Raw genomic sequence first — 144179 nt, 5'->3', positions numbered from 1 at the left:
CACTGTATTTCTGCTGCATTCCTGATCAATAAACTGATGTTGCCTTCATTTGTACTTAGTTTTCAAGGCACCCATCTGAACATGTCTCGCCTGTTGTTTGAGCTGGGCATAACTACAGCCTTCATAATCCCACCCTAAAAGAGCAGGGTGAAGAACATTCCATCCCAAATTTGTGGTCCTGCGCTGACAGTGTGGGCTCATTTATTTAACACTCTGGGATCTCCGTTTTGACCTTTCCGTGGTGACACCGCTGGGGGGTATCAACCATGCGGCCATTGTTCGTCTCCCCATCCTGTTCATAAACACCAGGCGCAACAACGGAGCCAGAAGCGGCGCGCCCAATTGCATGTGACATAATCTGTCCGAAGCGGCTTAAGGCACACGTAGAGCGCGGGTCATTAGAGTGACCAGGATGTGTCACACTTGCGCTCCGCCGTCATCCAAAATGAGGGACTACAAAGAGGAGACAATTGTGTTTTCTTCAGTGACGGGGGCCTCCCCGCCTGGGAAGCCTTGAAAGGCAGGCTCGTCACACCTGACCCCCCACCCCCCTGCCTTCCTCTCTGGAGACCCATGCCCCAGTAAAGCTCATTAGTCCAATACCTATGATCATCTTCAGACATGTCGTCCCACAGTAGTTTCCCACTGTGCTGTGGACCCCGGGGCCCAATGGCCCAGTCATGCAGCAGAATCTCTCCATATATTAACCTCCTTGTCCTCTCAAGCCTCACCACTACGACTCTCATTAACCACGGAGAGAGCAACTAGACAGCGCAAGCATCGTCCAGTCAAACCCGACCACATGTGTTCTCGGTTAGGGACCTCTTACACCGGACACGACATCGGGTACATCAGAATCCACATGACAATCTCTAATGGCAAACATGAAGAATGTGTCTCCCTCAGTTGCAGTCACTCTTCTAGAATTACAAAAATAAGACACTATACATTTTGGACAAAAAGACAAATTTTAGACAAAGTTTAAGGAGTCATCAGCAATAGATGTATTGTATGAATTGACCAATCGTGAGATAATGACTATCAACAACGAATGTTTAAATGATGCATGGCTACAAAAATGAAGATGGCAATAACAACAGAAGAGTGATGTGCAAAATGGCATAATGAAGTTATGCAAATATAGGAAGAAGGTACCTCCGATACTGTTTGATAAACTGAAAACTGGGTGGATATCCAGCTCACCTGCAAACTTGGTGAAGATAAGTGGTTGGCCCATAGAAAACAGGCGGCTCTTGCACACTAGGCTGGATCATATTCATTGCTTTTATTGTTTTTTTTGTGTTTTTTTTTTATTTTACTTTTACTTGCCACAGACTAACAGCAATGCCTGAAACCTCTGTCACCTTTTGTTCCGATTAAAATGAGATTTAATTTTTCCTTAATTCCGTCAAAATGCTGCGCTTATCTTTTTTTTCTTTCAACTTTGTGCACTGCTCCGACTTTGGGGAAATTGTGAATGTTGCTGCTGAGATTAATAGGCGACTAGCCCGAAGTGTATCCTGCTTTTCACGCAAATTAGGCTGGTATCGGTTGTGGTTCACCTGCAACCTGTATGAGGCAAACGTGAATTGTTATTCTCTTATCATTATACTTTGCCTGCACCTTCTACCTATCAATAGTCAGGATGGCATTCATTATTGATTTCAATATTTCATTTGGCGTTATTATCAATGTAGAGGGATGATTAAACAGACCAAATTTTTTTTTGATGTTTGCCTTTCTTCCCCACTGATTTCTTAAAGTTGCAATCCAAACATGTAGTGCAAGTTGTAAAAATGTCTTCTTCAATTTAAGCTTTACTGCCTCTGAGTGACGGAAACGATCGATGATCAAGGCAGCACAAGAAACTCGTTCACATTAACTCTAATTGCAGTTTCAAATTTAATGATGTTCTGCAAGCGCATAAGGAGCCGTAAGAGATAACATGTCATGACATTTTGACATCGCCGTGCAAGAGGGATGCTTTGTTTTTTTTTCACATTTTGGTATCAGACTAAGATATCAGTGATCGTACAGTCTGATATCATCCAATTGTGGAACGGCTAATACTTTTTAAAAATCTTAATTTAATTGCACAACAATAATCACCAGAGAACTACATTATCAGATGTTTGCATAATTTCATAATCTGAAAATAAAGTCGAGTTTAAAGGAGACATGGTATGCCATTTCTCCACAATTTCAAACACTTTTCCGGGCATTTCAATATCCATTTCTATAACATGCTTTCGTCCAAATACCACGATTAAGGTACACTTTACTTTAAAACACACTTTACACACAACATTGCTTGTCTTGTGGAAATTAGCAGCCCGACATCATACAAGTGTGTGACTTTAGCCAGGAAATAATTGATCCATGAGAAAATGTTAGGCAAAATGTACTAAAACGCATGAAGGCAAAAGAAGTTACTACCAAGGTCGTGTCACAGGCAATGCCCATTTTGAACATTTGTGAAATTGGTTAAAAAATTTATACCCATTTGAAAATTTGGGGGGGGAGGGGGAATTTGAATGATTTTGCACCACAAAAACTATTTAGTTTCATTTGCCAAGGACAGTTTGCCACAGCACATATTTTAATCTCACTGCAGGCAACCGAAGAAACATGTCAGCGTGTCCCAAAGTCACATACACTTCCTTTTTTTGGTTTTATTTCTGGTATATTTCGGACAAATGTGAGACAATCAGCATTGGACAATCTCAGCTTTACGGTTTTTATAAGCACCCCTTGCCTGTGGTTCGCAAGTTGACATCGAAGCAGCGTTGCATTTCACGCTTGGCAAGACGTCTGTCAGTATCGGACCCCGCCAGTTTGGGAAGCTTCATGGCCGCCACACTGCGCCACACCGCTGCAAGTTTTTTAATACAGAATCTGCTCCAACCACCACTAATGTGAACACCCGAACCTTAGAACAGGCCTTTTAGGAATTCTATTTGTAGGGTTGCACTGAACTGAACTGCAGTTAGGAAGAGCAAAACATCTTGCCGGGTGGCAATTTTGCAATATTGCTCAATGGTCACTTTATAAGTCAAGCAAGCTTACAAAACTGCAAAGCCAAAGTTGTCAAATGCTGATGTGTTATGTCTGTCCGAATTATACCTGAAACAGAATAGAAAAGTGACTTCGGGACACCGTGATATAAAAAAAAAAAAAGGAATCATATTAAACAACACTGGACAACAGGACATGTACCGGTAATTCATGTCACTTCTTGGGGAGGGGACACCCTTTTAAATCCTCCTTGTATCACATTTACATTTTTAAAGTAGATTTTCAGTGGCGTTGATTGCAGCCATATGATTGCCTCCACCACCTATTTCGGACGTGTATACAAACTGTGTCCAGGTGCTTTTACCTGAAACCCCTCCTGCAATGTAGGCGGCCATCATAAGTCCCAGAGTGAAGCCAAGGTGGATGGACAGGGGCTCCCCTAGAGCCCCCTTGCTCAGGACAGCCTGGGCCACAGAACCACATCCAAAGAGCTGCGAGACACACAGAGACAAGAAACCGCTCATTGGTTTTTTTTCCCCCCACCATTCCAATTATAGGCACCCTCAACAGTAGCCCCTTGTCTAACAACAGCCTCCAACTGCCAGCCACAATTTGTCCGAGCAAAATAAAGAATCCCCCCACTTAGTTAGGACAAAACAAATGAGAGCAGTCATCCACACATAAAAAGGCTGCACTAATGGGTCACAGTCATTGAACTTAGGTGGTGACAGGTGGAGGTGAAAAGAAGTGGGGGGAGGGGGGGGGGGCTCACAAATATATTAAATGTAAGAACATTTGAAACAGGCCGGCACGGCAATGCTGAAGATCTTGATCCACATCAAAGTGCGCTGTGTGTCTTAATCGAGACATGTATGTGACAGACAGCAGAGTCTCAGGAGAGATAGAGAGGCGCCTAATTAGCAGCCTTAAAGCGGCGGTTTAAGCTGAATGCCAGGTGCACGCAGGCAGACGGGACAGCTACTCACTATCAGGACAAATATCCCCAGAAACTCCGCCAGGAACTCCTTCAAGATGTCTCGCCTCAGGGCAAATCTCGCCTTCCACTTCCTTCGGCACTCACTCTCCATTTCCCCACGTCCCGTTGTGTGCTCCTTCCACACAATAAACACATAACGAGAAGGAGAGGCGAGAAGCGACGATGCTCACTGGAGGTTGCCGCCTCCCACTCCATGACTGAGCCTTGGCGGGATGCAGCACCCTTTGCCACCACTAGTGGGGCCACTTTTGACACCAAGTACCCCCCCACAATCCCCCCAAAAAATTTAGCTCTCCAAATACTGTATCACACTCAGAACGGTAGCTTAAGCGGGCATCAAAAATGAGACACTTTCTTTTTTTTTTTTTACCTCTAAAACATATATTTCATACTATTGTAAGCCAATGTAACTTCATGCCTACTTTGAACATCAACATAAATATGGGAATAAAAAAATACAATAAATAATGTTAACTAAAAGAATTCCGCATAAAAGTTGGATACTAATTGCACCTCAATATTTTTTTATAAACAAAAAATTAAATGGAAATATGTTTGCGCTAATAGTTACATATGAACTGGAGTCAGGCAGTGTTGTGATTTCATTCACATACTCCGAATGAAATCCAGTGATGTCCACGGCTCACATCCGCAGAGTGCCAAATCTGTCTGCCTTTGGCTCGATCAAATATATCCAAAATATGAATTACTTGATGCAAAATAAACCTCTTTTTAGCCACCATCAAATGTGGCCTACTTTTTGTAGCCACATTTGCAGATGCGCTGGGGGGTGAGGCAGCAACATCAAGTGAGGCAGAACTCATATATTAAAATTCACTAAATGAGTCAATGGCGACGCAAGTCCATGTGCCGGTCCGCCCAGACAGGCGCAACATGGCACCAAACGTGGTGGACAAGACTTCCGCTGGCGTGAAAATGAAGTTACACTTGTTCTTATACCAATTGCATGGGCGCCAGTCAACTTAAATAGGGCCCTTCATGTTCTGCTATCGTATTTTTGACTTTGAGGGTGTATGGCTTTAAACGGTGGGTCCTGCTGTGGTGAGTGAAACGTGTGTCAGGAAATGATGAGGATAGATGGAAAATGGATGGAAAGGAATGTATAATTTCCAGGTATTTGTATTTTGTTATGCTATGCTTTGCTCTGTGTATGAGGAGATTTTCAATGCATCTATTATGACAAAAAATCTCCATACTTTCTCGATGTATTATTTAATTTTCTGATATATTTATATAGAAATGTTATAATATATTTTTATGATATACATTTGTAGAATTGTTTTTACTTCGTTTTGACGTATTATGCAAACATTATGCTAGTGACGATGTCTCCTCGGTAATCCATGGAGGGTATTAAAAAAAAAAAAACGAGAAGTGTGCTTTCCTCGTCGGGGGCCGCGTCCATCCAACAGAGGGAGCTCCATGAATACGTTTAACAGAGCCGGCTGAGTTTTGTCACCCCCGTCAAACCGCCGCTCAGGCGACAGGCTCGAGGATGTGTTTGCAATGCATTCGTCATTGTCACTGAGTCCATGCGTGCTCTTATTTGAAGTTGTGCACCCCCCCCCCACACACACACACACTCGTACACGCACCCACACACGGGCTCCCTCGCACTCTTGCTTGGTGTGAAGAAAACGAAACGATGTCTGATGCGCTGATTGACAACAAGCGTCCTTTGGGACATTTCATCTTCATCATCATTATCATCGTCATTCTCTTTCTCAGACGTTGATTTGATGGAAGTTTACATGACTTCGTTCAAAGCGCACGCGTCTTCTCTCAGTGACACACTGAGCTGGGTAGTAGCGTTGGTAGTGCAGTAGTAGAATCAGTGATAGTAACAGTAGCTGTGGAGGCAGAAATATCAGCATTAGCGTCAAGTGTAGTAAAATGACTACTACTTACTGGTTGAAGATGTGCTATTATTATCAGTAGTAGTGGTAATAGTGAAAGAAAAGGTATAAGTGGGATGAAGATATAGTAGTTACTGCTACACTGAAAAAAATAAGACCACAGCTACTTAAAAATGTAACTGGATCCAGGGGAGTTTATTTCGTGCAATCACTTGATGTAATAAAATTGAATATATTCAGCATTTTCCCCCCAGTGGTGTTGGTGCTGGTAGTAGTACTACTAGAAGTATTACTGAAGTTAATAGTAGTAGTAGGAATAGGATTAGGCGGAGGAGGAGTAATACAATTAACAGTGGTGGTAGAAATATCAGGGATACCGTAGTATAAAAAAAAATAACACTGGTAGTCCTAGAAATAATAGTGTCAGTAATAGTACAAGTAGGGGTAGTGGAGGGCGTATCATGGGCCTCTCGTAGTTGTGGTGGTAGTAGTAACAAAAGAAGTAGAAGTTATACCCACTAATGTAATTAATTAGTATAAGTAGTAGTAGTAGGAGTAATGGGATAGTAGAGGAATAGTAGAGGTAGTATCAGTAATAGTACTAGTACTAGCAGCAGTGGTGGTGGAAGTTTCAAGTGTTGTGTGTATCAGTAGTAGTGGTGGTGGTGATGATATGATAGTGCTAAAAGTGGTGTCAGTAGTAGTTGTAGTAGTCAAGGTCGTGGTAAAGTGAGTAAAAGTACCAGTACCAGTTGTAGTGGGACTGGTAATAGAAGGAGCAGTAGTAGTAGTAGCAGTAATTCTACCACTGCTACAACTATTTAGTAGTGGTAGTAGTAGTAGTATTGGTAGTAGTAGTGGTGGTAAATGAAGTAGTGGTGGGAAAAACTGTAGTGGACGTATGAATAATCGTAGTAGCACTGGTAGTAGTGATGGTGTTACTGTCAGTGGTAAAATGAGTAATAGTCGATGTGATGATGATAGTAGTCATAGAAGTAGTCCTACCATTACAACACTTACTTATTAGTGGCAGCATCAGTCATATTAGCAAAAGTGGTTGTAGAGGTATCAGTTTAATACTGTTTCAGTATTAATAGCAGTCATAGTGGTATCCGTTTTAGTACAAGTACTTAAGGTGATAGACGAATCTGTGGTAGTGGAATTATTGGAGTTGTCATGGTAGTGTTAAATGTAGGAGTAGTTCTGCCACTGCTATAACTTAGTAGCAGGAGTAGTAAACTTAGTATTGGTAATGGTAGTAGTAAAAGTACTATGAGCAGTTGGAGTAGTTGTATCAGTAGTAGAAAATGTTTCAGTGGTGGTGGAGGAATCAGTCGTAGGATAATTACCAGGACTGGTAGGTAGTAGTAATAGCAAACTACCGGTAAGTAGTATCAGGAAAACTACAACTCAAGGCTGTGGTTGTACTGCAAATGGGATTATCACTTCGAAACGTGCTACATTTAGTCCGTCAGTCACATTTACTTAAGTAACTTTTGGGATACTTATAGTGAACCTTTTTTGTTGTTGTTACAACAATGTGCTACTTTTACTCTGTTACCTTGAGTAACATTCTACGGATGACTTGTAGTTTTAGTTTTCACTGATTTTACTTTTATAGTTGACATTTCAACCTACAAGAAAGTTCACTTTGAATTTGAGAAAACACATTGCAGTTCTCAGAATTAAGTCATAAGTGCCCCATGAGACTATTGCATGGTTTTACAAGTGTAAACAAATGAATTCATTTAAGGCCATTTTTCTGGGGCTAAAATTTGTTATTTTATTAAATATTGTTTATTTTTATTTTTTTTGTTTGTTTGTTTGTTTTGTTTGTTTATTATTTTTGACGATATTTGAAGTTGCGCATTCTTTTTTGACATTTGTCTAGATGACGTTCGCACTGATTAAAAATCAACAGCTTGGCCCTTCAGTAGTTTTCACTGAATATTTATGTCGTCCAATAATTATTTGGAAGATTTTTAACTTTTACCGGAGTCACATTATTCTGAAGTAAGATTACTCCTACTTGAGTACGATTTGTGGCTACTCCACCCACCTCTGAGTAATAGTAAAAGCTGCAGTGATGTTAAAAGTAATGTGGTGTCATCAGTAGTAAAAGTTGAGGTGGTGTATGTGGACAATCTGTGTATCTTTTTTCGGGAGTGTGTGTGGGGGGGGGGCGGGGGGCGTCTGTTGTGTATGTTTATTGCGAGGGTGGATGGAGGCGCTACGTGTGGAGGATTATCACTTGCAGGAGTAAGTAGTGCAGAGTAGTAGTCGTAGTAGTGTCGTATAGTGCTCATTTACATGACATTTTAGGGAGGTCGATGGTCGTTTGGCACCCCCGTGTCACTGAGGAAATAGTGGTACACAATGAAGGTGTGGAAGAAGTGCGCGTGGAAGTAGGAGATTAAAAATGCGCGCACGGAGGTGCAGGGGGTGGGGGGACGAACAAAAATAAGATGGGGGGGGGGGGGCTAATTTCGAGGAAGTTTAACGCAAATAGTTTGGAAAGTGAAGCGGTGATGAGGAGTGAATCACCGATGAGTGGGTGTGGTGCGTGTTCCTCCTCTAACTTTATGTAAATGCCTGTACTGGAGTGGAGTGGAGAGTTACTTTGCAAAAAAAAAAAAAAAGTGGAGGAAAAGAAAGGACAGCCCTTCTGTTGCCGGCCCAATGAAAGCGAGCCTCGGTTGACACCTGGCTATAAACCCACGGAAAGAAAAGCCCAAAGTCCACAGCAACGTTCACTTACTTACTCGCTCGCTCGGCCGTGGGGGGACGCAAAAGAGACGCGAGAAGCGACGCAGAGATGACTTCCAGTGAGATCCACATGCCCGGGGAGGTGAAGAGCGACCCGGCCGCCCTCATGGCATCCCTGCAGCTCATGCCCACGCCGGTGCCCAACCCGGAGATCAAGTACACCAAGGTCAGTCGGTCCACCTTGCGTCGTCCGCTCCCGACTCTTCCTCACTCTAGCGCGCTTCAGTCTGGCGAGCGAAACTCCCAAAACAAAACAAAAAAAGAAGTTAGGATTAGCTCGTATTTTACCGAGGAAAAGCTTGACTTACATATTAAATTACAATAAGTGTAAATTGGATACGCGAAAAGTTGAAAGAAATTACATCAACGTTCCACAAATAAAGAGAGTCATGCGCTCATGAGGAAAAAATGGTTACAACTAATAAAAATCAACTAAAAAAATATCTGATTATACTTCTCAAATGTATTAAATACACTAAATGTTATCATGTGTTTTCATATCAATTAAAGCCGCAATGTTTTAACATTCAACAATCTATAGACAGTCAATAAAGTCAGTCAGAGATTCACAGTGCTAACTATTGAACAACTTTTATTACTAAATGTTGACCTCTTCATTTATCATAATTTTTTTTTATTGCATTTTAGTTTGCTGTTGGGTCGGAGTGAGAGCTGCCGCAAATATTTTGGTGAACTTATTTTGCTCCAAAACATGAGAGGAATCAACAGTACATTGCCGTGTAGTTATATAATTCAATTACTAAAGGTTAAAAAAATGCACAGATTAACACTGAGAAAATAAATACTATCTAGAGTAAATCACAGTATCTCAAGAATGATAAAAAGAAGCATAACAGTGTCTTTTAAGTTAGAAAACAACAGCCACATCAACAAACCTCTCCGACAGGTGCATAATTATGTTTACAAAAGTAGAATTGTGACATCTTGTATTTGGAGTGTGGACCTCAATATTTTTGGTCCCTCATTTCTGCATTACATGCTCACAAAGGACACTTCATCTCAAAAAAGAAACAATTTGAAAGCCTTAGTGAGTGAATTATACAAAGCCACCATTAAAGCGTCAACTTTTAAATGACTAGCAACAAAAGTCCAGAATGATGACAGGGTTTCACCGCAGTCGGAGCGGTGTGTGTGTTTACGCTGATCACTGGCTCGTAACGTGTTCATTTTGCGTAACTAAGGTGGCTGTCAATCATTTAAAGCATAAGTGGGGAAAGGTGAAAGTGAAGTCTTTGTATGTGTGGTCTCTCCGTTCACAAGGGAGCCGACAGAGAAATGCTAATGATAGAGCGACAAAAGTTTAGCCGGAGCGTGGGGCGATATCGCAAATGTTTCTGGAAGTGGGAGGAGGACAGAGATGCAGAAACAGCTGGAGAAAGGAGTCACGCGAAGATGTTGATTTGAGCTGTGAAGCAACTCGGGCTGCTTGCAGTGCCAAAAGAACATTCGCTTTAACAGTAATGCATATTTGTGATGAGCAATTCAATATTTTGTCAACACCGTGGCAAGCGTGAACGGAAGATTTCATTTTAATCTGCGTTCTGGGCTCAAGTACGTATATCATTAGCCGAACAGCATCATTGACAAAGTCATTTTTTGAACCCTTTTGGAAAACAAGAAGAAAAAAAAGAATTTCACGAAGAAGAACATTTTCAGTTTCTTTGATTTGACCTTTGCAGATGACTGTGACCTGCACGACTAAGAGACATTTGGGGGGGGGGGGGGGCAAACACGTTGGTCGTTTTTGTTGATGTTGTGATGGCAATTACTTTATTAGGGTGACTTTATGTTGTTATCTTAATAGCATACTTGCCAATATTACGTAAGGTAACGGTATATTGTGAGCCTAATAGCACAATTGTTAATATGAAGTATTTTTGAACTTTTTCATGATACAAGAAAAAACACAACAAATTTAACAAACAAGATGAATCCAGGAAAATAAAAACCACACAAAATTTTCACCACAACGGCATTTCAATAGATATTGTGATGTGAGAAGCAAATTAGCGAATTCTGCTATTTGGCTAACGATACCTTCACACTTTAGTAAATGAGTTTGTAAATTAGTTTTAGAGCAAAGCTTGCACAAAGGACAAGGCTACCGAACTCATCGTTCAGTCGGGAACCAGAGGTGACAAAGTACTCACGCTCGACTTAAGTCGAAGTACAGACTCTTGTATTTCAAAAGTATTTGGCCAGAGGAAGTAAGAACAGACTCTGACATGTGCAATGTAACAAGAGACAAAATTAATTTAATTTGTCAACTATATACAACATCCCTTGTGATAACTTGACAAAAAAAAGGAAATGATATGAGCAAAAACACTTTACATGTCACATTAAGAGCTAGCTCGCATTGACCTGACTTTTGTGCGGTCAAAACAATGCGTTCTCATATTTTTGCTGACATGGTGAAATGAAATGAGGAACAATAATGCAGAATTAACTAATGACATTAACTGAAAAATAAATTCCAAAACATACCGTAATTGTTTGTCAATAAGTGCACAAAAGTGTATGTGATACTCATTGAGAGGACACTTGACATACACGGTCATATAAACTATTAGAGGGTCTATCTAATAGCATAGTTGCTTCAAGCGTTGTTGATTATTTTCGGAAAACAAGTCGTGTTGCTTTGTTTGATTCAACCTTAACTGATTAGCAAGTTCTGGATGACTGAGAATGAACAGAAATGAAAAAAATTAACATTTTTGCAAGCGCGTTGCTACTTTATTGGTATTGTGACAAGAAGTTTAAAAGGACATTGTCAATTTTGCTATTTGCCTGATGGTGGGTTTTCTGGGATTAGACAGACTTTTTGAATGCCAGAAGCTGGTGTTTTTTTTTAGGCTGGCACGGGGGCACTACATTGCACGCAGTAACCCCCCCCCCCCCCCACACACACACATACACACATCATCATTCTCAATCAATGAAGTTCTCAACAATGGTTGACTTTAACTCTCTTATTTGTCTTTTCAACGTTCTGTCTTCATCCGTAGAAGCAGAAAAAAATTAACTATTCATTCATTCATTCATTCATCTTCCGAGCCGCTTGATCCTCACTAGGGTCGCGGGGGGTGCTGGAGCCTATCCCAGCTGTCTCCGGGCAGTAGTCATAGTTTATTTTGACAAAGTAAGGAGAAAAAAAATGACCGATATCTGTTCTCAAATCTATGGACTTGAAGTACCCAAGTAAAGTACAGACACCTGAAAATTCTACTTAATTACAGTATGGAAGTATTTGTACTTTGCACTTAGTTACTTCTCATTGCTGTTGCGAAGAAGTGATTTTTTTATGATTGTGAGATTAAAGGGCAGTGTTGGATGATAGTGCGGCGTAAGTCTATTCAGTTCCATAATTGCTCTCTTAACACATACCTCGGTGCCACAAGTGCAAAGGTCACGCCGCCGCTGCGCTACAAAGAGGATGTTGTGTGTGTGTGTGTGTGTGTGTAGGCCCCGAGCCACTCTTCCTTTCCCTCGTACAGGAGGACATGTTTGGGAACGACTTGGTGAATTAACCTCAAGGAATTTGGATCATCCAGTCCCGGATGGTTTGGTGGACACAGGGGGCACAAGGGTCCTGATTTATGGGCACCCCTGGCGTGGGCTCTCCTGTTGTCCATCCCGCTGACTAGGAGGGAAACAGCCCAGCGTTGTGGCTGACCGGCCCGCAATGCATCCATATGCCCCATTCACAGATTGCTTTCGGCAGCCCGAAGTATATGGGTCATTTCAGAATAGGAGGACAATTTGTGCACGAAGATTTTTGGAAAAAAAAGAAAAAGGCAATTTATTTATTTATTTATTTATTAATTTATTTATTCTGTCATGTTTTCAAGAAAAGCAGCGAACAAATTATGTAAATGACCTGTCCAGCTCAGTCGCAGCTGTACACTTTTTTGTGAGATATTCTATTTGTCATATCATTTTGCTGTGTTTGGTACAACCCAGTTACACATAGTCAGGCATCTTAAAAAAAAACATACAATAACGATATTGCCAAATAAATCTTTTGCAATTAAAAAAAAGTTGAATTACCTGTAGTGCTCCAATTACATGAACAGGTTTGCAAATTAACAAGACTCTTTGTTCAAGATGACATGCTAGCTGTGTTAGGTGCTGTGCTAACTGTTCACAGAAATAATTAAAAACAAAAAAACGTATTAAATTTTTAATGAATGTATTTTTTCTGATAATATGACAAACAGGGTGGAGTTGTTTTATGGTTGAAAACAAAGACAATAGATGAAAATGAAACACACGGTCAAGTGCAATTAGCTTGATGATATAATTTCTGCAGAGTCATGCAGTTCACTTTTTTTGTCCTCCTCGAAATGGGTAAAAAGGTTTCATAAAAGGGTTGAGAGGCACAACCTCAGAGCACAGTTACATCTCCTTAAAATGTATACATAATAAAACACTTTTTTAAACATTTACAAGGATGTCCTCAACAAAATCACACCAAAAAAGATGATTGAAGATATATTTTATATTTTATATGTAAGTAGATCACAATAAGAAGGGTTGCTCAAGAAAAAAACCTATTTTCAACAATATTTAAGAATCACTTTTTATAACGCGAGACACATTTAGCCTCAGGACATCTAGATTCAAACAGCATTTGAAGTGCAAGCCTCAGTATTTTGCGTGTGGTTTATTTGAAATTTCACAAAATGTCCTCTAATTCTGCAATGAGCCATACACCATTGAGATGTTACAGTCATTGCCCCGCCCAGCCGTTACACAAACAATGCAGAGCAATCCAACAATGACATCTGAGTGACCCTGGAAATATCTCACATCAACCTGATAAAGTATCGTGATCGACGATAAAGGCGGTTTAAGGCCGTTGAGATTTGCTCCTTGTCCTTTTCACCTAGTCGCGAACTGTGCTCTCAGATGCGCACTTGTAACGGCTGATTGAAATCTTTATGGAAAATATATATATATTATATATATACAATGAAGTAGCCATTCTTCGGGTTAATGGCGCACTCTAAATTGTCCCGATGTGTGAGTGAGAGCACAAATGGTTGTTCGTCTATGTGTGCCCTGTGATTTGCTGGGAACCAGTTCAGGGTGTCCCCCGCCTACTGCCCACAGACAGCTGGGATAGGCTCTAGCACGCCCCACGATCCCTGTGAGGATAAAACGGATAAGAAAAAGGATGGATGGATGGAAGTATTCTTTTTTTTGTCCCTGTGTTCGCCCCCACATTTCCATGGCATGAAGGCTCCAACAGCTGGCTTACAAGACGCAAACAGTTTAAAGGTTGCCGGGACCACGACGGAAGCCATAAATAAAGGGAGCCATGATAGATGATACTGATGCTTTTTGCTGGCAAAAGAAGGGAGGGGAGACGCTCGTTGGAAGGATAATTAAGGAATGCCGAGGGAATGTTTGTTGTCTTTGGGTGATCTAGCTTCCCCCACCCCCCCTTTTTGGTAGAGTTGTCAATGCGACACAATTCACAGATAAAGAAATATCAGTGATTCTCAAAGTAGGATTTAAGTTGACACTCTAGTGGAAAGAATCAAATTAGAAATAGAAAATAATTAAATCCAGTATGAATAACATTTGCAATATTTATAAGATGCTTGAATGAAACTTAGTAAAGGCATATATGCCCTTTTAAAATGTCTTTAAAATTCTGTATTTTTGTAACTTTTCAAGAACATTTTTAAGCACATTATTTCACTTTTACATTTAAACATTTGAGTACTCCCCCCCCCAACACTTTTTCAATGAATATTGGGACAATAAGTTAAAAAGTGACTTGGGCTTGTGGTTCTCAAACGTTTTACTCAAAAGTGCTACCTCCAAAAATATTGAGCAAATGATCGCCCTCCTGACTAACATTACATTTGATGATAATACTGTAAGTGTTCAAGAAAAACTGCAGAAAAGTTTGATTCCTAAAAATTATATTCATCATTGTAATCCACAGTAACATTATGCAAGGTTTGAACATTAACACTGCACTTAAGTACAGGAAAATATCATAAGAAATACTTGTAATGAAAGGACTGTAATGACACCACCCCCACACCCCAAAAAGTTTGACAACTGGTCTACATACTGTAATTGCATCCACCCATCCATTTTCTTATCCTCACGAAGGTCGCAGGTGTGCTGGATCTTATCCCAGCTGTCTTCGGGCAATAGGCGGGGGACACCCCGAACTAGTTGCCAGCCAATCGCATGCAATAGCATAATCATAATAATAATTATTAGAGTTATTATTATTCGTATTATTATTTATTATTGTTGTTCTTAAATTAAAATTAACTCATTATGAGTGATTCATATTTTTGGGTGAGCACTTTTTTTTTTAGTATAAAATACAAAAAAATAATTCACCAAAACGATGAGGAGAGATTGGGATGGGCCAGTTTCAGAATACAACTGCAATTTTTGTGATTTTGTGATTCTTTGTCTTCTTTTTTTGCATCACGCACGAGGTTTGGTGATGATCCAAATTAGGATTGCTGTACCTTTATGGTAAAGAGCACGTGTGGAGCAAATCAGCTGGCCACTGTTGACAAATGGGCAATTGAATGTGTACTTTCAATGTGACTGTAATGTGGGCTAGACAATAGTGTCCCATCATGTACCAGATCTGTTCATCTGTTCAACAGTGATAAATAGTGAGTGCACGTTCACCACAGGAACCTGCGCTGCGCAACCTGGCTGCCCATGCCGAGTGTGTGTTTGTACACAGACACGCACTGACTTTGGATGAAGAAGGGGCTCCATCAATCTGTCACTGATTGAGATAGTACAGGCAGGCGGGGGTGCGGGCGGGGCTCCATGATGCTCGGTGCTGTCCACCGGGGTGTAAATTATGAGGCCGCTTCACCGTGTGGGTGCGTGGCCCTGCTTCGCCAGAGCCTGACCTGCAGTTCTGGACTTTTTCACTTCAAAACCACCATCTTACTGCCATCAAGATCAAACGCAGTGCAAGTTAGGGGATACTGTGCAACTCAATGATTTATCACAAGCAGCACAGTGAGAATCCCCCCCCCCCCCAGTCCTCCCCAAGTCTCTCTTCCCTCCACTTGCCTTACACAATCTCCTGTTCACACACACACACACACACACACACACACGCGCGCGCGTACGCACGCAGCCACGGCCACATCTCAAGTCTTAAGTATGTCTCCTTGATTGTGACGGTTTAAGTGCTCAGCGTCATTTAGATGTCCATTGGTGTGAAATGCCCACTTTGTGCAGCCAGTGTAAATTTTAGTCGAAGCGCACACATGTCAACATGACGTCTCCGCTCTCTTAATCACGTCTGAGGGGAAGGCCAGTGACATGGAGGCTGCTCCATTCACTTCTTATGAGACCCCGCTTCTGCAGGCCGCCTGACAGGGAACGTGTAAATCCTCGAGGTGTGCTTAGGAAAAACACTGGGCTTCATAAATCTACTGGAATCGGTTCCTTCCCCCCGACGAACACGAGACACAAGTGCTTTTCAAGATGTTTATTTGTCTGTTGAAAAGCATCACATGTCTTCAACATGAAATGATTGCTTTCACCCCCCCACACCCCCAATCCCCTCCACTGATCCGATGTGTAGAACAACATCTTTAAATATATCTTTGACCTGAGCTTTCAAGAATGATCTAGAGCCATCAAAACCCCCATGCGAAAAATAAACAGCAGCTGAGAGTCGAGCTGAACAATTAATCAAAGGCGATTTCGAATCGCAAAGGCGATTTGGGAGGGGGGGGGCTGCTTCATTTCGGCCAGTTGTTCACTTTTTATTTTTTGATATTCTCCTCTATTTATTTGAAAATGTATAAAGTGTCTCGGTAAGCTCAATGCTTCAGAAGTAAAGTCGACATGATTACGTGTCATTATTTTTAATCCCACACTTTGGTAGAATATTGTGAAGTTGATGTAGCGAACGCTTAAAAGACCTCAAGTCAAAGTGTTTAGTAAGTTAACAATGCCGATTGAAGTTGATCAATCAACTGTCTTTCATAATAATTTGTGGCTCATCTGCCTTTATTTTACCCTAAGCCTAACCTATAAGACTAAAACAAAAGATATTGTTTATTGTGAAACAGAATAATTTGTAGCAGCAATGTTGTTATTTAAGTTTACTTTCAAAGTAAACATAAAATGAAGAAAATAACATGACATATTGTATTTATTGCTTACACATGACGGGAAATGCCTAAAATGGGCTAACGGATAGCATCGATGTGGCGGGATGATCACAATTCAAGCAAGAGCCATTTGAACACAAACAGTGCAGCAACACATGCACACAGACAACCTAACAATTCTCACTGGCATATATCCTTTCTCCTCTGCAAACAACGAATTATATTACTGCAGCTTACTGTAGTTTACAATAGTTGTGAAACTCTTCATTTATGTCTGACTGTATAGAATTGATTGTATTGACTGTATTACACTGCCCCCAGGTGGCCAAGTCACATAGATTAATGTCATTTCCGTTCAACTGCACTTGATCTTGTTGGTTGACAAACAAGTCCAGTTGCCTCGCATCAACTTTTGTGGATGATCGTGACCTGCATGACTGGGAATCGACAAACACTAGACAAAATCTCAGGATACAAGCTTTTCACTGGGAAGACTTTTTACTTGTGTCAAATGTGTTTTCTTCCACCAAGCTGGAACTACTCAGATCGACAGACAGACAGACAAACAGAGAGTCTAGACAAAGACGCCCAGTTGGTGACAGTGGGCCCGTTATTTGCCAAAGCTCCCAGCACCGGGTGGCATCGTCTGCTGGGTCAAATGCGGTGGCAGAACACGCTCGCTTGTCATGGCGGTAATTATGAGCAACTTATCCACTAACCAGGGAGGAAATGGAGGTCACGTGAGCTAGGAGGATATGAAACTTCCTGCGCAGACGACTATCGCAGGTGCTTGAGTCAAAGACTGTGGAATCTTGGCGTGTTGTGTGTAAACGCACACGTTTGCATGCTTTGACTCCCCTTACCTCCGCTCCAGTGTGTCCATTTAAAAACACAAGACAAAAAAGTGTGTACCACTGCACTTTTTTTTTCTGCTCAGAGCTGCCGCGCTTGAGCAGCCAAACAGATGTTTCGCTGGCTGCTTCGGCTTATTTTCACTTTCCTTAATTCTTCCCATTGCCGCCCACTCATAAAAGCAAATTATCCCACCAACACACACACGACGCCTGGTTAATATTAAAGACGTGAACACGCTCAGAGGTGATTTCTCAATTTGAATGACGTATTTGAAGCACACAACGTGCCAAAATACTTTTAAACATGATTGTGGACATTTAAAAAACAACAACCTTTTGTGATTTCCAAGGTGCGAATGATGATTGAAAGCCTTTGGAGGGATGCGAGGGAGTTTTCTAATTGTTTGTAGTAACCCTGTGGCCTCTGGAAGCTGTTTCTTTCCATACAATAACGCTAAAAACATACTCATATTAATATTTACTGTAATAATTAATTGGTAATCTTTGGGATTGTTTTCTTCATTCATTAGCATGAGAACGGGTGGTGTCCAAAGAATGGCCTGGGGGGTCATTCGCGGCCCGCTGTCCGCCTTGTAGAGAGCTGCACCATATTAATACCAGTTTTTAACTTCAGCAATTGGCTATTTTTGTTTACTTACGGCCAAAAAATAAAAAAATAATGCAAATAATCTTGGTGAAAGTTTTTTCATGTGTCTGCTTTAATTCTTAAAAATCCATAAAGGCTGAATGGAGGTAACTGGCCTCTTCTTGTTAGTTGCATTTGTTTTTTTGGTTTTTTTTTTTCAGGGGGGGGGGGGGGGTTTCTCTAAATGTTTTGAAAATGACTTAGGCAGTTAAGTTTGGGGGGGGGGCAGGGTGGGTCCCCAAAATTGTGACAAAAAGTTTGTAACAGCCACGTGCTCCACATGTGACCAATTCTCCTACTACGAATAGTCAACTTAAAACAATTGATTCGTTTTATAACGATCATTTCTTACTACGCACAACACAAAAATATTTACAGCAGCACCTCGGTGACAAAATACAATTCGGTTTCATGGGCAAACATTTTTTGTTCCACTTTGTGCTTCATGCCAGGGTCCAATTTGTGAACACCACCACACAAATGCGAGGGTCACCAACATGGTGTCCACTGGCACCATGTAGCCTCCAACGGCCACATGAATAGGCCGGGGCCGGTTACAAAAATGTAAGAAATTTAAACACTTGAAGAGATGCACCATAATGGGACTATTAGTGTTGGTATGGCTGTTGTTGTGCCCCTCTTTTTCCTTTGCCTCTGTCCCCACGTGCTGCTCATGTAAGGTTCGGTTGGTTTTCTTATATAAACAGAGATGAGACATGCAGGTCCAGAAAGTGAATCCCTGGCACAATTTGGATTTAGCCACATGTGCTTCTACTCAACCGGCAGACAGTCACATAGCTTTTTGCATGTATACCAAATGCACAATTTGCTACAAATTGCCTGTGAGTGTGACTATTTGCCTCAGTTGAATGAACTTAGTAAAGTGTCTACAAGTGTCTACACGATACCGAGTGTATTATAATACTACAGGGGCGGGGGGTCCTTGACATATGATGTAGTTTCATTCTCACGACATGTTGTAATTCAAGTTTGTACGTAGTTTGGAAGACACCTTTGACCTCTCTCCCTAGCTTATGCTCACGCATGCAATTAAGGCCCATATATTACAGTAAATAGATGCATCAAAAGCACTTAAGAGGCCATAAATATAAAACAATGACACGAAAAACATGAGAAAAAAATTCTAACTTCACTTGTTTACTAGAAGGAGGTCAAGTGTCGTGCGAGGATTCGTCCTTACATAACTACACAAACTAGTTCATCCCATTGTTATGATTAAACCAGAAATTTATCAACGCAGTGATTAATTTGTACATCAGTGAAAGGCAACTTGCAAAGGTGAGATAGTGTGAATACGTTTGCAAGCAACATATTTTATTTTCTTGCGGGATTAAAAAAAAAAGTTGTGGCTTAAGATGTCAGCCAAAGTATTTTAGGATCACTCATCTAATCACAAGATCCGGTTTACTAAACATCTGATTTCAAGAAACATCCCTACTAAGTTAAGACAACAGAGGCAACTGGTCGTATGTAAGATTTTCAAAGGTTTTAGTGGTTGTATGTGAAGGGAAACCGAGTGTGAGAATTTGTTTTTCCCCGAAGATGAAGGCATCATGTGAATGCGTGGTGGCAACTCGGCAAGGGATGGGAAAGAAAACACAATTTGTCATTTGAAAATGTGCGCCCTTGCTCTTGTTTTCTCACTCTTGCGCTCTTTGCCCTTCTTCCAAATGATCCTAAAAGTAATTTTCGTCAACCTCGAGAGTTGATTTACTCGGCGGCCCTGTCATCTCAATCAAGCCCTTCAATGGAACCAGACAAAAGTCTTAACGCCAGTCCGAGGCCGAAGAAGGGCCGAGCCAAACGTGTCCTTTTCTTAGCGTGATTTAGATGGCGGCCCGCTCCGCTCCTCTCGCGCTTCTCCTTTTTAGCAGCGCCTCGTGAGAGGGGTTACGCCACGCACAAAGCTACCCACCGTCTGCATTCTTGCCGGGACTGTTCAGGCTGTCAGGGGGGCTCGGCTGATTTAGGACTCCCCACTTCAGTGGAGCCTATAAATTCAAAAACTAATTCAGTGCTCTACGGGACTTTGTGTTTTTGTAGCTGGCCCCGCTGCTACTTATCGTTCCTGACAATTTTATGAAGTGCTCTTAATGAGCGGCAGATTAAAGGTGGCCTCTGATGGAAGGCGCCTGAGAATACTTGACTGGTTGAGACAAGCCTCACTGGCCTGTGTGCCAGGGTCACCGGCACAAAGGCGCCCGAAGTAGAACGGTCCGGTAATGGTACGCACTGATACTGAACATCTTCATGGTCTGCATGACACTTGCAGAAAGAAGAGGAAGGCACAACTTCGAACTATTAACACTCCCTAGCATGTTAGAGTAAACTCCCATTTATCATTGGGGGGGGGGGGGGAATACATGCCGGTCCCACCCCCACCTGTGGAAATCCACGAGACTTACTGTTTTTCTTAATGTATGGCCTAGAAGTTTTTTTCTCATCCAAATATTTACTGCTATTGCGACATTAGCATTCTGACTTGCCTTCTGAGTGACATTGCTGCTGTAGGACAGCAACGCCATCATAGGGCCTGTTCAGGAAGTCGCTCCCCTAACCTTTAATACCATCCTTCCTCATCTTCTGTGGAAAACGTCATCGGACCAGGGCAAAATAAAAAGGCGTTCCCCTCAAACACAGGGAAAGACAGCACGGCTTAAAAATGAATTCAACTCAATCTTTCCTAATCAATCTCCTCAGACGACAACAAACTCGAGCATATTCACATAGTGCGCAAACTAAAGAATTATTTGTTACACACTTTTTTCCTTTGGTAAAGTTTGGTCCGGAGTAATCTATGCTAAAGGTGGGTTAAAGGTTGCAACCGGGGCAAAACAAAGAAGAGTAAAAATCTGCATTTGAAAAGGCTCATCAGTTATTCTTCTCTCAAGCGCTTATCTGTGCATCCTTTGTTGATGCTGATCATGCCCTTGGAGTTAGTAATCGGGATGCTCGTAGCACTGAGACCTGGCAAAGTATGCTGAGGTCTTGCGTAACATCATGCATGACTGGGTCAAACTTTGAGCATTGATGGTGGCGTGTTTTTGCGAATATTTCTGTCAAATTCCAAATCCTGGCCTTGAGAGGTTCTACTACACTTTACTGTAGTGTTTCCGGGGGCAAACATGTCGAGTCAGAAACTTGAGTGGTGCTATCGGGTTTGCTCTGAGTCAGTCCACCTCAGTTTTTCCGAAGGAGAAAAGCAAGGAAGAGTGTATACACAGAACGACTGGTGCCAGCAGATGTTCTCCTTGCACTCCATCAGAGACTGACAGCTATTAAAAATAGTCTTCCTAATGGATCTAAATATGTCCAACAAGAGGTGTTTTTTTCCATATCGCAGTTTTCATGTCCTCATCTTTACATCAAGGTCTTTAGCGTGGAGCAGGGACCGCTTCTTGGGATTTGTTTTTGGTGATGCCCATAAAGGTTGCGTATCATATAGCATGTACAAAATCCAAGGCGGTTGTTTAACGCAAGGCTTGCTTTAACGCATCACAGAAACCAAGTGTGGCACGTGTTTTATGATCTCGTAAACGAACAGTGATGTTGTGAAACGTGTGCTTGAGTGGGGATGGTGGATGGGTTTCTGGTGTCTGATAGGGATTTATCTGACCCCCCGCCCCACCCACCCCTCTTCATCCCCCATTCTCCACTCCCCCATTCCCTTTGTCTGGATGGTGGAGTACTCCCAAGAGAGCCAAGGTGGACATGTAGGAATCCTCAGACAACATTTCCAGAGATTCTCCCACATCCTTTACACAAGAGTCTGGATGTGCAAAATAATGCTACATGCCGCAGCCAACATGCTGCCATCAATACTTCACTTGTAATCCATAACACTCACATGATATGATGACATCTAAGATTAGTGGTTAGAATCTTACATGTCCATAAGAAGTTTTTATGTTTGGTGGATTGCAATCATCATCTGCTTCTCTTTTACATGGCGTGCCCCAAGGTTCCATTCTGGGGCCATTATTTTTTTCCTTTGGACCTGCTTCTCCCTGCTGTTAAAAAGCATAGCATCTCATTTCATTTTTACACAGATGATTCTAATTTACCTGCCGCCTGAGAGAAATGACCCCAGTGCTTGTCCTCAGCACTTGCTCAACTGCCGAGCTGATATCAAAGTTGCGATGTCTCTAAATTTCTCTAAATTTCAACAGCAAAGGCACTTTTCCATTACAGGTTTCAAAATGGGCTGGTGCCACTCTGCCCGGCCTCGCTGAGCATGGCCAAGTCTCCTTTGCTTCTCCATTCAACAGGCACCAATCAGTTGGGGGCGGGATCAGCAGAATTGTGCGAGCCTTCACTGCATATTCGCTACAATATTTCACTAGTGTCACTAGTGTCCGAATCTGTGCAGTGATTTAAAATATTATTCACAGTTACATTATGCGGCAACATAGCAAATTATAGCCCATCAAATGAACAGAGGCTGTGACACAGACGAGAAATCAATTTCCGTGTGGTTGGTGTTAGCCTGGATGAATCTTGCGGTTGCGGTTTGTCCAGAACTGTGCTGACTGACACAAAAAGGAAAAAGCACATTATACTTGCTATGAAGCTCATAACTCCGTGATATTTTAAAACCGATGCACCGTTCTGTTCACCGAGGTCTGGAGAAAACACCCCTGCGCCCTCCCCCCACCATGAGACTTGCGCTCACTATGGCAATTTTTCAATCAATTCTTAAGACCCCTTTCTCCATGGCGTTCACAAGAGAGTTGTGACTCTTGCGTTTTCTTTCTTTCTTACTATGCTATTCAGGGTGATGTTTTAATATTTTTTACAGCCTGTGTCTCTTATATGGGTTTTGGTCAATGCTGTTGTATTAAAAAGCGCTTTATAAATATATTTGGATTGGATTAGATTGGAATTATTGGATTTATTGTGGGACTACTGTTATTCTGCATTGTTAAGTATTAATAAACTCGCAAATTCAAATCTGAAGCATGTTTGACATACATCCTATTGTGTTCTATTCTTTACATCTTTTTTTTTTTACCTTCCAGATTTTTATCAATAATGAGTGGCAGGACTCTGCCAGTGGGAAGGTCTTTCCATCTTTCAACCCAGCGACTGGGGAGCAGATCTGTGACGTCCAAGAAGCAGATAAGGTTATTTACTTATTTTCCATTTTTTTCGAAACATGTCATATCGGTAGGGGAGTTTCTAAAATTCAAAGGTGAAATCATGAATTTGTTTCCTCCCTCATAATCCCAGGCCGATGTTGATAAAGCAGTGCAGGCGGCTCGACTCGCCTTTTCATTGGGTTCTGTATGGCGACGGATGGACGCATCTGAGCGGGGACGACTGCTCTCCAAACTTGCTGATCTGGTGGAGAGAGATAGCATCTATCTGGCTGTAAGGGAACATTTAATTTATCCACTTAATCAAAATAATTTGCGGTCTTCATGCTCCAATGAAACCAGAGGTGATCCATTATTCTTGGCCCCCTGTCTGTTTATCTTTATGATGTTTTTCTACGCCATTTGATACTCTTTCATGTTTTCGAAAAAGCATTTTTGACTTACTTCTGTGTCAAGCAAAAACAAATCGAATGTCTTCTCCCAGCGGGGAAACGTTTGACTGTAACTTAGCGGCTGTGTTTGAAATGTAGTATTATCTTTGGTTCACATTTCAGCCAGGGCTGAGCTAAAAACCCAGATCAGTATGGAGTTCTGTGTGAGGAACACGTGGTTAGACAACATATTTCTCAACCGGGCCCTTCCTCCCTCCATCTCTCCTCAGACTATTGAGTCACTCAACAGTGGGAAGCCGTTTCTGCCCACTTTGTTTGTGGACCTTCAAGGGACCATAAAGACATTGAGATACTTTGCTGGATATGCAGACAAGATCCACGGCACTTCGATTCCCATGGGTAAGGACAAACTGTTAAATGATTTCACTGCACAATTCACAACAATAGCACCATTAAACTCATGAGTTACTGTGTCATACCGAGAGTCCCCAGACTGTGGCGGCTTATTATGAGAACAGCTTGTAAGTGTCATTGTAGGGGTGTTTTGGCATTGAAATACAATAAAAGTAGGACGGAAAAAGAAACTGCAGTTGATTTTATCCCACCGGGACAAATTTGATTAATGATCTGGCATGCCTGAAACAGATTTATTGCGTGCACAACACAGTTCATAGTTTAATCTGGAACTTGCTCACATTTTGTGTTTACACAGTACTTGCAACATCAACATGCACCTAAAATGGTACCTTTTTCTGCTTATGGATGAAGTGATGACATATAAGGTGTGTCAGAAAAGTTGCAGGATTGGCGTCCCAAAAGATACAAAGTTCTTCCCTTCAAAGTATCTTGAAAATGCTTGCGTATTTGATTTCAATATTTGGGGGGGGGGGGGGATCACAATTCCAATATTGTCCCAAATCGTTCAGCCCAAAAGTGAGCTATCAGAGTAGAAATCAATGTAAAGGCAAACATTTATTGTCTTGAGGAGGCTGCCGCAAGTGTTGCTCCTCACATGTCGGTGAATGGGATGAGTCTGGGGGTGAAAGAGGGGAAAGTTGGCGGCACAAAAGGGGATTGGGGGGGCAGAGAATAAGAAAGGACATGGGAATCCTTCCGATACCGCTGTATTGTCCCTCTCAAAGCTTCTCTTGTACTCAGCTGCCAAACCAACCAGAGTGAGCGCTTTCCCAGGGCTTTAGTTTAATCTTTATTCCTCTCGTAGACTTCCAGCGAAAACAAACAAGGGTATTCCTGCTGCCTGAATGATCCAAGTGCTCGTTATTTGGACATCTGTCTGTACGAGGAGCCGGACGCAAGCATCAACAACACGTATTCAGGCTTTCACTAATATTGTGTTGATCAACACAGACAGTGTGAAGCGAATGGGCGTCGACCTTACGTTCAACACATTTGCCCATCCAGTTTACTGTCTAATCTCTCAAAATGAAGTCAAGCAACCAGCACCCGTCCAACTGCTTATTCCCCAAATGACAGCGGCGTGTTTTGGGTTTTATTTTCCCATGATTTAAACCATGCTCACCATTGATCATTCCTGTCCAACTGTATATTGAGGCAAGGCGTCAGCTGAGGGCTGTTTTAGAACATTTATACACACATTTCCCAAAATCAATTGTATGCCGCGAGTGGCACACCCTCGAGTAATGCAAGAGGAATGAGAGAGTCCTTCCAGCATGACACCACGTCCGTGACCTTAAAACACTTACACACATGCCTTGTGTTGTTCACCACGTAATCTCTCACAGGGTTACGAGGAAGCGGGAGTGTTGCGGGTGGATTCACTTACAAATGAGCATGAAGGGGCAACGTGGACTGACCACATGTTCCACTCACTGAAACCAAAGCCAGAGTTGAATAAACTTTGTTTTCTCCTTGTGTGTGCACGTGTTCCTACGCAGATGGAGAGTATCTGACCTTTACCAGATATGAACCCATTGGAGTTTGCGGACAAATTATCCCAGTGAGTATAACAGTCTCTGCAAATGACAGGCATCATCATACAAATGGACGAAGAACGCGACTTGGGAGTTTTTTTGAGTTAAGAGCCGATATTCGGACGATTATTTGCTTTGACTTGCAAGCGCAAACTTGACTTCATTCAACTCAGTTCACAATTAAAAGCGTTTTTGGAAAATATGGAACAAATCATCCATCCATCCATTTTCTGATCCGCTTGATCCTCAAAAGGTTCGCGGGGGGTGCTGGAGCCTATCCCAGCTGTCTTCGGGCGGTAGGCGGGGGACACCCTGAACCGGTTGCCAGCCAATCGCAGGTCACACAGAGACGAACAGCCATCCGGGCTCACACTCACACACAGGGACAATTTGGAGTGTTCAATCAGCCTGCCATGCATTTTTTGGAATGTGGGAGGAAACCGGAGTACCCGGAGAAAACCCACGCAGGCCCGTGGAGAACATGCAAACTCCACACAGGGAGGCCGGAGCTGGAATTGAACCCGGTACCTCTGTAAGGTCAATGTTCTAACCACTGGACTACCGGGCCATCCTGAACATATCATCAACAAAAAAAAAATGGTGTCATGTGACATGACAGACACACCAACTAAATTGAGTAACATTTTAATGTCTTTATCATGAAAATTGCTACAAACAAATAAATAATTAATACACGCATACAAAATCTTCCTTACTAAATTTGTATGCGTTATTTCCTAGTATTTATGCAACCAATCGATTATCTATTAAAATGATTGCATTTCAATATATGTTGGAGATATGGGCACAGATAGGCGTTGGATCATCAAGATATAAGTCACAACACACAACAAGTTATAACTCAGTTTTTTTATACATATTATAGAGTTCTTGTTGTTTTTGTAAATGCACAAACACAAAATAAGTTTCTTTAGGAGGATGCTGGAATGAATTAATGGCATTGCCATTCATTTCAGTGGGGAAAATGATTTCAGATACGAATATCGTTAGTTGCAAGTGTGGTTCCCCAACAAATGAAACTCAGATCTTAAGGCACTACCGTAGAACCGAGAAAGTGCTGAGTTTTCTCTAAGTCTCACACAGTCGGCATTTATTCGAGTATGTAAGGTGTCCGGCTCACCGTTTCATGGCTTGCAAGTCCACCACTTGGCCGTGACGCAGCAGGAAGAGAATATTTTTTCATGACGATGTTTAGACGAAAAGAGCAATGACTTATCGTGCTTGACTTATGACCACCCAGCCTCTCATTTGAATGTGTGATGTCTTTTTCTTGCACGCGTGTGTGTCATGCACAGTGGAACTTCCCTCTGATGATGACGGCATGGAAGCTGGGGCCGGCGCTGGCATGTGGAAACACTGTCATCCTCAAACCTGCTGAGCAGACACCACTCACTTGCCTCTACATGGCAGCTCTTGTCAAGGAGGTAAAAGCGTGCTGTTCAGGTCAATTCGGACCCTTTCTTTCTCCACACTTTGGCCTTTCCGTTCACTTTGGCGGAGGTTAATCTTGGTCTCATTTGTCACCAAAGATTTTGTTCCAAAACTTTTGTGGTTCATCTCCCTACTTCTTTTGATGAGTGGTTTGCATCTTGGGGTATGACATGAATGTTTCTTCTTTTTAAGACTATTGATGGCTGCAGCAGAATGTATTCCAATGTCTGCAAAACCAATTTGTCTGCCATTTTACAGAAAAATGCATCCGGCAGTCTGGTAAACTCAACGGGCCACAGCCTTAATGCCGTTCTTGCAAGTGTGGGTTATGCCATGAAATATGACCTGTTATTGATAGGGCAGGATTAAGAAGAAAAAAAGATGAATTGAAACGAACAATGTTTCCTTTATATTGCCCGATATCCATCCCGCCATCCATTTTCTGATCCGCTTTATCCTTACAAAGGTCCTGGAGAGTGCTGGAGGCTATCTCAGCTGTCTTCGGGGAGTAGGCGGGGTGCAAGTTAGAGTGTTTAATCAACTTGCCATTCATGTTTTTGGAATGTGGGAGGAAACCAGAGTACCCGGAGAAAACCCACGCAGGCACGGGGAGAACATGTAAACTCCACACAGGGAGTCCGGAGCACTAACCACTTGACCACCGGGCCACCGTTGCCCGATATTGCTTCATAAAACTCGAAATCAATCCTTTAAATGTCTTTTCCCCGTAAATTCATGTGCCATGCAATGACAAACGTAATGATGATGACATCAATAGCATCAACATATCATTTGGATCATTTTATTCCCTCAACCAGAATTGAGAATCGGATCGAGAACCAATATCCATAATGGAATCAGAATCGCAATATTCTTATGACTTCCCAGCCCATCCTTTGGGATGAATAAATCTGCGGGACGATTCACTGAAGGTAGCGAAAGACGAAGAAGTAGAAAAGCTCGGAAGAGAATGAAGCAAAATGAGAAATGGAAGAAGGACTGCAAATGTCATCCTTGATGTGGCTGACAACAGGATTAGCGCCTTCAGATCACAAGTATGGTGATGAAATTAGAACAATATTATCCTGGTCTATCTCATCCTGCAAATCTGGAGACTATCAGTCTATGTCCTTCCTCTCGTTTGACGTTTTCTGCTGGTAGGGAGGTTGGGTTGGGTCCGGATTCTCCCGCACTGCCTGTGGTTTTACTTGGCTCTGCTGTCATCCCCACTAATGCTTGTTTCCTCTCATATTGTTTTGACAGGCCGGCTTTCCACCGGGAGTCGTCAATATTTTGCCGGGATTCGGGCCAACAGCGGGAGCGGCGATCGCTTCGCACATGGGCATCGACAAAGTGGCGTTCACAGGCTCGACAGAGGTACGTTTGGATGTGGAAGACCAGCCAATGGTGACACAGTGACCAACATGCGCAACGCACGGGAGCGTGCCGGCTAATTAGAGGACATTGTGCCGGCATTGGAGCCTAAATGACAAACAAATGGAGTCTTATATAAACGGCGAGCCCTGTCATTATTCCTTTTGGCAGCCATCTCTGATTTTATCTTGCACATGTGCGCGCATTCGTTCTGTCAAGAGTATACAAACACATCTGTCTAAAACACTGGTCCTCCTCTGTTAACCCTCCGCAGGATATCCACGCACTGTTGTTGCCTATATGACAGGCAAACGGTTCCCGGCAAGCTAAATTCTCAAGAACAAAGCATGTTAGCAAAAGGATCCAACGGCATTCTCTGGCAACTCAGCAGATTCTTCTCCGGCAGACCGTGAATTCATATCTGATCTCTTCAACTGCGTACAAACCCAGATGATAAAAGCTTTTATAGTAAAGCCAAAGTAGAGTGAATGGTTTAATGTTGCCAGCCTGTATTTCGCAAACCCCTTTTTATCAAATGAGCCGTGACCACTTTGGATTACGGAGTCTATACGGTCTGTTTTGACTCTCGGGGTATTCATTGTTAGCTGCCCTATGATAAGCACCCCCCCCCCCCCCCCCCCGACACACACACACACACACACACATCAAGATCACAAGAAGCCAAAAGCCGCAGTTACAAAAGCAGACATACCTGAAGTACACTTCAGCATGTTTTCCATTGTGAGAACTCAGGAAGGGTTTCGGGCATCGTCTACGGGGTGAAGCTAGCCACGCATCGCCAGGATCTGGTCTAAATTTTCCATTCCTTCATCCATCTTTGAGAAAGTTTGTTCTCAGTATGGTTGTGAGTGAGCTGGAGAGAGGCAGGGTAGTCTGGACTGATCGCAAGTCAGTGACAGGGCGTATGTAGACAAACAACTTGCTCATATTTGTACCTGTGGACAATTTAAAGTCTTCAATTAACCTAACGTGCATGTCTTTGCAATATGGGACAGGAGTGCACACAAGCATGGGAACAACATTCAAACAATGCATATCTATATCTATATATAGATATATATCTATATATCTATATCTATATATCTATATATATACAGCGACCCCCCACCCCACCCCTGCGAACCTTTTGAGGATAAAGCGGATCGAAAAATATATATCGGATTATATACACACACATACAGTATATATATGGCGGCCCGGTAGTCCAGTGGTTAGCACGTGGGCTTCACAGTGCAGAGGTACCAGGGTTCAATTCCAGCTCCGGCCTCCCTGTGTGGAGTTTGCATGTTCTCCCCGGGCCTGCGTGGGTTTTCTCCGGGTGCTCCGGTTTCCTCCCACATTCCAAAAAACATGCGTGGCAGGCTGATTGAACACTCTAAATTGTCCCTAGGTGTGAGTGTGAGCGTGCATGGTTGTTCGTCTATGTGTGCCCTGCGATTGGCTGGCAACCGATTCAGGGTGTCCCCCGCCTACTGCCCGGAGACGGCTGGGATGGGCTCCAGCGCCCCCCGCGACCCTAGTGAGGATCAAGCGGTACGGAAGATGAATGAATGAATGAATGAATGAATATATATATATATATATATACACGCACACACACGCACATTGGCCAGTCTTAGTTGTACCCCGCCTCTCGCCCAAAGCTAGTCTCCTGCTCAGCTGGGGAAGCGCGATAGAAAACGGATGGATGTGGAAAAACAGTTCTACAGAAATAGACGTGAATTAAAAGATGTTGCCCAACTTGGTTTCCCTCTCACGCAATCTTGCATCAAGGCACCTACACGTAGTAAGACAAACATATCTTTTGTTTTTAATCATCCCCGTCATGATTGAACATTTCCCATGAGAGTGGCCAGCATGTTTCCCCCCCGACAAGTTTTCCTGTTGTTTCGCGTGATCTGGAATCAATTAATGTGGAAACAAGCCAGTGCTGTCAGAAGCTGTCCATGCCCAGACAGTGAGTCACCGCAAAAGTAGTAGCGGGATAACACAGAAGAGAGGAGCATCTCCTCGCTGAGTGCAGCTTGGTGCTGTGCAAAGTGTGTGGCTGCAGGTGGATTCGGGTTGAACTCCCCCGCGGCGACTCACGTGAGGCTGTGACTCCTCGTGGGAGAGTCTGGCAGCGCAGCACGTTATGTTTACTTCTCATTGAGGACACGCTAGCCCGCCCTTAGTCAGCCACTACTCTGATCAAAGACACATGAGTCCAAGGAAAATGTTATGCTGTCTGATTAAACGTACGGTGCGGCGCCAACAACGCACACCTGACAGCTCAGGGGCCATGCTGAGAGAATGTCTTTTGTTTACAGAGGTGGTTTTCTTGGATAAAATAATTGTTTGCTTTCGCTTCACTGGCCCGATCGAAGGGCAATAAATCTGCCTTTACAAAGACAATACTCTTTCCCTGTAGCGTCTCTGATATGTGGACCCACACACTGACGCAATATCAAGTGACGAAGTGGCTTATTGACCGAGCCCGTCACTGGTCGGCTCGCTAGCTCTCTAGCCCTTGAGCTCGTGAACCTAATAAACTGTTCACTTTTTCTAAAGTGCCTCTGTTTTGGGGGATCCACGCGCAGCACATGGAGCAAGATGGTGAATTGGAGGGTCCTGCTGCCGGTCCGCGGGATAGCTCTTAAGCTAGCTAGTGGACATTGGAACACATTGACGATAGCATTAATATAAATAAAGCATTTGTTCGCGAGACTCAATGGCACAGGTGTTAAAACTAGATTTCTCAAATTTCAAATTCTCTTCTGTAATAAATAGCAAAACCTCGATATTGCAAGGATGTTCTTGTTTCCAATCCCCACTATTACAGTCACTTAAACAATAGTTGAACAAATCTAATTTTAAAAGTAGCTTTGCATCATTTTGTTGTGCAGTGTAAATGTAAAAAATATAAGGAGATGATCAAACATTTATATAACGGCCATCCGATGGAAAGCGTATCTACAATGTGGCCGGTGACAAAAATGAGTTTGACACCCCCGCTCTATGGACTAGGCACACATCTTTGCTATGTAAACGCAATCGTTAAGTAAGAAATGGAATGGTGATTGTTTCAATTCACAACTTCTATTGTACATTATGTTTTGTGGCTCCCAAAGTTGACACGAGTCACGTAACTCGGTAAGAAATACTTTTACAAAAACATGAGTAACTCGTTCAATTACTTGTGTTATTGCCTAAATGTTACTTTTGTCACGCTTTCACCCCAACACTGAATATGAGCACGCCACTTCTTTTGTGGCAAGTTGACAAGCAGCCACCCACACGTTGTTCTCGCTTTCCTCCCCTCCTCATTCATATTGCTTTTCAGTTTGTACCTCCAAAACTCATTGTGCTTGTGCAAGACTGCGGAACTGAAGGAATTCAACGCCGCCACTTGATTTAGTGAGGAGGCATTGGGCCTGCGTCACTATCGTATATATTTGGTTTCCCTTTAGGTTGGAAAACTGATCCAGGAAGCAGCTGGGAAGACTAACTTGAAGAGAGTGACGCTGGAGCTGGGAGGCAAGAATCCAAACATCATATTTGCAGATGCCGACAGTAAGTTTACGAGTGATGTTTTCCTCATTACTGCATTGCCGGGCAACCGTGAAGCCGAGATTGGGTTGGATTGGATACAAATTTATTGTCAAATTCCCTCTCAACATAAAACAAGAGGAGCCGCTGCGGGTGTCCGCACCGCCATCAAAATGCTGGATGCTACCTGGCATAAACGGTGACAATAACAATGAATTTTCAGATAAAATTCAGATCGAGGAATTTTCTCTTTGTTGCCTTTTGATATACAAATGGTGAATTCCCAACTATGCAAGTGAACGGCAAACTAACAGAAATATTGTGCTTGATTATTTTGGGACTTTTGTTCATCAGTTGTTTCAATCTTGATGAGTCTGATGAATCCCGTCTTATGTCGTTGTTGAAAGTAGCCTGCGACAAATGAGTATAAATACAAAGTGCCGCAATTTGTGAGAGGAATTTATTTTCAGGAGTTTTTTATTTATTTATTTATTTTTATAACAGGTTTCATATTCAAAAAATGATATCATCCTGCATCCAGGAAACGTGGAGGTCACCACACTCTTTGGGGACAAACAAAGAGTATTTTCCGGACCCCCCCCAATAGAACAGAATATGCAGAAGGTGTGAGAATCCTAGCATGGGAGGGTTTTGGAAGGATGAGTTTCAGACAGATTTGAAGTGGCTCAACAAACTGTCCGAGGCGAGGCGTTCAAATGCTTTCAACAGCCGTGAGAGGTTTTCCCCGAGGTCTGTAAATCAGGAAAATAGACCCTGACTCAGTCAGTGCTTTGGGCGAGACTCATAAATCACGGGGGTCCGTTAACACTTAACAGCAGGGTCCGTTAACAGCAGGGTCTTGTCTCTCAGGTGTCACATTTACACAAGGTAATAGTAGCCTCGCAGATGTGGCGATTTCTGTTTTTTCATCTTTGTTGCCGAAGAAGGTTAATCAAGATTTGAATCCTCTTGAAACTGATGACTTGACTCGCTCTTTCCTCAGTGGATCTGGCGGTGGAACAGGCCCACCAGGGCGTTTTCTTCAACGCGGGCCAGTGTTGCACCGCAGGCTCGCGCGTCTTTGTGGAGGAGCCCATCTATGAGGAATTTGTGCGCAGGAGCGTAGAGCGAGCCAAGAGGAGGACGGTAGGCAGCCCGTTTGATCCCACCGCGGAGCAGGGTCCACAGGTGAGAGGGCAAACGCTTTTCTTTTTTTTGGATTGGAGCTCGTATCTTTTGGGGAGAATCCGACTTCCTCGCCTTTTATTGCGTGCCTCTTTTGTTAACAGATCAGTCGGGAGCAACAGAATCGCGTGCTGGAGTTCATTCAGAGCGGCATCAGTGAAGGCGCAAAACTGGAGTGTGGAGGCAAAGCTCTCGGCGTCAAGGGCTTCTTCATTGAGCCCACCGTGTTCTCCAACGTGAGGGACGACATGCGAATCGCCAGAGAAGAGGTACGGTTGCTCACAGGCGGACAGCTTGTATGTCTAACCACTGTCCATTTCCTATTTTGGGGGCCCGGGGACACACATAGATATAGTGGTCTGTCCCCACGTGTGAAGCGTCGTAAAACTACGACACCTCTTCCCTCAGGCGGCGGGAGCCATGCAGCATTGTGTCACTTAAAGATTGAAAGTCCCACAGTGACCATGAAGTCAAAGTCAAACGTAAATTATGTGGTGCTTTCATTTGGAAAGTTGCGCTTTTGTTATATGTGCACAAGCGGGGATGTTAAGTCCAAGCGAGTGTTGCGAGAATGAGCTACGACTTGTGTCTGCCCGTGTTGCCAATTTAGTGACATTTTTACAATTTGTAGTAACTTTTTTTTCGGACCCCTCCAGCAACTATTTTTTTCTTCCAAAAAAAGAGACAGCTAAAATGACAACACTGGTCCTAATGATGGCAATGTTCCTTTTCCTGCACGGTGTAGGGAAGAGGGCCAAGAAGATTTGGCCTGATAAACTTGTAATGCTAATCTACAATTTTGTTTACAGTACATAATGACTGTATTATAAAGGATCACTGTATGAGTATACATCACTGCCAATCATATTATACGTTCCACTTTTCTATATATTTGGCAGTCATGACTTGAAACGGCTAAAACAATTTGCTGGTTGGTGCTCAAAATTCATGTTAGCATTTTTAAAGTGGAAAGATGTCGTTTTAATGACTGCTTATAATGTTGAATAAAATGTGTATTTCCCAATTATAACAACACATACCAAATCGACACCCAGAGCAATTTGTGCAAGCAAGACAATATGATTTTTAAAAAAAACTCGCAGACAATGAAAAAGCTGAACAAGAAAAAAATGCAGTATTTGGTCCCCATTCAAAGAGGGTTTTTAAAACATCCCTTTAAATGCCAACATGTGGCAACATGGTATCCCATAAAATTAATAAATAAATACATTCACAAAATACGTTTTCAGCTGATGCTATTATTGGACCCCGATATTTTCTGTTTAAAAAAAACAAATAAATAAATAAGTAAAACACGTGCTACACTGAAAAAACATACTTGATTTTCAGTTGCACATGACTAAAATGTGTTCAACTAATACATATCACTGGTTTAGTTTTGAGTAAAAGCATTTGCCACATTTTAATCATGTGCAAGTACATCCAAAGAATCTTTTTTTTACAGTGTACATATGAAACATATTGAAGAATTGCAATGTGCAGTGGAATGTATTTAGGCCTCATTCGACAATGCACGTCAACAGTGGTTGCTATAGCAATACAGTTTTATGATAAAATAATACAAAATTAATACATGCAAAACAGTAAAACAAATGAAGAAAGTTCAAAAGAAAAAAATAGTGTTTCCATGAGTGTAATAAAAAAGGTGAATGAGTTCTTCCTTGCTCCATGTCCCTCGCCCTCCAACAAGTTTCGTGGAAGGCGTTTATTTGCATATTCTCGCTACCAGACAACCAAACTACGTCGAAAATATAACCGCCTTGGCGGAGGTCGCAATTCAGTCAATCACCATTACAAACCTCTTGAGTTGAGCCATGTGTATGTTTTGAAATGCTTTGCAGATTTTTGGACCAGTACAGCAGATCATGAAGTTCAAAACGATGGAGGAAGTGATTGAGCGGGCCAACAACACAGATTACGGTTTGGCCGCTGCGGTTTTCACGAGCGACATCAACAAAGCCATGACCGTCTCTACAGCCATGCAGGCTGGCACCGTTTGGTAAGTTTCCTTTCCACCTCCACTCATTCACTCCGCTCCTACAGGCGGTACCTGCCCTTTGTACACTTGGCGCTCACTAACTCCATGCTGGCCATTTGCCATCTTATTCATTACATAAGAATTTTTTTTTTCCTTCTCTAGCCCGCAGCATAGACATCCTGATGTAAAACACTGCAACAGAGTACAGCGACTCACAACTACAACACTATTGTACATGTAAATTGAAACTTTAATATCATGACGTGTACTGAAATGGCTATAAAATGTTACTTCTTGATTTCACCCCTAATTGTGCAATTTTTCTTGAACAATTATGCGTAGACCGCTTTGGCTCAGGGGAGTTTTTTTTTTTAAGCTAACAATCACAAGCCAACGTTTTTCACCACTTGTGATAATTCACTGCAATCGTGCCCACTAGGAAAAGCAACATTTGCAAAATGTCCCCGGCGGCCACGCAGCCCCATTCAGGCCACAGTGAACAAAATGGAATGATCGTGATAAGCCGTCTAATAAAGTCTTGAAACATTTGCCTGGACAGTCACTGCGCAGCTGAGAAACCTATTGGGCCACAGTAAAATTGGATGCATGTAATCAAGCCGGACAGGACGTCTTTTTTATTTTCTTTTTAGATTCAAACTTTTGCTATCAGAAAATTATTCCTGAACTCTACGGGCAATGTTTTAGAGAAGCTAAGTGTAAAATTAAACTAAAATGAAGTGCTATTCCTCACCCTCCGATGAAAACATGGAGATCGCAGGGAAGTGTTTGCAGAGTGAGTCAAATTCAGATTAATTAATTCATGGATGAAATTGATTTGTATTTTAAGTCATGGTCATGTCATTCCTCTTCTCATGTTATCAACGGTGAGCTTTGGGAGTGACAAAGAAAACTAAAAATAGGCCATTGTGAGGCGTAAAAGCACATGTGTGATTTGAAGTCTGGTGAGATTAGTTGAGGAAGTTATTCCAGGGAATTTTAATTCCAAATTGTGCCATTTTTGAGAGTTTGACTTTAGAGGTTCCACGGGTTACTTTCCCAAATCTTTCATTTGAGGCACCCATTAGAACACCAATTAATGTGATTCATGGTTGTTGTTCTTTACTCTGCATCTTTTAATCCATCATCTCTGAAGTCAGATTGGTGAACTCACAATTACGGTTTCCTTTTTCAGTTTTTTTTCTTTCTTTCTTTTTTTATGTTAAACAGAATGTACAAATTGTTTTATTTTAACCATAACTGATGTGACATGACATAACAAATGTCGGCTTTTTCAGCTTTGTCTCAAAATATTCAAATCCAAACGTCCTCAATGAACTGGCACCAAATTGTGACGTTTAACCCGGAATGAAGTCTTTATTTCGCTTTGGAATTTCTCCTGCATTGAATAATTCCACGTCGTCTTTCCCAGATGGCTGAAGTTAAGCAACTCCCAAATATGCAACTGACTACTTTCAGCTGTGTTTGCAAAAAAAAAACCTAATGGGATTATGTTATCAAATCCAGAGGGTGGCTAAAATAGCAATGGCGCTGGTGATGACATGTTCCTCCATCCATCTTCATGAACGCTGCTATGATATTCTGCTTTGGCCAAAAATTCAACGCCGTGAGTCCAACGCGCAAGAGTAATAGTGAAGAATGTTTTGTGTACTTTTTAGGATAAACTGCTTCAACGCTCTCAGCACACAGTGTCCATTTGGAGGATATAAAATGTCTGGCAATGGACGTGAATTGTAAGTATGACTTGTGAGGAACTGTCCACTGAGTGTACACAACGAACTACAACATCACTAATATTGACTTTAGGGCTTTTTTGAGAGGATATGACCAAACTCCTGTGCCAATAGTCTCTCGCAGTTAGCCATGAAGCAAAATGTGTTGAAATCCAAATCGGATTGGAGAAAAGTCTACTAAATATTTGTAATGATGAGGACCGGATTTGTGCCTGGGAACAAACCTTATAACTAACCGATGCTAATGCTGTAATAAAGTCATAATTACAGAAATATTTGTCTGAAAAACACTGCTCAGCCATAAAGATTAAACCAACAACACAAACGGTGACAACGTGCTCTTACGTCACTGAGCAAATTAGCTCATCACAAGACATTCGTACGATCCAACTGCGTAAAGCAGTCATAAACAAAGTACGGCCCGGGGGCCATTTGTGGCCCACTGCACGTTATATTGGCCCATCACATATTCTAATACAATGATACCTCGACATATTGTACCAGTGCGCCAAATTCCACGTTTTTTTCCAGTTATGAGCCATCCATGAGAAGACATGACAATGAAAAACCAAACCATCCACCCAACATTCTTACGATTTCAGATCAGAGTAAATTCAGTTACGAGCTCAATGGGAAAGGAATGAACTCATAAAAGGCACCACTGGAGTGCAATTAAACAATATCAAATATCAAAAGGTCACAAAAAGAAAAAGTGAAAACGTTAAAAGATGGCACACTAATGTTTTTATGAAAAATACCAATGTAGAGTTCACACTTTATTGTTCCAGTCATTTTTCATAATAAATTAGATACCATTTATAACATCTAAAATGAAAAATGCTGTTTTTACACGATGTTTTGGTTTAAAATGTTTCTATGTTGATTGTTAAAAACTATCACACAATTTTTCATTGAAAAAAAATCGATACATCACACTCCAACTAAAAGCATTTTGCCGAGATGAGCTGTTTGCTATCGTGACAAAGCCAAGCCAAGATGTAGTACCCCCCGCGCCCCATTAAAGTGGAAGTCAATTCAAAAACTTTCTTTGCAATAATGTATTTTATGTGCCCCAACTAAAACAGTGTCTTGATTACGTGCCGGAATATGAATGAAGCAGAAAAATCCATCCATCCATTTTTGTCCATCTCAGTGGGCTGCCATTTTGCACTGTACTGCCAACTGCTGACGAGTAACCTCCTGGCTCACCCGTTTTCCAGGTTTAGTCACGCGACGCTGGCAAGCCGAGCTCATGGGCACTGTGATGTAAATTCCAATCAGTATACGCGCTTGATGAAAACTGCTGATAATGTGCAGATGAGGAGATGTAGCGTGAAACAGTTTTTCACCATTTCCTCATTTTGGGGGCATGGCTAAAGCGGTGTACAGTGCCAGTATCGATCATAAGTCCCTCCTCCCCCCACTATTTGGCAACTTGAACATCTTCCTTCAGATCAGAAGTTATCTGCCGAAGTCGTCTCTATGTTCTATCTATTTTGAGAGCGGAAGACAGATTAGCATCTGGCTAATGCTTGCTGTTGCGCAGGGGAGAGAGCGGCCTGAGGGAGTACTCCGAGGTGAAGACCATCACCATGAAGATGGTCGCCAAGAACTCGTAAAGCAATCCTCGCGTTTTCCGAGGAGGAGGAGGAAGCATCTTTCTCACTACCGATGGGTGACAAACCATTGAAATCTCCATGTGACTACAGGCTGTGACCGCTCTCTGATCCTCGACCACGCTCACTCAACCCCCTTGCACCCTTCGGACAGTCAGCCGGTCCCAATGAGGTGACTTGCAGCTGATCTGAGTGTGTGCACCGGATAACCACTGAAGCACCCCCGTTTACATCCTCCACTAACTCCACTAAAGCACTCACAGAGACAATGGGGCAAACCCCCAATAACCTGCAACCGCTACACCCTGAGCTCCATCTCCACTTCCCCTCTTCAGAGTGTGTGTGGAAGCTGCTGCCAGACTCCGTCGCCGCACTTGCAATCAACCATTTCAATGCCGCCCGTGTTGGAGGCTAGGCCATCAAACCTCACGCATCGCATTTTCGCTTTTCGCTCGAATTTCTGCAAGCATGTGCCACTCGGTTTCAAGACATTCTGATGATGTCATCGGCCTCAGTTATGAATGGACAAAATGTTAATTCCGAATTGATTTCTAATTGTCTTTGTTTTAACTTGACTTAACACTGTATGACAAACTGACTTTGATTTGAACCTCTTAAAAAAAAACTTTTACTCTCACCTGCTAAAAGAGGAATAGATGTGTTCTGTTATGTAATGAAATGTTATGTAACTGATTGTCATTGATGTGCATCTATGTTATGTTTATACGACCATATGCTATAAAATTATAAAATGACCAGTTTTTTTTCAGTAAAAAAGAAAAAAAAGATTTTTTTTTTCCTGTAAACTGTTGGTCTGTGTGTCATTACTGGAGCTTGAATTCTAAATGATGCATTGGCGGGACTGGCTGCTCAAATTCCATCAAAATATTTGGGAAATGCACCAAATAAGTTGAAACATTTAAACAATTGTAAGTGATAAGTTGGTTCAGATACGTGATTTGAACAGAGCAATAGTGACATTCCAACACCGGGCATCACTCTGCAATCTGTCATGTACTCAGTACATACAAAATTAAACTAGCTGAACGCAACATAATGTAGCAATTCGACTTTGAAAGTTAGCCATTTCAGTTTCCCTAAACGATGAGAAATTTTGCCGATTCAAACTGAAGTTATGACGTTTCACCACACTACCTCATTCTCAACTCAAGTCTTCTTTATGGAGCGGAGCACTGAAACAAAGGGACAATTGACAAAACATCATTTAAAAACATCCAAACTGTTTATCCTCACAAGGGTAGCGGGATGTGCTGGAGCCTATCCCAGCTATCTTTGAGGTGTAGGCGGGGTACATTCTGAACTGGTTGCCAGCCAATCAATCGCAGGACATTAAAATAGTAACAGAGGTTAAAAGCTACTTTTCAGGCACGTTTGAAAATAGACAACGAAGCGGCTTGCCTAAAGTGCGGTGAAAGGTCGTTCCATAGTTTGGGGCATGTGACAGAAAAAGTGCCGTTGCCTCTGAGCTTCACTTAGACTTCCAAACTTGAAGTTTACTGTCAAGCTAAACATACAACAAAGAGAATTACACGTATATTTAAAAGAACCAAGCGACGTTGCCTGAAGAACATCCCCCTCTGACTTAACGTTAACATATGATGGAAGATACCATTGCCATGCTAAGGGTTAGTATCAACACTCGTGGCTTTACCCAACAGATATTTAAACACAGATGCAGACAAACAAAAACAAAACACATGTAGACACCCTCCATCCATCCATTTTCTGATCCGCTTTATCCTCACAAGGGTCGCGGGGGGTGCTGGAGCCTATCCCAGCCGTCTTTGGGCAGTAGGCGAAGACCGATTACCAGCCAATCGCACACAGAAACAAATTGTGCTCACACTCACATGAGGAGCAAATTAGAGTGTTCAATCAGCCTGCCATGCATGTGTTTGGATTGTGGGAGGAAGCCAGAGTACCCGGAGAAAACCCACGCAGGCCCGGGGAGAACATGCAAACTCCACACAGGGAGGCCGGAGCTGGAATCGAACCCTGCACCTCTGCACTGTGATGTTGACGTGCTAACCACCAGATCACCGGGCCGCACTACATGTAGAAAAGAATATACTAATTTCCCAGTGGTTGCGGCAGGTGCACCAGAAGCAGCCCAATGAACTGGACTGCAGCATTAAACCATGACGCGCAAACTGTTTCATACTGATCTAATCATGTTATCACTCTGTTTTTATGACATAAAATACTACAGTGATATTTTTCCAAATTGAAATGAAAACGTTTTGGGAGGAGGTGGCATTTCCATTCATTTTAATGTACATTTTTTGACAGCGGTCCTGGAAATTCTTTTTTGACACACCTCAAACTTTTTCTTTAGTGAGAGTCTGAAACAGAAGTTTTATTTTAAAACTCGGGGGCATTCCCCTGCGCCTCTGTAACTCCTTGCCTTGGTTACGTGATAACAGTATGGCCTTGTAAAAAAAACTAGCAACAAAAAAAAAGTCTTTGGAGCGCTTCTTCGGAAAGAGGTAAATGGCACATGATGAGAAAGAAGAAGCGGAGAGAACATCCAAGAAAAGGAAGCTGCATTTAAGAGACAATTCCAGCATTCCTACTTAAAATACGGGTTCATCACGCAGCCAGACAGCTTTGCGTAATATGTGGCGACAGGCTCGTGAATGAGGCAATGAAGCCTATAAAACTAGGGGAAAAAAAGATGAAAAGAAAAAGCACTGAACACCTCGCTTCCATTTCCAACATCCTATCAGAAGGATTTTTTATTTTCCGGGAAGAAAAGAGCCTCGTGACTGTGAGGCAGTCGCGCTAAGCGCCGCCTTACCTGCTGCCCTCATCCATACATGAAAAAGTTTGATTTGAACGACTTTGTTCGACTGTTGTCATGCAAACCTTTCATCGTCTGGCGTCAAGGATTCAACGGTCCACGCAGACTTACGTCAACAGTTGCCATTGCTGTTCCTGGCACTGCACATTATTCCACCAACATGTTGTACAGTGTTTTGTTATGAAAGGCTTCAAACATAATTGTGTCAGGCAGGGTCAAGCGTTGGTGGTGGGGGGGAAACAAGAGCCGCTCTCGTACTACCACATGATCATAATCGACTTCTAGACATCGACGACTTGAGTCTTTGCGAGACGGCGTTGACAAGCTTGGACAAGACAGAAACAAGCCCAATTTTGGACAATCTGAACTGCCCCGATAATAAAGTCATAAGACAGTCGCCGTACATAAAAGATACATCCGGTAAGAACCTTTGGGCTTAAAAGGACCGCGATGCCTTGTCGCGAGTGCGCCGACGTGATAGATAGGTCACGAACACCTCGAGTCGAAGCTATCACATAAAGCATAGCTTACATTAAGAAGTGTTCTTCTTAAAGACTGGTCAAGGCGTTATGGGACAGACAATCTATTGAATGATCGAAGCCGTATCTTGGATTGACGCCAAGGTTAAGTGCTAATCCCGTATCCATCAACACTTGAATCCCGATACAAATGACCCCCACTATGTATTTATTGGAAGGAGCACTTATAGAGCTTGATAAGTATCATTCAGCGGCCATTACCCTCTGGTCAGAAAAATGATCTACGCAGGCCATTTCATGCTAATCTCCGCAATCAGCTCAACAGCCTCCAAGGTTCCATTTTGCTTTGAATGGAACTTTGGGAGGAAAAGTCTTAGCGTGGTGATCTATTGGTGCTCTGCGGTGTGCCAAATTCATTGCTGAAATGACTGCTGCGTACCTTGGGGACGTCAATGAGATGGTGACATTGCAGCTTCGAATGTCGTCATATAATGGGATCTTGACACATCTATTGCCAAGACAGCCATCAAAGTGACCCGCACGGCGACGGCGACGCAACGCCGCCACCGCCGCGCTAACTGCGACGTGGGACGACGCAACGTGACACGTGCGATGCCGTGCAAAAGGCTTGACGTTCAGAAGATTGTCCATTTCTGAAGCATTACCAAAAATAATCACCAAAGCCTTCTCCCAAGGATGATGTCATCGTAATGATTGTAATTCTTGCTGTAATTATGTCGAAATTGTTTCCATCTGTCCATCAAGTGAGTCACAGGGGGTGGAAGTGTGATGCAAGTTGCACAAATTGAGTTGTCTCTCTCATTTTGAAAGGAAATAAATCCATCTTGTTTCTATACCACTTATCCAGAACAGGCTCACATGGAACTGGAACAAGGAGGCCACCTGGAACCTCCAGTACGGTGGTTCGTACCTCCACCCTCCAACCTTCCCCCAATTTTTTTCCCCCTTTTATTGTAAGTTTCAGGGCAAACTTCAAAATATGAGAATGAAAATGAGAAAAGTCTCAAAACCAACATAACCAACATCCACAAGAGGTGGATTGGGGATGATCAAGATTTAAATGGTGCTTTGTGTGTAATAATTGCACCCCCCCCCCCCCCGACCCCCCAAAAAAACACGATAAATCAATTTGGATTATTTTGAGTAAATTGATATTTTCATTGGGTCAATATGAACATCCATCCATCAATTTTCTGACCCGCTTATCCTCACAAGGAAGACGTTTGCGGCGTGCCAGCCATCTTTGGGCGGTAGGCAGGGGACACCTTGAACTGGTTGCCAGCCAACCCCAGGGCACGCATACACAGACAACCATCCACGCTCATACTCACACCAAGGGACAATTCAGAGTGTTCAATCAGCCTGCCATGTATGTTTTTGGAATGTGGGAGGAAACCGGAGTACCCGGAGAAAACCCACGCAGGCCCGGGGAGAACATGTAAACTCCACACCAGAAGACCAGAGCCGGTCTTCCTGTGCGCGGTAAGGCTGACGCGCTAAGCAATCATCACACTGAAAAGGGAAATAAGTCATCATAAAATGGCACATGGTGCTGTAGTATAAGCGATAACAATAGAGTTCATCATGGCAATGATGCATCGTCCCGCCCTGACATGCTACATACAGTATGTTATGGTCCACATCAATAGTTCATAACTACAATATCTTACAAGATTATTACTGGAAATGGCCAGTTTCTTATTTTGGCCCGAAGGAATTACCAGCACAATACAAAGCAATGGAACAAATAAGTAAACTGTGAGAAAATGAGCTCCGCAGTGGCCTTTGCCAAGTCTTACCGTGCAGTTCTTTGTACCTTGGTATCATAACATGAGCCGGACCAACAGCACCTCAATAATACTGATCATAATACTTTCCAAACTTGAACACAATAAGTTCTGCAACAATTTAAATCATTTGATGATGGGAATCGCATTTCCGCTGTGACTTAAGGAACAGTGCTCGGATATGTACCAAAAGGCCAAAAAGCATGTTCAGCATATTGCACCTGCAAATGATCTCGACCCAAAATATCCTAAATGGAAGCCTTTCTATTTTTCTAGTTCTATTGTAGCCTGCCAAATGCAAAAACGGTGTGTCGTTTCAAAAGAAATACACTGTACTTGAAGTAAACAGGTGGTTAGGAAGCTAGCTGAGTTGCCCTTGAGCAAGGCATCGAACTGGCCCATTGGCTCTCTGGAATCTTAATATCAGAATGGTCTGCATTAGATCATCTGTCATTTTTTTGCCGAACAATTCGATTTATAACGCAAATGCATTTTATTGTTGTTGGTGGTACTTGATGAGCTCATTATTTTTTGAGGTGCGACCTGGTTTATTTCGACAGCAGTGGTTCTCACAGAGACAGAGCTCCGCTTATCTGTGCACAAGCATGTTTTTACATCTGCACATCTAAAATAGTAAAAATATTAAACAACTACAGTTACTTCACAAATGAACACAATTAAGACCAGTAGCTCCTGCTATGTTGGGGGTGTGGGGGGTGGGGGTGTAATGATTATGAGTGGACAAACAATTCCAACATTTAGCTTAAGAAGAGAGGTAATCGAAACGAAAAACTCCAAGGTGACAGAAAGCAGTTTTCTCGAGGTAATGAAGACCTGGCTTTAATGTGGCCAATGGAAGAGTTTGTCGGGAATATCCATTTGTCTGGTCCATTTACAACAGCGTCTTCCATCAGCGTAGGGGCCATTTCATAGGGGCTTCCATTTAAAAAAATCTTTAACCCCAAAATGGCAACTCTTCTCCATTAAGATAAATCAAAGATATGCCAAAAGGAGGCCGCATCTTGGCCATGCAAGCCATTTGGACGCTCCAGCGCTTTTATGCTTTTAAGGAAAGCGCGAGGAACAACGTGTACGGGAAGTCTTTAAGCCAGAGCGGGTCTTCTGCCAAGTGTCTTCTAACCTCCGCTCTTCTGGTTTGGGAGTTAGCGAGTTTCCCTTTTCCTCTGACATCACTCTCCGGGATCCACAAAATGATAACACGGCCTCGCTTGCATGACATTAGCGGTTCCTTGAATACACGCGGGAGTGTTGTGTTAAAAAAGACCTCCCGACGACGGCCTCGCTGCAGTTTTCCAGCAAGCGGCGGCAACAGCGCAGCCGGTGTCCATGGGAGAGACTCAACGGATCCACGCGGACACAAATTCCCAGACTATGGCAAGGAAATACATATTCTTGGGCAAGCGTCTCTTACCGCGCACTTTCTGAAGGCATGGATTGAAGGAATGACAGCTGAAAAAATAGCCAAAGCGCATTTACATATGCTGACATTCGGTTCTTAGAAAACACTTTATATTTTTTTACATTGCAATAAATCTGAAGAGGCACCTAAACCTGAGCCTTTATTGGATTCAAACTCCAAAAGTAAAGCAAATTACAACCGAGCAAAAAACGTTTTTTTTCCGCTGCTTCATCTCTGAGAATAGTTGCTGTGGCATATTTTGTAAATATAAAATAAAAATAAAACACGTACACAGAGGAAAGAAAAAAAATACACCTTGTGTTTTTGTTGTGGTTTTTTTTAAATGTCAGTAATGCAAGCCATGTGTGAGCAGGACCGTGGAAACAGGTGATGATAGCATTATGCTGAGATTGCAAACAGATGGAGGAGGGCTTGAACCTACTCTTGTGTCACTGTCGGGGTCATTAATAAAGATTTTCCCCCTCTGATGAAATGATTTCGCCACACTTAACTTTGTGGAATATGTAAACAAAGGAGAGGCCTCTCTCTGGGGTGATTTTTTTTTTCATGAGAATCACTTGAACGAGTTAAATAACTTGTTTCGTTTGGGTTTAATGGTCCTCACTGCTGTTTAACATGGAAGCCCGTTCTACCTCATTGGGACTGACTGAGGTGAGGTTGAGAGGATTCACTCGGCGCTAAATGGCAGGTTATGGCCCCTCACTGTACTGCGGGTGTGTCTATCCAAGAATATGACACAAGGGCTTTGTCACTCTTTCTCAAGCTGTTTTTTTCACCTGCGGGTTTTGACAAATTGGACACTTGATTTTCCACCTCCTTTTTCACCGGCCACATAAATGCACAGGACGCGTCTGCTTCACATCAGGTGAGCATATTTAGGGCCACCAGAGGAATGTCGACGGCAATCAGACTTGATGAAGCGGCCCCAGAGACGCAAAGCAAAGCCACTGTACGTGTTCGAGTGGGACAGGACACTGTGCAGACGTTTTGTGAATGGCAGCCAGGCCCACCCCTGAGAGATGCTTATTTAGGGAGCAATTACACTCAGCGGCACTGGGAGAACCAATGGCTGCCACCCCCCCCCCCCCCCCCCCCGCCCCCCTAGCCCCAACAGACACCCGCTTGAATGCTCATCTTGACCTCAAGTGTTGAAGTCGGACATGTTGAGAAAACAATGACACTACAAAACAAACAGAACCCAAGTCAAATACAGCCGGGCCTTGAGATACGAATTCAGTCCGTTCGGTGACCGCACCTGTGACTTGAATCACTCGCATATGAAATCCTCCCCCCATTGAAATGAATGCAAAAACGCTACAACATTGTACTTTGAATTTAAAAGATAATGAAACATAAATGACAAATAATTTGGTTTTTCCTCACATTGTTTTCATAAATAGCCACCCAGGGGCAGTATAAAACAGACGGACATATTGTACTGTATCGTACATCTGTTCAGTATACACTTGTCAGCTCCTCGCAGAGGATAAATAATAATATGAAACTGTTATACTGAATATCTGTGTTACTGAACTTTTTTGTTCAAATATCACTTGTTATGACCGTTATATAGATGTGCTTCACATTATGTGTTACCGTTAATGGAGTAAAGGCTGAGATATGTGCTGGTTTTCAAAACACAGCCAAGAGGGCGTGGCTGGCATATTGTTATAACTTGTAAGTCAATTTATCCATTTTCTATACAGGTTGTCCTCATGACAGGATGAGTCACAGTTGAGCTGGCTTTGGGCAAGGCGGGGTACATACCCTGGTTTGATCGACAGGCAATCAAGCATAAAGCACATTTGGATCAACACTATCACACTCACACCTGCGTACAATTCACAGACACGGTGTCCGCAGGCAACAGGTAGCCCCCAAGCACCACAAGTAACGGTCATTTGAAAATGCAAATATTTACAGAGATTTGTAGAGATGGGTTTCTTACATTGATATGATCTGGCTGTTATTGTGCCCATTATTCTCTCGTGCCTCTCAAGCAGAGATTCAAAACCAAAATGTGAGGCAGCCATGCTAACCATTACATCGTTCCACGGATAATAACGACATGACTCGTGAAAAGAATCCGAGCAACTTTATTGATCGGCTCCGTTTCTTATTCATTGTTGTTCATGAGCTATGTCTCATGACTTTATTTAACTTTCACCGAGGGCAATTGAGAGCACATTCTCATTTGCAATGCCAACAATGCAGCAGAAAACGGAGTCAAACAAAGAAAAATAAAAGCTAATATAAACTATTTCGTGTGGTATGGTTACCTACCGTTTATTATCTACTACTGAGTTGTTGGTAATTGAATTTTTTTAGATGTAAATGTTCATTTCATTTTTAGAGAGAGAGCACTTTTTGTGTTATGATAGTGTAAAAAATATTTGATTATCACGCCGTATATGTTGTGCTTGAGCAAGAGTTTATGACTCGACTTACGACTTGCTCGAAGCACGTAATGACTTGGCTCGATTCGTTTGAAATTCTGTGGCCACTCAACTTGCTTGATATTCCGCGCTCCCACCCCCGCAGTAACTCGGTCGAACTTGCTTATGACTTGAAGGTTATGACTTACTACCACTTCCGTCTGACACAATCTCAACGGCCCTCCATTGAAAAGATCGTCGAAACGAAGCAACTCGGGAGAGAAAGGAGGGTCTCGTGGATTCATATCTGAGCATGTTGTTGTTGGCCACCCTAACGGGTCATTGCAGTAACGTGAAGACCGAAGTAAAATGCAGCGGCCTGTCCACCCACCCCCAAAAAAAACGGACCGCCGGCCTGATTGGCGGATATCCCTTTGTGAAATGATATTTTCCAGGCTGTCCCTGAAGCCACCGCAAGGGAGCACAGCTGGCCGATCCTTGTGTCACACACAGGTGTAAACACACGGGACATGAGCACAGCTTCAAGCGGCCACCCCAAATGGGGCCCTCTCATTCTGCCATTTGGGAGAGCGGACTTTCACAATAATGGACACATAAGAAGGCGACACCTCGGCCCAGCGTGGTGCCACGTGACAATGTGACAAATAGTGAGCGACTCGCAGAGTGAAATGATTCATTGGCCCTCTGGAGCGGACCGCGTCACCCGGGGAGCATTAAAGATGCTCTGTGATTTCACACATTCTGTAACATGTTTATGCAGCTGGATTGTTTTATGGGAGCCGCTGAACGAACACGTGATAAGTTGAGGCTAAATAACAAGCCGGAGCATTCTCCAGAAATCTTTTGAGTGGCCAACATTTCAACTTTGAAAACGCGGGGCTCCTTTTTGGATGTATTTATCGCGCTTTACATGCTGAAAATGGACAAAGCCTATTTGGTTCCACTTTTTTTCTTACCCTGTCTCGAAACTGTGGATTAAGAGCTACTATGCTTTAAAATAAAAAAGGCAAAGCTTAGTTATGGTCTGCTCAAGAGGATCAAATCAGTTCCTTGAGTACACAGCACAGCGCGGTGAGAGCAGAGCTCGCCTTCAAAGATCAACGTCGACTCTTTTGTGGCATCGGTCATGCAGCTCCCGCGTATCACAATGGCATCGAGGGGTTCAGCGGAGGGGAGGGACGCGCCATTCCAGAGCGTGGGGGACCACCTGACTACCTACTGGTGCTTTAGATTTCACCTCACCCTGCCGCTCCCCCCCCGCCCCCCCCACTCTCAAGGTACGATTTTATACAACAAAAGAGGGAACACCTTTTGAGAAGGTTTCAAATGAAAGCCACCTACGAGCCTCGTTCACACTCACGTGCAACAACGAATGAGAATGCTGTAATAAGCATACCGGCCGGGACGAGCTGGACTTACTATGAGGCAATCGTAGGCCGTTGCCTGGGGGCCCCCCCTAAATGTCTCCTGAAAGCGAATCAATCAAGATCTCTCAGGAAAACAGACTCATACATTTTTAAAGCAATAATATAATTTCAATCTTAATTCACGTGGCTGAAAAACACAGAAGAAATGCTCATTTGTGGACCACTGCATCTTATTGCGCATGTGCAGATAAAGAAGATGATGTGGGGTGGGATGAAAGCAGTCAAAATGTCAATTGTATCAAAGTTTGCTTAATTATTTTATGAATTCATGCAAAAGGATTTAAATGTTACTTCACTTGTTAGTCGGGGGTCATTTTTGTGTTAGTTTCACTCGCAGGGCCGTAACAACTGTGAAACCATATAAATGTTACATTTTGTCCTCATATTATTTCAGATACACTAATTCATTTAGAAATATATTTTTTAAAAATTAAAAAATATATTTAATATATTATATAAATATATATAAAATATATATAAAACTTTATTTAGGTCCAATTTTCATGAACTTTTACGTGCAATATATTTCAACTGAATTCTAAGGTACCATACATCGTTTTTAAATGTCTTATATCTAAGCACAGTGTTAATGTTCCAACAGTGTATAAAAGTTACTTCGGACCACCAAAAAACAAAAATCTACTTGCTCAACATATTCGATTCCGATAACTGCAAGCGACTTCAAAAGCAGAACAAAGTGAAATTAATACTCAGCCTTTGTCAAAACAGAACTCGAGTACAGAGCTACAGGAAATGCATTTCGTTCCACACGGACGTGGAGGGCCCCGTGAGCGGATATGCCTTGGGCCCCCAATTGACAAGCTACACCCCTGCATACCAGACCAGTACAGTAGTTGGTCCCCACTTTGTGCAAGCACAGCACAGCAAAGGATTCCAAAAGAAGGGCCGGCTTCAACATACGGACTGCGAGGTGCATCTGCACACAGCAACACAACTTGCCTTTCGCATTCCCCTTTAAGTGTAGACAATAAAGTGGCGAGTTTATTTGAGCACTTGCATGATAATTAAGAACGTTTCAAAACCTCCTTTGAGGTCTTATCAGGACAGAGATTTGAAAAGAATTGTTCCATTTGTGTTCTTTCCTACGGGGAGGTGAACAAATCAGAGGACAGCATCGGGGAATGGAGTGGGTTAAACCATGTCATGTCCTGTATTGGATGGCGCTGTAAAAAACTTTGCTGGAGAAGCATTAGAAATACAAACACATCAAAATCTCATTGGTCCACCATCATTATTTTGGTTGTGCTCGCAATGACCACGCTTACAAGGAAATGATATGATGAGGTGTATGAGATCACATTAAGAACAAAAATGCTGACGATGTAAATGAATGAAAATGGATTTTCATTTCAAACGTGTCACGTAAAACCTCCAATGATATGTTTTTGCAGCTTTGTCTCTCTCCCCGACACAATTCAGCCTCATACCATAGTGTCACAATCAGAGACAACTTTGAATCATCGAAATATTTTATTGTCTTGGTGAGGTCATGGTTTGCTTTTTCTCTGTTGACCAAACTGAGGCCCCAAATTACTGATTTGTTGTTGTTGTTTGTTTGTTTTTTTTTGTCAAAGCTAAACCAAAAAAAAAAACAGCTAACAAGGAGACACAGCTTCTCTGCACCTTCCCGTTTAAAAGGGGGAAACTCAAGACAAGATAGCCAAACAAAATAAACAATCACCCCTGCGCCATTCTTCATGCGGACCAAGAATGTCGGCGCACCGGGATCCAGGGGACGATTAGCGATGACACTCGTGATCTATTCACTCTGAAGCCTCTCAGCCTTGACAAAGTCCAGCATCACTTGCTCAAACACACACACACAAGCCATTTGTTTTGTTAAGTAGGTGCTAAATGCTACAAGGTGATTATCGGGGAAAACTAGTCATTGTCTCCATTTTCTGCTGGAGCAAAAATACTTTACTTTCACATTAAACGGTTTACAAAAAACCAAACAAAAAAGATGGGCCTTTTCCGATAATAAAAACAATGCAAACGTCTTATTTGCAAAATAAATAAATTTATTTAAAGTTTGACGAGCAGAGGCTGCTGTAATAATCCAGATCCACAGATTCATTTGCATCTGAAATGTATGTTAGCCATTTTTAAGCAAGTGATGAAGCGGTGGGAATATACTATTAGAAGTTAAAGGACATTAGCAGTGCATGGGAGTCCAGTGGATGAGACCAGCACTAAAACAAGGCTCCCAAAGAACTTTTTTTTCTTCTTGTTTTTATTGTGCAAGCGCATTTATTCAGATTTGCCAGCATTGCTCTTTCTACACATCACCAAAGGACTACTTTTACTCTGTCTACACGCATTACTGCCATAGTCCGTTGAAGGCTGATCCTGTCACCCACTTCTCTCCTGCAGCCGGGCCACCCAGCCTGGATGTGCCTCCAACATGTCATCCCTCTGTGTGGTCCTCAACAAAAGAGGAATACTCGGAGACACAGGGAAGCAAAGCCATGCCAAACGAGAGAGAGATGTTGAAAAATATGACATTGACGTCTCTGGGAAGGGAGACGTGATGGAGAGCGGGCTAAGTAGAAGAACAAGGGAAAAGAGGTGGGGGGGTGGGGAGGAGAAATTACAGTACAGCCAAGTAAGGTAAGGGACTCACAGCTGTGCTTGAAGGGAAACTTTAGACTTCTAAAGACAGTACACTCATATTTTAAGCAGTTCAATGCGCTTTATACATCCAGGGGGGCACATAAGTGGTGCGCAGGTGCATATGTGCACTGAAAATATGAAAGCTTAACCGGATTCAAGCGCATCACTACGCATTTGCGTACTACCAGTGACTTTTTTCATTTGTAATTTTGGTCGGTCGGCCGCTCCTGGGAATGTTTGCCACTGTTCCATGTTTTCGCCATTTGTGGTTCACTGGTATCTCAAAGCTTTCGAAATGGCTTTATCACCTTTCCCAGGCGGCTCGATCTCAATTACTTACTTTCTCTTTTGTTCCTGGATTTCTTTTGATTTCAGGATGACTTGTCTCGCGTTTGAAAATCTTTTAGTCTACTACACTTTGTCAGGCGGGTTCTATTTAAGAGATTTCTTGATTGAGAACAAGTGTGGCAGTAATCAAGCCCGGGTTGTGGCTAGAGAAATTGAACTCGGGTACGATAAAGTACAGTTATGTTTTTAATGGGGGGCGGGGGGGTAAACGGCTTTCACGCTTGGCCATGCACAGTAGGTTTGGATTTTTTTTTCCCACTTTCATTACAAAAACTTTCCTTTAAAAACTGCATTTTGTTTTTACTTGAGTTATCTTTGACTAACATTTGAATTTGTTTGATGATCTGAAACAAATAAGAAACCAGGAAGCGGGCAAACACTTTTTAACACCGCTGTACAAGTACTAGCGACTTCTTCTATAATGTCTTACCTCCTGGCTTTGACCGATAAATTAGAAAATAAAGATCTTTTATAAAGTCCCAGTCAAGCCACTGCACTCACTCTGGTGAGGATAAGCGGTTCAGAAAATGGAGGCGTGCATTGAGTCTGGCTTTTTTCACCTCTGGCTTAACTGGAACACGCAGGAGGGAGCACATCCCGAACCCCTCCTCTGGCGTGTACACTTTCGAGTGCCTCAAGTCATCAGAGCAGTTGTTTGAGAGGGTTGTGTCACGTTCTGTCCGGAGCGATAACTATCGCTCCGTGCAGAACAATGAAATAAAGGTTGGATCCCCGGAGAACAGACAACGAAAAAATCTTGTCAAAGAAAAAGTGTCTTTAATGACAAAAAAAACAGAAAGAGCCCGACAGGGAAAAACGGTAACACAAAACGCTGGTCAAATAAGGACCAGGAAATAACAAGAATGGTACTATAACAGAAAACGCTCGCGGAAAACAACACGACGCGAGGAGGACCTGAATTTGGCGGAAATAAGAGCAATACAAAATCTAGGAGCAAAACGCGAATAACAAGGGTAACGGCCGCAAGGCAAAAGGCAACTGGTCAAATGACAAAAAGCGAGATCGAGCGCGAGAGCAATATGACACGGCGTGGAATTCTCCGGCAGTGAGTAAACTGCCGGAGTCTCCTAATAAAGGAAGCATCATCATCCCGGAATTAACAACAGGTGTGCAGTCGGGGAAAAGAAAGCCCGCCCCCTGCAGGCAGGCACGGAACGTGACAGGTTGAAGGCTTTTTCGATCGTTGGACCCAAATTATGGAATGATCTACCGGTGGCACATTAGACAGGCCTCTGTCAATTTGTAAAACCCACCTTAAATTTTTAGTCATTGGCTTTTGAGACAGCGCAAGTTTCTCAATCTTTGACTTTGCTTAACTTACTATTTTGTTTTAAAATATGTGGAATTGTTGTATTTTGATTGTTCTGTTTCGAATTATATAAAGCACTGTCTTAGCTGTGGTGAAGTGCTGATTAATAAAATTGAGTTGAGAGAGAAACTATTTGAATACATATCATGAAGCCATTCAAATTACCCCCCCCCCCTCCCACCACCCCCTCACCACCACTCAAAACCACTTGATGGTAATAGACAGCTGCAAGGAAGGCCAATTTCAAGATCCTGCAAGTATTCCTGCTAATTGAGGTTGGGTAAATGATTTTTTAACAACCGTCAGACACCAACTCCCAAAATGTGTTTGGATAAACTTGAGCTAAATCCTGACTACACATGTGAGCAGTGTCAGGCATATGCAATTACAGCCACTCCATTACTTCACGCAACGCAGAGTCTTAAACTAACCGATCCACATGGGAAAGTGGCCGCACAAAGAGAACACCAAAACATGATTGGTGAGCAGCTGGGTGACTTTAAGACATGTAACCTTGCTGCTCTGGTCTTTGGAGATCTTGTTAATGACCATTCATGCGAAGTCCATATCCTGTCCCCAAACCACCAGTCCATTTATGTTTAGATGTTTTCAAACACTCCTTTTCTTTAAAAAAAAAAAAGTGAGAGGCCCTACGTGCACATCTGAACACAATAAGTAGTCATAAGCGCTCGAGATTGCGAAGGCTATTTTTATTTTTCTGCGAGAACTCTCATTGACAAATAAGTTATCCATATGTTAGCAAGAAACACACAATAAATGCTTGGCCTGCGAGAAACAACAACGTGTTCCCCATCATTTGTTGTGAAAACAGTTCCTCTGGTGGCCTCCCTGCCCCCAGACTACATTTCCCCCACTGTAAATCATAATGAAATGGCTTGCAGGTGTCAGGATTAAAGAATACTCTCGGAGGACTGTGGGACACAGACACAATCCCAGCTGCTTCTCTACTTTTGCCAGGTCTTTATTGCCATGTGTTTGTTTGTTTAGGCTGATAGCATCTTGAGGTACAACTGCTGCCTCTGCTCTCAAATGGATGACGACGGTAGTGCGTGGAACCACGTTATGATAAAAATAATTAAATAAATGAAATGCCCAAATACTTTTCCCCGTCCATTCCAGGCGCCAATACAACATTTGAGGCAATTTTTCATTGCATGTGAGAAACAGAATTTTTGTCTCTGCCAGACCTCTGGAACCAATAAACACCAGTCACAGAGCATAATAGCGCTGTCTTCAAGTGGTTTTACGCCCTTATCTACGGACTGGCATCAATAAGCGCTCGAAAATATCATTCGAAGCCACCAAAGCATTCCAGAAGTGACAGGAATGGCAAGAAGTAGTTTGCAGCGATGAGGAAAAGAAATAATCAAATAAATAGAACCTCACCCGGAATGACCTGCCGTTTTCTTCACAGCGTGTTTTTGCTGTCTGAAGAATGAGCTTTACGGATACTGAAAGAGAAGCGAGCCTCTATTGATCATATGGGAGCTGTCACCGTGGAAACAGCCGTACGTACTCATCTGTAATGAGGCAAATTCCTCCCGATTTAACAGCCATCGTGCAGCCCAAAGTGGAAATGACCGCATCCGCTGATATAGATCTTTCTCCCAGCAGACGGTTGGACTTGTCAGGTGTAACTAATAACATTACTGATGGCTCCGTTCCATTTAGGTGGCCCAGAAAACGACGCAAGTGAGCCAGCATGCACAAAAGAGAGCCCTGGCACTGGGCAAGGCCTCCAGGAAATGCAGAATACTGCTGTGTTGGACAAGACAAACTGCTGTGAGAAACAAGAATGGCTCTTAATGGAAAGCTTCCTGAACAAAATAAACAAAACAAAACAAAAAAAATCACACACACAAAGGGGGGGAAGAACCACTATTAAAACTTTCCATATCAGACTGCTGAGTACACGGCTTGACTTGCGGGGGTCTCGTCGTTCCAAGATACGTTCCAAGCACGTAGCGGGCTCACTACACGTGCAAGTTTGATGTAAATTTTCTGGCCTAGTTTGATCACAATTGGCCTTTGAAGAACGATCACCTTGCAACACAAGCGCAAACCGCGCCAGCTAGTGTGTGCGCCTGTTGGAGAATGAGCTCGACCTCAGATACCCCCAGTCGTCCGATTTCAGATGAGTTATTAGTCATTCCGGCGCTCGCCTTTGTTTGAGGATAGAAAATGACACGGAGGAGCGCTGACAAGGAACTTGTACCTACCAATCAACAATTGAGATCTTGCGTGAAGAAACACTGAAACTTGGATACAATAGTCTTATATAGAGTGCTTCAATAGGGCTCTCAAGCCCTGAAAGTTGCTATTATAGCGGACCGTGATTAAAAAGCAGACCCTGCGGACAAGGCCTGAACGCAATCATAGCGAGTCGTTTCCAAAAGGCCCTGCAACAGGTTTATAGGAGTAAGTGCAGCAAGTAGGTATTTATTAAAGGCACTGTATTGGGCTGAGTCAGGCACGTTAACTTTGATTTCCAACTTGGAAGAAATAACTCGCAGGATGTTTAATGGCCAGAAAATTAAGGGCAGCCACATGAAAGGAGATTCAACTTCGGCCTCCAGATGGATCATGACACGTTTACTGCCTATTTACAGCATGTGTCTCACACAAAAAGACAGAGCGCAGTCAAACCATTCTCCTTTGACTACAGTACAAGCTCAGTAACGCAGACCAACAGCAGATGGGTACACCTGCTCGACAGCAATGCATCACAGCTTTAAACCATTAAGCCTTACTTTTAAGAGTCACTCAACTCCTCTATAACGAAACTAAGACAGTCGTTCATCCGTACTTGCTATGTGTAGAATATGGGAAACGTGTATCCTCCGAAGAAACATTGAATCAAGCAACAATGTCACCACAAGACATTGGTTTTGAAACTCGGGACCATTTGGTTAAAATCACATCGTACTGGTCTCTCATCTTGCAGCAAAATAAACAAACAAATAAAACAAGCTCCTTCCAGGGAGTTCATCAAAGTCAAACTAAGACCTGGATCTGCATCTTTATCCAGATCCTCAGCAAAGCTTAATGGGTTTTTACCTGGTCCATGCCCCAACCGTCCGCCATGTTTTGAGGATTGTTTTTTTCTTCAAATGCCATTGTACTTGAACGTGTACGATTAAAAGCAGCTACAAAGTTCATGTTGGTTGAGGTTTGGTCCAAGAAATAGGCGGATAAAAGTCTTTGTGAAACAGCTGTAGAAATAGGATGCAAACCACGCCTGAAAGACAGACATTTCACGAACATAACACTACGAAGGCACAATGCAAGCGGTGGTGCCCGCTTGAGGTAGCACGCATGATGCAGCTTGGAAAACAAGTCAGGGGGGACCCCCGCTGGTTTGCTACTCAACCTCTTCCTGCATCCACACTATGTTTTTCATTAGCCGGTGGCGTGGCACCTGCAGGGTCTGAGAGAGGGATGTAAAGAGCAAGTGAAGCAGGACCATCTGCAGCCTGTAAATATTCGTTCCAGTGTGATCCGCTCTTCGTTGGTCACGGCCTTATTTCAAATCTTCCTGTTTTTATTCTCACAGCCCCCCGCCCCCACCAAAAAATACAAATTAAATACAACTGTGGGCAAAACTAGCTTCATTTGTGAATTTCCCTTCTGGATGAACAAAATATCAATCATTCGAGCTTGTGCCATGAATCCATCAAAGCAGTTGATCTTCATGTGGGCTCGCTATTTGTAAAGCAGGTACTGTATCGCTTGTTGTTGTAATGTACTGTAAATATAATTTATTCGGTCAAACATGTGACAAACATTCATTGCGACTTAAATGTACAGTATATAGTTTTGAAACCCTTAATAACATTGCCATTGTCGTGGTTTTCCTCCGTCTGTGTTTTTTGTTTTTAGCACCAGCTGGGGTGGAGGGCGTGCCTCGTCAGCAGGTGCACTTGCGCCTTGTTACCAATCAGGCCTGCCATGTATTTAGGAACTACCAAGTCGCCTCACCACTTGTCTGATTATTGACCTTGCTCGCTTGTCTATGCTCAAGTGATGATATTTTCCCGACCTCTTGCCCACTTTCATCGACGTGTTGGTTTTGCTAGATTCTTGTTTCGTAAGTATTTTGATTCTCAAGATATTTTGGACTACTTTTGAGTTTCATTTTGAGTACTTTTAAATGTCAAATTTCCCTTGCCGTTTTCGAGCACTTTCTGTTCAGAATCGCTTTTCCTGGCTTGTTGTTGCCAGCGGTTTCTGTTTATACTTTGGCGGTACTTCATTTTTCTATAAATAAATATTGTTTTGTAACTCCGTTTATTGGAGGCTGCATTTTCGGGATCCATACTCCAGCTGGTTTGTTTGGACTATGTCAGCCATGATTGTTCCTCAAGTAGTACCTTGAATGGCTCGGACAATGTTTATATATAAAATCGATATCTGACCAGACAAGGAGCCTGCGAGCAAAAAAAAACAAAACCAAAAAAAAAAAAAACAACGATGACCGGTATTCCTAAAAGCTTATTGTCGGCGGACTCTTTTGATCTAATTGTCTTGTTCTTTGAACATAAATTGCTAGCCTAAGGTATAATCATGGAATCAAGACAAATCAAAAGTCACAACATATTCTGAGAGTCATAGATTAATTTGAGTTAGGACCATCGGCCATCTGAGGACGACAGCATGTTTTTTAAAGTCCACGAAGGACATGTATGAAGGTACTTTTATAAAGTGCTTGTCCACAAGAATAGTTCTCAAAGTACTTTTTGCCTGCGCGATGATACAGGCCTCCGTGGCAAGAACCAGCCATCTGAATGACACTTTACACAGTCAGCAGAGACAGGGAGCAAGAAACTAAATATTAGATTTGCCATGTCACTCCTGATCAGCACGTTTACACACACAATTATCGATACCAGATGCAACGACAATGATAAGGCAAAATGAGGGCAGGAGATACTGGAAACTCAGCAACAATGATGAATGTGCGTAGCGGATGTAGTCGTCAGTTGGGGACGCGCATGAGAGCAACCCAGTTCCTCATTGGAAGGCCATACACTTGGCGTCTTGAGGCTGGTTCAAAAGCTTTTTGCACTTAAAAAAAAGCATTCCTTCATGAAGAGGGGGGATATGTGCCTAGTATTTATCGTACGACAGCTCGGCTCAAAGAACATGGAAGAGAAAAATTAAAAAAAGAGGAACAACTTGAGCTGCTTACTCCCACTCCTCTGGTTTATCGGCGTCCTCTCTGAGCGTCCTGTGGGGTCAGAGCCGCGCTCTCCAACATGCTGCAGGACAATCAAAAACACCTGGCTGGCGGGCTTGGAATTGTCGCAACATTACAGCGCATAAACCAGCCAAATACTTCATATGGAGGCCCCCTAATTGTTGGGCTGAAGAGGATTTCTGCTTTATTTTACTGTGGCATTTTACAATTGTTGTTCTGGCACAGAGCCCGGCGTCCGGCGCGCACACACTTCATGAATATTGTATTACAAACAACTCGGGATGGTGGACTAAAACTGCAAGTCCCTCACTCTCTGAAACTGGAACTTTTCTCAGCATTGTGAAACACGGCTTTACTCCATTCCCACCATTCACACTTCACCATATCACTACTGCAGCGCAATAAAAAAATATGACATTTATAAGCTTCTCAATATTTTAGTTTTTGTTTTATGGAGTATTTTACAGCATATTGCGTGTGCTCCGTAGCCGGCAAAGCCGAATCCGACTTGGAAGGGATGAGCGTAAACATGTGGCGCTCTTCGGGTGTTCGTATATGAAGAGGACTTCAACACATGTGCGCATTGTTTGAATGGCACACATAACGCTACACGGATTTTTATAATCCTCTGACGATGTAATTGTGGCGTTAAGTGCACTCGGGGATAATCAGCTGGTCCTTTTGGGACTGATAATGAAAAGGAACGTGAAGTTTGGATTTCAGACTCAAGAGTTTCTTATATGTATATATTTATATTAAAAAAAAGATATGTGTTTCATTAAATGTGAAGCCATAATTCTCATACTATAAAAATAACAAAGGGTTCACATTTCTTAAAGACAGTAAACAAAGAAGATGTGAAGTTTAAAAAAAAGCCTGAAAAGAGCGAGAGAGAGAGAGAGAGAGAGAGAGAGAGAGAGAGAGCAAAATACTTGGACAAAAGTGCATTGTTGTTGTAAGCTTAATGGGGGTACAATAATAAGAATTTTCCTCCTCATTATGAGCAAGCGGCTGCGCCAGGTCTCCGGTTGCACCCCTACCCCCAACCCCACCCCTGCCGAGCCCTGGCAAACCGGCACATCCCCACAGAGATGGCTTCCTTGCTGTGATGAGCTTTTGACAGGCTCCAAAACAGGGCGCTTAATGCCGTGCCAGGCCAGACATGGAGCGCCTGGGACACTGGCAGCTTCTTGGCCCGCGCCGCGCATCACGGGCCTCAACCCATTTTACCCCTCCTCTTCCTCTTCGTCCTCCTCTGTCTCCGACTTTCCTTCCTAGCGCCCGAGGAGTGTTATGCATACGTTTTCCGGGCATAGATGGCAAAGGCAATTTCAAGCGCAGATGTACGCGGACTATGTCCAACTTGTGATTGCACAGCATCAGAAGTATGACCAGATTGAGATCGGCCGCTTCTATTTGGTCTTAACCACCAGGTGTGAGGTTGAAGCCGCAAATGGGACATGCACCACCTCTTTGAAACTGGTAGTGCAGCGGGTCACAAAGTTAGTCTGGAATTATTTCTTGTAGGGTAGCAGATATAACATTATCTGGGAGAGTTTTAGATTTACCTAGGGTGTCAAACTCATTTTTTGTCGTGGATCACTATTGAGTTACATCTTCCCTCGAAGGGCCGTTATTACAGTGAAACCACAAAAATGATTAATCGCATTATTACTTGTAGGGGTAACAAAATTATTGCAAAATCTCAACGTCATGTATTGCACATAACAATTTGACATTTGGGTACATTTTTTAACAAGGATCATGCAAGTTGACACACATGAATTTCTTTCTTGGGGCCAACATAAAATGATGCGGCTGGCCAGATCTGGCCCCCGGGCCTCGAGTTTGACACCTGCGATTTACAGGATCGGGACTTTACTATATATCGGTATATGTGTACTAAGCATTTCTGCCAATGTTAAGCAATCGTTGTGATTTGAATATGAAAACGTTTCTTTGTTCACAAATGAGCAGATCTTAAGAGATTTTTAGTAAGAATTTGCTTTCACAGCATGCAACACATAAAATTACAATGAAACAAATTTAGTTGGAACCTTTTCAAAGTTATTCTAATGAAAAAACTAACTTTTGGATTTATGAGTCGTATGCAGTGAAGGGATGCTGACGTTGCCAAGTGGTTTAATGGCAACGGGACTTCTGCAATATGTCTTTGGAGACAGCGACAGTGTTATGAAGAGCGGTTGTCACATTGGGTGACAGTTATACATACATAACTTTAGAACTGTGTCACTCGGGACCGAGTTCCAGTTTGAAATATGCACCTCTGAAGGGGAGGAGTCAATCGTCAATCTTGTGGTCAGTTTGCTTCCTGTAATAGTCTTTGAAAACGATGAAAATCTTGGCCAACGTGTAGTATAGAAAAACATCTCATAATAAGACATAGGTATTTCACATCATATTATCAGGTGCGCCACATTTCTTTCTGTGATGTTCAATGCTTTGTAATTTTGCGAACAAAATAGCACCTAATCCCTCTACAATGCTTCATTAGATGGGAGAGTATCTGTCCTGAATTCCTCTCCAGCTCACTACACAGGTTTTCAATGGGGTTGAGGTCTGGGGACTTGAGATGGCCACGCGAAGAGCTTGATTCTGTGTCTGGTGAATACTGTACATTCTTTGTACTGCCTGATGCACTGAATTTCTGTATTCTTTTTTTAAGCAATCTGAAGAACTAAACAACACATTTCAATAAGGTTCTGAGTTTCACAGTCTCGTTTTTTGAAAAACAACCACAAAAGCCCCTCCAAAACAAAACATTTTTTGACTGTTCCAACTTAGAAGAAAAATAACAAGAAAACCCACAAGATGACATTACGATCACAGATGAAAACCCACAATAGAGTCATGCCACAATAAGTGAACCGCAAAGTAGCCTGGGAACACTATATCGTGAATTTAGATAAATTCCTGTCGTACAGCTGATAATTTCTCACAACACACAAAAGTACTGTAACCCAGTGATTGGGCATCACTAGTATAGAAAATGGATAAAGAATCAGACTTAAAGATATTGTGGTGTGACAAAGTATTTCTTAGAGCGGCCATTGCGTCAAATTCCCTCATTGCTGCACAATTATTTGATCAACTTGATGACAGCTCCAGTTTCATGAAACCAGATTTTTGGCAGGGCCGAGAAAATGAGCTGCAAAGATACACGACTGCCATCTAGTGTTTAATTGCCGCTACTACCAAACAAGCTTGAACATGAACAGAACGTGCAATGCGTCTGCTGCACGAAAGATGGAACAAGGATTAGCAGTCACAGCTTTTTCCGATTTGTGGTCTGTTTTGTGGCTTGTGAATTGTAAACATTGGTCCAAGGAAGAGGAAACACTCAATGTGCGTGGGGGCATCGTTAACCTCTACCGTCGCTTGATTTAGTAGATTTGTTGGAAGAATAATCCCAACAGTGTAAAAAAGAAGAAAAAAAAAGAACAGACTGTGCATATTGCACAATAAATACAAGCACGCGTTGTCTTTCTCGGACAGGAATGGAAGAGCAATAATCTTTGATGATCAATGTCACTGTAAATGCACGCAGGGAAACAAAAGACTTTTGGGGAGGACAGATGACGTTTTGCTGTTGTCGTTCCCACATTCAGGGCCCCGCCATTTCCAAGTGTGAAACAAAGCGGGGCACCGCAAATTGTCACACTTGACAAGTTTAACACATGTAAAGTTAAATACACGCTCACACACAATGAATACAGCTGCCACGCACGGCTGAGGCTTTGAGGGGCTAAAACATTTGAGACGGCAGAAACATTTGTTCGAATGATGCTTGCTGGTGTTTTAAACCCGCAATAGGAAGACAGATAACATCTGCTAAAGATGCTCTAACACGGTCCTTTCAACGTAAATTTCAAAGCGCCGGTCCTCCTTTTCTTCCAGATTTAAGAGTGTGCATGCACATTAAATATCATATTTCACTTTACGACTCTAAAAGATCTCTGAGATACTGCTTGGCTTTACTTTCATTTGCTTCTGCCATGTAGCCATGAAAATTGAGGGGCTTCTCTGGCAACCTGTACATAAATCACACTCTGGCCTGTTTATAATTCAGACGAAATGCGTGTGATTTGTTTTACGACACTGTAACGTTTGATTTTGCTTCATCTCTTTAGTTATGATTTCATTTAACGGAGCCAAGGAATTATACTGTTTCATGTGAAATATTTCTTAAATGGTGCCAAATCACTACAAAGTCTACCCAACTCTGTCACAACGCCAGGTGCCACTCAATAAACACACAAACACACATACAAATATGGTTTCACTATTAAAAAAAAGAAGTTGAAATTATTAAAGGGCCAGCGCCGGCCAAATCTTCAAGCGTACTTCTGGGGGCCCATTTCAAATTATTGACGGAGAAAGGAACTTTTGTAAGGAAAAAAAGAAAAACGAAAATAATATTGCAAAGTTTGGTGAATACCCAGTGCTCCCATTTTTGTGTCTAGTGTTGTCCATTCATCCATCCATTTTCCGAACCGCTTAACTCATTCACTCCCAAAGATGTTTTTAAACGTCTTTTCAGACTTGGTCTAGAATCTGCTGGTACTGGATGAGTTAATCCTCACTAGGGTCGCGGGGGGTGCTGGAGCCTATCCCAGCCGTCTTCGGGCAGTAGGTGGGGGACACCCTGAATCGGTTGCCAGCCAATCGCAGGGCACACAGAGATGAACAACCACAGGCGCTCACACATACACCTCGGGACAATTTGGAGTGTTCCATTAACCTGTCATGCATGTTTTTGGAATGCGGGAGGAAACCGGAGCACCCGGAGAAAACCCACGCAGGCCCGGGGAGAACATGCAAATTCCACACAGGGAGCTGGAACTGAACCCGTTACCTCTGCACTGTGAAGTCGACGTGCTAACCACTGGATACCGGGCCGCCGTGTCTAGTGTTGTATTTGTCAAAATAATCCCCCCTGGCTAATTTTATCACGTGGCACCATGGTAGGAATGGACGTGATGAGAAGTCATTAACCCACCAGATGTTATTGAGTGATACACCGGATCGCTTGCCTATGGACATCATTTGTATTTTTTTCTTGCTGGGTTATCCTAATAAGTTGTCATTGGAAGAAAGGAAAAAGATTGCTAGGCAGGCCATGACCGAGCACGTCAGATCTACCATTCAGACTTGGATATTTATTTCAACTGAAAGGATCTAACCTGGCCCGCACCAGCGTCGTCTGACACATGGAGCAAGACAGGCATCGTCTGTGACAAATTGACGGACCTGCTATCAGTAGCGACGCTGGAAAATTGACAGTATGACTCAGATCTGTCAGTCATGCAGCGTTGAACCGAGGAGGCGGCCGGGCCGGGCCAAGATGGCCCTACGTCACGGCTCCGCCTCTTGCGATCAATTATGGCTGTGCGCATTTGCTGTCATGGTGTCTCGACAAATAGGTTCCGTGAGCTACTATGAGCTGGCTTTAATACAACCAGTGTAACCCAAAAACGTGATTGGATGCAGTTTTCCTTTTGACCACCAAATGTAAAATTTAGTCCAATTGAAAATGTGTTTGGTGACTTGGTGACTGAAAGGGGAATAAGAGTTAAAAAAAAAAAACAAGGCAAAATGTACCATAACGATAGACTCGTCTCCAGCCAGAAACAATCGCTGAAGACAGTTAACATGAGTTTTGCATACCACCAGTCACAATGAACACTTCCTTTATTTAATTTTGCTTCAGCAACCATATGGAGAGACAGTTTGACAGTTTCGGCTTTGCAGTACAGTATTTCTAAACGTATCATTTCACTATTCCATCTGTTCAGTCCATTTCAGCGCTCTAGATAGACTTTCTCTGGCTTTGCGCCCAACGCCTGCTGGAGTTGCTTGGGGTTTTCATTAGCGGTGGTAGCTGTGTGTTTGTCCTGAACAAATCCTGTTTTGAATAAACAGGATAAACTGTTCTGTGTGTTGGAACAGTGTGATGGCCATTAAGCTTTTCAAACTAAAGTCCCGGACATAAAAACGGCTTGCCAGGCGGCAATTTCGCAACACTGGTCCTATTTCATTTGCTTACAAAAACAGCGACGCCTAAGCTATCAGGTTCTTGATGGCCTTGTGTTCAAATGATAACTCAGAACGAAACGAACAAAAGGAAGTGGATAGTTACTTTCGGGACACTGTGTCATGTTTACAGGAAAGCGGTTCTATCTGGTTAGTTTGGGTGTGAAAAAAAAAGTAAAAAAATAAAAAGGTTAAGAGTCATTCCCATCAATGCGTTCTCTCTGAAGGCAATGACTTGTCAAACAAGTCACATGTTCATTATCACGAGCAATCGTCCTATCATCGTCATAGCTACCTCCAAACATATGCGGAATCAGAAGAACAATCCAAACAGTATTGTCTCCAATATAAAAGTCATCGTCAGCATCTGCTTGGAGTGAAAAATGTAGCGCATGAAAAATTGGACAATTCCTCAGTAAAAAGAAAAAAATATGAATGATAGAACTGATAAAAAAAAGGGGGGGGAGAACAGCTTTACTTGACTCATGTCTTGTGCAATAGGTGGAGGGAAGGCTAGCACTGATGGAGATGCGCGGATAGGCTGGAACCCCAGCAGCACAAAACGGCTGCACACTACATTATTTCATTTACTTGTGTGCCCCCCCAAAAAAATGACAAGCGGAAAATTGTATGAGCTCAGACTCCGCAAACTGGCAGATATAATCCAATCACGGTGCCGAGGGCCCAACTCGATGCATACATCATACTTCATATCTAATTTAAGACTGAGCTGACTGCTCTTGATCATCACATTCCACTTCCCGCTCCAAAACATCAAATTATTTCTATTCCCGCGTGACGTGTAATTTCGGACGCGAGAGCTGGAGCAAATCGCTTGCAGACTACTTCATGGGGTGCTTATGAATGTGAGACAAGGGGCCCGGGGACCTGACTAGAGGTATAAACAACCTCATCAGTGGACAACGTGAAAGCTTTGATAGAAAGTGTGTGAACAGTTCCCCTTTAACGACAAAAAAGTGCCCCATAATTGGGAACAGTCACCGAGGTGGGCTGTGATTAATTCCAGCCCAATGAGGATCCTCTGCGGAGCTCGTTTGTTATTGGACGTCATCCACACGGGTCACTCTGGAGCCTATCAGCAATCAGAAGGATGATTTCAGCAACGTTTCCTAAAGGTTATCACGGGGCATCTTTAGACGTCACTCTGACCTGCGTGATCTCGCTCTTCGCGCCACGTTGTTTGAATTAACGTGGCGAGCGCTTTGAGTGCTGGATGAAGGATGACGGGAAAGGTACGGGCTGTAGCTGGCACGTCTTATCTCCCACGTATTAGCAAAGCCGAAAGACGCTATTTGCCATGTTGCCCGCCCACCGCGGCGGCCGCAGCCAGCAACAACACCGTTCAAATGCAGTCCAGATGTTTCAATATTTCACCCCCTCCTGGATTGCCGTTCTCCAACGTGCCACTGATCTCTGCGTGATAACGCCGCACGTGATCTTACACAAGCGGGGCCCTCATCTGCAACTCTTCAGACGTATACCAACCCGCATATTTGCACTAAACAAACATTATAAAATGATATTTGAACAACAGTCAAATACATGATAGCAAATTTACGAGTCACTTGGCAAATAAAAACAAAAAAAAAAACCCATAACATTCCGATGTGGTCATATTTTACTCCGTTTCAGAAGAAATACCGTTTTTCTTGTATCAGTTTCCACAATGAATTCTCCAGGTAGGCTGACCAACTATAGGCCAAATTGGGCAATCAGCATAAAAAATAAATAAAACCCAACAACAGTGACGCAATCCTGCACACCAGGCAGCTGACCCTCACACACGCACCAAATCACTGCAATGTAAAACTGTGCCCCAGGTGTTCTTATTGGGTAACCACGTCGTGAAGCGGTCCGGCACAATGATCGACCGGTTAGGACGTCCACCACACAGTGCAGAGGTGCAGGGTTGGAGTTTGGTTCTGGCCTTCCTGTGTGGCGTTTGCATGTTCTCTCCGTGCCTACATGGGTTTTTCTCCCGAGTACTCCGGTTTCTTCCCACATGCCAAAAACATGCACAGCACTCACTCTAAATGGTCACTCGGTGTGATTGTGAGCGCAACTGGTTGTTTGGCTAGGTGAGCCCTACAACTGGCTGGCCACAAGTTCAGGGTGCATCCCGCCTACTGCCAGACGACAGCTGGGATAGGCTTCAGCACGCCCGCGACCCTCGTGACACTATTTATCAATGAGTCATTGATGTATCAATGACTCATTGATTTATTATTGTATGTATGCAACTCAAGGAGTGCAGTTTGGGTTTCACACTAGTGGAGTGTGTGAAAATATGACTGCAACTCGACAGTCCAGAGAGAAAACATGTTGATTTAATACTGTCCTTATATCAGAATTAGGATAGGCCAATTAGTAGCATGATATAAGTCAATAACTTTATTAATTTTTTGAGAGGACTTCCAAGTACGGCACAATATGATTGGCTACTTGCAGAGTTGCGTAAATGATCCACTTATTTGCAGAAGAGAAATGAATGTGCACTCTCGTAAAAATAAATAAATCAGTACAGTAGGAGCAGCCCAAAGGTCTATTCTAAAAATAGCTTAACATAGTGACAGGAGGCTGTGACTTCGACAGTAGAGTTAAAACAGAAGACTGTTAATATTTATTTTTTAAACTTAAAATATTAAATGTCTCTTCTGCACTCAATATTCTAAAACCTAAAATAATAACAATAATAATACAATAGATTGTGTTCAATGGAAAAAAATATGGCGTTTTTATTTATCCAATACTGTCGTTCAAAAAAGGTCACTTCAGATAACACGATGTTTGATGACGGCTGTCATGCTATCAGAATCGATCCCTTGCTTATATTGCATACTGTGTTGTTATGCCAGGAAATTCTGATGCTAAATAGTTTGAAACGCTGGAATGGAATTTCCATTACACTTGTTTATTTTAAATGTAGCACCGGATTTCAACAAGTTTGAATCCTTCAAAGTTCATCAGTGGGCATTCATCAAGTCATCAACCGTTTGCACCAGGCAACGCGTCCTCTCAAGAATGAATCCCCTTGGAGTAAAAGCCCTTTCGGAACAACCAGGTCTTCCTCCCATCTGACCGTGCAGGATCAGTCTTCTTCTGAGGAGGGCTGCGCTCCTTCATCACGAACCTCTCTGTAGGCTGCCATGGGGCCGCCGTCAGGACTGTAGCTCCCCATGGACATCTTCAACCCCTCGGCCAGTTTCTGTGCTGCCAGCTTAGCCCGCAGCTCCTGCCATGAACCACAGCACATGGCTAAGCTCGACACGCTAGGTTCAATGCGCGGACCGAGGCTTGAGAAACGGTCACGGACATGCTAACATGGTCTGCGGGTTTCCATGATTCGGAGCACTGCTTTGTTCAACACAGAATGCACTCTCTGTGGATGCAGGCTAAATGCTGCCCCCTAGAGCTCGAATGACAGCTTACAGCATACCCAAATGTTAGTTAACTCACTTTCAATAAAAAACTAAATATATGTACCGGTATATATACCTAGGTATATGTGCGCACGCGCACACACACACAAATAAAAATTAATATATTTAAAACACTGTACAAGAATTGAGTCCAAAACCCTTTTTACAAATCTCAATAGTTGTTTTTTTTTTTTTGCAAAAAATATATAAATAAAAACAAAACAAATGAAGCACTTATTTGCTTATGCTTTTACCTTACGAGTTACAAGCCGGTAAATAGCAATGTACTTCAGACATATTTGCAAAGGCTATTTTTGAATACTACTTTTTTTTCACGTTCTTAACTTCAACAAAATTGGATCATGACTTGGCGGCAACGCGAGTTCCATGGTGACAAGTTACAACAGTTGAGAACCACTGAGTTGGAGCATTAGTTCAAGTTGGAAGAAGCTCGTGATGGGTCAGTATCACAAACAATAGTCTTTGGAGTCCTCGTCAGAATCACTCAATCGTCATGAAAATGTAGCAGAATGAAACTGAGGTCTTCCTGAATGTTGCTTGTTACTACCTTCCTTGTAAAAAAATTCTTTCATAGGATGTACAAGATTCTGGCATGTCCCGGTGCCACACACTGCTCTGCTCTTGACTACTATGGCATGTGTAAAGAGGTTAAATGATACCAAAGAAATACAATTTACATGAGTTTTACTGTCCACAAGAAGTTTTTTGATAAAACAGGTCATTTTGATCATGTATTATTTTATGATTATTAATGATCATGATAACTGATCTATTTGCATTTTACCCCCCCCCCCCCACACCCACACCCACACACACACACACTTTGAGCAATCCAGCTTTTAATGTGACACGGTTTCATTTTGAATTTTTACTGACGATCATCAAGACGTCACATCTGACCAATGAAATCACCCAACGCAGCCCAGTGGACCAATGGAAGTGTCCCGACTCTGTGCACATACTGAATATTCATCAGCCATTTGCGGATGGCGCACGCATGCGGGGCTGCATAAGAAATGTGCAAGTCTGTATGCATAACGTTAAGCAGGCTGTGTAGGAGTGAATATAGAGGATATAGACTAAAAGAAAGCAAAAATAAGTATCTTGACAAAAAGAGTGACTGAGAAAGGTTCTGGAACACCGCTGCGTAACTTGGTGTGGTTTTGGGGTGGGGGCTTATGGTAAATAAAAGGTGGGTTTATATATATATATATATATATATATATATATTTTTTTTTTTTACAAAAGAGCGCTTTTCTTGCCAAAAGAGGCTATGCGCACACATTGATTGCCGTCGCAGGCAGTTGACGCGTGCCATCAAACAAGAGACATTGCCGTTTGTCTTTCTGCTACCAATAAACACGTTTTATCAAACAAATTCTGGCACTCAAAAATATATACAGTATATATTGAAAAGTTGATCTTAATCTTCTATTTTGGGTTCTTATTTTTGTATACGACTCCAGAGGTACCGCACCAGTCATGAAACTGAATTTTAATTTCGTTTTTTTGGTAAAGAAGAATGCAGAGAAAGTGTGTGATACCTGCAAGAATGGACTAACCTGTTGTATCCTCGTCTGTGCTGTCAGGAGGTCAGCGGAATCCTGCAGAGACAGAAGCTGGGCCGGAGTGTGGTGGAGAGGAGGCATTCTTGCGGCCGTGATGTCATCCAGGTGCTTTTTGTCGCACTCCCTCCGGGCCTGCCTGGAGAGCGGAGACGAGCCTTCCGACGACGGTGATAAGGAGCCGGATGGAGAGTTGCCACCTCGAGATGGTAGCCTGGAAATGTCACCAAAGGAAAACCAAGGTGATTGAATGACATTAGCGACGGTTGTATTGTTTCAATACTGATTCTTCGGATCTGCTTACTGGTTCGGTTTGAATCTTTGTCTTTTGGGTGTCAAGGTGTTCTCTGTCCGTTCCAGGACGGTTATAACATGAGGCTTCTTTGGTGTCTGCTGCCTGAGAAAGTAATTGTCTGTTGCAATGGTTTGTACAGCATCCTTGCCTTGGTCACCAGCGCGAGTGGAGATTGTGACCCGTTCCAAGGCCTCTGCAAGGTCACTTTCTTTTGCTCCGACGGAGTTTAGAGAGGCCACGGAGGCGGCCAACTCCATGGTTTCAGCAGTGTCTTCTTCCTCCTCCTCCACATGAACACAGACAGGCGAGGCTTCAGTCTGTTGTGATGCGGTTGGTGCACTTTGCCCAGCGAAGGCTCGCCGGTACTTGGACTGAAACTCTGCCCTGGCTGCTGACACCAAACTCTGCTTGCGCTCCTCTTCATCACGTCGTTCAATGGCGAGGCGTATTCTTTCCGCAAAGTCCCTTAATCGCTGCCCCTTGTCAGAAAGAGACTCAATTAATCTCCTGCAAACGACAAAAAACACAAACTTAATATTGAAAGCAATCATTTAGGATGCACGTTGTTCTCTGGATATGGATCATGTTAATCGCCTTTGGTTTTTTTTCAATTCCTTTTTGTGAATGTATTGTCCCAGTTTGCTGGAATCATTTTGTTGCACGACAGGCTGCCAAGTGTGGCAACACCGGTATGTTTTTAACTGAGAGGACAACCTGTTTTGTATTCCTACAAACCAGTCTCACACCCCATTGTGGAACCATAATGTTCTATTTTCAGTTTAGGGAGATTTTACTGTCTGCATCAGAGTGATGACGTTCGGGGTTTCAAACACAGCCTTTTTGGGTGCCGTTTGAATGTTCTCCCTGTGCTTGTGTGGGTTTTCTACAAGTATACCGTGAAGCTTCCTCCTACATTCCAAAAACGCATGTTAGGTACACTGAATACTCAAAATTGTTCATAGGCGTGAATGTGAATAATTTGTTATCTATCCCATGCCCTTGGCTGACTACCAGTATAGGGGCATGGTTGTTTGAGCAGTGCGTCGAACTGTTTTCATAGTGAGGACAAAGGGGATGCCGGTACTGTACATGGAGCTGAGATGGCCATCAAGAATATCGAATAAATACTCCATATCCACGAAACTTTTCATGCTATTATACTACGTCCAGTCTGGATGCTATCGTGTTCATTGATGTCAAGTGCACTTATTAGGTCTTACTTGTCAGCGAGTATGTTGTTCTGTCGCAGTAGTAGTTCCTGGAGCTGCTCTCTGCTCTGCTTGTTCAAGTCTCCCACCTGTCCCTGGCGCTCGGACATCCTGGCGAGCTAAACAAGCTTAGCCACAGCTGCTCGCAAACAGCGGGAACACGCCGCACACCTCACCGCGACATTCCTCACGAGGCAAAGAGTCGTCCTTGAATCTGGATGGGTTCCTAAACCGTTTTGGTGGGGGAGGAAACTACTTAACGCCCATATAAAGAGACATGTTTATTTGGAATGGTGGATACCACATTTCAAAGTGGTATTCTTCTTCTTGGGTAGAGGATCAGGGTTAATTCGATACGATTGTATAGTGGGTTTGAGCGCCCTCTGCAGGTCAGAGGCAATATACGGAAACCGCTTCCTCTTATTTAAATTACCGTCTGCAATATCTTTTGAAGACAGGAATGATATGCAGCACTGTCTCACAAACCACACTTACCTGTATTATCGCTGACAACATCTCACTGGTGTAACTGTTATACTAGTCTGGATTGCAGAGAGGAGGGATGGGCAAATAACAAAATAAAATATTTAGAGTAGGTCACAGTAAAAGAATCAATTTAACTCGAATCACTGTAGTTAACCAATTACTTAAGAAAATAGGTCAAACATTTTAAATATGTTAAAACGTGTTTACGTAATATGAAAAATTAATTAGGTTTTGAATTAATTAACCAATTATTTCAAACAATGAACTTGATTTTTAAATGCATACACATTGTAACATTTGTACATTACACATAATTCTGTTTCATTGTTTACAATATATCGACTGGTCAGCTCAATCCGCCTCACAGTGCAGAAGTGCAGGGTTCAATTCTGGCTGTGGCCTTCCTGTATGGAGTTTGCATGTTACCCCCATACCTGCGTGCGTTTTCTCCGGGCACGCCGGTTTCCTCCTACATTCACAAAAACATGCATGGCAGGTTATAATGGAACAATCTAAATTGTCCCTAGGTGTGAACGCAAATAGTTGTTCGTCTATGTGTCCCCTGCGATTGGCTGGCAACCAGTTCAGGGCGTACTCTGCCTACTGCCCGAAGGCAGCTAGGATAGGCTCTAGCACACCCGCGACACTCGTGAGGATATGGACGGATGGATATTGAATAAGTGATCATCACCATCAATTTCATTGCGAACATGTTTAGTTGCATGTACAGTCATATGATTTTTAATATATATTCCCAACTCCAAAGGCAAATCACATGTAAATAAATATATTATGCATAATGTAAAAATAACAAAACATACTTTTAGATACACCCAGAGCCAATATACTGTACATTTCTAAGAAAATATAGACATAAAAACCTTTTTTTAACTTTCCCTCTTCAGTACATTTATTGTAAACAAGCAAAACAAACAACAGATTATTATTTACAAAACGAGTCATAATATGATATTATATACATGTAGAGTATGCAATTTCATGTTATAGTACTTTGTGCAAACATCACAGAGAATTACAGCATATGTTCACAAAGGCGAACAGAGAAATGCAAAAGTAAAAAAAAGGAATAAGTCAAAGTAAACACATACCACTGTTTTGTCTTATGCTAGCTTTTGATATTAAGCTGGAAGCTATCTTTGCACAAAGACTTGAAACGTGGGTCACAAAAGAAGCTGAACATAAAAAAATAGTCTATAAATACCTCGAGAGACATTGTCGGTACATTGACTATTTTGCGTACAAATATTCTGTAAATAGTGGATTGTATTTTGTTAAGTCACACAAAATAATGTAAAGTTTTGGCAGGGAAGGCTACATGTAAAACATTAGATATGGTAATGAGAGAGCTGCTGAGTTTTTGATTTTAAAAAAGTGATTAAAAAAATCTGATACTGATTTTGATTAATCCCCCCCCCCGCCAATATAATTACCTTTGTTGTACTTGGCTAAGATACAGAATTGCTAGCTGTAGCTTCCTGCTTCTAAATGTCCATGTACAGTGAACCCCCTTGTATCGCAGTGCCAGCATTATCGCAGACATTTAAGCGATCTTATTTTATGGGTTTTTACAGTATACAGGCCACTCCCCATTTGCCAAGCAGTCCTGAGCGCTGCTGAAGTAGATGCAGCGCAATTAAGAGAAGAGAAAATACACAAAAGGTCCCCTGCTAAGCAGCGAGAAAATATTATATCCCTGTTAGTTGTAATCTATGGTTTGGTATTTGGAATCGACAAACTTCAATTCCCTTTTGTATTATGCGTCATTTTCACAGTAAATGTCAATCCACTACATGTGGTGTGCCGCGTGACCAAACCAGGAATACAGGCTAGTGGACTTCCAGTGCATGCTACCATAATTAGCATAACAACGGGTTAATGCCATGATTGTTTCAACTCAAACTTGATTTCCTTTATAGCTAATGTCTTCAGACAAACCTTAAATACGTAAATAATTAATTCCTACATATATGATATGGTGGACGTAAACCTGAAAAAAGCCAAAACATGAGATATTGTCATCTTTGGTAGCTCTCGAAGACATCTTATGGAAAATTAAAGACAATGAAGACATTTTAAGTGCTGTGTCCCCTGCTATAGGGTTCTTCCATTTACACACGCCAGAAGGAAGTACTTTCACCCGTTTTGCCAAAATCAAAAGTTGGTTGTGCTTATACTAGATTGAGGAGCGATTAAAAAAGTAATAATTAAGGCACACTTTACCTATTATTTAGAGAACTGTGTGAGCGAGTGTGTGATAACTCAGGAATAAATTAAAAAGCAATTATCCTATTGTATTATCACGAATACTAGTAAGGAATACTTTAATAGTGTGTTTTAATAAAATGATTTTTTTAAGTGTGTTACAGAGATTAAATCCGTTGAATAATGTTTTGTTTTTTTTTATGGTCTCTATAGGTTTGGCCGTGATAAATGGCGGGGTTCACTGTCAAGTGTATCCTAAAAATGTTGTATCCTCTCCAATCACTCTATTTTGATATTTGCTGATATTTCCATTAATTTCAAGAATGGCGTGTCAAGGTACGCAATCCCCGATCTTGCTCTGGTGGAGGCGGTCAAACTTTCATCTTGATTTAATGCCGTCAGTGTGTCGGTTCCCACGTCCACCTCGTCGATGGGCTGGTTCTCGTAACTTTGGGATTCCGATGACATTCGGGTGGAGGAGTACGTGTCAATCTGCGGTGTCGGGTTGGCCTCCAGGTAGCGGCTGTACTCAACGGGCGTGTAGCGAAGTAAACTGGACTCCACCCTGCTGGGAGGAGGGATGTTATGCCTGAACGTCCTTGGTTGAGTAGCCATTGTAAGGAAGAGGGAAGGGCGGCGGATAATAGCCTCATCGGATGCTTGTGTGGGAGATGATGGGGATGATGGGGGTGATGTGGGTGACGACGGCGGTGTGGGTGATGAGGATGCTGTGGGTGATGAAGGCAGTGGGGGCAAGGGAGGTTGTGTGGGTGATAAAGGAGGTTCGGGGGGTAGTGAAGCATATGCGTATGGTAAAGCGGAATCTGGGGGTGGTGGAGGTCGTTTTTGTGGCAGAGGTGGTATGACAAACAAGTGTTCAGATGGGGGGTGTTCTTCTATAGGATAAAGATGAGTGGATTCATGCAGAACAGGAAAGTCAACCTCATGCCATGGTGCTTCTTCAACTCTGTTTGGACAATCGCACGTTAAGCAAAAGAAGCCGCCACACCCCTTGAACGAAACACTCCACTCAACGTTGCTTCTTACCGCGAGAGTGTATTGCAGACTCGTCCTATCTTCCCAAAGTCCAAATCCTCCTCTTCACTACTCTGTGTGGACATAAAATACTTGAGCTTGTCTTCTAACTCATTATTCTAGGAAAAGGAAAACAGGAAACAAGTCATATTCATGCAAAGACTGCGGTCACCTCATGCCAATGTTTCTTGCTCAAAATTCAGGCTAGCCAGCCCTCATCACCAAAACCACAGCTAACCGCAATAGCCCGTATTCAACACACCTACACACACCCACACGTGCGCACACACACGCAGAAGCCTTACCTCACACTCCACAATTGCAATTCGGTCCAGCAGTTCTGAGATGAACATGTCCTTCTCAGCAACTTGAGCTCGTAGTGTTTGCACCTTCACCGTTTCAACACAAATAATTCATGCGATTATGAGAGCCACATCACAAGATGCACTGATTAGGTTTGTTGGTGTTGTCTTGACCAGTCCAGTGGATTAATCGTTTGTGCTAGTGTTTTACAGCAAGAAATTGCTGAAATTGAAAGGGTCTTTTCTGGATGAAGTGAGCATCCTGTCAGTTTTTTGTGCAATGTCTCCCATCCCATTTTTTGGTGTGGATGTTTTGCAACTTGAGAACCCCAACATTTGATTGGAATTTTTTTCCCCCCAAATCGCCCATTGTTTTTTTTTTCTTTGTCAACAATGAAAACAATAGTGACTGGGTGGAGGGGACGCATTTGCGGCGATGCATGTTTCGGCCAAACTAAAATAAATAAATAAATAAATAACCCTAACCTTAATCCTCAAAGGAATGCTGCATGAAAACGGCAACCGCAAATGACTTCTCTTACCTCCTCAATCATCCCTTTGACCTTCCTCTGTTGGCAGAAGACCATGTCGTTCAAGTGTTTGATTCTCTCTCGAAGACCTCCGGCTTCACTTTGCAGCTCGTGTGACCTGCCGACCACCGGCAGTCATTGTTACCTCGAACTGGTTTGAGCTTGATGTCGCACTCACCACAAACAAACTCGGGAAGCGGTGTTGACCAAACATTGCCTTTCCTCTTTGAACACTGATCACGCATGCAGCTTGTTGTCTTCCCTTTTTGGACATTGGTCAGATACCTTTTGAATACAGCTCCATCTGTTGTATCACAAGTGTCCAATAGGCGAAGACGGCGTTCACATTCCTGCAGTTTCTGGTGGAGTTGGATCTTTTCCTGATGGATTGGGCACATGATTAACATGCATGTAATACGTTGGTGGTAGTGTTGCTGTAATGGTTACCGTTTCCATGCAGTCTAGCAGGCGCTCGAGTTCACCGATCCGCAGATCCCGCTCAGCAATTTTGCCTTCTGCGATCCTCATATTCATTTCAGCGTCCTCTAGTCGTCTGATGTAGTCGTCCAGTTGTGCCTTGGTAAGCAAGTACATTAAAAACTGTTTTGCTCTGACATTCGTATGAAATTGGCCATCACGTGTTCTTATGAAACATGGCGTCTTTGGCAATGGATGCATCACATTGATCAAAAAGTAAATAGTGCAGACCTGGAGTATTTCAATCTCCTCCCTGTGTTTCTTTTGCTCTTCCAGCAGCTTTTCCTGATAGTCCCTTTCGAGCGCCATGGAGAGCTCCATTAGGGCCTGACTGTTGGCCTCCCGTGAAGATTCCACCTGGACAGCAAGGGAAAAAAATGGACTGCTGTGAGCACTCTGAGCTGATGCAAACTGATTACAATGCTGGATAGTGAAATGAGTGCTTTATACAGCCGCATGATGAACTAAAGGGAAGGAAAAGTGAAAGACACTTAAATATAAACATAAAGAACTGAAGAGGGTGTTGGTTAGAATGTGGAAGTCAACGGAGAACAAAGATGAACACTATGATATTTCACTTTCTGCTTCTTCCAGTCAAACACCATTTGTGGGATGAAAACAAAAAAAAACCCACTGACCATCGTTGGAAAAGGTACATGTGCACTACATAGTGGGCTAAGATAATAATTCTCAGATCTCACTGACACTGTGAGAGACTTTATAAGTCTACAAAAACAACAATATTATTATTGTCATGCAGTGCATGGTGTAGAACTGAAATGAACTCGGAATGTAGCATTTGGCTCTGACAGTATGAAAATAAGATGGTTGGGGATGAGAAAAGCGGTGAGCCTCCCTAGCGTCGGCTATTTCGACCGTCGCGAGTCTTAACATTCCTGCCATCATGCTCAATGTTTGTCGCCAAAAGGTTATGTCCAATACCGTGCGGGCAACAACTGTGTGCTAACGAGAAACCTGACCGGTGCGCGAAAATGGTTGGGGACCAAAGACAATGATCACCGGTAATCGACTTCGACTGTACCTATAACGGACTATGAAAAAAAATCTTACGTCATTCAACATTAAAAATCGATGAAAATGCAATCTACCATATTTTCTTCACTAAGTAGTACATACTGTATGCTACATGCCGGTTAATCTCATCATACTTTCATCTACATTGCAACACATGGCAAAATTCAGAAGCTGTTTGCTACGTGTACTTATTTCTAGTCTTTATTTCTGTCATTAGATTGTGCATGTGTACCTGATGTGGTGACTGTGAACATTTATTTGGGGAGCCTCTGCACATTCCTGGCTCAGCAGTATCAGCAAATCGGTGAATTTGCACGTATCCGCTGTTATTTGCTGAAAAACTCACACATTTTATAGCTGTAAAGGTATTGCTTTGGCACCACCTGGTGGCGTCTTGGACTGAAGTGGGTTGAGGAGCATATTTTGGACCAAAGTAGTCCTTTGCAACTATCTAGCTGCATCTATAGGCGACTACAGTAGAGTATGAGCCTTTTTTAAGGCGGGGTGTAAATTACTCGTCGATTTTCCCTTTTGGTGGCAGAGCTCTGTCCCTTTTTCCTGTAGGTTCGTTGTAATTTGCTGATTGCTTTCCTTCTTTCTACTTATGTCTCAGATACCTGTATCTATAACAGAATGCCGTGTGTCGAGCCGGTCAGGACACATGTAAACAATATGCGTGTGTGCCAAGAGTCTGATCTTTTCTCACACAATCCCGCACAACGAGTCCAACATCTCGTATCGGATTGTTACAAGGAGAGCGACTTGCCCCACCAGCCACAAGTGACAATTGTTGCTATGAATGTGTCAGAGCAGGTACTTCCACAGTGATGTCACACAGCACGACGAGGCCCAATGCACAAACATCCTACCTGAAGTCTGAGCGTCTGGTTTTCAGCCTGCGCCGCGGCCAGCTCTCTCTCCCTGTCTCGGAGCTGTTCTTGTGCTCTCTCACACGTAGTGCGCAAACTATTCATCTCTTCCCTTGAGTCCACTCGATTCTGACAGTTCTCCAGAAGGGATTTCTGCCAAGGCAAGACAATTGTCCTAAGCAAAGAGCTACTGTATGTCTGTCTTTACAGACGCGAAGACACAGTTTGTTACCTGCAGGCCGATATTGGATGATATAAGGGAGCTGTTCATCTGATCAAATCTCTCCATTGCCTCTGTGCGGATCCTCACCTCTGACTCCAGACTCCTACGATGGGAGTTGGCAGTCTGTAAAAACACACATCCGTTGACATTCGGCAAGTTATTTGCAAGTTCACAGATGGCCATGAAGTATCAACAGCAGCAGCGGTGGTAGCAGTATTGATATTACGAAGTAGTATCATTTAAAAATGATATTGAAATACTTCTATCGTGACTGTTTTGGTTTAGATCTTTTCTTATAAGGGCTGCAGAAAAGTCAAGGATGCAAGAAACAGTGACTAATATATATGTGTGTGTGTGTGTGTGTGTATTATATATATATATATATATATATATATATATATATACACACACCTAGACACACACACACACACACACACCTGCTTTACGTAATAAAAGCAAATGACATATGGGCTGGGTCAAAGGTTAATTGATCCATTGCCAACTAGATTAGGGTAACTCCTTGGTTGTAAAATCGCAGGAGAGCGATTTCAAGTTTGTGGTTTTAGTCCAAACAACAGACAAACAGCAGACAAGTCAAATAATATTTCATGAAAGATGATCTATGAGATTCATCACCCGACTTTAAAAAAAAAAGTTAAAAAAATGGACTCTGTGTGCGTCAATGTTCATCTGACAGATTGGCCTTTTCTTAATTCATTTTTGCACCTACAGTAATTTTGAAAAAAAAAAGACAAAAATTGAGTTAGCCTGCTCTCTCAGCAGCTCAATATATATGCAGGGCTGTACTTTGGACATCCCTCATATCAAATGACAATAAAGCTATGATCATAATCACGTGATGCTTAGTATCCTACCTTTACTTCCTCTGAGAGCTTCCGCACAGATTGCTGCATGCCCCCAAACTGGCCGTACATGCGCTCTCTGACCTTCTCCAGAGAATCTCTCACCTGCATGAACACACCGTGAAAAAGCGGGCAGATAAGATCTGTTATCTGACAAACAAACACTGAGCATATCACTACGATTTTGTGTTGTGGTGCTGCTTGGCGTCGCTCCTCCGCTCACCTCCTTGATGTACTTCATTTCATCGCGAAGGTGACTGACGGTCCACTCTCGCGGCATCACTTGCTGCTGTCTGTCCGGGCTGTTACTCTGCACTAGGCCGTAGAATTTGGGCCCATGATGCTGCAGCGAGGGCTCGGGCTGCCCATTGGTCATGTCACCCAGGTGCTGAGGGAGACAAGATCAGGTTTCCTTCAGCTGGGCCGATCACTGTGTGTGTTTATTTGTGCGCCTGTGTTTGTGTGTGTGTGTGCGCGCTCGGATGTCGTGCACGTAATGACAAGCCTTTTGACCATTTATTCCATGACCTTAATTTCAAAGTTAAGATATACTCGTATGCTCTATGTCGTCACTCGTAAGACAATTCAACGCACAAGCAGAATGACAACACAGCACACAATCATCATTTTTGCAGCACTGTTCCAGTTCGAGAGTGGAAACAGGAAGTTTTGAACGGATGTTTAAAAAAAAGGGGGGGGGGGTGAATTGATTGTGTTATGGATCTGCAATCCAAAACATGAGTTTTTCTGGTGTCTCTTCTGCCTTTTGGGCCTCCAGCAGGCCAGAGGAACCAAAGCAGACAGTGGCAATGTAAAAAAACAAATACTGAATGTGTCTCTGTATGGTCTGGTGGTTCATTGTGCTAATCATGTCTATATTGCATCACATTGCATATTCCTGAATGGACAAACACAAATAACCTTGTACACACAGATGGACTTTATGAGACAAATCTGCCCCAGCCGACGATTTCACTCGGCTGATTTCTTATCTTGTTTGTGCTAAAAAATTGAGATGCAACCGCTGTATAGTGGCATAAATCAGATGACAACAATAACACGAGCAATTCTCTGGCTTTATCACAGTGAGTGAAACATGAAATATTCATCCATACATTATTTGACCCGCTTTATTCTCACAAAGGTCACGGGGGGTGCTGGGAGCCTTTCCCAGCTGTCTTCGGGCAGCAGGCGGGGTATACGCTGAACCGGTTGCCAGCCAATCACAGGGCACACATAGACAAACAACCACAGGCGCTCACACATACACCTCGGGACAATTTGGAGTGTTCCATTAACCTGTCATGCACGTTTTTGGAACGTGGGACGAAACCAGAGTGCTCGGGGAAAACCCACGCAGACACACAGAAAACTTTTCAAGAATCTTTATACTGGCAAATGAATACACAAATTCAACATACATTTTTTTAAAAAACAACAACAAAAAACCAACGCCTACCAAGCGATTGAAATCGAGTTTTATTTTGTGATCTAAATTAAAGTTGTATCTCAAGACATTTTGCTGTATTTGGACTCTCAGGAATCTCTAAGAGGATGGATGATATGTCAGTCGGATGGGTTCTTCTTAGATAGCGCACCTCATGTTTTGGCCGGCGAGTGTAGAGTACATGCAGTGCAGTGTCTATTATTCATGTGTCTGCCTACTGTACCGGCTTGGGTGACTCTCTGCCAGCTGGCCTCTCCCTTTGAATGATGCCATTCCTCTTCTTCCAGCCATCCTGCATGAAGACAATTCATATTAGCATTCAGCAGTGCTGGCTCATGATGCTTAAAGCTCTGAACTGATTGAAAACATGTGCCAACGAATATCTATCCAAACAGACAGTCCAGATCTGTTGCCCATCAAAGGAGGAATCAGTCTTCACGTGGGGCGGAGTTAAAGAATGAAGAGGAGCAGAACAAAGACAGCAGTGTTGTCATATGGACACAGGCCAGTCCCTCATTTCTCCAACACTTCATCTGACTCCGAAGAAAAGCTATGCTAGCGGCCTTTTCGATAAAACTCTCAACAACACGACACTAAATGCCAACTCTGACTGTTACAATGCATTTAAATACACATTGCTTGACGGTGTTTACTTCACCGAAACCAAAACCGTGCGAGTTTGTTGGAAAGCGAGTACAGTCCATGTTCCTCTTTGTTTTGTTGCCAGCAGTAGAATATACGATTAGGGACATCTGGACAAGCTTATCTGAATCACAATTGCTTCCAATAAATAAATAAATAAATAACATCTGCTTTTACACAGATAAGCAAAATACACCAAAAAATATTGGGTAGGTGTACCTAATCTTGTGGCCATTAATGAGAGCATGCCGACAAGTACAAACAACGGAAATAGAGGTCTTTGCATTAATTACATGCCAGAGTGATAGTAAATCACTTTACTGTGTCTTGAGTGCTCTGCTCACAGAGGTTCCACTGTATGGCGTGACTTTGTCATGAAGGACATAAGACACAAAGAGCATTCATTCAACCGAGGCCACTTGGGGGGGAAAAAGACGCACTTTTGTGGTAAAAAAAATTGCAATGCAGTCAGTGAGGCGACTTCTGACTATACACGTGTGTCACATGTTGGCCATCGTCGCAGCTTATTAGGCATTCATTTTTGGTGCAGGTTGCCGTGTGTGGATTACTGTAAATGAAGAAGCCCCCCCCCCCCTGCCAACCCTCCCCAAACATCTCATAAGAAAATGATTCATCATGTTTTCTTCGATTCAAGGCAATTATTAATGTCTTAATTCACATGCGTAAATATATTTTGTAAATAAAAATGCTTTATCTATCATGATCATTTCAAGCGTCCCCCCCCCACGCCCACCCCGCATTCTCAATGCACAATGGACGATTCCATTCTGACTTTGCAAGTGGACTTGATTTTACATAAATAAAAGAAGGTAAAAAGAATCAAGTCCCACTGGAATAGATGCACTACGACCAACGACTTTTGAGAACGTCAAACTTCTTTCATTTTAGTTTGACGGTCATTTCAATGCATGACATGGTGAGACTTGTCATGTTGCGTGAATGTAGTGGACCCAAAAAAGCAGGGAGGGAGGCAAGGAAAAACACAAAGTCCTGAAAACCCCCAATAAATCAAAGCTACAAACAAATAAAAAACCCGTGACTGTAAAACCAAACAATGTGACAGCAACACAACCATCCGACCAAGACTGACAGAAACCATGGGACTAAATACAAGCAAAGTGACGAGACAACAAGGAACATCTGAACAAGACCCAACGGCTTGAGGGAACTGATTGGTTAATACAAGGAACACGAATCATAAGAACTTTTTTTTTAAAGAACACAAGGAAACAAACTTAAATGTAATCTAAACAAAAAACTGAATCGTGACAATACTCGATCAAATGAAGGGTCTTTGACTGTATTGTCCGATTTTAATTTTGACCTCATATAGAGAACACGAGTAAGTCGGTTAATAACCACGTGAAGTTTGCTTGTGCCTTGAATCAGCTCAGCGTTGTTGTTTATCTGGATTGCGGCAGAATATCAGCAGCACTGCCTCAGCACTCCACAGGAAATCCTGCTGCGTGCGGCAAGGGATTCATTGTACGAACGATAAGGGAGTCCGTCACTGAAATTGAAAACGAAAGCAGGGAGGGGCCTTTGCGCCAGATCAATCATCAGTGGTACGTACCGGGGGTATACCAAAAGATCACACTTGGGTTCCGTTGAACTTTTAAGTCCAACACATTTGCATTTCTTTTTAAAGGATTTGATTTAGATTCAGTTTTGATTGAACTTTTATGTCAAATACATTTGAACCCTTTCATGTAACCTGTAACCTGATAAACACGATAAGCTGTCCAAGGGTTAAATGAATCATTATTCAAGTCGTTTTTTTCCCCTGGCTTTGATTCCAGCTCGGGTTGACCTTTTAACACATAGGAAGGTCGGTGTTAGCGTCTTCTCCGTCTTCCTTGTGAGTGCTTTTATTTTCTACATGTTTTGCTGACTGTCCCATTTCATCAACGGCTGAAAGTGCATCAGCAAAACATCACTTTTGACTTAGTCCATTCGAGTTGAGTTTCAAAGGTGAGCTCATGGAGGTCGAGCGATGGTGTCATGGGGACTCGCATAAAATCCTGCCGCTTTTCCACCTCAAGTTACAAACAAAGCCATCGAAGCGCATGTTATGAAAGCGACATAGCAGATGTTGTGACATCACAATGGTCGAGCATATGCAACCAGCTGTCTTTTCAAACAGTGGGACGAACTAACAAAGTACTGTACAAATTATTTCTGTACTTACAAATCAGGTTGATTTTTCAGGTATTTGTATCTTTCTATTTGGGGAGATTGTAATTTTAATGCCTAAATCAGAGATATCAGTCATTTCATTTTCTTCCAATATAAAACTGCAATAAAAAAGCTGCATGTGTGCAATGTGGAGAAATTGAGCTTTTTTTTCTTCAGCTCGAGACCAGCAGGGTTGCAACCAGGAATTTGGCGGCCCAAAAAAAAAAAAAAAGTGGGGGGGCCGGGGGGGGGGTGTATTACATTGGGGCCCGGTATTTATTCACACTTTGTTTTGGGGGTATGAATTTCTTGCATGAAAACTGATTCATTTTAAACGATAAATTGAACATTATCAATGTAATAATTTTACACACACGCACACACACTTGGAATGCGACCGTGTTCAGGATTAACCAATCACATCTGATTAAATTCATCTGATTAAACCAAAATAAAGTTCAGATGCTCTAGTAGACTTCCCCTAACATTTATTCTAGAGATTTTTTTTGAAACTTGATTACGACAGGAAGCCAGCTCCTGCCTATTGCATTTCTATGAGTCGCAAAATCTAGTTCAACCTCCAAAATAAGTCTCCTGGTACTTTTCGAGCATACTGTATCTGTGCGCCCTGATCACGTCTCCACCTAATGAGCCATGAAACCACATAAAAACACCTGATGTCTGACTAAGGTGTCGCAAGGTATTCATGTGCGCCCCTGTCACAATAGGGCGCACTGAACACTTCATCACAGGCGGCAAACGAGTTCCTCGCCTGTCACTGTTCTAACAACATCTCGTCCCTTCCAACCCTCGGGACCACACCCTCTGGAAGGGAAGCACACTTGCATATTACAGCATCGCCTTATCAGTGTGTGCGCGTGCGTGTGCGCGTGTGTGTGTGTGTGTGTGTGTGTGTGTGTGTGGGTGGGTGCACAAGGCATAATCCTACGGGGTCAAAGTTCTCACAAAATAGAGCCACGTCTACGTCAGGGTCCTGAACAGACATACAACACAAGTACGCCACAACAATATTACGTGTCACCTCGTCATGCTGTATTCAAACAAAAGCGGCCGGGGCGGCGTCACCCACTGCAAACACCCACAGAGCCGTGTACAGGTATTGCCTGAAGCATGTACACATAGCACTCGCATTTACTTGAAGGCAGAACCACTGATCACTTTGGCACTCTATACAACAGCTGGGAAGAAAACAGGCAGCCGGTGTGCCTGCAGAGGTCAAATAAAATGTGCACATTTTGGAAAAGGTGCTTAAAAATGTCAATTGAACCCACGTCTGTTTGCTATTCTACATTCAACCTTTCGCAGATGTTTGTCAGGGAAAACTATTCTGCGTTCTTCATTTTCAGTGATTTTGGGCTCAGGCCAAATCAATAAAAGCAATACTTTGGTGTTGTCTTATAGCATCTTGGTGCCAAGGAACTATGTTGAAATGGGTTGTGGAGTTTGAAAAGGCCTTGAGGGTTTCAAGTCTGTGGCTGGGTTTTGACCTGGCAACTGTTTCCTTTCATTCTTTGTGCTTCCCTTCCTTCCTTCCCTCCATTCTTAATCGATTCCTTCTTCCAATCCTTCCTTTCTTTCACCAGTCTTCATTTTTGTTTATTGTATCCTAATTTCCTTCTTTCTTTACTTGTTTTACCATCATGCTTTCCTGCCTTCCTTCCATCGATCCTCCCTCCCTCCAGCCCTTCCTTCCTTCCTTCTGACCTCTCTTGCTTCCTTCCTTCCTTCCTTCCAACATCCTTACTTTCATACCACCCTTGTGTATTTCCCACCTTCTGTCCTACCTTGAATTCTTTTACCCTTCCTTCCTTCCCCTCACGTTCAGACAATCCTGTTTGTTTCCTTTCTTACAACTTCTTCCACCCATCCTTCCTTTCATGCATCTTTGATACCCTTTTTCCTTCCTTTCATACCATTCTTACCTTCCTTGCGTCCTACCCTCTTCGCTCCTTTCATGTTTTCAAACCACCCATGTTTCTGTCCTTCCTTCCTTCCTTCCTTCCTTCCTTCCTTCCTCTTTACAATCATTCTTTCCGATCTGCCTTCCATCCTGCACCCATCCTTCCTTTCATAGGTCCGCGTTTCCTTTCTCCCTTTCCTCTGTCATACATTCCATCCTTCCTTGTTTTCTTCCGATCCTTCCACCTCTTTCCTCTCTCTCTCTCAGTACCATCCTTAATTGTGAACTTCCTCCAGTGCAGGTTTCATCATTTTTGTATTCTTCCTCTCTTTCCTTCATTTCTTAAAAGCACATCTTAAGAATGTATGCTTTTTGCTCACACTGTATAAAACATGAATTGTACAATAGAGCTTCAGTTGTCCTCTGGTTGAATGTGAAACACATGTAGGCACTGTTGCATACGCCCTTCAGTGTTAATTATGTAACAACACAGACATCTCGAGTCAAGTCTTTTCTGTCAGTGCAGCACGTATCACGGATAAATGTGGAATTTCAGCGATGTACAAAAAAGAAGGGGAAAAAAACGCGAAAAAAATGAAAAACCAAAAAAAAACTGACTTACCGTTTCTGGATTCGCAGCTTTGTGCTCCTTGTTGGCATTTCCTGGATGGAGAGTCAACCTGAGACGCCTGACTGACCTCTAAAGAGCACAAAAAAATGCGATGAATGTTCACATTTCAGGAAATGAAGACTCCAGCAGTGTCCCAATATTTTTGTGAAAAGTGATATACTGTGGTTATTGTCTTTATACAATTCTGTGACTGTTGAGGTGTAATTTGTCATAAAAAATTAAAATAAAAAAAAAGTGCTTTGGTTTTACGTTCGTATATGACCAGTGGTTAATTGATTTTCACAATTTTATGACAAATAGCACTGTTATTTTAAAAAACTGCCTAGATGGTAAGTAAAGGTTTTAGAATATAATACCAATTATTTGAATTTCCATTATATACTGTATAGTACCGTCAATAGAATCGACAATAAAAACATGGGAGCTTTTGGGCATTTGTAAACACATATATATTGATGATAAATAATATATTTAATTCATTAATTTAAGCAGCGACACGATTAACATTATTTGTATTTTTAAAACCACACACACACACATATACATATATCAATATCCATCCATCCATCCATCCATTGAACTGTTTGCGTCTTGTAAGCCAGCTGTTGGAGCCTTCATGCTATGGAAATGTGAAGGCGGACACAGTGACAAAAAAGAATGGCTCCATCCTTCCATCCGGGGCCTACTGGAGCCTATCCCAGCCATCTGTGGGCAGCAGGCGGGGTCCACCCTGAACTGGTTGCCAGCCAATCGCAGGGCACACAGAGACGAACAACCATCCGCGCTCACACTCACACCTAGGTACAATTTAGACTCTAAATTTTAGAGTGTTCAATCAGCCTGCCATGCATGTTTTTGGAATGTGGGAGGAAACTGGAGTTCTTGGAGCAAACCCACGCAGGCCAAGGGAGAACATGCAAACTCCACACAGGAAGGCCAGAGCTGGAATCGAACCCTAAACCTCTGCAATGTGAGGCCAACGTGCTAACCAGTCAACCACCAGGCTGCATAATAATCATAATAATAATAAGAAGAAGAATGATGACAAAAATATCGACCATTTAAAAAAATACATTTGTAGATTTTCATTTAACATAAACACAATTTTGTATTTGATAACTATGGGCAGAGATATAATGAATATATATTACTGTAGAGGTTTTAAATATACTTTATGATTCTTTTTTTTAACTTTATCACTTCACTTTGGTGTCATTTAAAAATGTATATATCGTGCAAGAAGAACAACAAATTACATTTGCCTAAAGTACTTTTCTTAAAAGTCAAACACACAATACTTAATCTTTTGTTATTTTCTCCTTGACTTGAGTTCGAGTGCCTGCAGGTTGAGGTTTTTGTTGTCACTGTTGCCCAAATTCCAGAAACAAGCTGAGAGGGCACTTGTCTCCAAAGACCAGTTATGCCAATGCATTGTTTCACTAATGACAAGTGGTCAGCCTGCAGCACATTGGCCTCGCCTTTCAAACTCTTCTTGTACACATCCTGTTTCACGCAGAATTGTCCAAATGCATCGAGAAAAGACAGGAGGGAGGGGTGAAGACGCACCAGGGCTTGCAAAATAAAGCGTGGACAGAGGACAAGAAGACCCAAGACACCTGGGAGACAGAGAGGATATGCTCTCACTGTGGGACTTCTTACCTCGCTTCCGGACTCTAGTGGGTCGGCAGTGGTGGTGGTGGTGGTGGTGCTGGAAAACCTTCGTCCCGACCCGTAGCGAAGCATGTCTCCGCTTGTGTCCACTCCACGGTCCCACAATGTGTACCCCACGCCCCTCCTCTCCCTTCTCCTCCTCTTCAGTAGACCCTCCTCCCACTGCTCCTTCCTGAGTTGCGCTCCAACCCTCAGAGGCACCGTAGGGAAATTCCTCTCTCGTCCAGTGAGGTGAGGGTCGGTGTGTCTCGTCTCTGAGCACAGATCCCTCTCAGCAGCACAGCGAGGTCATTGTCCGATTCCCACCTGTTGCGTCCCGCAATCCACCTGACTGAGAAGCTGCTCGGTCCCTCGGCAACTCGGCTCTCTCTCTGAGCGCCCATCCGACCTGTTGGGCCAGATATCACCTCCCCGCCTCTTCTGTGACTGAACAGGCCTCGCAGAGGGCGGGGAAGGTGGTCCGGATTGGATCCTCCCACTCGGCTCGGGCCAGGTGGAGTTCCTAGGTGACAGCTCCTCGCGGCTCAAGTCACCGGGAAGAATCTTGACGCGATCTTGACACAATGAAATGTAACTAGAACTTTCAACTCCATGACGACATATGCTGAAAAACAATGTCGCTAAAAGGAAGAAATGAAATGAAAGCTGTAATACTGGTTTATAAACTGCATCATATTCCAAACTACACCAACCGGTCAAGCGTTACGTGTTTATTAAGGTATGTATGTAGGTAAATATATAAAGTACGGATAAGACAATGTGGTGCCTTCAGATCTACCCCGCAGAGTTTTTCAAAAGATGGGCCATCATTTGTCGTTATTTGTTTGTTTTGTTTTTTTGGGGGTTTTTTTTGCTCCCATTTTTTTGCCAGCGTTACTCAAGCAGTGCTGCATAGTAAATGTTTGGAAGCCAATAGCCACCACTTTCAGCATCCCTTGAAATTGTACAGGCCAATAGTAACTTGTATTAATCTCACGATATCTTAAGGAACTTGGTACTCAAATATTTTATTTTCCTTTCATCGATGTTTTTATACATTTCAGGGTTGAGAGTGCTACTTTTAACAAGTAATTTCCAATAGAGTGAGTAGTTTCCTGTTAAAAAAATACCATAGTAACAGGTACCATAATATTAAAGGAATGTAACTTACGGTAATTACTTTTAATTACTATTCGATTACTCCAATACTAACTATGCCAATGAGGATCAATCTCTGAATAAATAAATAACTAAATATAACACTAAAATATACATTTGTATACATTGTAGACGTTATTTGATAAAGACCAGGTCGGCATGCAAATAGTAAAAATATGTGAATAATTGATGGCCATTGCATACCTGTCAACTCATACGGTTTAGCCATAGTTCATACGGATTTTGTGGTGAATCTTACGTATACGGCCGTATCGCACAAATCATACGTGCGATACGGCCATATTGTATCGCATACACCCCCCCCCCCCCCCACCCCAGTTGGTGCAAGTCTTCTCGAATGCTTTCATTTCCAAAGTAAAAATGAATGGATGCTGTAACTTAGAGCCGATGGTTCAGCATTTGGAGTTGGTGAAAAAAGTAACGCAGGAATACAACTCTGAACACAATAATGCCACTAAGTAGAATGATGATTAGACATTAACCAGACATTGTATTATGGAGATCTACAATAAATATCATTGAACATTTCGTGGGTTTTTTTCTGCCGTGATTTTGACATATAAAATGCTTTGGTATGTTATAAGGATTTTTTGCTCTTTATAAGGATTTTTTTTTTGGTAGTTTATACAGGTTAGCGTTCCGAAAAGTTGACAGGTATGCCATTGGGATGCATATTTGCTTCAGTAGTAAAGCGGTTGGTTTGTGACGGGTGGTAACACGTGACCTACGTCACCGGTGCAGCAGCTACCAGCCATACGAAGCAGTTCTCGCGACAGCTCACCTTTTCTTTATCAGAGCTATTTCGGATAAACGCGTCCTAACGGAATACGCGGTCACTGCTTCCTGCTTTCTCACCTGCTGCCTGGTTTCAAATTGGCCGCGTCACTGAAAGTTGCCCCGCCTCCCATTTGCTCGGAGCTGAGTCAGGCGGCCCGTAATTAGCTCGACTAAGTGTGACATTTTAACCACTTGTTTCGCTCAGGGCTCAGATAATTAACCGGGCAAATTGCATATCTCTAATGCGTGGGGGTTGCAATTCTGCGAAATAATCCAATTTTTTCATAAATATACCTGAAATCCGATTACATATGTTTTTTTCTGTAACTGTAACATTTTGCTTAGTCTCGCGTCAACGTGATAATACGATACCAGAGAGCGAAAGCAACAAGGTTCACTTTCAGGAAAAAATAATTTACAATTTATATAAAATGCATTTTAGAAGTGCAGCGGTTATATACCCTACATGAATGTAAACGCATTTTCCTGTTCGTGTAGAATATAATACAAGCAGGACTGTCCACAATGGCAGTGAAGCAGCTGTTCCAGGGAATGAATCATTGATGACGGTGGCATTAGTTTTTAATGTCCCCAGTGTGTATGCCTGCGCGCGCGCGTGCGTGTGTGCGCGTGTAACGTCAAGCAGATAATCGTGGTCACAAGCGGCTCACATTCCAAGCCTTCCGACACTCCCTTGCACGACAAAGTGGAGGGAGTAATAGTTCAAACCCCCAAAGCAATAAAAACTAATAATACCGTGGTATACCGGCACGGTTAACCTAGTTAATGAGTAACCGCACATCAAACAAGCTTGTGCAATGGTCAACAAGTGGACGGTCAATTTCACGTGGACCCCTGTCATGGGAACGTACATACGCAGTATACAGTACTAGAATACTTCAGAATGTAAACACGTAGATATGCAGACATTTTCATTAATGCTTCATGTTCTGTTCCTTCTGTTTGCTTTTCTTTTACTATTTGCATGGAATTTGGGTGCCCCAAAGGGGACCCACATGAGTTATATGAAGTAGTGGTTGAAAATAAGAAAATATACCTTTTTTACTTTATTTACATTGGAATAGTATGTTGAAAATGACTTTGTCAGTACTACCTCGATTACTGCAACGCCCTGTGTGTTTGGAGTCAGCCAGTCCTCCATCAAGCGCCTTCAGCTGGTACAGAATGCCGCTGCTCGCCTCTTGACTGGTACTCGTAAGAGGGAGCATATAACTCCTACTTTGGCATCCCTTCACTGGCTCCCCATTCATTTTAGAATTATTTTTAAGATCCTCCTCTTTGTTTTCAAATCTCTGAATAATCTCGCGCCACCTTACCTCTCTGAGCTCATACGCCCCTACACCCCTGCCCGGCGCCTCAGGTCTGTGGACCAGTCTTTGCTAGACGTACCAAGAACTAAACTGAGGTTCAGAGGGGATCGAGCCTTTTCTGTTGCTGGTCCATCTCTCTGGAATGACCTCCCACTGAACATTCGGCAAGCCTCCTCGCTGCCCATCTTTAAATCCCTCCTCAAAACTCACTTGTATTCTTTGGCGTTTGACTCAGCATGACTTAGATTTGCTATTGGTTTTACTGCTTGGTGCTTTCTACCGCCTTATTACTTATTACTTATTACTGATTCGTCTTACTGTTTATTGTATATGTTAAATCGCTCCATGTACAGCACTTTGTATGCAGCGATGGCTGTTTGAAAGTGCTCTATAAATACTGTTGACTTGACTTGACTTGACTTGACTACCGGTACATTAGAATAAGAAAAATTGTAATATGATTACAAGTACTAGAATGTGTGTGTGTGTGGGGGGGGGGGGGGGTGTTTTTCATAACTATACTACTAAGCACGACTGTCGACTGCTTAGCACGTCGGCCTCAAAGTGCAGAGGTTGTGGGTTCGATTCCAGTTCGAGCCTCCCTGTGTGGAGTTTGAATGTTCTCCATGTGCCTGTGTGGGTTTTCTCTGGGTACTACGGCTTCTTCGCACATTCCAAAAACATGCATGGCAGGTTCATGGAACACCCATGCAGCAGTCATGAAAAATGAAAAAAAAAGTAACCAATGTTTTTAAATTTTGTATCTCATTGCTATTGCTGTCATTATACAGTGCAATACTGCAAAGTACAATTTTTCTGATCAAAAACACTCATTTAAATGTTTTTCTCTGTGACCCAACATTGACGGCTCATAATGACCTTAACCTTCCGCGATGATACCAGTAAGAGGCGTGTAGTGTTCTATTTTTTTAAAAGGTGATGTTGCTACGTGCCTGCCACACAAACAAATAATAGGTGTAAGGCAACTAAAAGAGTGACACGCCTTCCTCATACAGTTTCAGAAATAGTAATACAAGCTGTCAATCAGGTACATTTTTAACTCCATAAAAAAATACACTTGCGGTGTTCAAATCAGAGACTTCTGAAGGGCTTCTTGTTTTCTTTGTACTTTTGTATGTGTGTAAAGTTAAGCATTATTGTTTTGTTTTATTTTTGTCAAGTCAGAATGTATGGCACTGCCCTACTACAAAATGAAAAGGAAATCATGTGATAAAGAACCACGCAGTACGTGCGGTCTGGATTTCATCAGCGCTTCAGGGGGAGGTGCTCACTGTGCAGCTTTCACATGTGGATTCACATGCTCCATATCTTGAGAAGACACAGAGGCAGTGATGGATGTTTACTTTACAAAAATAAAATAAAATCAACAATCATACATAGAGGGCTTGAGTTGACTGCGTTCTGACTTCAAACTTATAACTTCAAACTAAACAAGTGACATAAGCCTCGGGCGTTGAATTAGTCTGCAAAGCAGGATCAACCTGCTTCCACACTTCATGCGTTCACAATCACGACTGTGGAACTTTTGGAACGTCCACGTCTCAAGGACTGAGGTCACAAGGTCATATGCACATTTTGCTTTTTCACAGGTTAAAAATGGTTTATGTGCGTAATGAACAGGTCCCTGTGGAGCTATACAAAGTATCATTGGCATACAGTAATTGATGAAATTGGCATAATGTTACAGTCACTTGATTTTTTTTCCAATACAGTACACTGGTTAAGCACAGTTCATCTGAATTTCACTTTGAAGTACAACAAAGTACCTTTTTTTCAAAACAGTTTGCTTGCAAATGTTTATTTAGGTGTTGTTGTTGTTGTTTTTTTAAGTCATGTGCAGGATATTATCTGCCTTATTTTTGATAACATTTACTGTTAGCCACAATGAACCTAACATGCACAATTCAATAATCATGCAGTTTATTTTCTTCATTTATATATTTTTGTGAGCATTAGTGCCTGTGAGAATGTTTTCATGTACACATTTTGGAGGCGTTATCTCCAAAATAATATATTACCAAACATTTGACTTTATCTTTTGTTTTGCTTTGTTTTTTCAAACTTGGTGTTTCCATAAAAGTGAATCACTCTTAACTAAAAATTCAAGTAGTTATTTATTTAGCTATGAATGAATACAATTTCTTCTTCTTCAACAATAATAATAAAAGAAGTCCTACATATGATGATGATGATTATTATTAAAATCGCTTTTATGATACATGAAACTGCTATTCACACAAGGAGGCAATGTGCCTCCTGGCCACAAGAGAGCAGCATAGCGCTGCTAGTACTGAATGATGTCTGCCTAGTTCTAAGAGTACCTGCACGACCTGTATTTCACTGAAAGGATAGCAAATACATGCTCAATATCCTTGTTCTTTAAGCCATTTGATGTTTTGTCTAATTTCCTTGATATCCTTGTATGTTCTTTTCGGTCACTAGCCAGACAATTTGGTGCATTTGGGCACACTAGCAGAATGGCTCGTGATAACCAACAAAAGTCTACAGCCTACTAGTAGGATACAAGTGGTACTTGTAATAAGTTTCTAGTAGCGTGTCCTAGACATTCCGCTAGTGCACTGAAGTGTCTTAATAGTCAAGGGAGAACACCACGTGAGAGCATATGAGCACATGATATCAATGAGATAAATAAACATCTTTCCACACTAACTTGTTGGCAGAGTCAACGCAGCTTTCTACCGCCTTGTCGGAATCTCAAGAATGATCACCTTGCTATGGTGCTTTTTTACCAAGGCATGTTAACCCACACCACTTGACAGGGAAGAACAAGGGCCACTCCAAAGGTCACTTTGTCTGTATCTCACTCAATGGCAACCGACAAAGGTCACTTGAAAAAGGGGCCATATCTATTTACTTACATCTACTTGGAAGAATCAATTGTCTTTTTGTAGCTTTTGGGGCAGAAAGTGATCATAATGATAACTTTTTAAGAGGACGACAAGGTTCAGTTCAACAAGGATGACTTCTCAAACACAACTGATGAGTTCTCATACACGCTACTGAAAGGCGTATTTCAGTATAATGTGAATGCATTTCAGTAGTGTGCGTGAGAGCTTTTCAGTATTGCCAAAGAGTTAATAAAAACTCAGTAGTGTGAAAACGTGTCAGTTGTAGCTATTTGACAGTTTTTGTAGCAGTGCAAACAGCTCCTAGCAGCCGTGGTGGGCAGGACCGGCCAGGAAATACACCAGCCGTTCTGAAAAATTAACATATTTTCCCCAAATTGCAGATTGGCACCCCACCCCTGGTCTGAGTGAAAAAAAAAACAATTACCGGTACTTCAGTTTCAGTCTTGTGAATGTGAACATTTTCAGGAGATTCAACAAGTCAAGTCAACAGTATTTCTAGAGCACTTTCAAACAGCCATCGCTGCATACAAAGTGCTGTACATGGAGCAATTTAACATGCACAATAAACAGTAAGACAAATCGTAATAAAGGCGGTAGAAAGCACCAAACAGTAAAATCAAGAACAAATCTAAGTCATGCTGAGTCGAATGCCAAAGAATACAAGTGAGTTTTGAGGAGGGCTTTGAAGATGGGCAGCGAGGAGGCTTGCCGAATGTTCAGTGGGAGGTCATTCCAGAAAGAGGGACCAGCAACAGAAAAGGCGCGATCCCCTCTGAGCCTCAGTTTAGTTCGTGCCCCAATTTTAGTGGCATCAGTTGTACGTTTCATTCAAGTATGAGAGCATTTTCGTCGTGTTTTGAGTAGTTTCACTGGTGTGTAAAAATGTCTCAGTAGAGTGCTGAACAAATGTGCATGTTTCCGTCGCCCATGAAAAAAAATTTGTACTGTATTATGTACTTTCTACAGAAGTATTTCAGTCATGTATGAGAATATTTCTGGCTCATGTTTTGTCTTGTATCGAAGGTTGGGACACTAGGAGAAGAAGACGGGAGATAAGACGGAAGCAAGTTTATTGAAGTCACACCGTAACAGTAGCGAGAGGTAGTGGCAGGAATTAGCTTTCAATCCATTTTGCATCCTATTGCTTAATTAGAGGGAGTGCAAATAATTACAGTGATGCAACACTTTTGATTGTCAGTTTATCACATTCCATCAGGACAATTCGGGGGATGTTACAGCTGGTCCACAAACAAGCCAAGGGCATTGAAAAAAAAAAGAGGAATGAGTAGTTATTGATTTGTTCATTCAACAAATCAATAACTGCAATAAAAGGCAATTAAAAGTACATATTTCAGAAATTGTGTAATAGGAGTAAATAAAGACTAGAGTAGATGTATTGAGACTGGTATAAAAAGAAAATTAAAAAAAAATGTCTGTGTACAAAGTCCCTCGTTCATTGTTCCCTAAAAACCCCATCAAAACCAGATTTTTGTTTTGTTCATATGAATAAATACAAAAACAAACAAACGAACAAAAAACATCCTTGCTCTCTAAAAATACATTCTATTTAAAATGGCCGGTGTATTAAAAAAAAGAAAAACACAGATTGTGAGATAGGTTATAAAAATAGAGGGTATGTCATGCAGAGGCAGTCGTGTGCAGTGCATTCAAGTTGGCTATTGACATTCTGGCCACACTTGAATTTGACAAATACAAAGCAACAAACATATTTACACATTTCTTTTCTTGGAATGACCCCAGAGCTGCTCAAATAATACTGAAGCAATTCAATGATATCCTGCTGCCGGATAGGAGTCATTTCAGCGCAGTGATTTGGTCCAAGCATTGTTCGTTTTTGGTTCGCCTACAAGCTGAAAGTGGACAGGACGTTGTCCTGACTGGACGAGCGCTTGTAGCTGGAAGTGGAGCTGAAGTACGTCTCCCCGTCCGTGCTGATGTCGTCGTCGTCGTCGTCATCGGCGTCGTCCAATTTGTTGAGTAGTGGTGCCGAAGCGCTCTTACGTCTGCGATGGAAAAACCCATTCGGTGTGCGTTACGGGTGGGCAAACTGTTGTGCTTGGGGGTCACATTTCAATTTTAAAACAGAAAGATGGGCCGTATTATTTGCAGGTGATGTTTTAATCAGTTTTATGGAATAAAATGTCATTTAAAAATGTTATTTAAGATTCCTTACATTTTTATTTCACAAATATTCAAAATATTTTCAATGTAAAGATTTTTTGTATTGCTTATAATGAATTCAATTATAATTAACCAACTATTTAATACCCATTGCTCCTTCACAATGAGAAGAGCCAAATGAGGTGGCTTGGGGATCTTAATACAATGCTCCGGGGCAGCCCACTCAAAAGGTGTTCTATGGCGGTCCCACCAGGAGGAGGCTCCGGGGACAACCCAGGTCATGCTGGAGAAACTAATTGACAGCCGCAACGAAAAATAATCATGATTGCCCATGCTAGTATCATAACCCGTAAATACTGTACATGCTGAAGTACAATCCAATAATAATAATTTGGATTTTATATACTGGTACCTCGTTTATAAAAGATAAATTTTACAGAATATTTTATTTTGGAAAAACAACCCAGACTAAATTTAGCTCCTCATCAACATAAGGGCTGTTCACACGGCAAGATTTGGTCCGGTGCTGCGCCGGGGCTGCCCCAGTAGAGCGTTCACACGTGCAAATTAGCTCCGGCGTAGCCCCGGAAAAGAGCTTATACCGGACCAAATTTGACCCACCTCAGGGAGGTGGGTCAAATATTTGCTCCGGGGCAAATGCTCGTTTGCGAAGCAGCACCTGTGTAAATTTGCACGTGTGAACGCAACTGGGTTAAATTTGCTCTAGAGCAAATGCTTGTGAAGAGTACGTATGGCGAGAATACGTTGCTTTCGTGCTCTGTCGGACGTGTCGTTTGTTTCATAACGACACAAGACTTGGCTGGTAACATCTTTCCTTTTGTAGGAGACTGGACTGTCTCGGAGTTGTTTGTTCACAACCCCCTGCCCCCCATATAATTTATTTTGTGATGTCCCTCTCTTGATTTTCTGTTTGGCGCATTAGTGTTTGCTTTTCTGAGTGTCATTGAAGTCATCGTTGATTTACGTTTTCGTGGGCGGTCACTCTCAAGCAGAAGGCACGGAGACCGAGAAGGAGAAGGACGTGCCTGTCCAGTAGTCGCTTGAGTTGTGTATATACAGTACGTTTTAAAAAGAACCAACACGACAGCTCATTTGTTTTCTGTCGTTTTGCTCCACTGCAGAAACTGCCGTGTGAACAGTGACAGTGTCGGGGCTGCCCCGCTCAGCGGCTTTGTACGTGTGAACGCTCCACACAATTTGCTACGGTGCAAAATATATCGCAACAAAATATATCGGTGCAGCGCCAGAGCAAATGTGTGCCGTGTGAACGGCCCTATAGAAAGCTTTTCCCTCGGTTGACATGAATCACTTAAACAAACGTCCTTGACCAAATTTACACATAGTGCTATGCCACCCTTTTATATGGAATGAGCACAAAAATGCAGAATTCTCAATGACATACGTTATTTATCCTCTGTAAAAAATGATTAATGTTACAGCAGTTGACTGAGTCATGTTCAATAGTTGAAAGACTTCTTAGTTTGAGTCTGCAAGGCTGTGTTACACTGCCCTCGGGCGGCCAAGTTACGAACACTAGAAAGAGCCGCAATAAATTTATCATAAAGCACGTCTTCATTCTTTACATTCTGTTGAATTATGTTTGACTGTGTTTTTATAAAATACAGTATGTTGAACTACATTTTTTTAAATGAGAATACATTACACGTTTTTTTGTTGGGGGTTTTTTTGGGTGGCTGGAACGGATTAATGCCGTTTCCATTCACGTCAACAGAGATGATTTAAGTAGTGACAAGAGTTTTGAGTTGCAAGCATGGTAACTAACTGAAACATGTCAAGGCACCACTGTATGTGAAATTGTGAATATATGAATATGCAAATACGGAAAATCATTTATCACTTTGGGCCCAAATTTGGACCAAATTTGCACATTCTTTTACTTACTTTGGTTGCGTTAGATATTAAAGCTGTGTGTTGAGTTATCTTAAGGGGGAAGCACATTTACACTGATACAAGCAACTGTATTGTAAGCATTACATTGGAATAATCTAAATGCTTATTTACGGGTATCAGCAGCACTAGCAGTGTAGCGGCCAAAGGAAATAAAAGGTAAAACGTTCCAGCCGTATTTGCTGATTGCGTTGCTTTGTCGCTGTTCTTCTTTACCTCATCTCACTGCGCAGAGACTTGAGCTGACTCTGCAGCTGCTCGTTTGTTTCTTGTTGCTCGTCCAAGTCTCTCTGCAGCTTCTTTTTGCCGTGTTCCAGTCTGTCAATCTCCTCCTCAGCCTCGTCCATCTGCCTCTTCAGGGCCTTCAGGCGCAGATTCAACTGCGGGCGAACATGGACCCAGGTCAAAACAGCGTTGGATGTTTTGGACTCGAGAGGACAAGCGGGTTTCACATACTTGGTCCTTTTGGTCCTGCATGGTGTGGTGTTCTTCCTCCACTTGCATCATCACCTCTTTAACTTTCCTCTCCAGCCTGCGGTTGGACAGTTGCAGGTTGGCTCGTTCCCTGAAGGACATGAGTGACATTTTAAGATCCAACTGCATGTTCTTTTGACAGTTTTGCCACAGATTATGTAAATGGTGCCTGGAACATAAGACATTGTAACAATGAAGAAGAGAATGAAGACTTGGATGAAGAAGAAAACAAAAACATGCTGCCTTGACATTGAAAGAACGGAGAGGTCAGACGGTGTGGTTGCCTTTTCTAGTTTTGGCTTCCGGCGAAAAGCACTTTCCACATTTTCATGTGTCCAGAGAATTGAATTGATCTATTCGCTCGCAGACGTTTGTAAAACTAAGTTCCCTAAATCGCCCAACTGGCACCAGAGATACATCCTGACGTGAGCCCAACCTCTCTTTTGTGATGTCACAAAAGCGGAAAGAAAAAAGACCCGGATAGAAGACAACCAACTCTGGTCTTTGCGGAGTGTGTCTGAGGTGAGGTCATTTTGAAATGGCGCAGAAGCGAGTCTTGCTTTGGAAAATACATCTCACCATCTGGTGCACACACCTTTATACCAAACACAACATCGGGCAAGACAAGTTTGTGTTTATTTATTGTCATTTCCTTGTTCCCCGCTTTGACATGTGTCTGGAAAAATCCACTCGCAGGCCGTTATGAATGCAATTATGACAGCTGAAACTGTTAGCGAAGTAAGAAAACTTCTCAACGCACACACACAGAAAAAAATTACGTATCGGAACACAAGAAATCCCACCTGTAAAATTACAATGCAACCAACAATTACGTTTTTGATTGTGGATACATGCATTTGGGGGACCGGATCAAACATAAGAGAGAAAAAAAACTGTTGAAGGGCAGTTTTGGTGAAAGTAATATAGACATTGTAAGTTAAATAAAAGTAAATAAAATTTCCTGCTGCTTATGGTCAAGTGCAGCACAAATTACTTTCTTTGTTTTACATTTAATGGGCGTGGCTTACATTTATTTGCAGACACACAACTACGAAAAATGCAGTGCGCGATGCAGACTCGCCGCATGGCTTGAGTTAAACTGCTGTGGCATTTTTACATGCTGTTCATCATTCACTCCACGAACTTTGTCCTGACTTTCAAACCTTGAAACAACATTTCTACTTCCATCCCTTTAATCAGCTCCTCTCCACTCCTGCTGCGTACTTTGACCTCACCTCTCCTCTCCCTCCAGGCGCTCCTCCAGCTCATGAATGCGATCCTCCAGCTGCGCAACCTGACCCACTTTGCTGGACTTCTGCGAGCCCTCCAGATCAGCCAGTTTGTTCTTTAGGTCTTTGCTCTGCGTAGGAAGCCACATAGAGGAACATGAGACCTGTATGCTTGTTGCTCTCACACAGGAAACTGAAGTGGGAGTTGGTGCCTTAATTTTTGAATGAAGAGAAACCTTATGGAGGCTGTGGTGGTGTAGTGTATGTATGTCCTCTAATACAGGAGGATGTGTACCTGTCTCTCCAGAGCCAACTTGTCACACTCGGCATCCTGCCGGCCAGCCCTCTCCTGCATGAGTTCATTCCTCATCTGGTCCACCTGTCAAGCCCAGACATGGTCACAGCTTTACAATTACTGTGACAGACTTTCTGCACAAACCCAATTTTGCACTCAGTAAACACCGGAGTGTGCGAAAACAACAGAGGCCTTTTCATTGAAGCGGAGAGGCCCTGTGGTGAAATGTTGTGCTGGATTGTCTGGTTGAGCCGCATTGTAACTTCTGCGGGGCCCTTTCATTGTCATTTCTGGGTGACGCAATTGTGAATGAAGAGAACATGTAGAGTGGTGCTTAAATAAGGAGGGATCGACCGCATACAGTTCATGGGTCGGCTTCACCCATTCTCTTTGCTGGAGAATAGTTGCATATTTTAGTCCATATATTTAATAATTGTAATGTTAATGTTGCTTTTACTGAGTGCTCTTTGTATTTAACTAGTTCCATAATGTATGTCAGGTTGTCATTGTATGTGAACCCACTGTCATCCACTTATATACATGTTTTTTTTTCCCTTAATCCCAGACCCGCCATCAACAGTGAGAACCTTTTAAGAATCCATACCTGACCCCGGCCTCCCCTCCTCACTCTTTCGTCTTATCATTATAACTCCTGCACATATTTGCACTGCTTTTAAATTCTGGTATATATATATATGAAATGTGTATCCCCCTTGGTACACTGTTATATCTTGTATTGTCTTATTTATATATTTTGTAAATTTGATATAGTTTTCAATACAACATGTCATTTCTTTGTTTGGCCTGTGTATAAACTTTTTCTGGTATTGTCATTAAACAGGTTGAAGCTTCATTGTTATAGATATATTCACTATTTGCCAAACTGCTGCTTGTTGTTAAATGTGAGGAGAGGTACCTAATATAGTTTTAATTAGTAATTCATTCCTGAGTCCGTTATCCATTTTTTCCATTTCTCCCTGCTGCAACACACACACACACACACACACGCACACACACACGCACACACACACACACACACACACACAAACACACAATTCAAATGATCAGCTCGAGGACCGGAATTGACAACTAAGCACGAATTTTGTCGTTTGTGATTTAATTATTTAACGACAACGACATTTCCTGTAATACCAAGCCCATCCTTAATTAAAAGTCAGGTTTCTCCACACAGGATGCCCACGAGGACGACGAGCCCAGTTTAAACCAACGTGAGGATGAGAACCGATCAATTTGGCCGCAACGCTTCTTTTTTTTCCTGTGACGGGAGCGAAGAATTGGTGATATTTTATGCCAATTAGTAGGTGACAGTGAGCCGCTGTGATGAGCGATGGTCCCTATAAAGCGGCGTAACCCAGTGCAGCGCTTGAGGGAGCTGAATCAGCAGACTGGAACATGTGGTGAAACTAATCAGCTTTGTGAGAGGCGGTGGGAGAGGAGAAGGAGATTACTCTCATTTAGACAGGAGAGTAGCACCTGGTGCCAGAGGAGACGCAGGTGTTCCTCCTGCTGCCTCCATAGCCATACAGGCCCCCACACAGCGCCACACACCCACTGCGCCCTTGTGAGTGGAAGTGTGTGAGTTTGTATGGACAGGCATTTGAGCATGTATTCCATATGCTTGACATTCAGCGTAAGGTACACATACTAGTGAACCTGGGTGCTCTCGTACACCTTCAGGTTAGCTGCCACAGCCACAGAAAAGGAGGATGCCTACCTGGGTGGAGGCAGAATCCTGTCTGCCTCACCACTCGCTTTATCTGCGTTTTTATACGATAAGCAAAACTAATTAAGTAACACACAAATATTGACCACATTTGTCTGACTATTGCAAATCAGAATTTACATTACAAGTGTCTGAACACATTAAATAGGTTAAGTACTTGCTAATAGCCTCCTATATTTTACTACACTAATTTCACCAATAGATGGCATTGTTGCAGTGTGCTATTTCTGGTTTTGTAAGGCATTGCTCAAATTGAGGTGAGGCTCAGACTAATAGTTGGACAACTACACTTTACTGGGGAGTACACAAGTAGACATCTTGTTGACTAGTTAATTTAGAATGTTATGATTAGTACTAGTAACTTGTCAACTAGTACACAGTCCTGCCTGACTTGTAACATTTAGTTGTTCTACTACTATGCCTTGAGCTGGATATTAAGTATAGTAACTACATTCATTCCTTAGTGCACTCTTCCTATTTCAGTGCCATTTGTTCAATAGAATCTTATCCTATCAGTACGTTGAATTGTATGACTGGTAAACTGGTAAAGGGACCTTGAACCGATAAAGGTATTGAAAATTGTTCTAACGGCTGGCTAGTGTTTGTGGTCATGCAGGCGCAGTCACGCCAATCAAACACTGAGCACTCAACCTCTTGGACTGAAAGCTCAAGTGTTGCCGTGACAACCCAACTGAACCAAAGCTACTTCTTTGTCTGTGCCAAGATTTTTTCCCCTCAAGTTTAAGGAGATTTGAAGTCTCCCCGAGATCTCTCCAAAAATGCACGCAAACCTGAGTTAAAAACGTGTGAATCACTAGCTAGAATTCACTACCAAACTGCTGCTTGTTGTGAGTTGAGTCCAGTTCACTTCCGCCATACAGCGCTTAAAGCTCAAATCTTTGCTAAGCAAAACAAAAAGCCGGCCTATTAATTATTATTTATTACGAATTAGTTAGCATTGATATATGAGAATCAGAACTGTTCCCAGGATCATAAAGGAACAGTAATAACTTGCAAGTGAACTTGGCAACCTGAACCCTGCCTGAATATTTTGACTGTCATGCTCATTTGCGACTGGCAATCTGCCAATCTCACACATGACACTAGACCATCTCACAATGCAACAACCTGAAGTTAGCCTGTCTGTGTCAGCGTTTATGTGCATGTACACAAAAATGCCGCTCAACACATTCAACTTGTGAGTGGATGACATGTTTCTGTCATTGACATATTAATGGTTGCAGGATGTTAGCGGGGGGATGACATCTGGATCTCATTTACAGGTTTAGATGGAACAGAGGCGCAGCTGTGTGACCTTACACGAGCATGGACAGCAGGCCACCGACCCAGGTGAGTGCTGATAATGAATATGTTCAATGTGGCCATGTGTGTACCTGCTCTCTTCCGCGGTCTAGCCTGTCCATCAGCTGGTCTCCATTCTGACGCTCCTCGTCCAAGTCCAACTCCAGCTGAGCGATTCTGTCCTAAGGAACATCACATCCGTTTAACAATATTAAAAAATGTACAGCAGCTTACAAAAGTGAAGAGACCCCATTGTAAATGTTTCGTATATCTTTTCATAAGATAATGAACAAATGTAACTTTGCTACAATGTGGTCAGCCTACAGCATATTTATTGTTCCCTCAAAATAACTACACAGCCAATACCGTCTAAACTGCTGGCAACACACATGGTCCACCCCGAAACGAAAATGTCCAAATTGTGCCCAAAGGGTCAATATTTTGTGTGGGCACCATTTTTTTTCCAGCATTGGGTGATCCCACTTTTTCAAATAGGCCACACAAAACATTTTCACTGAGGGGTGTACTCACTTTTGTTGTCAACAGCAGACGGCATAGGCCGTGCATTGAGTTGTTTTGAGGAGGCAATAAATTCTCACTATTATAAAAATCGTTTAAGAAACATTTCGACATTTTCACATAGGGCTGTATTCACTTTTCTTTCCAGTGGTTTAGTCAAATGCTGTGTTATTTAGTCAGTTTAAGCAGACAGTAAATGTAAAAATGTCTACTAATGTAGGGAAGTGTTTTTTCTTTAGTGTCATCCAAAGAAAAGACTTAATATTTTCCAAAAATGTGAGATGCGCACTCACTTTTGCGAGATACTTTTCTTGTTTGTATAAATTTGTGATCAATTCATCTGGCGTACCGTACCTCCATGAGTTTGAACTGTCGAGCTCTATCATCTTTAGAGTGGGTGGAGGTCTGCACCACTGCCTCCAGTTCGTTAACCTTTTTCTCCAACATCTTCGCGCTGAGCACAGCCTTGTCTCGCTCCTGCTCACACCGACGTAGGTCCTCCTCCCGGTGTATCAGCTACAAGCAAAGACAAAAGAAAAATAAAAAGCTACCGGTACTTAAGATTGTAGTCCTCTGCATCTGAGTGGAAATGTTGAGATGTTGTCAAGATGAAATGCAAAATAAATGCATGAATGCAGACTGATGACTTTGGTTTATACTGTACATCACAGCATTGCAAAATTGAGAATAAAGTCATACGTTTGTGAGAAAAAAATAGAAAAAAGTCTGCTTGTAATTTGTAACTAATATTTGCCAAGTTCACATGGGTGGAGACTGTTGGGGCATTGTAGAGCAGCTGGAAAAGCAAACTCAGGAGAGCTGAAGGAAGGAAGGATGTGAATCCAGACAGCACAGCTTTCACAACAATGATATCACAACCGTGGACGTTCTCCCCCTACTTCCTGTGCAGCAGCTGGAGAACGACACATCAGCGGGTATGTAGGAAGAGAAAAAGGAAAGACCTGGATGCTGACCTCGCCCACGAGGCGCATCCATATCAGTGAGGTTCTGACTAACACGCTCGTCTCGATCCTCAACAAGGCCTCCCATGTGGGGGAGACAAGATTATTTTCAAACTATCATCGGATTTTTCTCTGTACAGACTTCATAAACTTTCTCTGCTGTGAATGAAAAATGCTCTTCATCAGTTGTCAATTTGATCCCTCTCATATGGAAAACCAACATTATTTAAGGATTGATTTAATATCCTTGCTGTCCAACTTAATTTGTATGTCCTCAGCGATGGTTTCCGGTATGTATGGCCGCACAGAACAACAATGCTTGGGGACCTGAAAGCCATTTGTGTTTGTAAGGGGGATTTTGGCCCCCTTCGTGACACAGCGTCACTCAGTCAGTGAATATGTAACAGAACGTTGCTTTCTGTCAACAATTATTTCTTAATTAACTACCGTAAGTTAACAATAATTCTGTACATTCAAAACAACTGGCAACATTAACACACAGGGATAAAAGTGGGGGTTGGGGGTTCATGAAACAGAATACTAACTTAACTCATGGTACAAACCAAATATTGCAGAACCCTTAAAAAACAGTGCAAAAAACAGTTGTAGTTTCCTCAGAGTAATAGTAGTTCTTTTATCTAAGCAAAAAAAAACAGACATGTAATTCTTGACACCATTTACAAAATGCTGTTAGGCATGCTGGGAAGTCTCAACTCCTCCCCCAATGTGAGTAAGACAATTCAGCGCAGTTGTATTTGTAGTGAGTGCACTGAATTGTCTTACTAGTGAGGAAAAAGCTTGTACTAGTATATGAACATTCTTCTAAATATCAAGGATATTGAGTAAATGCTCAAGTCTTTCCAAAGTCTCAGGTCGGGGTCAATTGTATTCTACTCCCTTTACAGTGTGTATGAGGTGGTAATGTCCATTCCAAAGTGGTTAGCAACTACAAGAAAAACTGAAGGGGAACAAGTCTTCATTGTTGTCCACCCAAAGTTTTCACGATGATAAATAACAGTGCTATCAGAGCCATTCCCGTTTTACCGGTCAAACTGGTAACAAACATCACTTTGATGTCTGCGGGACTGAGCTGAGCAACATAATTACAATGTTGGAACAGGTGGTCACTGTAAATATATGCTCAAAATGTTTCCCTTGTTATGTAAATATTTGATTAATACATAACAGAATAATTATTACCATTCACATATTTCTGCACCGAACAATGGCATTCTGAACATTCCCCCGTGTGTGACAAGGGTGAATTTGTCACGTGCAAACAGTGCGTTGTGATAAGGGTTGTTAAGTTATGGTACAGCAGTCACCCATGAAGCACAGAATGATGCTTATGGCATGTATTGGTCAAGATGAGTTACAGCAATGGCTCATATGCTGTTTAGCATGGGAGCACAGTTGGCCCGGTTAACAATGGCCACGATTTAAGAATAAACCACAGCTTACCTCCTCTTGTAGCGTTTGCGCAGCCAGCAGGTACTTGTCAAGCTCCTGGCCCCGCTCCTTAAGAAGCTTCTGCAGCTCTGTCAACTCCTGGCGGTTCTTTTCCTTGTAAATGTTAATCTGTTCCTGCAGCTCCCGTGTGGACAACTGGGATGCATCCACAATGTCGTTCATCTAAGGGCACCGTAGGCAGAGAACAGGTCAAGTTAAGTGCACCTGTAAAGGTTCTGTGAATTTACGGTTCATCACACCAAAGCCTAATGTGGTGACTGCAGTACAGATTTAAAATTACATTTTAAGCAGGAGTTAGAGTTGAAAATACAGTTTAAACCCAGATATTGGGTTTCCAAGTAGGATGTAAAGTTAGCAGCGACCCCTTCCTTCCCTCTCTCCTTCCCTACATCCATTCCTTCCTTCCCTTCCTCCATCATTTCCTCCACAAATTCATTTGAAATGTGTATACCTATTTTTTCTACCCTGTATTACACATTCAAAACGACTACCGCTCTGACAGATGTCATCTCCCAACATATTGCAGAATGGGATGTTCTGGGGCTTCGTATGTGACTGAGCAGACAAATTAGTAGGGAACAATGAGTTCCAACTGCACCTAATTAGTGAAAGGAACAAAGGATAAAAGCACACAAACAGAAATAGCGTACACGAAGAAGTTACAAAATATGTTCCTGTTATACTGTGGCAGCAGCTGCCCTCTGTCAACCAATCAACACCCTTACATACCCTCATAATACAAACTCAAACACTTTTTCAAATTGTCAACGAATTGCGTCATCTTGGCTTCACTGATCTGAAATAACAAAAATGTGTTTTCCGGAACATGACCATCAATGTGAAAGGTCAGTGTACTTTTCAGGTGGAACAATGCCATTTCCCAGCGTTATTACAATTCTCTGTAAAACAAGCACACAATTCACTGAAAGTGTCATTTGTTGTGAAAGAGGCAACGAATTCAAGCAATTTCAAGAATTTCAAGCACATGTGTGGAATGGCAACATTTGAAAGCAACACGAAGAAGACCGTGATGCAAGCACGTATTTCAGAGGACAAACTTCAAGATTGTCAAGAATGAAAATGGTCATTGTGAAAAGTTGCAGTGTTTGTTTTTAAAAGCTGTGGGACTGTTCCGTTAAATGCGCTCAAAGCATGCCACTGCTCAACTGTCAATCAAATATCACTGCGACCTGAAAAATGGAACACTTTTCTTTGGTCTAACTACATTTTTGAAAATTAAAATTATAAACCATTTTAGCCACTCCCCCTGACCAAAATTCTGAAAAACTGAAATGGTGAAAAGCATGTTTAACACACTATTGCTATAAAGCTGTGCATGACCGTATTTTCCACACTATTATGATTATGAGGCGCACCTTCGATAAATGGCCTATTTTGTCAATATTTTTCATACACCTATTTTGTCAATATTTTTCATACATTGGGCGCACCGCATTGCAAGACGCAATCTACAATGCCTCTACTCGATGGAGTTACGCTCAGAGAAACGCCAACAGAACGATCAGATGTCAGTAAAGCAGCGACACAGTTCACTTAACCAACAGCAAGTTATAACATTGACTCGTTAACACTGAACTCTCTTGCCGCTGCTCCATTTCCGTGTTCAACTGTGTAACCAATCGCCTTAAGTTTGAACTCTGCGTTGTCAGCATGTCTCGAGCGAGGAGCCAATTTGGGTTCGAAATATTACCGTAATGGCAATGCGCATCGGATTTTAAGGCGCCCTGTGAGCTTTGAATAAAATGGAAGGCTTTTAGATGCACCTTTCAGAGCGGAAAATAAGGTACGTGGTTCTCAGTCGATGTACATTTTCAACAGCTACCTTCAAACATGGATATTGAGGAAAAAAAATCTCTCAACTCACTTCACAGAGTCTCACAGCTTACTAAAACTAATGAAAATGCTGGAACACAACCACATGCCTCTTTCTGTAGCTTTTCCACCGTTCGGTCCAGCAGACGCCTCTCATCCTCAATGTCGTTCTTCATATTCTTGAACTGCTCCTTCTGAACCTTCTCCTCTTGAAGACTCTCCTCCAACACCTTGTGCTCACTGTTTAACTTAGAAAAGTTCCTCTAGCAAAGGATATAAATATTTCAAATAAACAGAAGGTCAGACATGCCTTTAAGCAAAGGAAGGTGAGAGTTGCTCACCTGCACATCTTCAAGCCGTAATGTCAAAGCTCTGTTAGCGCGAGACATCTCCTCCTCTTCCTCCTTAATTTCATTTAAAGACTCCACCAGATGCTTTTTCTCTTTCTGTGGATATCAAATTGAAATATTTTATGAAGCTCTGCAACTCTCAGTCGACACGGGCCAATGTTTCCACGTCACCTCCATGCGTGCAACTCGGTCTCCCAGCCTGCTTTCCTGCAGCTTGGCGTCATCGATGATGCGGTTGAGTTTGGCCACTTCGTTTTCCAGCTCTTGCGCCCGCTTGCGCAGGCGTTCCACCTCTTGGCTCAGACGTCCCGCTTGGCTCTCGAGCGTGCCCTTTGCTGCCTCCACTTCTGCCTTCTCTTGGACGACGGCTGTGCTGCTCTGGAGGTGACAAGACAGACAAGTGGCTTCAGCACAGATGAGGCTCACACGGTGGAAATGTGAGAAATGAAATTTGAGACTCCTTGAAATGTTTTCTTGATATCATATGTGGGATGAATGTGTTAGTACACGGAGCTCAAATTTCCTGCTGTGTCATAGCATGGAGTGTTTGTGAAACTTTGCATTACTGTAAATAATACTTGAGTATTCTTTCTTGTATTTGCTCTTTACTTGAGTATTTTTTTCCGATGACGTTCTCCTATTATTTTAAAACAGATCTATACGTTCCACTCCTTTGTTAATTAAAATGGGTTTGTTTCCCCCCCTCTCTGCTGATGATAACATGACATAAAAAGAAGTCAATCGAAACGCAACAAGAGTCAACCAGAGACGAGATCTTTCTACTAGTCCCTTTCTATCAACCAATCGACTATATATAAATAATTTCAACCAGGTCACTATATGTTCCTGTCATCGACAAATGAATAAAGATGCATTGTGTGGAGTGAATAATTTTTTGGCAGGAAGAAGCAAAGTTCGCTAATTTCCCGCCATACATACTGCAACAATAAATATAATAAGCATAAAATAATCCACTAGAACTACTTTAGAAACTAAAACCGGAGGTTTAATTGTACAATATTTTTTTCCTCACAGGTCGCATGCAGAACTGTGTGTGTGTGTGTGTGTGTGTGTGTGTGTGTGTGTGCGTGCGTGCGTGCGTGCGTGCGTGTGTGAGAGAGAGAGAGTCAGTAGGATTTGTAAGGCACACAGTTCAGCTGGAGGTATTTCATATTTTACAAAGCAAATAGTGATCACTTGGTGGCTGCCATGATACTCGAAAGCAACAACCGTCCTTGACAGCCAATGTTTCCATCATTCAGAGGTCACTTTTTCAACTGAGTATCTTTGTTTGAATATAGTGAAGCTGTTCCAAGTGAAAAAATAATTTTAAAGCTATTTGGCACTTGAGTGCTCAGTGTTTGGTGTCCATGTAACAAGCAGGACATTCTCCAACAATCACCTGCTAACATTGCACCGCAGGTTTGATTTCAAGCACATTTAATTGTTAACTGGTTTTGCACATGAACCATGTTTTTTGTTCGACAACTGAAACTGTCATTGTAACCATGCGATGGAAGACTGTACATAAAGTCGGAGCGGCAGGTGGAAATAAGTTTACAAGTGTTGGCTGACAAGAGCAGCGCAAGTGCAAAGCTCACATGGGTAGCCCAGGTGAGTGGTTTCACATGAGTAGTTGACAGCTTTGTTAGATAGGAGGCTTAGTGAGGTTTGATCTGAAGCAAGACTTAATGTCATTTAGGTGGAATGTCATGGAACAGGTTTGGGAGTTCGCCGTTTATCTCAGCTCGGCGCCCTCATGCATACTCGGGCTCTGCTAACCACCATGGTAAATCTATCACAACAGAACAAAGCGGGACATACAAGTGAATGTGGATTGTATATGTATGGTGTGTGCCTGAGGATTTATGTTCCGTTACATTCTTTATCATGTATGCAGACATAACTACCGGTACATGTACTCTGGGTGAACTTATGAAACAAGAGGTTGCTCAGTGGTAATGAGGGAGTGATTTTGTTGATATGAGATCATCGCAGTGTAACAGACTGTGAGAAATGTCATTATTTATGTCAAATCTCCTTGAGGCCTTGAAGACTTTATTTATGGCTGACTGTTTACAAAATTATGATCTACACTCCTTTTAATCGTGCCAAGTATGTCAGTGCCTGCATGCATGTAATTGTAGAAGCACGCAAAGACACATGAATGACACCTTTGTTAGTTACACTTGCGCAGTAACATCCAATGAACCGTATCCAAACGTCTGTTCTTAAAAGATGAGAGAGAATCTGTTGTATTAATTCAACAACTTTTTAATTATAGTGGCAGTTTACTGTGGTTTAGAAGTGCATTGCATCAGACTGTTTCCATTATTCTGGTTACCTTATTTCATGGAACAGTTCACAAAATTAAGCACACCGGCAAAATGTCATGAGATTCAATAAAGAAAGTGTATATATTTAATTTTAATACCCTGGAGAACCCAAGAACCCTTTTCTTTGGAATATGATGAATTAAACATTAAATGACTGCTATATGTTCCTAATTTAGGATTAAGGCCAAATTTGACCCTTTGGGATTTAAGGGTAACATTTGAGTAGCAGAACTTATAAGGGCCAAATTTGACTCAATGGGTTCTCCAGGGTTAAGGCGGTCGCCCGATAGTCCGAGGACTAGTGCCAAGTCGACCGCTAGGGGCATAGGATGATACGGGGAAATATAACGACGCTTGAGCAGAGTGGGGGGAATACAGCGACATTTGCATTGATTGAACAAGACAGTCAAACATAAATATAATTGAAAAAACGATCAAGGAGCATGGAGACAACGCTCAAACTAAAGTAACCGCATGGTACAACTAGAGTCAGAGGACCTGACATCACATATTTGGCCATGGCCTTGAAATACATCAACACACAAATACTCCAGTATGTGTCTTTGACTCTCAGCCAACACTGATCCCAGAAACAGTGCCGTTACTATACAACTGTACTTACACTCGTACTAAAAAAAAACAAAAATGCTTCAACTCTACGACACCAATACCACTTGATCAGCCTGAGAAGGACCCATGTCAGCTATGTGCAAATACTCTCAGGTAAACTCGGATTACATCAATTTGTTAGCCATCTATAAATTAGGGCTGGACGATTATGGAAAAAATAATAATCACGGTTATTTTGATTGAGATTGGAATCCCGATTAAATGATTCATTGATTTCAAAATGTTGTAATTATTCACCTGCAAAAACTCAACCACTCAAAACTATCATCATAGACTCACGTCCATTCATTCCTGCACATTGAACACTATTTTACAAGAACAAAATGTCCTTGTAAATATCATGTGAAATTTAAGCCTCTAACATTTTCATTCTGCTACATTACATCAACCACTACGTGCCGTCGCATGTAGGCCGATGGCCAAAACCACCCTCAGCCCTGGGCGTCGATGAATATTCCTTTTTGTTCCCAATATACCCCTGGTTGGGAACATTGCTATAGTATCGTACATTAGCCACTGTATAGTACATTTTTAAAAGCACCGGTTTCTGTTCAAACCTGAAACTTAAATCTTTAACAATGAATATCCCAAGTTGAAAGGCCCCATGCATCACGCTGCCGCCACATGTGAATAGACACGTTTCTTCTGTCAGACGACAAGTTGACACACATGCTTCTACCTCCCAGCTTTACGGGCTAGTCAGGCCAGTTCTCCTAGTCACCGCGCAGGAGCACTCAGCTTCACTGGCGACGTGCTTTTCAGAACTCACTTCATGTAACTTTTGTATTGGAAATCTGTGCAAATATTTAGTGTAGAAGAGATGTGCAAATGTTCAAACAGTTTGAGCAAAATGTCTCAAATCGAGAGTGGTATTGATGGTGGCGAATGCGAGTGAATTACGAATCTCTCTTGGAACTTTAAGAATCATAGGCAATCCATGAATCAGACACAGGTTAATGCTGCGGTAATGGAAAAACATGAAAACTATAACAGAGTTGGGGTAAAGGCAAGTCCCTCTAATAATACCCAACCGATACTGTCAGTGTACCCTTGTGCACAGTGCCAGCACTTCACTGACCCAATTCCCACACTGCGTTGAATCCACCAACAACTGACCTGTTAAGTGACAGGTCACTGGGAGGACTGGACCCACATTCACTAATAGGCCACAAGATTAGATCCATGTTTAAAATTCAATTGGGATACAATACAATGGCAGCATTAAAAAATCCATCTTTTTGAAGAAAAAGCTCAGTTGGGGCTGACAGTCAGGGAGATAACAATTGAACAATTATGTTTGTGATTGTGGTTTGAATTAGCTTTTCTTACTCTGACTATAAAGAGTTAATCGTTGAACACACATTCCTCAAGTTTACCCAGCAATTACTGAGGGAGTAGTACTACAAAATAAACTGTCACAATATAAGATGTAAGCAGTGTAACTCTTCAAATATAATCAAGAAAAGGGAGTGACAACACATGAAAACATAAATACAAATACTCCCAATGACTATTGTGTAGTGATGTGATGAGGACCAAAACTCTCTTCGCGTCTACACGAACTACTCCTCTCTTTGATTCACTTGGGAAGTGATGTGTATTCAAAGTGTTTGTATAACGTTGCACATTAACTGACTTTGTGCAGGTTTTGAAGCACTGCACCAAACCTTGTGAGCCATTCAATCATGTGGCTATTCCCACCAATTCAATGTCCATCATTACAATGAACATTTTGACAAACTTTTCTGATTAAAACTGCACTTAAAATGCAATATTTCTGTAATAACAACATTGAAAGAAAACATCAGTCATGGAGTAATCAAGAACCATGTTTGACTGGTACAAGGAAACCAGACGTGCCATTTTAACATCAATTCAAGTCAAGTCAAGTCAACTGTAAAAGGTTCACTACTGGTTGTAAAAAATGAAATTAAGCTTTCGATTCCACTGCTTTTGTTCTATTCGACGACAGGCTACTTCCAGTTTTCTCATGTCCTGTTAGTGACTCAGCAAGAGGGACGTTGACTGCTAAGCAGGAAGCTCCCAAATGCCCGATTTCCATTTGGGGCCAGCTGCAACAACATGCTAACTGTTTACAAATAGAGCCACTATAAGAAAGCACATATATAAATAAAACAATTATTCTGTCCAGCTTTGAGGTGACAGTTATTGTAGTTCTTGCACAGCTATTTCCGCATCCTCACTTAGGGCATCTTCCATTTGCAAATTTTCATCACTTGTGGCCATTAAGATTTGTAAGGACAGACAACAGAGTGACTCATATTAATTGGATAAATGGCTAACGGAAGAGGCCCCGTCATCTCCATCCCATTGCAAGCAATCAATTTAATACGCTTTGGCAACTCGTGACAGATTTAAAATGTTGACTATATAAAAAGGTCATTCCAATGTCGATTAAATGTATTTTAGAGTGGGCCAAAAATTGGACGATTGGGAAATTGTGGGCGGCTAGATGCGAGTTGTGGCTGATAGCAGCTTCTTGCAAGTGTTCTCATTTTGTATATGTGTGCTTGGCTGTTGTTACCATTCACTAAACGGCTGAAAGCGCATCTGCGAATGTGGCTCGCCATGCCAACGTGCCAGCGCATTACAGTACGGTGGTGTTTCTAAAACTGAAACGTTGGCTCGCAACACAAAGCAAAAAACAAACAAAAAGAATGATAAAGTGGCAGCCCTTAATTTGAAAAATTCACAAGTTGGGGCTCATTTGCAAGTCACAGCATTCTGTATGACTTGATGAAAAAGCATTGATCGTATTCCAACTGTTGGCTAAGTGTAATCAGATGTTGCCTGATTATGGGAAAATTCTATAGGCTACTCTTCCATGTCAAAGAGGACGTTGTTTTGAATCAAAGATGGAAAAAGAAACCGGTACAAACATGAACCAAGACTGATCCATGACATTCTAAATAATGATTTTGTTAAAACATAAAAACTGGCAAAAGATTCGCAATGGCTACAAACTTCAATTAAAGAGCCCAGTATGATTCATGTTCTAGTCATAAAATAATAGAAGCAATGACTTCGATTGTTTTCAGAGTTTTGGCTCCGAGGACAGGAGCACAAGAACAAGAGAAAATATCCTCGCCAGTGGCTCATCTCACATGTGCCTGACCTTCAAATGGCTATGCAAAAAAAATGATTTGGCCTGCACCTTTTCTGATGGAGCTCCAACTACTTTGAGCTTTAAACATCAGCAGCACATACAGGACAGCTTTTGAAAGATGTAAATATTCCCACAGGTATAAAATCTCATTTCCTCATATCACTGTCAACAAGCAGACATTCGGTCCACTGTTTCCTCCCGACTGCACTCTACAGTCACCTGCTTATTAATCAGCTCCTAAAGCAACGCGAGTAGCAACGGCGCTATCATCAAACGCACAGACACATGGCAGTCGCTTTTAAGAGAAGGCTCTTCCCTAGGCTGAGAAAGTTTGATGATCAGACAGGGAAAAGTTCAGTTCACACCCTCTCATGAGGCGGGTGAAGACACCAGCAAGGACACAAGTGGCTGTCAAAGGATCTGTATTTACGGAGCTAAGCAAAAAGTCAACAAACCCTCGTTCAAATATGAGTGAATCTGTGATAAAAAATAATGAAAAAAATCATTTCAATTTTTTCATCATTAATGTGACCAACAACCTGTACAGGTTGATTTTCTTAACATCTTTTTGAAGAGTGAAGTGCCTGTGTTTAGGATTAACAATCACATTAAAATTTGTGTTAAATGGAAGTCAGCGTTACGCTTTTCCTTGTGCAATCTATGACACGATTCAACAGATTAGCTTTTCATCATTAATGTTGAAACTTGAGCATTTTTACTTTGATAACATTCTCAGTGGCCAATTTGTACACTAGCAGGACAGTTAAATATGTTACTACATATGGCCTCTAAAATTCAACTGGCCTCTCACCAGGTGTCGCACCCGAACATCGCTGAGGTGGAAAAATTAGTTGGTGACCGCACACCAGGGAGTTGAGCAACGCACATCTACCAACACATTGCAATAGAAAGACTGCAACTCTGTATCGGGTTTTGAGACAATATGTTGCATTGTATTCTTTTTTTAATGAAACCACAACAATGGCACGACTGTCAAGAAAGGAGCAGATTGCCACAAATAGAGGAAACGGTCGACAATTAAACCAAATCGCTTCAATCACTCATTTTGGCAACAGGGACTCTCCACGCTTTATTCTCTCGTCACATATTGTAAAACACAACAGACAGACAACCTACTTTTTGACAACTGAGTCGTTGGCACTGTGGCTTGATTCCTTTCGTGTAAAGTGTGACACTAAAGGTTTCTGATTGATCAGCAAAGAATCAATATTTCTGGAAAATGATAGAAAAGAATGCAACAGAGCATCTCTTCTCATTGTAAAAGAATTACATGACAGAAATGCTGTCTCTATTACTTTGTTGTCATTTGTTTACTTTGTTCTTGAGCAAACTCCTTTGGGGTATGGGGGAAAAAAAGACAGATCAGGGTTTACGCTTCCAAACTGAACAATGCAGAAATGAACCCAGTGGGTTTCAGAAGGAGTCTAAAAAACTAGAAAAAAGTCATGATTAGTTAGGCCCACTTTTGTTGACTACAGCTGAGATCCATTAAAAGCCCAAACAAACTGTAGGACCCTACTGAGACAAGAGATTGAACTGCATTATCCCTAATAACTGAGAAGGTCCCATCCCACAAGTCAGGGCGGGTGCACTGCCGTTGACAGAGGCCGATCCGAATGAAGAGAGTCTGCAGGGTGTGCATTCTCCACGATGACCCCCGACATTCCTGGAAGCAAACCAGGCTCTCACTCGCTGCACCTCACCCGTCCACATTGCTTGCATACCAGAGCATGCTGACACCAAAAGATCCCATTCCAAAAGTGCACACGTTTTCAATTACAGAGCGTCGAGAGCTCATGCGGGACTTCTGAAATCAAGTTCCGATTCATTTAAGGGAGGTTTGGTGACAGTTTTGTAACCTTCATCAAATTCCACACATTTCTGCTGATAGAGAACACAATGCGCTTTTCAAGTAAAGACAGAAAGCAGACCCCTTGCCTCCTCCTTTCAGGGGGTTGGCCAAGCAGCCCCCTTTCTACAGCACACTGACCCACTTATTGAGACAGTCCCAACCCCCGCTGGTATTATTGTGTGAAACAAACTCATCATTCGTTTTCACTCGAGGTTCACAATTGCCCCCACTCTTTGAGGCCAAAGAAAAAAGAGGGAGCAAGGCGCAAACTCGGGAGTGGATGCTCATTAGATTGCCTTGGATACACACAAAAGAGGAGGTGGTTACCACTCATCCCCTCAACACGAGTTATAATATGCAAGAGTGGTGCTTCCTTTAACTTCGTTTATCTTCATGTAAAGTAATTAACACAATATCTTGAAGGTTCAACACAATCTGTTGGAGGAGCTCCAATTTGTTCAGCTTTCCCAATAGGAATCAATGGACAATGAATTCATCTGTTTTGTCAGACAACATGAAAAAAGGCCATAGAAGTGTCAAATAAATAACCACGAATTATATTATGCTAAAACAATCAGGACTTTAATTTTGAATGAGAAGGGCATAAAAAAAATGTGTTTGATAATTCAATATTAGTGTAGTAAACAGTGGATCAATATCAGTATAAAGTTCCTTCGGTGGTCTCATGAGAATCATCATGGAAAATGTAGCAGGTGAAACTCTGAGGCCTTATGAAAACATTTGCATACACACCAGTACTATAAAACAATATCTATATTCGGTAACGCCTTCATTTTATACATTTTTTTAAACTGTATGTGATTTTAGCATGCCCCACACACTGCTCTGCTAATTGCAGTGGGTGCACTTTTTTAACCTGGTTTTGATTTTTTTCATTAGGTTTTTTTTTGGGGGGGGGGGGGTGACAATATTGCCAGCATTTTGCCTTTCTTCAGTGGAGGAAAAAACAGTGACTGGATGCAGACTAAAGTTTTGTAATTGTTATAATTTCAGTTGGATGTTGTCAAGCATTATATGTCCACATTCACAGATGTAAACAAAAAAATCTGAAATGTAAAATATATATTTGTTAAACAGAACACAGTCAGCTTGTTGACTGAATATTGTTGCTCAGTGTGAAGGTCCGCCAAAAATGTCCATCTTGTCATGCAGCCCGTCACATTTCTTTTGCTGTTTTTAAGTACAGTGTCTGCTTGACATTATTTAAATAATTAAAAAGTGTGGGAGCTTGACCAATATGCATTTCTCACAGCATAATATCTACCTAATACAATGAATATTACTTTTAATCGAAAATACCCCCGCCCCCGTTGAAATTGGGTTGCTCAAAGGCACCGTAAGGTAATATTGACTCATTTAAAAGTTGGGCAGAATGCACAAGCTGGGGAGAGGACAATCATGCAAGCACGCAAAAGGAAAGCCCCAAATGAGCAAGGATGTAGTTCAATCCTAAAAGAAAAGCAAACAATGACTTAATAGTCCAAAATGTTTACAAAAGCAGTTCGGATAGACCCCTGATGAGAAACTCCCCTGGAAGCTGGGACGCACAGTACCTCTGTACAACAAAGGAAATGTGCACACTGGTCAGTCTGCTGTAGCTGCTGTGGTTCCCCCCACCAGCCTCGCAGGAAGTCGAACACAAGGACAATTTCCACCCTTTGAGACAAACAGGAAGCACACTCGGCGTACTGAGACGCACTGAAAATAATGTTGCCTTTACACCCCTTATCCACAACTTGACTAAAACTGCTCACAATGTAAATTTCCTCATAATTATTACTTTTTTTAAAGATAAGGACTGTTTCATCAGTTGAAACTTCATCATTTTAACCCACCAAAACACACTGAAGCTCGTAAGGGAGGCCGGCATGAGAGAGCAATCGAGATAACTGTGGCGTCTCAAATCATTTCAACAACATTGCCACAATGCAGGTCAGGCAACTCCCTTTATTCTCAAGTCAGTTTCATCAAAAGTCATTATCAAACAATGTACTTCAAAATAAAAATAACTCCTACGTAGAGAAACACTGGACAGGATGAAGTCAGAAAAATGTTGGCAATGTAATTCTAACTGTCATTGTGTTTGAGGTTCAACGGTTGGGAGTTGTGCGAGTGCATGTGTGAGAACTGAGGCAAAGTACAATGCGTGCAGCTTAGGCTGTTTAACCAAAGAAAATATTTTACTATCCTCATCATCATCCAGTGAGCATTTATTTATAGTCTATACTGAGCCGCACTTTTACACACAACAGAACCAAAACCACCGTTTGTTTTTATTTTTATGCTGATGAGGGTTTCTTGGCGATCTGATAAATGACACAGCAGGGATAATATTTACTACCTTGATGCAGCAGATACTATACAAATAAAGCCATCTGCTTTATTTCTCTTAGAAAGTCATTGGCCAAAACCATTGAAAGGCTAGTTCAAGTCAAGTTCAACATTTTCTTTACAATATGTTGTATGCACACCAAGTAGTCTAAAAAACGTATTCTGATTAATACTGTGTTTGCGAGGGGGCTGGGCTGCCATTTTGCCTTGTACTGCCAGGTTTGCTGGGGCTCAGGTTTGGAACATCACGGTTCACCTTGTTTTCTGGGCTTGGTCATGTGATGACAGCAGGCTGAGCCCTAAAGCACTGTGATGTCATCTTAAGTACACAGCAAGTGGCGGTGCAAGGCAAAAAGGCAACAAGCACAGGTTGGCCATTGACCACATGAGTTCATGATTAACCTTTTCTACATGCTCCTTGCAAGTGTTTTAAAACATGAAACTTATGGCTCAACTTTGTGACAAAAGCATGTGCAGTGCTTAGCTCCACACGCCCCTCTAACATGGCGTGTTTTAGAACAAGTGGGTCGGGGGTGAGTGAGAGAAAGGTGACATTTACCTGCTTGGCCTCCTCCAAGGACCTGTGCAGCCGACTCAGCTCCTTCTCATATTTCTCCTTCATCTTGTCCATCTCCTGATCGTGAACAGCCACTTCCTCCTTCAGAGCTCCCTTCAGAGCTGTCAGCTCCCTCTCCCGCTTCCTCAGAACATCCTCCTGCTCCTCTTTGGCCACTAGCACTTCCTGCAACTCAACCTTAAGTTGGATGATGTCCTAGAGAAGAATTGTTTGGACTATTGTTACTATGTTGACCTAGGCAAAAGCAGAAAATGATAATTGACATGCTTTTTAAAGTCAAACAGTGTGCTTCCTTTCACAACTGGTTTACATTAGGGATGTGAATCTCAGCACTGAGGACGATTTGATACACATCTCGATGCACTGCCAGCGATGCGATACTTAAACGATACATGGAATTTTCTGGCGATACGATGCGATACGTTTCACCGTCGTCACGATGTAATACGATGCGATACACATTAAGTTCAAATCAATGCGATCCGATACGATACAATGCAATTTGTTGCGATATTGTGCAATTAAACATGATGCAAATAAGCAAAGAAAAAAAGCGTTTAAAAAGATGGAATTCAGTATGGTATTACAAAAAGGATACCACTTTATTCCTTATAAACAGTAGAACTTGTAAAACCACTTATTTAAGCCCTTTCACAATTGGGTTTCGTGGAAAAAAAATGTAAACAATTTGGCACCTGAGACTCACAGCTGTTGCTATAGTGTAAACACAAACAGACTATTCTCACGGAGTGTCTTTATATGAAATATAATTTTATATATATATATATATATATATATGAATCTATAGCGCAAGATGTCCACCCATCCACTGTAAGTGCAACTCTATGCGCACTGTTCAGCGACACAGTAATCTCACTTCTCACTTTGTTGTACACATCGGGAATATGTTTGTAAGTGAACACAGACCTGTCTGGTATTTTATACCTGGGTTCCAAAACGTGCACGAGCTGTCTGAAACCCTCGTTGTCCACCACGCTAAGGCTGGAGGTCTTTGCATATGAAATAAGCAGTGGCCTTAGTTATAGCCATTGCGCTGTCACAGTGAGTTGCAAGGAGACTCCCAAAATAAGAGGCAATTTTTTTCTGATCCTGACCTGGTTTACCAAGAGTTTCTCCGGTGTCCGACGAGGAACTGGGCGGGGAAACGGGGGTGCGGGAGGGAAACTTGTCGGTGATCTGGTGCCATCGTTTTAAGTGGGTCTGCATATTTGTGGTGCTGCCGTTGTATGGCTTCTTAGTGCGACATTCTTTGCAAATCACGGAGGTTCTATCAAGCTTTCCGTCTTTCTTTTTGAAGCCGTAGTATTTCCAAACATAAGATTTGATTGTTGCGGCTGCATTAAATATAGTAGTTTCCTCGCTGCTGCTTGCGCTAACTTCCATAATGTTTCGCTAGTTGTGTACTGGACTGTATGTGACGCACGGCTACCGTCCGTATTCAACACAAAACGCAAAGCAATGATGGTGCATTCATTGCGCCTAGGAAAGGGCAGATAGGTGACGTTTAACATGAATAAAACGGCGCTTGAATCGGATTTTACCGATACCCATCAATACATCGTGATGAATCGCGATTTCACCCGTCAATCGCGTCGTACCCAGTGAATGAGCCGATGCACTCGGATCGCGCACGTGCGCATCGATGTATCGATTAATATCGATTATTTTCCACACCCTTAGTTTACATAGGAAGCCCTTTGATCATTTATACGATATCCTTGATTTTGATCTGAGGTCTGTGTAATAGTACGTACTCTGTCTTTACTCGTAAGGCAATTCAGCGCAGGAGTTGAACAATTAGGCCACGCTAGTAGCATGATGGTGACTTTGCTAGTGATGCCCCCACACCCCATTACACCATCCACTACTGCATAAGATTTCTACTCATTCGTAGGACAACTACACCATATTAGCAAGGTGAAACTGTGCATGTGTTGACATCTGTGCAATTAAATTTAACCTAACTAGAAAACTACTGTGCAGCACTACTGACGTTACTCGGCCCAAATAGTTGGCATATGTCCTGCAAAAGTAGCACTCGTAGTTTTAGTACAAGGACGGAATGAAGCTGGATAATGCGCTTTCTGTAGGATTGTGCAACTGAACACTGCCATACCGCCATGATGGCGTCTCTCTCGCCATCAGCAGCAGTCGTCTTGGCAGTGTCCAACTCATCGTGCATTTCCGAAAGCTGGTCCTGCAGGTCTCGGATTTCCGTCTGGTATTGCTCCCTCTCCATCTTCACCTGGAACAACCTGACACGCAACATAACATGTCACAACACACAGTAGCATGCCAGTACTCCACTTGAACAGACACCTGTGCAACAGTTCGCTCGTAGCAAGAGCAGCACCTGTGCCTGTTCTTAATTTCAGGGTTAAAGCCAATCGACTTGACTTGTTGACAAGTCACTAACGTCTAAATTGCTTCCAGGGTGAGAGGTGATGTGAAAACTAAAACTAAACTACAACTGGGCGAGAGCATAATCAAAGTTAAAATAATGCTGAAAGTAAATCAAGTGATCTTTGAAACTGAACAGTTTGCAACAAAAAATGTGAAAGAAAAAAATTATTTGAGAACTTGGTAGCAGATTATGTATTTATTTGATATCTTTGATATTCAGTCTACAGTCCAGGTACCGGTAATAGTAATTCTTTGCCCACACTCGTAACAAGTCAAGTCAAAACACAATTCAGTGCACTAGTAGAATAACTATGTTTGCTAATATGCAATTAAAACTTAAGTTATAAACTACTATGCTGTACAAGCATCGCTACTAGGCCTCCTTGTTGACCTACTTTGTTACAGCTGCCGCTGTTGTGAAAGCGCTATATAAATCAGCATGTATTGTATTGTATTGTATTGTACTAGTGTGCAGAAATGGCATGACTAAACATTAGTACTTTGTACAACAATTTTGGCATACTGGTAGGCCAGCTACAGGCACAAGTCACCTGTAAAGCTAAAATACTACCAGGCATTTTGGTGATCCTAGTAGGATCCAGGACAGTGCGACACTTGCCTACTATTTCGACCTAGTGGTGTTATTACAGCAGCACATTAGTTTAAACTAGTACAATTTTAATTGCATACGAGTAGACCAAAAATGGCACAAGTCAAGGAAAAAAGCATTTCCACTGTGTCTGAGTGTTGTTCTGCTAGTTCTAAATTGTCTTGCGAGCGAGGACAAAGCTATTATTGAGTACATAGACCTTAAGTGTGGATCTCAACAATCTTGAATAAATACTCATACAGTTTCCCTACAGTGCACGACATGTGGCAGTGCATCTAATACAAAAAAAAGGGTTCTCAGAAAAGTGTCGTTCTAAAATCATACCCCATATACCAGTGAACACGTGTAGAATGAAGCCACTGTATCTCAAAGTCAAACTAAGTGTCTCATCCGTTTGTCTATTGTGCATGTTCACTCATTTATTTTACAATTAACAAATTTCTTGATTTAATTACTTTGAGTTCTTACTCTTCAAGTGTGGTCTGGAGTTCAGCCTCGGTTTTGGGCAGTTTTTCCTTCAAGCTTTTGCACTCTTCGGCAGTCCGGTCTAGTTCCCGCTGCAGCTCCTTCAAGCTTGATGCTGCCATGCTGTCTGCCTTATTTGTCTGATAGGAAAACACACATATGGACAAATGTGCAAATGTGGTTGGTACCTCTCGGTTAATGAAAGAAAAAGCCACAGAGATCACATAAATAACTTTGCATGTGAGAAAAGGTATAATAAATGAAAATTAACCAATGTAAATCAGACATTGTGAAGGTTAGCTCCGGTCCCAGAGAGCTTGGATTTCTGAATATATGCAACTCTGGTCACATTAACAACATCATTATTGTCCAATGCTGTTTCATGGGTTTGTTTTTACAAAATAAGGTTGAATCATAATTCAAAAGCAATATCTGATTTTCATTGGTTAATTTTAATTATTTTTTATTTATCATTATTTCCTCAAGTTATTTCTGTGACTGCTGTGTTTTTCCTTCATTAACACAAGGAGACAAACAATTTTGTCTGCGTGTCTGCATATACCGGTAATGTGGCTCCACACAAATCTAGTCTCGACTGCTTATTGTTTGCTTTCGATGGAGAAGCTCTAAAGTTCGGAACTTTTTGATTGTGAGTTGCCCATTAAACCTAAAGATATCTAACCTGCAACATTTTGAATACAAACACATTTTTGTTACCATTCTTTGTTCTTGAATTTGTTGTTTCAGTTCGGCCACTCTTTTCTCCAATGTAGCGTTTTGCTCCCGCAGGGCTTTGGTCTGAGCAGACAGACCCAAGGACTGACAGAAGAACACAAAGTACAATCAATATTTACCTTCAGAATAGTTTCTTTTATGAGTGAAGTGTATAATGTTAGCGTGGCCATTTGATTGTATTGTACAAAGCATTTTCCATGAAACATGGGGGTCAGTTCCTCTCCTCATAATAAATAAATAGTAAAAAAATAAATTAAATAACTGGAAAAAAAATCTGCAAATAAGTGAATCCACAGGTGCCAAACTGGTCCATTTTGGTGGTCCATTTTGTGTGGATCTGCAGTCAAAACCTATGGTAATGAACAATTAGAAAAACAGAAATTCTAAAAATGTCTCACTTTGTCATCAGGAGGGCCTGCCGTGGCTCGAGATTTCAACGTTTGAATCTTCTCAAAGACCAGGTTGACCTTTCTCTTGGTCGTTTCATCATTATCGGGGCTTCTGCAAACAAAGACACACGCAGACCAGTAATGCCGAGAGTAAAAAAAGAAACGGTTTTGCAGGTGGTCAAGGTGGTTTGGAATAGTGATCAGTCATTCCCAACTTAGAAAGGGGTCAGGAAGGGTCATGCTGCTTTGATCTGCCACCTCATTGCACAAACAGCCTTGTTTCAGCCTGAGAGGCTACGTTTAGACTATGGAAAAATGTGACCCAAATCCTATTTTTTGCCCATATGTGATTCTTTTATGACAGTGCTAACGGCTTGATTCAGATTTTTTCAAATCTGATCTATATGTGGTCCGAGACCGGATACCAATTCTTTGGCAAGGCAACCTTCGTCTATAGGCCAGGTCGCATGTATCCAACTTGTAGGGTCTCAAAATTCCTATATGCGCTCTGCGCAGAGGAGAGATTGACAATTGTCCATAAACCTGCAGTTATTTAGTAACAATGTGGACTTTATATTAGACTTTAATCCCCAACATCAAGTGGAAATTTATGGTGATTTGTACTATAGTAGTAATGCAGCCATGCAGACAATTTATTTATTATACGCGGCAATGACGTGACATCCTCTTTCGTGGTCATCTCTATGATATGAGCAGAGTTAAAGGACTCTGCTCATTTCCCAAATATTTCTACATCTTCCCACATTGCTCCTCTGTAGATATGAGATGATTAAAAAGACGAATCTCCTACATCCTGGACCATATTGAGTTCCGGAAACACTCCTTAGTTGGTGATTCATCGCTTTTTCTGCGCATGCAGGTCACTTTGGGGAAGCATTTGGTTCACACACCAAACAGACTGAGGATGCAATTAATAATCGTATTTCACCCAAAAATTTGAATTGAGTCTCGAAACCTGCAGTCTGAATGTAGCCCAACTCAACTATGTGGCATCTTTATGAAAAGCATGTGCTTCGGGAAGTGTTTCATGCACACCAAAACAAAATTGCTGAAATTGAGCCACAAAATTATGTACACCTGGACAGATCCAAAAATAACTTGCTTCATACTTTTTCAATGATAAATAATTAAAAATCAAAGTAGCAGAGCATCACAGTGTTGTAGAATCACACACAAAGGTGTTTTGTTTACCTGATAAATTACATAATGAGGAGCAAAACGAATACATCTCTCAATATGACGCGATGCAGCTCTTCAGCACTGCAATCAACAACTGCAGTTGCAAGGAACAAACTTAAAAAGTTCGAATGAGTACCACTCCTCTATTATTATTAAACACAATAACATGCATGTGGTGCAGGTAATTCTTTTTGTCCACTGCAGACATTCTGTTTTTTCCGGATTCTTTCGCCCTGGCTTGCTGCCACCTGCACCAACTAATTTTTTTTACACATTTCTACTGCATAACTGCATAATTTTAGTCTGTGTGGGGAAAAATGATCCCTGCAGAGCTTCAAGGCAGAGGTTTAGCTTTGACCATTTTTGGTAATTGAAGTATTCGAGTGTTTCGGCGAATCACTTCAACTCAACAATAAGCAGGTTTATCTGTGTGAACTTAGGATCTTTGAACAGTTTGGGGTTTTTTTTAGATTGTGCAGGAGTAGTTCATTTTGTGGCTCCTCCCTGCAGGTCAGACCAAACATGTGTTAAACATGAAACTCCTCAATAACACATTGAGAGAGATGGTCTTTTACTGGATTCCTGATTGTTTGGTCACGATTACAGACACCGGCGAGCTATTCCACTTCTTTACGTGTCATCTTTTGTGTCTGCCTAACTGATCATTTCAGTGAACAAAAATGTTATTTGGCACAGACTTTAGGAGGACCTACTCCCCCCTTGGAAAAGTCAGTGAAATGAAAAGCATCAGTATCAATAAATCTGAAGTCGCACAGCTTTCTAATGACAACAGTGATGTATTATTTCTTTAAATTAGGTCAGTGACACAGAAACATTCTCTCAACCTGTGTTCTCCTCCCACAGATGACTTCGATTATACATCCACATCTCCCGTTGCCCCATGTTTGTCTTTGCAGCCTTGAGAATGTAGCTCAGTTGCTATCCCAGCACTTCCATCTGGGTTTCCTTTCCTTTGTCGTCCTCTGACTCCTGACCTGTATCCCCGTCACACCCAAACAGTTTCCTGTCCTTTTTCTAAACGACCACTTGCTGTGCCAACAACTGCAATAAAATCGAGAAAAATGTGGATCAAATCTGAAAATCTATGTCTTTCATTTACTACCTCTCACAGCTTATGCAGGAAATCGATAACCGGCATATGATTGAACTGCAAAGACTTTCATATACTTCTCCTTTGACTCAGTTTAACACGAATCCTCGATGCTTTCTTCTCTTGGCAGCCAATACGTGTCTGATTACAGTAACAAACACAAAGGTTTAGCCCTTGATTTACACTATAGCGGAGAGAAAACACTGAGGTAAAGTGAGATTGTGAAGAAAAAATAATATCCACACAGCTGGATCGCCTGACTGGGTGGGTAAAAGAACACATTCCTTCTCTTTTATCATAAACACCCCAACTCTGATGAAAAAAAAAAGATCCATGAACTCCCACTGAATAACTTCTCCCAACATGATGCATGACTTCAAATGTGCTATTTGTGAAATGTAGGAACAATGGGCCCAGTTTGTGGTTCAAATTACAGCCAAAAGATTCAAACTCTTCTGTTTTTATAGCATCAACCAGCCATGAAAATAGGGAGCCAAGCAGAACGAGGTCAAGCTGTAATAACTCACCCGTCCTTTAGGTAATTGAACAAAATTTGCTTTGCTGTCTCTTCGTGTGTTTGTTGTGAAAGCTCCTGCTGACCTTTAAGGAGATCTGGCGTTGCCTGAATGGGACAGGAAATGAGAAAATGATCTGAACGTGGTAAAAGAGACATCAGATTTACTACAACAAGCCTGAATCAAAACATGGTGTCAAATTGCATTCCTGACTGCGTATCAATAAAATGGCATACCACCTTTTATTCAAGCAGTGGCTGACATAAGACAAATTGTCCCATGTCAATTTTTAGACTTTAAACTGAAAGGGGAAGTCAACCCAATGTTTTCTGATTTGCAATAATATGTGAAATGCGCCTCCGCTAGTCAAAACATGGCATTCTCAATATTGTGTTTGTGGAATATGACCTATGTCGCAAAATGTAACCATTTATATCAGAAGGCGGCCACTTTACCAATTTCAGTCAACTGAAAATTAGACCACAGTTAGTCAGGGCTCAGGTAACAAACAATCACAGCTGAGAGCCGCAGGACGTGCTCCTTTTTTTACATGTCTCACAAACGTCATAGTCATAATGCTGTGTTTAGACTAGTGGGGCTGCATGGAACATATTGTCAAAAAAAAAAAACATGGCAGGTCCATATCTCCTTTAAGTTTGGGAAGCGATGTTAAAGATTCACTACAATGAAATCAGAGATATGTTTCAAAATAAATTAGTCATCTGTGCAGGGCTATTTGTGGCATGTCAAATTTAGAAGGTATAATTATTTTCATTTTACACGGACTTTAAAGTCAAAGGCCACGTTTTCACCTCACAAAAATGAATAATGTTTTTTTTTTTGTTGCTATACTTCACAACTTACTGTAACTGAAACGTACAAGATACTATTTTGGAACTGAACTGGTGCAAACGCGGCATGGGTAACAACTAGTGTTATGGTGATCTATTATGTACATTACCTGTACATCAGTGTCTGTGGTGGCTTTTTTGCCAACAATTGTGGACTTGGATAAAGATGTTGACAGCTTGCCAGCTGAAGACGCTGTGTCCACTGAGTCTTTATTCTTGAGTGTTACAACTGTAGAATGGCATTGGGTTTTTTGGTATCCCTGGATGTAGCCGACACCTGTGGATAAGGTGCTCTGGGGAGAGCCAGGGGCACTAGTGGTACGAGATGGTGACTTGGAATTGAGCATGAACCAGGGCTCCTGATTCCCAGCTGTCCTGTGCAGGCGGAGTTGTGAGGGCCGCAGGACGTGCTCCATTGATGCGCCACGACGACGGCTCGATTCATCCAGGGGCCTCGATCCTTCCTCTCGTCCGAAAGCGCTATCCACACTGTGAGAGCGTTTCCTGTCTTCAGGATTGATCCGGTTTCTTCGCCCAGCCCTGCCACGCCGATGGTGGCTGCCGTCTTTGCTGTCAAACTTCTCAATGAGCTCATCGACACCGGGAATGGGTCCCCTGTCAATGTCTCTGCCCGACCCAGGGACGAAAGGGATGTAGCGCCGGTTCTCGTGACGGTTAATGGTGTCCGCGTAAAGCGCATCAATGTTTTCGTCCGCATAGAGCTTAGGGGTGGAGGATGATGAGGAGTGGCGAGAGCGAGAAGACAATTGCAGAACAGGGCCACTGGAGTCTGACCTCCTCAATGGAAGGACATCTGGCTCGCGGCGTTTGCGATCGAGGCTTGAGTTGGCACTGTTCACTGAAGTGGAAGACTTGCACTGGGTTTTGTTCTGCTCACTCATGGTACTGGACACAGTAGATGCTTGGGTATGACTTTTGAGCATTGGCTTGGACTGAGGTGGACTCTGCTTGCTGAGACAAGGTTTGGACTGCGGCTGAGCCACTTGCGGCTTGGTCTGTGGCTGAGAATGCAGGGTCGGACCCAAAGACTGAGGAGTTAATTTGGGTTTTTGGTATGATGCCTCAGTCGAGCGCGTAGACGGAAGTTGACTTTTGTTCGATTGTGTGGGAGCTTTGTTTTGATCTTGGCACATGTTGTGGGATAGTGTAGATACAGTGGCTGTGGACTGAGTTCCGGTCTCAGCAACAGAAAGGGGCCTTGAAGGTAGACTCTGAAAGTTCAATGAATTGGTCTCTGGATCATAGGGCTGCAGTATCTCGGGATGCCTCTGAAAGTTCAGAAGGGTTTGCGCTTTCCTTGCTTGCGTATCTGCAGAGCCATTCTGAGCAGCTGCGTACTGCATCATCTTTTGAGACCTGTACTCGCCGAAGGGGCTCCTGGGTCCACCCTCCTTATCTCCTCGAAAATCATACTCATGGTAGTTATCAATAAAAGAACCCTCTGTCCCAATGTAGCCATTGCTATCGGTGTCAAAGGACTGAGGACCATTGTCCTGGTTGTTCAGAACTACGTAGGGATGTCCATCTATGCCCTGGACTCGAATGCTCAGACCATATGTACCACAATTGCTGTGGGGCCTAGAGGAGTGAGATGGTTGGGTGTAGCCCCGCTGTGGTCCACTAGTAGGAATGTCAGTCACTCTGTAGGACTCCATCAGGAATGCAGAAGGAAAATAAATCCCTCTCCCTGGATAAGGTGCCCTTTCTCTGGAAGAATCAGAGGGTCTATTAGTTGGAAATGAGAGACTGTATAATTCAATTAAAAAATATATATTTTCTTGCCTCACAGTCTGAAACACTAACAGAGCATTAGAACTTTGCTGTAAATAATCATGGATGTTTTCCATCAGGTGTGAAAAGAACAGATTATACCAGTCAAGAATAACACACTGACATTTGTCTAAGTGTATGGACAGGAAAATTGGAGTTCAAAAAAGGGAAAGTAAATGTAAAAACGGTTTCACTTGTCATTTACAATAAGCAACATGTTTTTCCAAACATCAACAAATGAGCAGCAAAACATGTAATAAATGAAAGTGATTACAATAACAAAAGGATGTTGCTCAGAAATATTTATGCCGGCCAAGACAGTCAGAGACAAAGCCATCAGCAGGCACCATGTGTTGCGGTAGACAATGGGCTTTGAGCAAGTTCCTGTTTGCCTTGCTGATAATGTCTCATTTACCAGATGCAACAATATAAAGACAAACTGAGATGGGCCTGAAAGAGGGTTCTGATAAGGATGACAACAAAGGTCTCAAGACAGGATACATCACGCCATGGGTTTAACAGGATAGGACAGACTAATGGCTGACACCCCTATGAATGTAAACATACTAAGCAGGAGGCCATAGGAAGGTGTTTACTGTAAAGCTAAATCATATACTGAGCAGGTCAAGAACCACACTCCTAATACATATCCATATGTATGTAAGAAAACCAACTGAACTCCACAGGAAGAAGCACTTGGTGAAGGAAGCAAAGAAAAACTCCCTCTAAGGAGGAAACCTCACACAGAACCCGGCCAGCCTTTGTGGGGCAGCCGTCCTCCACGTATGGTAGATTTAAGAAGCATAGACAAAATAGAGGAACAGAGGCTAGCTAGGGAGAGAAATCAAGATCGAGGTGTTGATCAGCCAAGGACGGAATGAGAGAACTATGGACACAACAACAGTTGTATCAACAACAGTAATAGTTCCATGATTACAGCAGGGACAATGGTATTGTTCCTCTCCTGACATAAAAGGCAGATATTTGAGAAGGTGTGAATTTTTAGGGCAATTTGTGCAAGGACTGTGCAACCATTTTCCTGTCATTGTATTTTACCATCAGCATGGTGGAACGTGGTTAGCACTCTGACTCAAAATGATGAGGGCTGGGATTCCAATTAGAGCCTTCCAGTGTGGAGTTTACATTTCTCTAAATGTAATCCACCCATCCATTTTCCGATCCACTTATCCTCACAAGGGTCGCGGGGGTGTTGGAGCCTATCCCAGCCGTTTTCAGGCACTAGGTGGGGGAAACCCTGAACCGGTTGCCAGCCAATCACAGGTGTATATTTCAAATACCAGTAAATAAATAAAATATCTAGCATAATGACAAAAAATATATATTAAACAAAGACCTTTCTGACATAGATAATTATTCTCCAATGTTTGTCAAACTGCTGCAGTATAGCACCAATTGATCCCATTTGAACATTTTGGTGTTTGAACATGTTTAATTTTATTTTGTTTCAAGTGTCCATTTTTGGAGAAACCATGAGGGCTAAAGAAAAATTGAGTGGTTTACAATTTCAAGTTTAAGTGAATTGATCATCATCAAATCAAGAGTGTGAGAGATGTAAACTTTGTTTTCACTAAATGTAGAATACACACAAAATTAATATATAGATTTCTTCTTTTCCCTAATGAGAAAAGTGAGTTGCCCCGAATGTTTTTACAAGCTGTCATGCTGGCTTCACCACAGGGCCCAGGTTAGAATGTCAAATCCTCGCTTTTGATCTTACGGAGCACATTTTTATCTCACCGTGGGAATTACTTGTGAAGTGTGAGGAGGCTGATAACCTGTTCAACCCCACAAGAGGAAAACAAAAGCGCCGTAATCGGCGCCATTTGGAGAAGAACGTCAAAATAAAGTCGAGTTAAATCACTTAAGCAGGGATTTACACTCTGGGAAAATATGAAAAACTTACGTAACCTCATTGAGAATTGCCTATTGGCAGCGGTGGCAAACGTACTTGCCCAGTATCAAAGTATTTGTACTTCGTTACTCCCCACCACCGCCCATTGAAACTCCCGTTAGTGTCAAAATCATAAAAGTAGTTCTATCAGTTTAACTCAAGTAGTATATTTATGAGGAGAAAGTCCTAAGAATAATTCACGTTTTAAACTGACGCACTTTGAGTACAGTCACATCACTACTCGGTGCAACAGGTGACTTCAAAGCACTCAAGCAACAAACTGCCACTTAAAACGTGATTTAAAACGTGACATAAACGCCCGAAACCGTATCGAAAGCGAGCGGGGCTGCTGTAATTGTCTTTGGTTTCAACTTGTTGAGTTTGGTCGCTCACGACAAACGCGTACGAACATCACTGGAAAGCGTTAGCTACTCACCACGAGCAGTCGTCCTCTTCGCCTGTCGTTTTTATAACAACAAAATATATTTTTTTAATATTAAAGCAGCAAGCAAAGTAACCGGGTCGCGCTTTATCAACTTAATTAGCGCAGTACTACTCACTGAGGGAGACAGTTTGAGGAGGAGGAGGAGGAGGAGGAGGAGGAGGAGTAGGAGGAGGAGGACGCTCGCAGCCCTGACTCTCGCTCCGGCTCGCCCCGCCTGCTGAAACGAGCGCACCGACCCGCCCACCAGGATACCCTGAAGCAGGCTGGTGGTCCACGAGCACCACCACCACGAACTGAACTAGCCCGGACACTTGAAAGCACACCAAATGCTTTACCTGACAGTCGCAGATGGAAAATCACAAGTGGATTGAGCTGTTTCACCAATCAACAACAGTTACCACGTAAATATTTACATTTGAGACGAGTACAGTGAGGTTAAATTGTGCAATTTACGTGTAAAATGAAATCCTTACTCCATACTTTTTATGGAGGGTCTGCAAGTCTTTGAATTCGACAGCGCCGTCTTGTGGAGCATAAAGCAACTTGATTAATGTGATAATTTTAATTCTTCTGATGATACAAAACGAAATATAACGCAGTACAAATACAAATTAGATTTTTTTTGGGGGGGGGGGGTTAAAATGTTAAATTGTATGTGCAACTAATATCTAATACTAATACTACAATAATATTTGAATTATTATCAGTATTGTTTTTCACAATTATTGTTACTCTTAGATGTGTTTAATGTATCCCTCCATCTATTAACAAAACTGCTTAGTATTTGTACATAGTTTGTTGCACACCACAGCTTGGTTTCTCCTTCTTTTCATTATTACTGTACTATATTCTGTACTGTATTATATACAGTGCTATATACTTTACTCATTAATACTGTACTAAGTTGAGTTTCAAACCCTAATTTAAAATACTGGCCATATTTAAAACCTACTTTGAAACACTTTGGGAGTGGGGTAGATAAACGTTTTCCCCGTCTGTAAATACATAATCGTGATGCTGTACTGTGGATGGGCTATACTGTCTCATGAACCACACCCTTGACACGCTACAGGTCAAGTGAGTGAGTTTTTTATGTGGAAGTTTTTTTTTGTTTGTTTTGTTTTTATGAATGAATTTTTGATGAGTGTGAGAGTTTTTGACTGTTTTTGGGTGTTTTTTGGGGTAAGTGGAAGGCTTGTGTTAGTCGTGTAGTTTTTTAATGTGTGTGTGTTTGTGTGTGTGTGTGAGAGAGAGACAGTTTATTCGTGGGATTTTTTTGAGTATTCATAAGATGTTTTAGGTGTATGTGGAGGTGATTTGGGGTGTGAGAGGTCTATATGAATAATAGTTTTTTTTCTGTGCCAGTGAGAGTATTTTATAGGGGAATTTTTTGTGAGTCGTGAAGAGACTTCATTGGTGTGAGAGGTTTTTGTGCATATGAGAGCTGTTTTGGTGGAAGTGAGTCTTTATCGGTTTTAGTGAGAGTTGGTGTGTGTGACAGGGAGAGAGAGAGAGAAAGGGAGAGAGTTTATGGTTGAATGTGAGTTTCTGAGTTTGTCAGAAACTTTGGTGAAGACAAGTCTTTTGCACTGTGTGAGAGGAAATAAAAGAATGAGTTACGAAAGACTCATTAATTCCTGAGATTTAAGTCATGAAATGAAATAAAATCGCAGTAATGGAACCGAGTGCATTCACTGCAGGGAGTTGCAAACTCCTTGGACCGTTTGGGAGGACACCAGCCAAGGCCTTTTTGGCCCGGCGGTCGTGACAGGAAGTCAGCCTACAGACATGGTGGTCCAGCTCATACCAAAAAAACAAAAACAGTCCACCGGTCTAACACTCTCACTTGTTCCCCCAGAAGTATTGAAACGAAACGACAGTGATTAACGTGGCCCCCGGTCGGAGCTTCGGAAAGCGGATGTGGGTTCGCAGACCTTGGAGGATGCGAGGGGTGCACACATCTGGAATGTGATCATTCCACACAGATGCGCCGCAAACATAATTTACGGCGCTGCTCACTTCCAGGGTTTTTGGAGCGCTGAGACACGTTTTTACCAGCCTTTCACGATGCATTCATCTCAGTCACAAGCCATACTGGAGTGGCAGGTTGTGCTCGGAACCTTAAACCAAGCAACACGATTAAACAAAGTACCGGTACTAATAAAAAGAAAATCTGGGAGTGAAAATGAAGGTAATGAAATACAAATGAAACCCTATTTTAAATTAGTTGTTTATCGGAATGTGCGACAGCTTTATTTATTTTTAGGTGTCCTAGAATTTTTGGTGGTGAATGTGAGTTTTTTTGAGTGACAGTTTTTTGTTGTATTAGAATTTCTGGGTGCATGTGACATGAGAGAGATTTTGGTGTGCATCAGAGTAGTTTTGTCAAGGGAGTATTTTTAATGTGAGAGTTTGTTGCAGGTGTATGACATTTTTTTGTGTCTCTAAGAGGTTTTCTAATGGGTGTGAGATATTTTTTTGATGTGGTTTAACTTTGTTGGGGGGGACTAAGAGTTTTTTATTGTGTGAACGTTTTTGTTATGAGAGCGTTTTTATGTGTGTTCTTTTTTTTGTGATGTTTTTGGTGCGTGTGAGTGAGTTTTTGTGTTGTGTGCGTGTGTATCTTTTAATTTTACTTTTTTTAACCATGAGAGATTTTTAGGCACGTGGGTTTTTTAGGTGTAAGCGTGAATTTTTGGGGGGTAGGTGTAAATTTTTAGCATGAGTGTGAGTTTTGTGGGGTTTGTGTGAGTTTTTTGATCGTTCGAGTGTTTTCCTGTATGCAAGAGTTTTCTGTGCATCTTGGGTTTTCTGGTGTTAGAATTTTTTTGGGTGGTATGTTTGATGGGCGACTGTGAGAATTTTTTTTTTGTTGTTGGCCATTTTTTTGTTGAGATTTTGGTGCAAGAATGCTTTTAGGTCAGCCTGCGAATCTTTGTGTGTGAGATTTTTGTTCTATTTTTAGAACAATACAGCGGTTCGCCCAGGTTGAAGTAAACAGCTAAACAACTCAAGTTTAAAAAAGATGGCACATTTATTGCAACATAAATGTTATATACATCATGTTTTTCTGTTGAAAAAAGACAGAAAACTGTAATTTTCATTGCCGCCTTTTCCAGACGTGCACAGACAACATGTTTGACGTTTTGACACAAATTTTTCTCAGTCAACCACGAGAGACTTGCGAATGGACATTGACATTTCCGGGAATAACAAAACAGGTTATGGTTAAGTGACCATGTACATTTTACTACCTAATATAGTAAAATAAAGTAATAAACTTTTTACTCAAAACCTTTGCTTCCAAAAATCTAGAAAGAGTAATATTTAGAATTCAAGAAATATTATTACAGTATTATTGTATAAAAGACTAACTACAGTGAAAAATAAGCCAATTTTTTTAAAACCGCTTTGCTTTTGATTTTCCTTTTTTCTATTTTACACAAGGAAAAAAAGCATGTGGGAATACAGCAACTCGGTAAAGAAATACAAAGCGGAACATACGAAATGAAGGAAATGGAGCAGGAACTCACATGTATACTAAAATCATGAATACACACGTGTGAATACTGTCATGAGCAACAAGGCCACATACCGACCAAGGAAACACACATACACATACGCACATACGCAAAAGACAAACTAAAACTGTTCAATGATCGATTCTGAATGTAAACTTTTACTTTGACTCTAATGGAAGTCCTTTTTTTTTTTTTTTTTGCACAGAATCTTTGTGAGACAATATACAGACAACTAAATGGAATATAAAGACCCAAACACTTAAAAAAAACATGCACAACAAAACATAAATAAAGCCATTGCCAAAGGGAAATCTATTCGTTTGTTCGTTGTTGTGCTACAATCCCACAAAATGACCTCTTTTATCTATATACTGTATATGTTCAGCATAGTGTGAAATATCAAGTCTGGCTTCTTTTATTAGGACTGAGCAAAATATAAGTGGAAGCTGGAAGAAACGACTTGACAAAAATGCATACCTACTTTTTTCCAGGCGAAAAAGTGGTCGTCGTTATTTGTTTAAAAAGAATACTAGGAATTGGAAACAAAATGTTAAGTGTCAAATTACACGTGCGTATGTCGACTACTCTACGGCTAAAGTAATCTCCTTTAGTAAAGACGCTACAAATAGGCAGGGAATGTGAAGATTTGCTATTTTTGTTGTATTATTAGTATTTAAAAGCCATTGCAATGTCAAATAAAATGGAAACTTTCAGTCAAACTTGAGTTTTTTTTTTCTCATTGAGGAATAGAACGTTACCAAAACGAAACTAACAAAAACTTTTGGTTCCATGCGTTTTCTGGAAAAATCAAGAAAAAATGGGCCAATACGTGAATGGCTGTGTTCGGAATCATCCGCTCATTCCCTACTCACTATACAGCGGTGCTTTGCGATACGAGTGACCTGACTTTTAATTTATTTTTGAAGACAGCCATTGTTAAGCAGATTATTATTATTCTTTTTTGGTTTGGACTTGCGAGAAAAAATATGATACAAGCATAGTGTGGTGACAGTGAACTCTACTTAATTCACCTTTGTGTCAACATTGTAACTTTGCGGAAAAATCCACTAACTTAATGCTAACGCATAATGGGAAATGAGTTATATCCCTTTAGACAACCGCTAATTGAACATAAATTGCGCAAGCAACATATGTACAAACACGGTATAACAATACTCACAGGCAGGTGTTCTTTTTCCTCTGCACAGAACAATTGTACTTGTATCTCAAGGTTCCATTGCATTGTGATTTTATTTTTTAATCATGAGCCTAATAGGATAGTTGCCAAAGTCATTTTTTAACGTTTTTGGAAAACAGGATTTCTGGGGGCATTCTTCCATTACATCGGTAGTTTTTAAATAATTTGGAAGTGTAAGTTGACACATGCAATGATATTACTAGACTAACAACAAAGTGAACTCGATAGTTTACTTTCATTATTCAAATGAAAAATTGTTTTGAACCCAATTCGCAAATGTCCCGGATCAACAGATGTAAGCAGATGTAACAGGTGGAACTTTAGAAATAAATATTGAACAAATAAATAAACTATAATAAGACCATATTTGTGAATTTATTGTGTATTTTACAAAATGAATACAAATAAAGCACTTTATATCCATTTGTGTTGTGATGTGTTGCTCTCTTAAAGATATTTTCGCACCATTACTTTGCCTCTTGCCAACAATCAAACAATACCCCGGAAACGAAAAATTGCTTTTCTGTCATCACAAGGCATAATGGGATGTACGAGATGTGTCAGAAAAGATCCAGGACTTTTGAAAAACGATAGTTTTCCAAATCCAAACGACGAGTTTTCCCTTGTGAAGTAATCACCTTGGAGTCTAAAACACTTTCGCACCTTCCTCTGTCCCATCATCAATTATTTTAATTTGAGTCTTCGCAGCCTTGTCGTTGCAGCGATCGTGATCTCATCCACGTCTTTAAAACAAACACTTCCCCCCACACCCGACCTTCAGCTTGGGAGGGAGGGGGGGGGGAATCAAACAGAGCCAGGTTGTATGGATAGAAAGGTTTCTCCCTCCAGCAGTGTGCTGTTCTTCTGTGCCAGAAACTGTCCGATGCTCAGGGCTTTGGGAGCAGATGTGCCAGTTGCTCATCTCGCCACACTAAAGCAGAAACTCATAGTTTGGATTTGAACTCTAGCTTGAGTGACACAAGTCCTGGGACTTTTCTGACACAACTCCGATTTGATTTTGTTTTCCACCTCATTTCGAGATGCATCAAGGGATACATTAAAAGCACGAAACAGTTGATAATTGATGCTCACGAGACATTTGCAAAGCATGGCAAAATGGCAAACTCACAAGAAAGGGTACCAAATAGTGGATAGGGAGTGATTTCGAACATAGCCAATCTCACTTTTTCCCTTATTTCACTTGCCAGGCTGGAGTGCTTTGTTTTGTAACGACACTGGCAAACTACAGATTAAACTGAAAACTGTCTACATTTTCCCTTAAGACATACACTTGGAGCTCAAGGACGTAATAAATAGAAAGAAAAAAAAAGCTGCTGTTACAATGCATTCGTCAATTCAGTTTAGGCACGAGGCAACCTCCACTTGAACTTGGAAGAGATTGCGAAGTATGATTGTTCAGAAGCGACACGCTTCTTACAGATCTGCGTGATATGTGCTTGAGATTCTTCTCGCTTTTTGGGGGCAAAATTTGCGGACGGAGTGCCGCGCAGGCTCCTTGTCAGTCTTGTGACTGGATTGTGTTAGTCTTGAGTGATTTTGGCTTCTAGTGGTCTATTCTCCTCCGCAAAGTGGCGTAAAACGCAGCGGGGAGCCCCCTCCGTCACAAGGAGGCCAAGTCGCCATCTCAGACGGGACGAAATGTTCTGCGTGCGGGACCTGTCACAGACGAGACAAATCGTATCAAGAGGTGGTGCTATGACATCAAACAACATGCGAAACAAATTTGTAGTTGATACAGAGAGTGACCACACACATCCGGTTCAATGCTTTGGCCACATAGCCCAAGGGCTGGTACTGAAAAACGGAGAGAAATAGAGCGCGTGATAGACAGAGAGAGCTGGAGAGCTAGTTTCATAAAGTAAGTAGATAGTGATAGATAGCATGAGAGACGGAGCGAAGTGATAGAGAGGTAAAGAGCTAGACAGAGAAAGCTAGAGAAATACAGTATATAGAGACCGAAAGAGATGGACATTGTAGATATGACTGATTGAAAGTTCGAGCCATAGCTAGCTAGATAGATAGCTACATAGAAAGATACTTCTATAATCATCCCTGCTGAATGCCAAAGGCGCTACCCAACAGCAGGAATTTCTGATGCGCACTCGCAGTTCAAGTATGTCTACAAACAATATTGTGAGACCGAGGTGGCGTTGGGTGACCGTAAGTGCCAGATAGATAGATAGATAGATAGATAGATAGATAGATAGATAGATAGATAGATAGATAGATAGATAGATAGATAGATAGATAGATAGATAGATAGATAGATAGATAGATAGATAGATAGATAGATAGATAGATAGATAGATAGATAGATAGATAGATAGATAGATAGATAGATAGATAGATAGATAGATAGACAGACAGACAGACAGACAGACAGACAGACAGACAGACAGACAGACAGACAGACAGACAGACAGACAGACAGACAGACAGACAGACAGACAGACAGACAGACAGACAGACAGACAGACAGACAGACAGACAGACAGACAGACAGACAGATAGATAGATAGATAGATAGATAGATAGATAGATAGATAGATAGATAGATAGATAGATAGATAGATAGATAAATTAAAGGTGGCAAAAGCTTCAAAAATATGATTGGAGTCATTTGTTTCACATCTCAAATAGGGGTGTGTTCACTTTCTCTATCCGCCATAATCTGTGTTTTCAGATCAGAAACATTTATGAACTGATTGGTCGTGCGCCACCTCTCGAGATATTCAATCAGGAACTTGATCACATGGGAATGAACTGGCAAGATGTTCAATTGTTGATTCAGTTCGTGATTTATCAAACAGAGCGGCCCAACGTTACCTAGTCCTACTGTAGCTTGTCCAATGTGAAGGGCCGTTGTTATGTTTTGCTTCCGTTTTATATGAGATAAAACACACTAAGTTTGGCTTTTGGACTGTTGGTGACAGAGATGAGAGAAAGACCTTGACATTTTGTCAGTAGATCATGAAAAGACGAGTTGGCTGCAGAGTTTTGTGTACCTGTCCGGGCCTCAGAGGTGGCCCATGGGGTTGGATGTGTCAGTCAAGCTTGGGTGGACCCCCGTGTGACCTTGTTGACCATCACCGGAACCGCCCGACACTTTTTCCTCCTCTCTTCTCTTAAGGCAGGCTGCTTTGGGGTTTAGATTCCGCTCTATAGGGCCAAACAGTCAAAAGAATAAGACAATGTCATTTGATTTCATTTCGGACAAAGCCGCGGCGAGCAGCACAGATGGAGGGGGAAAAAAATCAACCGAAAAGTACTTTTGGTTTATTTATTATCAAAAGGCAGAAAAAGACCTTATTTTTTGAGACTTTTTTGAAAAGCCCTTTGTGATTAAGGACTAGATAAATACTTCTGATGTTATTGCACGAATAAGAAATATTAATGTCAAAGTTAAACAAGGCAAGAATTCATATTTGAACAAGTGAATTTCAACAAGTAAAGACCTCTGACTTGTTGCTCCAAACTGAGGATGACCGCCACAGCCTGATGGAGGATGAGCAGCTTGGTCTGAGGCTTCTCGCTCTTCAGGTGCAGCTGGCACATGCGGCCCAGCTCCTTGAAGGCCTCGTTGATGTCCCGCACCCGCAAGCGTTCCCGGGCGTTGTTGGCCATTCTCCGCTCCCGCTCTCGCTCCGCTTTCTGCTCAGGGTTCAGGTCTTCGTCCTCGGTCAGACTGTCGGGTACATGAAAACACTTTTGTAAAGGAAGTGAGGTTTTCACTCTTTTCTTGAAATATATTTTCCAGGACATTTCCCATTTTTTGTGTGACTTTTCCAGGACTTTTTCATCTGCTCCGATATGCTAAAGTTATCACAATCAACACTCATAAATTCCACCCCATACTTTGCAGAACAGTAATTTTCTGCACTTGTGCCTTATATTTTGTATATTTAAACAGATTGTTTCAATGTTAACAAAGACCATCCCAAATTTGCTGCAAAAAAAGACTCTCATCCTTCACCCCAAAAGAGCCATTCAAAAGGATGACTCATTAATGAACATCACAACACTAATATAAGATTTCACTTGGATGGTGACATCAAAATTAACTTCATTGCTACAAAAATCAATCATCATCTGATTGACGAACGAACTGCTGATAGGTTGCAGAGAGGCCAAACCGCATGATAGTATCCATGGCACGCCATATCCCAGGAGCTAAGAACTGCATGAAAACTCTGAGCTATGAAATCCATGCACATACGCAATATTTTAATACAGATAAATTCCTAGTTCAGTTTTTTTCATTTACATATTTTCTGTCTCTGCTGTCTGCCAATGGGGCAAGTACAAAATACTGAGTGTACCGTGGCTCTGTACGAACTACCTGTTACCCATCCCCATCTCGAAGCCGCTTTCGTGAACGCTGTGGTTCAACTGAAACCAGAGATGGATTTAATCTCAAAGAGTACAGCTAAAGGTGACGGCACGCCCACGACAGCTCTCTATCACTCAGTAGAGGAGACAGAGAGGGGGAGAAAAACCTCACACTTGGTATACAACGCTAGAGCAACACTATTTAACTGAAATGTATTCTTTGAATAAAAATAAATCCCTCCTTAGGTGTGAAAAAGTTCATAAATTTAGTAACAAAGTCATATGGAAAAACTGGGCAAGAACTGTTCTATGGGAATATGTAATTTGATTAGCTGATAGCGTCATGTGGGGCGCTGTGCTAGTTTGAAGCACAGATTATTCGAATGTGAATTGTTGTGTGTCTCTACATGAGCTCTGTGATTGACCGGCGACCAGTGCAGGGTATACTACGCATTTTGTCTGAAGTGAGGATGGATAGATTCTGAACAGGATAAACGGTTTAGAGAAGGAATCGATAGAACGAATGGATAGCTCATACATGAATCATTAAACGATTCAAAATTAAATAACCGTTTTTGTTTTTTTTTACAGATAGGTAGCTATTACTTTCTGTTCAGCGAAAATAAGTGGACTTACCTTGTGCGTGTGCCACCGCGCGGTGTTTTCAGGCTGTCGCTCTCATCATCCGACTTGTCATCGCCTGAGAGCGAGTCATTCATGTCATCCTTGTCTTGCTTCTCCACTTTCAGCGCCAAGGTGGCGGCCACCTGACCGGCCAAGCCTGGAAAAGGAGCGGGAGGCGAGAACAAGGTAAGTTAAGGTGAGCTGCCTATCGGCCATAGAATGAGTCAAGAGCAAGTATGGGGCCCATCGGACCTCTGAATGCTTCTATTTGATGGTTGAGCTCTGTGCTGGACGTGGAGCCAGTGCTCGGTAGGCCTCCGTGGCTGTTCAGACTTGCTGTGTCGTCAGCATGGGAAGAAACCTGTAACAAAAACAGGAGATGTCAAGACGGGAAGTTGACATCCTCTGCAAATAAATCAACAATACAAGACCAAACAGAGAGAAAGAATGGTTAGATTTTCTGGAAGACTTTCAAGCTGCTTGGTACAAGGTTTGCAAAAAAAAAATACTGTGGAAAAAAGGGCTTCAGTGATGAATCGCATCAATGCTGCTTTTAAACACACATTAATTTCTTTGGGGGGGGGGGGGCATGGTTTCAACTTTGTACATCACAGGACAACTTGGGGATCTAATAAGTCATTCCAAACAGTATGAGACACAGTTTACTCATGGCTGTCTTTAACCACAACTAAGACTCTTTTTCATGTCTAAAAGGAGACTATTTTTAGATTTCTTTGGTGTTCACTTTCAAAAGACATCAAAGTAGTCTAAATCCCCGGTTGCAACATAACACTTTCCTTATGTACACATTCATGAGTGGCAAATAGTCAACAACCAGTACGTACAACCACAATCCGCATTCTTTCAGATGTTCAGCACATGCCCCCCAAAGTTATTTCAGTTCTCTTTCTACTTCCAAGAGAAGACGGGGAAAGTCTCACTGAGGCTGGAGGGTATCTCCCTGCATTCCCCCTCACCAAATGTTTATTTATGTAATCCCCTGTCACTGTTGGCCTCTGTTACCCCCTTTACTCCAAAACCATCCCTTTCTTCAGTGCTACACTAATCGTTGCTGTGCTCTCAACAGGTGCCCTAACAAGTCTTTGTGCGCAGGAGGAGGAGGAGGGGAAAGCTGGGGTTCTGGCAAGAAAAGAAGGCTGCCATTTTCATGGCTGGGCCTGATTATCATACAGCTGAGGAGGCACGGGGTGCAGACACACGTTCCCAACTATTCAGATTTCCTTGCTTGTTAAAAAGAAGCGATGAAAAGGGGTACAAAAAGGGAGGGTAGGTGGGTGTCTGTCATCCAGACTAAAAGCCTGTGGCTGTGTCGAGGCTGGTGAGCCTGTTTGAGGGGAGCTCTCCCCACACAGGAAGACCTGTGTTAGTGCAAACACAGCCTGTTCTATCTGGCAGTCACAGTCGCTTAAACATTACTGCCACAGCATGGTGCTCGATAACAAACACAATAAAATTCATTGAGAACCTAAACATTTCATGTATGGTTTGGCAAACAGTTTGAAAAGACCAAATTACATGATGTCTCCTTGAAATGATCTACAATTGCAGTAATTCAGAATAGTAGTAAGTACAGTAAGGTCTCAATGTATTAAAAACTTGGACATGCCCAATTCTGCATTTTGTCGAAGATGCCAATTATTTCTATTGTTTCTCAATACAGTGTTCTTAATATTGGCAGAAGTTGGGGATATTGTACATCTGAACTATAGTCGTTTCAGTAATCAACAAAAATGCTGCGATACTACAATACCTTTCAAGCAGGTACAGTAGGAGCCATGTCAGTCGTGATGCGTTACCTTAAGTTTAACATGCATGATAACAATTATTAAACATCAAGTTGGATGTTAAAATGTCAAGAATGACAAGCTGCATCTGTATTATATTTGAGCAAAGCTGATGCCATGCTCCGCAATTTTTTGTGCGTCTGTGTGTTTTTCAACAATGTTAGATTTTTTTTCTAAAACATTCGTACCACAATACAAGATGTCTTTATTCATCAACTATCAGTACTTTGCATTGGTGAATACTCAATTGTATGTGTTCCATATTTGATGCATCCCTAGTAGAAGTAACTAGGATCCTTGAGAATGGCACAAAGGATTGTGTTTGGACCGTGTGGTTAGATGGTAATAATTTTGAAACTGTAAGAAACATTCACAATGGGAAATATTAGTCATGAACATCCCTTAACACAATCTCTTACAATATTTTGCTATTTCACGTATGTCATTTGCAGCCTGAAGATACCCATTTAACAAATACAAACTGAATTCTACGCAAACATTTTGGATCACTGAAGTGGATATAAAGGAAAGTAAAGGAGAAAATTGTGTTCAGTGGTACATACAATAATCATTATTATGCTGGGGAGAAAAAGTATTTTGAAGTCTCCCATTTTTACAGCAGAGATTTTATTAAAGCTGAAGCTATTTGGGGGTTATGTCCTACAGTAAACAGCACTGTCTCCCTTTCATTTGTATTGGAAAGTTAATAAAAATATCTTGACTTCAGACAAGAAATCACATACAGTATATTTTTCAAATTTGTGTTTCACTCTAGTGTGTGTATGCAGTTAAGTCAAATGGGGTTGAATCAGCATCCTGTGATTACACTTATGGAAAATATGTCAGTGTACCAACTCTGTGTGGGATATGTGCTTTTGTCACATGATGATGAATTATTTCTGAACAGGTGGCAGTAGTCAGATGTAAAACAAAAAGTTTATTTTCCCAGAAGCATTTCAAACACAATATCTTAATTAGGGAGACAGAAAAATGAAAATGGTCTTCATACCATTGTTGTTGTCCGACCGGGAGTCAACGCTGAGGCAGGGAAACTTGCTCCAATGGCTGCCAGTTGGCCATTTTGTGCCTGTCCCAGCAGACTGTGGATGTCGCTGGGTAGACTGGCAGTGGAGCCCACTGCGTGGTTCCTCAGAACAAGGATTGCATCATCCAGTCGGTCAAGACGATCCTCCATTCGCGACTT

The 144179-nt window shown here is 42.0% G+C and overlaps 6 protein-coding genes across 12 annotated transcripts in view; 1 reads left to right on the top strand and 5 right to left on the bottom strand.

Annotated features, from left to right (window-relative positions):
• aqp9b (aquaporin 9b) overlaps positions 1–4270 on the bottom strand; it is a 13772-nt gene extending 9502 nt beyond the window's left edge. Inside the window, exons 1-2 of one of the 2 annotated variants that reach the window (XM_052063810.1) lie at positions 4002–4270; positions 3380–3506 (exon numbers count right to left, since the gene is read on the bottom strand). In XM_052063810.1, the coding sequence (XP_051919770.1) occupies positions 3380–3506; positions 4002–4103 (229 nt within the window). In that variant the 5' untranslated portion in view covers positions 4104–4270. The remainder of the gene's footprint in view (positions 1–3379; positions 3507–4001) is intronic. The other variant, XM_052063809.1, reaches the window with a different exon arrangement.
• A 4208-nt stretch (positions 4271–8478) lies between these two features.
• Positions 8479–39498, top strand: aldh1a2 (aldehyde dehydrogenase 1 family, member A2). The gene is made up of 13 exons (XM_052063793.1): positions 8479–8821; positions 23345–23449; positions 23556–23696; positions 24084–24213; positions 25731–25792; positions 27083–27211; positions 28482–28595; positions 32063–32165; positions 33145–33329; positions 33431–33595; positions 35189–35346; positions 37002–37076; positions 38623–39498. Exons 1-13 carry the CDS (start codon positions 8705–8707, stop codon positions 38693–38695), a joined length of 1557 nt encoding a protein of 518 aa, XP_051919753.1. The 5' UTR covers positions 8479–8704; the 3' UTR covers positions 38696–39498.
• A 27876-nt stretch (positions 39499–67374) lies between these two features.
• On the bottom strand, positions 67375–71534 carry polr2m (RNA polymerase II subunit M). Its single transcript, XM_052063808.1, has 4 exons — positions 71190–71534; positions 69979–70476; positions 69672–69888; positions 67375–67901 (listed from the first exon to the last, which is right to left on the bottom strand). The coding sequence occupies exons 1-4, from the start codon at positions 71285–71287 to the stop codon at positions 67758–67760; spliced, it is 957 nt and encodes a 318-aa protein (XP_051919768.1). The 5' UTR covers positions 71288–71534; the 3' UTR covers positions 67375–67757.
• An 826-nt stretch (positions 71535–72360) lies between these two features.
• Positions 72361–88282, bottom strand: myzap (myocardial zonula adherens protein). 4 transcript variants are annotated; one of them, XM_052063783.1, is made up of 14 exons: positions 87717–88281; positions 86049–86126; positions 80891–80959; positions 79444–79608; positions 79233–79325; positions 78367–78480; positions 78135–78287; positions 76462–76587; positions 76201–76329; positions 76039–76133; positions 75766–75871; positions 75227–75310; positions 74934–75040; positions 72361–74454 (listed from the first exon to the last, which is right to left on the bottom strand). In XM_052063783.1, exons 1-14 carry the CDS (start codon positions 87798–87800, stop codon positions 74166–74168), a joined length of 1692 nt encoding a protein of 563 aa, XP_051919743.1. In that variant the 5' UTR covers positions 87801–88281; the 3' UTR covers positions 72361–74165. The 4 variants fall into 4 exon arrangements, with proteins under 4 accessions (XP_051919743.1, XP_051919745.1, XP_051919741.1 ...); XM_052063785.1 differs by having other exon boundaries at positions 72361–74451; positions 87717–88280; XM_052063781.1 differs by having other exon boundaries at positions 72361–74853; positions 87717–88277.
• A 6656-nt stretch (positions 88283–94938) lies between these two features.
• cgnl1 (cingulin-like 1) lies at positions 94939–131637 on the bottom strand. Of its 2 annotated transcripts, XM_052063750.1 has the most exons (19): positions 131469–131636; positions 127440–129057; positions 126491–126585; positions 123662–123764; positions 123246–123347; positions 122532–122668; positions 121167–121305; positions 119012–119224; positions 108306–108512; positions 108126–108230; positions 107895–108047; positions 105943–106113; positions 103874–104035; positions 103093–103182; positions 99955–100038; positions 99666–99790; positions 98413–98521; positions 98173–98336; positions 94939–95909 (listed from the first exon to the last, which is right to left on the bottom strand). In XM_052063750.1, the coding sequence occupies exons 2-19, from the start codon at positions 129003–129005 to the stop codon at positions 95750–95752; spliced, it is 3885 nt and encodes a 1294-aa protein (XP_051919710.1). In that variant the 5' UTR covers positions 129006–129057; positions 131469–131636; the 3' UTR covers positions 94939–95749. The 2 variants fall into 2 exon arrangements, 1 of the variants encoding a protein (XP_051919710.1); XR_007962159.1 differs by lacking the exons at positions 94939–95909; positions 98173–98336; positions 98413–98521 and having other exon boundaries at positions 103093–103177; positions 131469–131637.
• A 2850-nt stretch (positions 131638–134487) lies between these two features.
• tcf12 (transcription factor 12) overlaps positions 134488–144179 on the bottom strand; it is a 68609-nt gene continuing 58917 nt past the window's right edge. For both annotated transcript variants that reach the window (XM_052063779.1, XM_052063780.1), the window contains 6 exons: positions 143985–144176; positions 141423–141531; positions 141183–141327; positions 139673–139902; positions 139223–139376; positions 134488–137873 (listed from right to left, as the gene is read on the bottom strand). In XM_052063779.1, coding sequence (XP_051919739.1) covers positions 139234–139376; positions 139673–139902; positions 141183–141327; positions 141423–141531; positions 143985–144176 — 819 coding nt within the window. In that variant the 3' untranslated portion in view covers positions 134488–137873; positions 139223–139233. The remainder of the gene's footprint in view (positions 137874–139222; positions 139377–139672; positions 139903–141182; positions 141328–141422; positions 141532–143984; positions 144177–144179) is intronic.

The sequence above is a fragment of the Hippocampus zosterae genome, chromosome 4 (genome assembly GCF_025434085.1).
Source record: "Hippocampus zosterae strain Florida chromosome 4, ASM2543408v3, whole genome shotgun sequence".
NCBI classification, from domain to species: Eukaryota; Metazoa; Chordata; class Actinopteri; order Syngnathiformes; family Syngnathidae; genus Hippocampus; species Hippocampus zosterae.
This window is presented reverse-complemented; position numbering and strand designations above follow the sequence as displayed.

Coding starts and splice junctions, on each gene's coding strand:
- aldh1a2 (XM_052063793.1), top strand. CDS start 8,705: ATGACTTCCAGTGAGATCCACATGCCCGGGGAGGTGAAGAGCGACCCG. Junction 24,214..25,730: donor CGGCACTTCGATTCCCATGG/GTAAGGACAAAC, acceptor GTTCCTACGCAG/ATGGAGAGTATCTGACCTTT. Junction 28,596..32,062: donor CGTTCACAGGCTCGACAGAG/GTACGTTTGGAT, acceptor GTTTCCCTTTAG/GTTGGAAAACTGATCCAGGA.
- polr2m (XM_052063808.1), bottom strand. CDS start 71,287: ATGTCCGAGCGCCAGGGACAGGTGGGAGACTTGAACAAGCAGAGCAGA. Junction 70,477..71,189: donor AACAACATACTCGCTGACAA/GTAAGACCTAAT, acceptor TGTCGTTTGCAG/GAGATTAATTGAGTCTCTTT. Junction 69,889..69,978: donor CAAAGATTCAAACCGAACCA/GTAAGCAGATCC, acceptor TGACATTTCCAG/GCTACCATCTCGAGGTGGCA.
- cgnl1 (XM_052063750.1), bottom strand. CDS start 129,005: ATGGAGTCCTACAGAGTGACTGACATTCCTACTAGTGGACCACAGCGG. Junction 108,048..108,125: donor TACGGCTTGAAGATGTGCAG/GTGAGCAACTCT, acceptor ATCCTTTGCTAG/AGGAACTTTTCTAAGTTAAA. Junction 104,036..105,942: donor CGCAAACGCTACAAGAGGAG/GTAAGCTGTGGT, acceptor CTTTGCTTGTAG/CTGATACACCGGGAGGAGGA.
- myzap (XM_052063781.1), bottom strand. CDS start 87,800: ATGCTTCGCTACGGGTCGGGACGAAGGTTTTCCAGCACCACCACCACC. Junction 76,588..78,134: donor ACCAGACGCTCAGACTTCAG/GTAGGATGTTTG, acceptor CTTGCTGTCCAG/GTGGAATCTTCACGGGAGGC. Junction 76,134..76,200: donor TGCTAGACTGCATGGAAACG/GTAACCATTACA, acceptor CCAATCCATCAG/GAAAAGATCCAACTCCACCA.